The following is a 110,658-nucleotide window of genomic DNA, read 5'->3' as shown; positions in this document are numbered from 1 at the left end:
TAGGGTTAGACACATGGTTATGGTTAGAGTTACTGTACTAGCCTGTAGTTAGGGTTAGGGTTAGGATTAGGGCTAGGGCTAGGGTTACTGTACTAGCCTGTGGTTAGGGTTAGTGTTAGTGTTAGTGTTAGTGTTAGTGTTAGTGTTAGTGTTAGGGTTACTGTACTAGCCTATAGTTAGGGTTAGGGTTAGGGTTAGGGTTAGGGTTAGGGTTAGGGTTAGGTTAGGGTTAGGGTTAGGTTAGGGTTAGGGTTAGGGTTAGGTTAGGGTTAGGGTTAGGGTTAGGGTTAGGGTTAGGGTTAGGGTTAGGGTTAGGGTTGGGTTCGGGTTCGGGTTCGGGTTCGGGTTCGGGTTCGGGTTGGGTCGGTTCGGGTTCGGGTTCGGGTCGGGTTCGGGTTCGGTTCGGGTTCGGGTTCGGGTTCGGGTTCGGGTTCGGGTTCGGGGGTTGCGGGTTGGGTTCGGTTCGGGTCGGGTTCGGGTGGGTTGGTTGGGTTGGGTTAGGGTTCGGGTTAGGGTTAGGGTTAGGGTTGGGTTAGGGTTGGGTTCGGGTTCGGGTTGGGTTGGGTTCGGGTTCGGGGTTGGTGTACGGGTTCGGGTTCGGGTTCGGGTTCGGGTTCGGGTTCGGGTTAGGGTTAGGGTTAGGGTTAGGGTTAGGGCTATGGTTAGGTTTAGGGTTAGACCAAGGGTTAGGCTTAGGTTTAGTGTTACAACCAGGTTTAGGGTTAGTGTTAGGGTTAGAGCTAGGGTTAGGGTTAGGGTTACAGCAAGGATTAGGGTTAGGGTTACAGATAGGGTTTGGGTTAGGGTTAGTGTTACAGCTAGGTTTTGGGGTACTGCTAGGGTTAAGGTTAGGGTTACATCAAGGGTTAGGGTTACAGATTGGTTTAGGGTTAGGGTTACAGCTGGAGATGCATGCAGGGGGTGTGGGTCCGAGGGGGTATGGACAGGAGGAGTGACCGAGGGTTGAGACCTAGACAGTGGGAATTTCAATCTCAATATAAATAAATAAATAAATAAATAAATAAATAAACAAATAAATATAAAATTTCTGTTGAGACAGGAGACGGCAAAATGGGTGGCAGTGAGTTATTTTGGGATTCCACAATGCACGCCATTCTAGATGTGTTTTCCTATTCGTGTTCAATTTTAATAGGTGACACACCCAAAAGGCAGAAACATGCTCACATGCCTGTAGTGTGGGTTTGTTTTCTAAGACTTTTACACATATCACAGTTTGCTTTTACAGTTTGTCTTGGGCTCAGTCTGAAAATATTCAGAATCCTCTTCCATCATTCCATCAAGCTTTTTGGGCTTCCATTTGCTTTTATGCTATGGCAAATTTAAAAATGAAAGCTCTCTCACAAAGTGCACAGTGTATTATAACATTTACTCAGGGAAGTTCATATGAATAGTAGCAGGTCTCAGAAACTTCGTGTCATTTGAACTTTATACCATTTCTGCTTGGTCTTATGGTATGTGTGGTTACACGCATGTGGAAGTATGGGTTTTCTTCATTCTTTAATTGTTTTTACATTTCTTCTTATTAAAGAGTGTACTGATCAAGAATATATTTAAATGTATGTGATTATGGGATGATCTCTGAAGAACAATAGGTATTCTGTGTTATGTCTAAGAATTTGTAATTAAGGAAAGACAGTGGTCTCCTTGTACACTGATGCATACTACCTAGAGAATCTTTGAACCCCAGTTGCAGGAGGGAAATTGTAAACATTTACTTAGTGGAATTTTGTAAGTAACTTCTGTTGGGAAACAGTCTTGTGCAGAAGACCTTTGCGTTGTAAGAGAAGAGAAAGGATACTGATCTAGGAAGAACTGATTTGCTATATCTAGTAAATGTATAGATTATATTCTATTAAAATGAATGAATGAAAATCAAAGTAATCACGGTAACAGTAATGATATAAACAGTTTGTTAGAACATGGTGGTGTGTATATGAGTCAATATTTCAGTTGGATTACAGCACGTAGTGAATGCATGTAAAGTGCATGTACTTTGAAACTGGAAGATGGAACAATTGTTAACCATGAGGACAAATACTTGTTATTCAAGTCATGCATATACATTTCTCTGTAAGTGTGTGTAGTGAAATATCTGTCATTGATTAAAATGGAAGATTATATAATAGTTATTGTTAAACTAACTTATGAAACATATGTTTGACCTAGGCTGGGATTGGTTATTTTAAAGGGAAGATACATCAGGGTAGGAGGAGATCTGGTTGTATAAAAAGGATGTAAAAACATAATGTGAAGAAGCTCTCTATGTATATTTATGGTACTAGAGACCTCCCGTAGGCCTACGTACAAGAAAAGGATTATTGATTAAAGAGAATAAAAAGGTTATTAGAAGAAATCATAAGTTCTAGTCTTTATTCTTGCATCACCGACTCACCCACCGAACCTAAGAAGGGGTTTTCCTCCACACGCACCAAAGAAAATAGTTCTGAACAAAAAAATACAAACGTTACATTTCTAAAGAATAATACAGTAAAATACACATGTGCAACCTCTGGGGGCATCATATCACTGTACAAGCTGTTCTGAAGTGTTAAACCTATGAACTTGCCACAGGGTCTGCTGTTTTTTGTTTTCACATTAAATACAACAACCACTTTAGACCCAAGAAACGAGGTGAGGAGAGTTAACTGTAGTCAACTGCTTTAATTGATCGATCAAGTGCTGAGTAACAATAGAAACAGCAGGCCCGGTGGCTCTGGATGAATCTGGAGCATTTCAGAGAACTGCATATATCCTTAAAGAAGGGGTGCACAACAATGGCCAATCCATTTCAAGAGTTTGAGCCAGATTCTGCTCTTAATTACTCTATTAGCTCATATCTTGATATGACATTTGTATTAGCACCATCGACAGCCGCAGACTGCAAGCGTATCCTAAAGATTTTACTGTGCTCCAGTACAGGAGTGAACCAGCATACAGTAGTTAGTAAAGCTGTCAGAAATCTAAAACAGGTGATTGGTTGAAACAAAAAACAGCACACAGATCAGCCCTCCAGGAGCAGTTATGCATCCCTTCATTCATGTGTTTGAACACAACCAAAAACGTGTGGCACAGTGCCTTCATTGTGATGAATGATTACAGTGTACCTCCCTCTAGTGATCATCTATATATTTACAGACTGTCACAGTGTACACTTCAGCTATCCAGGGGCAGTGGAACATTAGCACAGCCAGATTTCTTTCTTTCTTTTTTAAATCATTTATTAATTTCATAATATTAATATTGTCAAGCATTTTTCCAAAAGAGCCATTGCCTTCTAGCGAATCACATCAAGTTTTACATGTAAAGGAATGTGGGCTCCCACACAGCTGTAGCAGCTGCTGTATTGCATACAGACATATACACTAATTTTCATCAACTTAAATGTGTGTGCAGCAACAGCATGAATATAAGATTCTCTGAATGACTGGGAGCATAGGTGGGAAATAAATGTTCTAATTTCATTTTTACATGTGAATTCCATGTGCAGTTTTCAAAAATGTGCAAGTAATCAAAAACATTATGGTTAATCAAATTTCTGACAATTCAGGAAAAAAAGAACAATTTAGAAGAACAGACTTACAGATTTACTTTCCAAATTTTTGTCAATTAAAATGCTGTGTTAAAAAAAAGTTGATTTTGTTCACATAAATGTTAACAATCACTCTTACGGTGCAATATTTTCATAATCTGATAAACTGATTATGTTCCGTTAATAGACCAGATACATGGTTACTCTGACTCACAGATGCCTCCTGATGAGTCAGGCGCCTTAGGAGAAATGGTCTGACCACACTTCCCACATTCATCTACAACTTACAGATGTGAATTGCACATGCTGGCATGTCATCCAATAAAAGTTTTCTAGCCATCACTTCTATTCAGTCAAAGATTTGTAATTCCATTAGGAAGTAAAAAGTGTCAGTTACATTCTTTATCCTCACCTATTTTATGATGACTTACCATTTATACAGAACTGCTGTGTATAGACTGCAAAAGTAGAACCCAAGGGTCCCTGAAGATTAGAATCATATATAGGAAATCCATGGCCCTCATTCTCTGAACAGCGCAAGACATATACTACTGCTGAACTAAAGACCACTGGGCCATGCACCAACTACTACATACTATCACAATGCAGAACATTTGAACTTAAATATGCCCTCATCGATATGGTAACTGAACTTGCAATGGCTTGAAGCTGTGATTTTCCAATCTTATTTTACCCTAATTACATTTTATGTAATAAAAAGTACAGCTCAACTCAGTGATTAAACTGTTACAGAAGTTATTAGTACAGTTATTTTATTTAAAAAAACAAAACAAAAAACATACATGTGGGAATCCAAAAACACCAGAAGTAATTTTCTGCAGTTTAACTTTATATATCTAAAATGGATAAAATAAAAAAATTCTCCAGATTTTTTAAATATTACATTAGGTTTCTTTCAGACTTTATTTGAAGTGTGTAACATGTTTCTAATGAGCAGCATTTCCACAGCTAGGTTCTGCTTTTCAAAACTGATTCCATATAACAAGTCATCATCCCTGAAAAGCTGCAGCATTATTATAGAGTTGACACGGGCCATGCCCATAGCAAAATAACCACTACTGGATGCTTCCACTGAGTGTAATGCTGGCTGAATGTACTCTATGCTAGAGACTGGCGGTCATATTTGACCAGCTAGCATCCTGGATCCTTCCTATGGTATTCTGCTCATTCAGGACATGACACTGGATCGAATAAAAATAAGAAATAAGGAAAATCTAGTATTGCTGACATCACATAGGTAATTCTCCTGTACACTGTTGTGAGTCTGTGAGGTAATTCTCCTGGACACTGATGTGAACCTGTGAGCACTTTCTTGAACTAGCCCATTCTAAATAAAACAGAGCTGATTGTAGGATAATGTATTTCGTCTCATATCTTCCTACAGTTTTATTCTTTTACAAGAATGCTGAACTTGTATTCTAGTTAACTTCTGCGATTCCTCTTTTCCAGTAGGGGGAACCTTATATTTAGCTTATTTCAAGTAACTTCAGAGCGAAAAAGCCTTAACCTGGCTATATTATCCACATTGTGAGCCTGCGTGTCTTGCATCCCTTAATCTCATCAGTTGTCATTAGAAACTATTAAAAAATTAATCTGTCATTTTCAAAAAAAAAAAAAAACTTCAATAAAGATGTACATTTTTTATACACATTTGCATTTCTTTTATACCAAAAAACCCCTGAACACTGTCTGGTATGACTGAATCCTTAGCCTTCGTGTTGCCCTAAAGACAGTCAAGAGAAAAAGCATTGTTTTTTTTGCATAGTGGGAAATGCAGTGGTGATATTTCTCCCAGTCGCATATGCTACTTCATGTTGAAAGGAACAAACGGAAACGTGGAGCGTTGTGCAGCTGGGTGTGCTTAGTGTTGTCCAAAAAAAAAAAAAAAAAAAAACCAAGCCCTGCGAGCTCCAGTGTGCTGGTGTGGGGTTTCCTGAGGGGTTAGGAAGTCGCATTCCATTTGGGTTTTTCCACATAAAATGCTCGTGTGTGAGCGTAATCATGACCAGTGCAGTGCCCAAGCTGTCACTTGCTCTACAAGTGACCAATCAGAGTCTGGTTTGCCCTGGCCTGACCACGCCATGGTTAGAAGTTCAGGAGTCGCTCTCTCTCTGTGCCAGCAAAGCGCTTGTTGGCCGCCATCACCTTGGCCTTGTTTACAGAGGGGCCTATGGAAAGAGTGACCAGGAAAATCTTTAACAAATGGAGTCACATTTACCAACATGAATTTCCCCAAAGTAATGCACTGTACCCTAAATGACTGGTTGTTACAAAGAACAATAAGTGGGTAATTTTTAGAATTCTGATATAGCGCTGAATACCCTTCTTTAATTAAATATCTTCATTACATTAATGATATTTCACTAAGAGCTACAGCTGAAAATAGCTATGAGGGTTTGTCTCAAAGAAAAATGACACAAACTACAGCTACAGCAGCTACAATAATTACTGTCTACACAGTTCAGGACTTTTTACGTGAACTATGTAGACAGTACTTTTCTAATTTCTCATTTCTATTCTGATGTGATGTGCAGATTTTGGACATAACGCTGCTCTAGTGCAAAAAATGCCTTTATAGGCTTGAAATTCATGCTAAGAATGACAAACATAATAAAACAAGGATACACACTTTTCAGACTGCTGTGGTGTGTCTTTTAGAGGAGCCACATTTTCAGCTACTCAAAACACCAGCTTGCATTAACCAATTAAAATGTGTAGCAAACCACATGATGGGTTCAAATCAGTGAGGTGGACACATGACAACTGGACTGATACTGAAGGGTCATGAAGCCTCTTTCTCATTATTCATAATCATAACTAACGATGAACCCCTGTGACCAGAATGGCATTCACTTTGCTAGCATGCTCAGCTGCTGATGATATAATCAGTGAGAGTCAACCTCACCTGCGTAGCTCAGTAGCACAGGCAGGAAGATGAGGCCGTGGGTGGCTCCCAGCAGCACAATCGCCAGGTACATCCGAAAATAGAAGATCTGGAAGATCTGGGACTTGGACAGGGCCAGGATGAGGATGCCTCCGAATTTCGTCAGAGTGATTCCACTGAACACCTGCGGTGTTGAAACCAAACTCTCAGACATAGACATACAGTATTTCAACAAAGCCAGACCAGCAGGAACCATGCCGTTATACCTTTAAACTGGAAAATACAGAACAAAAAATGAATTCCCCAGTTCGGGGACTTGTGTACAAGTTTTAGAGCATTAGTAACCCCTAAAACAAACAAAAATCATTCCATTCAAGAAATTTGGTGTGAGTTGTGTCGATGGTGAACACGTACAACAAGATATTACCTATTATTGGAAATAAACGCACACTAAAGTCCATGTTCATAAAGATGAATTTGTTAACGTGTTTGTTGATATCCCAAGCACTCAAACACCAGCTCGATGTCATATGAAATGAAACACATTCCCTAAAACAGGAAGGCGAGTAGGGTTATCAACCAATAAGAATCAACTGTTCAATAGGAGACCAGCTATGATGAGATCGCCCATGCGCTTCATCATCAGGCACAATTTGTATGGGAATAAGCTCAGCAGTCAGGGGAAGAATCCTGATCCGGCGGGGGCAGAGGGAGGGGGGCCAGTCTCACCGAGCTGCCCATGTGTGCCAGCGCCTCCTCGGCCCGCTCCACCCGGCTGCTCCTGGTGCTGACGGAGAAGGCCCGCACGATGTGACTGCAGAACTCCACCGATATCCCGCAGCTCTGAAACACATGCGCAGTCAGACCACTCGGGGATTCGGCTGCGATTTCCCTTACCTCTGAAAAGCGTACCACTGAAAGGAGAGCTCCGCTTGAATTCACGGTTAGGATCTGGGCCCTGCTCTACATCTTCAGGTCAGAAATGCACTACGGTATCGCAGCATTGTGGAACAGTCTAATTATACCATCCTATTTCTTGTTTTAAGAAAATATTAAAATGAACAAATAACACTGACTTCCTTCTTAGTAACAACAAGACATCATTATTATAATTACATAATATTAATCTGGGACTAAACTTTAACATTTCATTGAAGGGCACTGTAGTTCAGAATTTGTTATTAAATATGTATTACACACTTATATCAGTGCCATGTTGTAAAGCACTTATGTTTATTTTCAGTGTACAGCCCTCACTCACCATGACCAAGTTGACGAGGGACACAGCATTGAGGCTGATGTTCCACAGCCACATGACCCCAAACATGTTGACTAGGATCATGGCGATGGTGAGGCTGACCAGCAGGGCCGCCCACAGCTCAAAGCCCAGCAGAACCGTGGTCACCACAAAGATGGCCGCCAACGATATGCCCAGGTTGAAGGCAGTGTCATAGGCAATGGTGAGGTACTGCTCGTAGAACACATAAAAAACGCTGGAGAAAGAAGGGGAGGGGGGTAAAAACTTAGGTTCAAAGAAGGGATTATGTTTTCTGCATATTTCCAATCAATAGATAAGCAATGTTCGGTTCATAAAATGTAACACCCAAGGCTTTTCCCTTCCACCTGATACCTGACTGACTGGCAAAGTTGACAGATATAATGACCTGTAAATGGTGTGTGGAACAGAAACACCATAAGCATTATGTAACTTGTTTTGCTCAACATACAGTAGCTTCTTAGAGATTCTACCAATCAGATACATCTGCTCAGATCTGACTCGCACATCAAGACCGAACAAACACACAGTACATTACATTACATTACATTATAGGCATTTAGCAGACGCTCTTATCCAGAGCGACGTACAACAAGTGCATAGGTTCATGATGTAGAGGTGCAAAAGAAACACTAGAGTGAAGTAAGGATCGTAGTGCCAGAAGTGACCACATCGATCAGGACTCCAACCCTGTAGAGTAAGCTTGTTCAGCAAGCAAGAATCCTACCAAGTACAAACTAGCACTGCAATCACATCTAATCACACCTAATCAGACAAAAACAATCCTGCCAGATACACTAACATAATCATATTATCCTAACTAGGTACAGTGAGCTGAACTATAGGCTAGGGAGGGGTGGGGAGAGGTGCAGCCTGAAGAGATGAGTCTTCAGTCTGCGTTTGAAGGTGAACTTCAGTATACTGGCTGAGATGAACAGATACCTCTATTCTTCTGATTTAGACAGCCAAAAACTGTCTTTGCATACCACCTGCTGTGGGTGGGGTTTTGGAAACACCATGCAGGTGGTGGAGTTATTAAAAAAAGAGCATTCATTGGCTGAGGTTGTGAGATTACAAGATGCAGTGGGTGGAGCTGTGGTACACAGTAGTGGTGAGATTGTTCTTAGCCCTGTTTCTGAACAAGCAGGTGAATCTCTGCGATAAACAAGTTCGCTCAAGGCCAGAGAGTTTCTCAGCACCCTTTGACACACAGGCACAGTGCCTGGTGAAATCTTTTTTAGACCACGTAACTTAAAAGGCAGATTCCTCATATCATCATGTGCCTTGTGTCCACCCTAGCTACAGCAATATCTGCATTTTCCACAAGTGTGAAAAAAAACAAACATACGATTGGCTAAGGCTCAGATTCAATCAAACTCAATCGTCAAAAAACATTCAAATGCAAGAGTTTATTTTGCTTCATATTTCCAAAATAAACCAAAATTACTAACCAAAATTTTATTTGCACTAAACAAATGACAGCAGTTGTTTTTTTAGCATCAAAGTTAAGGGCAAATGTTGATTGAATTTAAGCAGAGTTAATGAACACCTAGTCTTAAGCAGGAAGAAAGGGAGGCATTTCCAAAAACCTATATTACCTACTGTATGTGTGTATGTGTGTGTGCATATATATATATTTGGATATTTCCCACATTAATTACTGGGGCTATATGCTACCAGCATGTGTAATGAGATGCCAGGTGTAGTGAGAGGAGGCCACTCCTTTACCTGTAGGGGAAGACCCGGCTGCCCTTCCCCTCCTGCCCCATGGTGCGGGTGATGTTGTCGGCCAGTTCGCGGGCCATCTTCATGGCTTGGATGAAGTCACGGGAGGTGTTCAGGATGGTGTGGTAGGTCATGAAGTAGGAGGCGCCCACGTCCGTGTTGTTGTTGGTCAGGTCTACGGCTGAGCTGTAGGCTGCGTGACCCCTATGGTAGGACGAGACGATAAATCTGAAATTATTCAGACCTATTTCCATCATGAATAAGAAAGAAGACTAGTACTAGATATGCTGCTAGAAGACCAAATGTACTGAAAGAAAAATTACATTTGACAACATTGAAGTCAGAGGATATTTTATGAATGAAAGAATTACAGCTCAAAGTGAGTAAATTTTGTTTTTTTTGACAGTGTTTTTCCATTCTTACCCTTTCCCACACTTGGGGTTGGGGTTGTCAGACAGGAACATTGGCAGGTACTTCATGAAGTCTTCTCCTACTGGCCTCAATTTGCCTTCAGGAGTCAGGGGACGACAGTGCACACAGGACTTATCCACCACTACAGGAAGATCGAGAGACAAACCAGAAGCAGAGATGTTAAAGCAGAATTTTCTATGTGAAACTCCCAACAGCTTGCGAAGGGAGATAACAGGTGAATCTTTAACTTATAGATATAAAAACTCCAGCCCAGATGGACAGCAGTGTCTACAGGTTTTCGTGATTTCCTTTTAGTCAGCAGTCAATATAGGCTTTAGAAAAATGTGTGGACACTAGTCCAGTGTTTCTCAACTCTGGTCCTGGGGACAGACTGTTTGCTGGTTTTTCTTCCAAAATAGTACCAAGCTCTGTATTGTAATGAGCTACTAATTGTTCTAAATTAGACACCACGTGTTCTTAATTAGACTTTTTATGTCTATTAAAGGACAATTTAGCCTCTTAAAGCAGCATTATGCCAGAAATACCTATGTATGCCCTAAAAAATAAATGCTTCATTTTCACATCCCAAGAATTTCAATCAGTTAGACCAACTCATGCTTTCATCTACTGAGCTGTACGTACTGCATTAACAATTATTCTAATTTACAGAGTATCAATTTTTAACTGATTCAATTACAAACTGACAGGTGAAATCAGTTGGGTCCCATTTGCTGAATGAGTGGAAACCTGAAAGCATCTTTGTAAAATGAATGGATCTGTTCAAAGGTTGCCAGACACTACGCAGCCAGTAGTACACTTTGCAGATCACATTTCCTCTACAGAGTTAACTGGCACAGATCTGGAATTGGGGTCAATGACACATTCATTTAGGACAGAGGTAACATAAGGTCTATGTGCAAAACTACTGGCAGACAAGCAGTGCATGTGACTGCCCTGCACCTACAGTTTCCGGCACACTCAGGCACAATACAGTATTATTCCCTAAGGGATTATGCACATTACTTCTTTCAGTTCTTATACAGTACAGGCCAAAAGTATTAGGCCACCTGTGGTTTTTTTAATAGAAACAAAAACACTTTAGGTAAAGAAGAATTCTGTGAATTTTTTGAATAAAAAACCAAAGTACAAACCTTTTCTTCAATGTGGCTGAGCTGTGCAGTATTTGAGGATTCAATTCTATTTGCGGATAGCACCATTTGGAGCCACATCCAAATACGCAGTGTTGCTAGGTCAAGACTCAAAATTTCAGGGAGTGGGTCAAGTGGCTATGCCGACAATGTGTGCTTTGGCAGGACGCACTAACCACAGCCTGTCATTATGCATTCAAGGTACCGTGTGGGGAGCGTTGCCCTGGTTCTTTGGCACATAAAGCCGAGGAACCAGGTCAACATGTTGACTTGGTATGGGTTACCTGAGGCATTGCAAAATGCTCCTGTGGAGTTGTAGTACCGGCAGCACGTGGACTGGGGCTTCACCCAATCAAAGTAGTCATCCAGCCAGGAGGAAGGTGTGAAGCCTATTCTGGTGCTGGGTGACAGAGAAAAGAGGTATACTCAGGATTGACTTATTTAGCTTTTTCTACGTCAGCAACACAGAATATCTCAGCAAGATGTTTTTATCACAAACTAATACATCCAAGTTAGGGTAAATTATATGAATGGGTAGCTTTTATAAAGGAATATATGCAAGATTCTCTCTTGCTGGATTGTTATTCAAGATGCTGATAATTTAATTAATGTTGCTGTACAAGATACATTGGAGTCACCTAAAGTGAATTTTGTATATATATATATATACATACATATTTTCAAATCTTCAAACTGCAAACCTCTCACTCAGTTGTGATCAGGAGGCTTACTGCTGACAAGCAGTCTGGCAGCTGATTTAAGTCTGAGCACACAGCAAGGTAAAACCAAGTGGTTAGATTGTTTCAAAGTCAATTTAGCGTGATTCTTACAAAAAGCCCTGGATTTTAAGTGGGGTTTAAAGGGTTTGAATTGACAATTGCGGTGCCTTGCACAGTCCCAGGCAGTGGTGATGTCCTCTGACCTGTCATCATAGAACCGCTGACTTACTAGTTGCTGATTAGGGAAGCTGTGTAGATCTGCTGGACCACAGAGTTGTTGTTGCAGCCGACGCCCCCGCATACGCTGTTTTGGCCGTCGAGGGTCCGGTAGTCGTGTCCGTCCTCCACCACAAAATAAACGGGTGGGCCCGTGTGCAGGTAGGCACTGAGGTTTGTGAAATAGTCCAGCACGTAGGAGTCCTATACAAGCCAACCACAGAGGAAACTACCTTAAACAAGTTTCAGCAGATGGCTTCTGGATTTTTAGAAAATTCACTCAAACGATAGGCCTCTCTCAGCCGATTCAAAATCCACTGCTCTACTAAAGGGGAATTCAGGGGTCAGGGATGACAAAACCTTTTGTAGTGTTAAGGCTCTCCACTGGCCTATGTTTTACATTTTTAAGGCTTGGTTTGGATCCTTGGCACTTGGCTTTTATTCAAGTACAGTTCATCTCTTCACCTCGCATCCATTAAAAATGAAGGGAAGCTTTGAAGGAAGACTCCTATTTCAATCAAATGAATCTGGCTTCAATGATGAAAGGATCCCCCCCCACCCCCCCCACCATGGAATTATCTGACAGCCCACTTACATCAGGCATAGAGAGAGTTTGCTCCAGCCCAATCTCCACCTTATTTGTCACGGCTATACTGAAGGACAGCATTGCCACAAACACAGCCACCTGAGAGAAAGAGACAACAGAAAGCACTCACCATCTTGTGTGGAACATCACATGGAACATGTCAATGTGAAGCTTTCACAAACACAGTACATTTCTGTGCTGGGTTAAGGCCGTAAATAACACAAATAATACAAAACAGCAGATGACTCGACGGACTGTCCGGTACTCACCACAATGGGCCTCACCCACTCTTTCAGTATGAAGGGGGCGTAGACCTTCTTGAAGAAGTGGAAGAGGCAACCATCGGTTTTCTCCTCCTGCCCCTCTGACAGAGGGACGCAGCACAAAATGTCCAGGCGGTTGGCCTGACCACACACCAGGACAGTTTCAAAAGATTGCAGGGAATTGAAAGCATTGTGACTTTTTATCTATGAACATGGTCTTTTAATAAAACATACAATCATATATACAACATGACTGGATGCACAAAAATAACTTCAGGCTATTTAACGCTAACCGACCATGCCATTTATCTCAGCCAAGTCAGACATAGGGTAGAGCTAAATGTATCAACAACAGCCCATACAATCAGTCCAACCATCATACATTTATTTAGATGTGTCGGTATCTACACTTGCTTTTCCCCCACTACACTCCACCTGCAGACTTATTCATCTGTGCACTATTAATAAATACGTGAACGTGTGACACAAGGACAGCTGACACTCAGCCCGATAGTCTTACCTCCTGTCTCTTGATGTCCAATCCCAGCAGGCTTACAAAGCAGCTGATCTGCAGCAGGAAATCGATGAAGACGGCCAGGCCAGCGAAGAGAGAGAACGTCCTCACAGCTGGCATGCTGGAAAGGGCACCTGTAGAGGTTCACAGAATCGGGCACTGAACACGCTACCTAAACTCAGCTTGATCGGCACAGCAGACCGCAGCCAGTGGGCACAAGATCGCGTCAAACAGCATGTGCTCCGCCTTGTGTAAGCCAAATAAACACCCCAAAAAAATTGAGGCTATTCTCTGAAAAATAACCATACTTGAATACAATGCATAATTTACTCTGGGTCTTTGCACATCCAACAGAAGGATTTTCATGAGCTTCCTTTCATTTCCCCCCACCCCCACAAGACTCCATGTGCTCTTGAAGAGGAAAGACCTTGTGCGCTGTGTTTCATGCAACACTAACATGGAAAATGAGTCCTAAATCTGAAAGTGGGAGGGAGAGGCCCGTTACCCAGGAAGAAGGCCACAGTCTCAGAGAGGGAGGACAGGAGCATGCTGGGCGCCACATCTCCCAGAATCCTCCCGATCTGCTGATGCAGCTCCTCCTGCGGCATGCGCTCGTCCCTCTGCGAGACAGGAGCAGAGCGGTTATACATACCCCAACACCGTAACAGCCATTAGTGACCAGACGCTCAGTCAAAGAGCTGAATTACATAACCTCACCACATGGCCTGAGGCTCTCAGGGAGGCTCTGCCAACATCTGGCCTCAGATTATCAGTGGAAATGAGAACATAATTAGGAATGGATTTCAAGGGGGCTGAATCAACTGTTGCAACAGAGCACCAAACTACTGAAAGAACACGTCACACCAATGAACTGGGAAAGAACCTGCTACATTATATGCTCTACATTGCCACCAGGTGAAAACATTAATGTAACAAATATATTTCAGAGAAAATAATTGAACGTATTCATTGATAAGTCTGTTTTGCCATTTAAAACAGTAATTATTTGAAAAATTCTTAAGACTTCAAATATTTATCAGATTTATCATCAGTTATCTTTCCTTAGGTCTTAAACTTAAGAGGTTTTACAGTGCGCATAAGTAAGGGTGAACGGATCAGGATCCTTTGCTAAGACCTTCCTCCTGCAGCAGGTCTTCAAGTGTAGTGCGCGCGAGCAGAGCGAAAACCACCAAAAAAAAAAAAAAAAAAATCAACCTCTTCCTCTTTCTGCCTCCCACAACCTGGTCACAAGCTGCGGGTGGGCCAGCGTTAGCCAACGTTGCTGAACCTTCCTGGAGTTCAGCAGTGGCCTGCTACATTATACCAACCCAGCAGCTCTTTTTACACTTTGTAGAATGCGAATAGTGGGCGTACGCAGGGCGATGCAACCTGATTAAATGGCATTTTCTTAGCACAGTGTTATCAGGCAATGACTGGAGTCAGTATTAACACTCAAATGGCTGACTGAAAGAAGGCAGAATGAACATCGGGATAGTGATTGGCTTCATAACCACAGTAACTGACAGTGCCCTTTCCTCAGCTCAGCAGATAAACAATGTGACCTTGCAAAAAAAGCAAACATGGATTGAAACAGAAAGGGGCAGGATGAAAGTCCCCACAGGATACAAAGTCATGTGAATTTCTTTTTATTTACCCTCATATAACCCTGGGGAAACAGGCCACTGATGTTTACAGCTAGGTACTGGTGCTAGTGCTCAGATAATGAAACTGTGTTAAAAGTCAGTTATTGCTTGAACTAAAGCTAAATTTGGTCGAATGCAGATGACTCAAAGCCAGAAAAGTGTTGTGTTCAGTTAGTCACACCTCCATCTCAGCTCACCCCTTAGCAACCAAAAAAAAAAAAAAAAAAACTTCCTATTGGTCCATCTGCTGCCTCGCAGAATAAAGCCTGCTTCATGCTCCTCCGATTTGTAATCCAAATTACACACATTTCACTGGTTTAGGCTCCAGCAGAATATGAATAAAATGCTACGGTTTGGCTTCACTTTTGCAGCTTGATGAAAGGTAACACAAAAGGCTTGCATATAAAGTGGAAACAAGTCAAGAAAAATTTCATCAGTCATAGAATTCATTTAACGCAGGAGATCTGCACCATATTCACACACAGTAGAGAAAGGCCAAATTCACTATTCCTAATAATACCGACGAGGTAAACATCTGCAGGCATGGATCACCTTTGCTACAGACATCAAAAAATTTCAGGCATGTTTCATTGTGGCTAGCCTATAGCTACAATAAACATAAGAACCTTGTGTTCTGTCATTGTTTAACAAGAGTGAACTGTGGGGTTATGATGCTTAACGCTGGTATTTAAATAAATATACTACCGTAAGTTTAAAAGTTACTAAAACATGAGTAAAACATTTTCTGGATAACAGGGAAAACGGCAATACATTTGTTCCCTTCCTAACAGATAAAATGGCAATATATGTGTCATTAAAAGTTAGTATTTCCTTTATTAAAGATACCAAAATGTACCACAGTTCATAGCAGCAGTACTGCTATGAACTAGGATTCTTATGATAACCAGCCCTAGCAGTGTGAAAAGGGAGTAGCCAGAGAGGCCACTTGCAGTGTTACTTGAAAGAAGGTAGTCACCCCCAGCTTTAAACAGCAACGTAACGGATGTGTGCCATCTATAGGACGGCTTAGATTAGACACCTGGTAGGTCTGCACGATGATGAAGATGTTGTCCACGCCCACCGCCAGCACCAGGAAAGGAATGACCTCGATGACGATGAGGGTGAGGGGGATGCCAGCATAGCTGAAGATGCCCAGGGAGCAGGACACGGAGCTCAGCACGATAATTATGCCCGCGATGCCCAGGGAGATCTTGGAGTCCACCTGTTTCATACGCAGTGATGTTCCTTACAACCAGCAATAAAGCACCACAGATAAACTTTTTACTAGTGGAAGCAAATACGCTTCTCTACTGATGCCGCAGGACGGTTAACAGTATGATTAAGGCACATCTTTGTCTGCACCTGTGCATAAACAACATTACAAACACAAGGCAAAAAACAGAACATCAGCACATTTTATTGACCACAACCTTCTGATTATTGTCAGCAGCAGCTTGTAGTAATTATTTTTTTCCTCAAAATGCTTAGACTCAAACAGGCTGTCAGCTAGAGCAACACAGGTCACGCATGTCACATGTCTCATGTCACGCATGGCATTTTTGCCACATTGACAGGAGTGCAGTAAAACGGATGTGGTGGGGAGGACACACCAGGAGGCGCCGCAGGCTGTGAATGTGGCCCAGCGCCAGGGAGATGTAGAGGAACATGATGGCGTAGCTGATGATGATGGTGGTGATGTCGCTGGCACTCTCGCGGTCGATCTCGTCCTCGATGCTCCGCTCCGAGCTGAAGGCGATCGTCAGGTTGGGGTTGCTGTAGTTCTTCACAAAGCCAATGAACCTGTGAGAGGAGACGGAGAATGGGGCAAAGTGATTATCCCCTCCGATTTAATAAATATGGAATCAAATGAAAAAAATCAGTGGTATAATGAAATGTTTATTAAGGAGGCAACACAAGTGAGTTACTATGGGGAAAGCGATCAAGGAGCACTACTATGAAAGTCGTCATTCGGAAGCCTGTGGTTTAGTGGTTAGAGTAAGGCTGAACAGCTGCAGTTGAGCAAGGCAGTTGCTCAACAGCACAGCAAGGCTATTCCAATCAGAAATGTATTTAAATGTAATGTATACTTTAAAGGAGTAACATGGTGGTTTTCACACTTTTTCAGTTTTATGTGCTATTTGCACAAGAGGCGTTGGAGAAACACGATGAGTAAAGTATTAAATATGTCCGTTCTTTATTTTTGAAATATGCGCTTTAAATTTATTGTCCTATTTTCAACCGGTTGAGAATGTCATCGACTTAGTGCGTCACAAGTACAGTAACCACTCCCCTTTCCATGCCCCGTAAAGAAATCTGCCTGGAGACACCGTCCTGCTAAAAGTGTGCTGTGAAGTTTAAGTAGCAAACAACAAGGCTGAATCCTTCTGACGTATTTACATATAAACTATACGCTCAGATCGCCTAGTTTCACACACTGTGGCCAAGCAGAATCGATAACGTTTCAGAAAATATAAACTTTAAAAGGTTTCATTCAATCTTCTACTGGGACTTTTGCCGTTTATTGAGGGTGTGAAAGAAAATTTCGGTGCCGATGACTAGAATCAAATGTTTTTCAGATTTACCGTTCCATTGAGCAAGTATCATTTAAAGTACATTTTTATGGGTTAGTGCTGTCCGATTGTGCTAGCTACTTCACATTAACCTTGTACGGCGATCAGTAAAGGATAACAGTACAGCACCACTTAATTATTGTCACTTCTATTACCACTAGAACTAAAAAAAAAAGCAACAAGCTACCTTTTCTGTGAGAAATGTATTGTCGAGCTCAAGCGCATACACTGCTGGCGACATTCTAAAGCTCAGTTTTGCCCTCCGTACTGTCAGTCAGATTGCTGTGACAGCTCATTCTAAACATAGACAGTGATTCTAAATCATATTTGGGGACCCATGGATAACTCGTGACCCATAGTTTGTGCCGCTGGCTTACAGGCAAGACAATGCAAATATTTGACTAACGTTAGGTTCACTTATTAGAGTGCCTTTTAAGGACTATTAGACTATCTCTGGTTGGTTATATTCATTTATAGCTAGCAGCTAACGTTAGCTAACTGTGTTAGCTAAAGTTTGCTTTCATAATGTAATGTTATCGATAACATTAGCTAGCTAGTTTGCTTTCATAAGGACGTTATAGTTGTGGTTTTATCTTAACTTGGCTAGCTAGCTAGCAAAATTATTACTGGATATAAGTCAACGTCCTTAGCTATCGATATTTGATATACTAAGTTAGCTAGCTTGTGAAAATTCAGTCTCCCAAGATGAGCATGTATCATGGAGGTAGCTATGGTAATGGGGCACGGTCTGTCAATCGTAGCTAACTGACAGTTTTCACTACCATGCCCAGACAGTTTGGGTGAACTTTTATAGTGGGAAATTTAAGCTTAGAAAAATAAGTTTTAAAATACATTTAAATGACTGAATAATAAAATAATTATGCACATTTATTTTGTTGTTGCCTGAAGACAACTGGAAAATGTCACATTCAACCACCATGTTACTCCTTTAAATCAAAACAGCAGGGGAATTAAAATAACAGTGCTACAACACATTTTGAAAGAAAATGTTACTGGGCTGCCAGAGATTTCACCTCAGACTGCTTGTCTGGAGGGTCAGCAGGACGAGGCAGAGTAGTTTCTCTTCCTGTTCTTATATGCGTGTGTCGTGAGCATTTGCGTGTGCACTGGGTGCGGGTTACAGTTGAAGTCGGATGTTTACATACACTGAGGTTGAAGTCATTAAAACTCATTTTTAACCACTCCACAGATTTCATGTTAGCAAACTATAGTGTTGGCAAGTCAGTTAGAACATCTTCTTTGTGCATGACACAAGTAATCTTTCCAACAATTGTTTACAGACAGATTATTTCACTTTTAATTCACTATATCACAATTCCAGCGGGTCAGACGTTTACATATACTAAGTTGACTGTGCCTTTAAACAGCTTGGAAAATTCCAGAAAATGATGTCATGGCTTTAGAAACTTCTGACTAATTCTGACACAGGTACACCTCCAATTGACATTTGAGTCAAATGGAGGTGTACCTGTGGATGTATTTTAAGGCCTACCTTCAAACTCAGTGCCTGTTTGCTTGACATCATGGGAAAATCAAAAGAAATCAGCCAAGACCTCAGAAAGAAAATTGTGGACCTCAACAGGTCTGGTTCATCCTTGGGAGCAATTTCCAAACACCTGAAGGTACCACGTTCGTCTGTACAAACAATAGTACGCAAGTATAAACACCATGGGACCACGCAGCCGTCATACCACTCAGGAAGGAGACGCATTCGGTCTCCTGAAGATGAACGTCCTTTGGTGTGAAAAGTACAAATCAATCCCAGAACAACAGCAAAGGACCTTGTGAAGATGCTGGAGGGAACAGGTACAAAAGTATCTATATCCACAGTAAAACGAGTCCTATATCGACATAACCTGAAAGGCTGCTCAGCAAGGAAGAAGCCACTACTCCAAAACCGCCATAAAAAAGCCAGACTACAGTTTGCAACTGCACATGGGGACAAAGATCTTACTTTTTGGAGAAATGTCTTCTGGTCCGATGAAACAAAAATTGAACTGTTTGGCCATAATGACCATCGTTATGTCTGGAGGAAAAAGGGTGATGCTTGCAAGCCAAAGAACAACATCCCAACCGTGAAGCATGGGGGTGGCAGCATCATGTTGTGGGGGTGCTTTGCTACAGGAGAGACTGGTGCACTTCATAAAATAGATGGCATCATGAGGAAGGGAAATTATGTGGATATATTGAAGCAACATCTCAAGACATCAGCCAAGAAGTTAAAGCTTGGTCCTGACCTCAATCCAATCGAAAATTTGTGGGCAGAACTGAAAAAGCATGTGCGAGCACGAAGGCCTATAAACCTGCCTCAGATACACCAGTTCTGTCAGGAGGAATGGGCCAAAATTCCAGAAACTTATTGTGAGAAGCTTGTGGAAGGCTACCCGAAACGTTTGATCCAAGTTAAACAATTTAAAGGCAATGCTACAAAATACTAACAGAGTGTATGTAAACTTCTGCCCACTGGGAATGTGAGGAAAGAAATAAAAGCTGAAATAAATCATTCTCTCTACTATTATTCTGACATTTCACATTCTTAAAATAAAGTTGTGATCCTAACTGACCTAAGACAGGGAATGTTTACTAGGATTAAATGTCAGGAATTGTGAAAAACTGAGTTTAAATGGATTTGGCTAAGGTGTATGTAAACTTTCAACTTCAACTGTATGTGCATTACGCACGTGCGTTATGCGCCTGGGCTTGTGCGTTGTGCGTGCTGGCGTTTATGTTGTGTGTGCTTACATCAAACCTGGGTGAAATATGTATTTGTTTTGCATTCAAATACTTTTCTATGCTTTACTAATCTAGTCTGGTGTATTGGAACCATTGAAATACTCTCAAAAAGTGCAAACCTTGCCTTCTGGTCATATTGGCAGGCTCAATTGCACCAGGCAAGATCAACAGAGCATAGAAAAGTATTTGAATCCAAAACTAATACGTGTTTGACCCAGGTCTGGATTACATGTATGTTACGTGGGTTTGCGTGCACTGTACTCACTCTTTCTCCCAAGCCCGGGCTTTGTGGAGCTTTTCTGAATCATTGTGGTAGTTATTGACAGGGAAGGTAATCACCAGTGCAGTCGCATTGTTGTAGTTTGTTCCTGCAGCCACAAAAGAATGCAGAAATAAAGGCAGTGCTTGAAGTAACAACCAAGACCAGGATCAAAAGAATTTTACATCACATTTACACAGATACATGATGCTAATTCAACAAACAAGCACAACAGGTGAAATCTTTCCGGAAGGATCCAACGGAAAGCGTTCTGTTGGACACACTGTAAGCATACTCAAGGTTCATGGCCACTCGTTTTTAAACAGGTTTACATATTCAAGGTATGTCTAAAGAAGCAGGTTTCCTGGTTTTTTCCCCAGTGGTGTCTAGTAGACCCAGTTGTCATGGTAACTCACCATCATAACCTCCCAGGACCAACCAGGGGAAGACGGGACCCCCAAACGTCCCCAGACAAGGGTCATGAAGCTTTCCAGTGTCATTCAGGGAAGCTGGAGCACTAAGGTCAGAGGAAGGAATTTATTTCCATTCTGCACCACCAACCAGTACAGACACATAGGCTTTATAGGCCACCCAGTTTTACAGTTTTCTATTTAAAAAAATAAATAAATACGTACAAGAAAACGACCCTATTCTCGACTGAATAACTACCAACCTCCCCTCGCTCTACCCCTCCCATCCCAGTTCATTCTGCAAGAAAGAGGATGTAGGCTACAGAATCACTCATGCTCTCCAGAGTTGCCAAGTCTGTTTTGATAAAGAAACTTTCTGTCCCCCCCCCTCCCCAAAGTCACAGGTTGTGGTTTTTTGGGCTTGTTTTAAAAAATTCTGGGCCCAATGCAACAAGCAACCAGGTTTATTTCACATTTATAAGCATTATTGTGCTAGATAGCTTATGAAATTTACCTATCCCACCACGCACCCACTCGACAGTCCGCAATATATAATTAAACAAAGATGAGACAAAAACAAAAAGCAATAACCGCGTAAGCCAAGCAAAGAGCGGCAGGTGGTGCTCACCTGACGCAGTAGAGGAAGTGACTGTGGTAGTCAGCATACGTGTAGAACTCGTCTCCTGTCCAGTGGTCCAGCACATCATGGCTGTTCTGGAAGTAGTTGAGGACACTCAGGATGGTGCAGTTGTCGTTGTAGGGCGCCAGCGGGGCCAGGCAGATGTCCTTCAGCTTCACAGTCTCGTTCCCATAAGCAGCCTCCAGATTCTCGATATCATCCTGAAGATCCAGCACCTGATAAACAGTTAAAGGTTTAAGGGAGAACCAATGCCAACAATCTCCAGCCAGGGATCAGGAGTAAAGTCACCTTGACAAAAAAAAGTCTGGGGTATATGAATATTAGCAACATAGTGACGCAAGTCTAGAGAATGGCTAGCCATTAAAAAACTTAAATGCTGCTGTAAATCCTCCAATAGAAAATAATATGGTCAGTTGAAATCATTTATAAAATACGATAACCCCACTCATTGTGGAGTTCCACAATCCACAAGCCTTGCGGTCATCAATACTGATACAACTCTTCGAGCAGCTCATCAGTGCTTCCCTTCTCCAAACCCCACACCAAACTCTCCAGCGCACCTGGTGTAGGACCGCTTTGTCCAAGGGGGCCCCGAAGGGGACATCCTGGCCCCCAAAGTAAGGCGAGTAGATGGAGGCCGAGTTCCGAGTGGTGGTCAGGATGAGCTGTTCGGTGCGGAAGAAGGGGCCGAAGTGGGTGTCGAAGTAGTCCTTCTCTTGGTGGGCCTGGCTGCCAGGGGAGGACCAGAGGTCCACGGGGTCGGTGGTGATGCGCATGTAGGCCAGGCCCACGGAGCAGGCCGTCACCAGGACCAGGCTGCTCATCACCACGGGCAGGGGCTTGCGCACGCAGAAGGAGCCCCATTGGCTGAAGAGAAGCCGCAGCGCGTTCTCGAAGCGCTCGCCCAGCGTCTCGCAGCAGGTCGCCTCTCCTGGGGCGACACAGAGAGAGGGCAGTCATCTTTTCCATTCACCGGAAACTACACAGGCCATAAAATCAACAGGTCCGTTCCGTACCTCACATGAAACTGATGCAGCTGGTTTAAAGTTCATCTAACTTTACTTGGGAAAATATGGGGGACCTAGACTCGCCATGTTAACTTATTAAGTCTCAAACTGCTAGAGACAGGGCATGTGAACTACAGAGGGGCAAACAAGCCTCTTGGTTCTCTTTTTTTGATTTTTTACCTCAATAACATGTTACAGAGCATGCAGTTGTACACTTACATACTGAAAGTCAGCTGCAACATTAAAAGGTTTTGCCTAAACTGGCAGGCACCACTCCTCAGAGACACAGGAGCACACAGTCTCCCGTAGCATAATGTAAACCTCACAGGCCACTGACGCAGGTTCAGCACTTCCCTGCTGTGCATAAGGAAATGAATCTATGAAAACTATACACTGTGACAACTTTTTAAAATCAGGTTGCAGTTCATAAAGAAAAACAGAACTGAAATTCTGAGAAAAAAAAGCTGAAGCCCAATGCAGATGTTCAATACCACGGATATGATTCATAGAAGTGGTAAATTTAGCTAAATTTGTTAGCTTCTTTCACACATTTTTATCAATCCACATTTTTTATAGTTGTGAAGTGAAAGCAACACTACAAGTACAGTAACTTGTACTGTACCAAATTTGCATTCAGTTGATCTGAAGCCGCTGGTTTTATGTTACACAAGTAACATCAGCTACACCACCCACCTTGATCATCAGCACCACTGTTCACAGAATGAGCAATGTTGCTATCCAGTATGGGACCATATTCAGAGAGGACCGTCCTCTTCCTGCATAGACCATTAAGAAAAACAGAGTCACAGTTATGGCAACAGAAGTCAGCCTTTGTGCACTGTCCTGCAGTAAACTTTAATGGGCCTTGCCTGTAGCACCAGGTTCCGATGACACCTCCCATGAAGACGAGGAGGAAGGTCATGTAGGAGATCCACATGATAACCACCATGGCGTCCAAGCCCAGGATGGTCCAGGGTGGTGGCAGGGGCGGCGGCACAGGATCTGGGCCGCAAACCAGGGTGCAGTCCTGGCAGGAGCACGGCCCGGAGCCGTCATCCAGGGATTCGTTACACCCACGAGTGGCATTGGTCATCGGCGTCATGTTGGCCACTGGCACGTCTGCGTGGTAAAGATACCGATCAGACGCTCTCTCAGTGACAGACAACAAAAAACATTCCACCCACAGCGACCGAGTAAGAGAGAGAGAAAGCAAAAGAACTAAAAAAGAAAGGGAAACCAAAAAACACAGAAAGAGAAAGAAGCAGAACATTTCTATCTGAAAAAGAAGGGTGGATCTCTGTGTGGTTTAATAAGAGGGCCCTTTTCCTGTGTGTGGTCACACCCAATACCTGGCTCACTCTTTAAAAAATATAAAACTGTTCGCTCCTGTTCAAATTGACACTCACTGTAGTAACCTTTGTACCTCTAGAATATCAACTTACCAATTTTACAATTAGAAAGTGGCCAGCAGTATCGTTTGCGTTTCCATTTTGTGTATGTGCTGTTGGTGCATGGACACATGTGCATTACACATTTGTTTGTTTCACACCTGTGAAAATTGGAATGATGGAGAAGGGGGTCTGGCCGTTGTCGATGTTAAACATGTATTGGATCCAGTTGGTGGAGTTGCAGTACTTTGCGTCTTTCCCACACAGGAGCGACAGGGCCTTCACATTGCTGGAGGGAGCCTGGACGTCCTTACAGGCATTGTACATGGCTGTGGGAAACACGGATGGGCCGGAATGACATCACAGATGACTGGGGCTCTGCGACACTTGAGAAATGACTGCCTTTCTTCTTCAAGATTCCAGCATAAATACATCTGGTCCACTCGCAAGCATTTAAACATAAAAACCACACAACAATAAAAAAGCTATCATGTCAGTGTATGCAAAAATCACAAGGCTATACGTACCCTGGAACTATGGAACAATGGCAAATACACAGCATTTGTTTATTTAAAAATGGCAGGTTTTAGTATTTACAGGTTGATCGCACAGAGATTTAAGCTGCAGTCTTTTGCTTTTTGTAGCGCAAACAACCACTACATTTTCACACATGGTCACATCATGCCAGTGCCATTTCTCCACAAGGAAGGTAGATGGGAACTTTTACCCCAAACATTCTAAAAGGCTTAATCCTATTGAAATGACTTTAACGGCATTCCCATTACAGTACAAAGACCCTAAAACCAGAGACTTGCTTGCTCTGGGTGGCTGCTATGACAGTGTGCCACACTTCACAATTCCTCATTAGTATTCTAGTGTACAGGCTGTGCACCCATTTTTAAAATACTTCCTCCATTCAAATACACTTAAAATGAATTTATTTGAAAATGCTTGTTAATTTTTAAATTTTGTTTAGTTCCATGACAAATAATGAAAACCTCTACCAAATTTATGGTGAAGCTGGCCAGCACACTGGTGCTGGTAACAGAACTGCTCTTTGGCCCTTTGAGGCAATGACCCATAAGACCTGGCATGACGAGGCAGATTCTGAAGCAGCCATCTCTTCCGATTGATGTCACAGGACCTGCTACCACAGAAGGTCCTGCCACCCTATATTTCTTTGAGCATGGCCTCTGGAAGATCGCGATGAGAATTCCCCAGGATACTCAAAATGAACCTTCTATTATGGAGCTATTGACTACAGCATTTGCCATGGCGATGAACTGCTTTACTCAACAATACACGGTACAACACTCAGGCCGCATTGTATATTCTGTAGGGGAGCAGGTATTGCTTTCCACTACATAGTTAAAAGCCTTTTCAGTGCAGCAGTAACCTCCCACCCAAGATAATCCTACAGACTTACCATTAGTGAACGTCTGTCCAATGTAGTACTCCACCTCCACCACGCTGGTTTTGTTGTGTTCTGGATCGGGAGAGAACTTTGTGGCCTTGAGGAACTGTCCCTGGTGCGGGCTGCATGTTAGCTCACAAAACAGATTCATCAGGTTGTAGAAGCACGCTGGACACCTGCAGGGGGTGGGAGAGCATTTGGAAAAATTTCTTCAGAACAAAGACAAAAAAAAAAAAATTCAAATCGCATGTACATTTCCACACATGAACACACATACACACGTAAGCTCAACTGTACCATTTCACTTCATTATTATTTTTCTCCTCATTCACACACTGTAATGCTAACAACCAGATTTTCTCCTCCAATTTACATGCACTGTTGTATACTCCTTGCATGTTGCTCCCTGCTCTAACCACATAAGTACGTATATTGGGTTAGTGAGGCACAGAGTGAAACTGAAGCTGTGATTATTCACCATCAGTCCGCCGAAAAAAAATGCCAAAGTGATGACCTCACCCATTCACGTCATATGGCTCATGCACACTGGAGCATGAAACCAAAACCAGTGTGCCACTATTGTTTTATTTGTTTTTTTTTTTTGCAACCAAAGCAAGCACAATGGAGTGAAAAGGTGGATTCCATGACTGCAGAAAAATCTTCCCCAACTGCCTTACATGCTTATTAGACTACGTCCAGAATAAAAGAGCCTTTTTTTTCCTCTTACATCCACTTGCATGCAGTCGGTACATTAACAATTATCTAAACGCAATTGAGATAACATACAGCAAATATCTGGTACACATTGGGTTATTATCTTGAGTTTATGCAAGTGAACAGTAAAGGTTAAATTAAGTTACCATTAGCCAAACAATGTTTAGTTAACATTAATATAGAGTAGCTTGTGAAGTTTGCTAGCAGTGCAGTATAGCTAGCACTATCACTAGACATAAATCACTAGCTAGTTAGAGATAGACAGATAGACTGCTAGCTAGTAAGCATTTTTACATTGGCGAGATCCAGTATGTAAATCAAACTGAAACGACACAGCCTTACACCAGCCAATGAAGCACTCTACTTTAGGCGCCAAGCAGCCAGGATGGGTAAGTTCTTTATATGACTATATGCTAATGCACTGTAATATAACAAGCCACATTGCAACCACGGAAATGAACCCAAATTCAGGAATATTGGCACAATTATAAAAAAAGGATTCATTAGAAGGGATGATTTTCACTAGTTAAACCATCATTTGTTGTGTAAAAAAATGTAATGACTTTATATTTCCACAGAGAATATTAGCCTCTTCTTGGGCTTTCTCCATTTCTCCAAATGGGGTGGGCAGGGTTTCAAATTCTTTTTGCAACCAAGCATCGCAGTTCACTCTATAGCCACTAAAACAAAAGGGTTCAAATACGGAGGGGGGTGGCTGCCGCTTGATCTGATTGAGAACGTGGGATATGTGGTGGTGAAGACTCTGGGGGAAAAAACGACACCTACCGGGAGAGGAACTGGAGAGGCAGTTGAAGACTGCCCTTCAAGGTTTGGAGCTGTTGCACATCACAGCAAAGGCTCTCATTGCCGTAGTCATACCCTGGACACAGCTCCTATGCACACACATAGCAGGAATAGTACAGATAGATTGCACACGCCGTACTCGTTCTCAGCACATGCATCTGTACACAGTTGGCACAGATGATTTGCATAGGTAATTTGCATAGCTGGACTTGCATAGGCCTTTTCCTCACCATTTTAGAATGCCCAATCATGCTTACACTGCAACACTCATCATAACCTCTGCTGTCAATTTGGGAGAGCGCAGACTGGCACATGCTTTCATCCGAAGCATGTGACGTTAGCAGCGGCTTCTTATTAAATTTAACTGTAATTCTGTAACACACAGATGCGCGTCGGTGAAAGACACGCATAGCAGACCTGGGTCAAATGCGTATTTGTTTGGATTCAAATACTTTTCTGTACTCTATTGATCTTGCCCGGTGTAACTGAGCCTGCCAATATAACCAGAAGGCAGGGTTTTGAGAGTATTTAATTGGTTCCAATACACCAGACAAAATCAGTAAAGCGTAGAAAAGTATTTGAATCCAAAACAACATATTTGACCCAGGTCCGGTGCATAGCTCAACATACAAACCAGAGGGTGCCCAAAAAACGAACCTACAGAAAAATGGAGACAAACGTCACATTTGGAAAATATCCTTTTTATGCAGGAGGATTTTTATTCGGGTGATTTGGGTTAAGCACCTTTTTCAGGGGTATATAAGGAATTCCCCTGTTAATGAGTTATCTACCTGCTCACCCAGACTCATGGACCCTGCAGTTTGATAACAGCAAACTGATACACAAATGTTGGCAGATGTGCTCACTACAAATCTTGGTGCTCCAAATGAATTTAATTAGCCTCCGTTGATGATCCGATGACGCATCATTACGCCCAGTTTGGCGACGCCTTACCATCATCAGGTCGTGTCCCTCCTCAGGTAGAGGGATGGGCGGCCCCGTGTAGTTGCAATTGTACCTCTTCCCTGCCACGCTGGCGGACTCGCCACACTCTCCATACCATACACACTGCTGGCTGTACACCTGGGGGAGGGGCGGGCACAGAAGACCAGGGCGGTGAGCGCATCGCAGACCAGCGCTTCTTTATCCACATCTGGGACCATCCAGTAACACATCACAGCAGTATTACCTAGAAGGAAGCTGGTCCAATTCCAGATTTGGCACTCTACATCTGACCTACTGATCACTATAGCTGATTAACAAGCTCAAGACGTAGGCCTATACATGCCTTTTACATTGACTGAGACAAGATGACACTGCCATCAGTGCTTTATTTGTCCTTTCCAGGAATGAACACTGCATTTGTCACTTCGCCCTATGTACATACCCCGGCTCTGCTGGTGACATCATCAGAAATGGTAGGATGGGAGATGTGTCAAGCTGGGCTCAAATCAGATTGGCCACAGTGACCATTTGGCCAGTCAGAGGATTCATGGCATGTGCTTCCAATCAGTTCTTGACTGGAACCGAGTACAACCAGGCACATGCACATAGTGATTTAGAGCATCCAACACTAGCCTTAAAGCATTTTGAAAGACACACGTTTTTGGAAAGATGCTACAGACTCTCCCTTCTCAGCGTAAATGAGTCTTATGTTAGTTTAAATGTTTATACTGAAGAGACTCAAGCAAACGCCATGCAATGTAATATCATAAACAAACTTGAGGTCTTTATGACAGCAGGTACAGGACACTGGTCTGGTATAAGGCAAGAGGCATGTCAGTCTAAAACTTCTGATTTACAGGGACAAATCACCTGGAGTGTTTATAATTGTTTCAGTTTCAGTGCATGTTTTCAATTGGCTCAGACAGTTTCTGTGTGATATCACTGATACTTGCCGACCTGCCAGTTTAAAATGCTCAGTATAAGGGCAGCAACGCATTTGTGGTTTAAAGCAAGAAACTATACTTCAAGTAACTGCAAAGCTTGTGTTGGGACCTACTTTTCCACGTCTGTGCTGAGCTTGTCAAACTGTACAGAGGAAGCAAGGAAACTAAAAGAAAACTGGACTGGTTAAAATACGGTAGACCAAAGCAAACTGCTTATAACCGGGTGTATGTCTATTCTATAGGCGCGGTTCGGTTCTCTGCGGAAGTTGAGTTTACAGATAAAACATCCTGCATTCCTTTGATAATATTGTCCCTCTTTTGCATCAAATGAGCGCCGATGGTTACCCATTTGTTGAGAATGCAAATGAGAATATGGGCGCACAAAGATGTCAGTTGTTGTTTGCTTCGCAATTTCTTAACAAAGGTTCTATTGAACTACACACCCCCAGAGAGCGGCAGGGACTGTCGGGGTCTCTACCAATGCTCCCAGCCCAGTAACAACTAGGCAATGGGTCAAACCCTTCCCAGCTAGCTACAGAAATGTTTTGTGGGATGCTCTAATATCTAATCACACACTCATGTAATGTAACCCCGATCCAAAGGTTGTATTTGTGTCCCTGTAATATCTATGGCCCGAAAAGCATAGCGTTAACAAACCTAATCTAATCCTATAAGTGATTATTAACAATGCAAGCATTTTAACCAGGGTGCGCCGGGCTAAACACACTACATTCGCCTTGCTCAGCGCAAATACCTGAAATATTGCGTGTATAAAAGCAAATTTAGAAATCTTCTCCAACCAGCCTGCACGGGTTGAGGGACAGATTAGATCTGATTAGGTCAATAGAACAGCTTTCTGAAAGCGAAGAAAAAGACACCCTATCGCTATTTTGGCAGTATGTTGCTTTAAGTTACATGACATTAGTATTGTTTTTCGCAAACAGGGCCAGTTTTCAAAGTGGCGACAAGAGGTAGGCTAGCTAAAACATGCCAGAAGAGTTAATTAGGTTTGCTATCTTCCGATTATGGTTATAAAACCAAAACGAGGAATACAAAGTGAAAACGAACGCCGGGATCGTGGAAAAGTTCGTGGATACACTGTAGCATGTAATTAGCTTAGCCAGCAAACCTGTCAGCTAAAAACAGCTTTTTCAACGTGGATGCGTAAGAATCGCGCGTGACAATTGCTTCACTATATCCAGTCAGGTGCTATGAACAGCACCGGCAGAAGAAACTTCCGTAATGCTAACTCACCAAATTTTGAACATTTAACTTTAGCCCACCTAGTCATCCTCTGCTTCTGGCACAAGAGTTCACATCATGGGATAGACCTTCAACCAAAGCTATGCTATGGTTGGGTATGCTTCTCGAAAAACCGACGTAAACAGACTGGCTAGCAAGCTAGCTTTCCACTGTAGCTAAGTGACGATATGACAATAAAGTTATAAAGGTAGTCAGTTATACTAGAGGCGATAATAAGAAATTAATCACAAGAAAAATGCACAAGTTTGAATTGAAGATAGCACATAACAAGGAAACTCACCCACTGAAAAGATACTTCTGACGAGATTATTAAAATACACAACCAAACAAACTGGTTTACTTTCGGTTTACACCCCATTTCACTCCCTTTCAGGCGAAGAGAGAATACAACTCGGGAAAAACAGAATTCTCCGAAAGTACAGCTTGTCCGCGGCTAAAAGCTAAATCGTGGCAACCAGCATCAACTTCCTGTGGTCATTTCTAACGTCACTTTTGTGGTGGTTCCCAGGCCTGCGCTCCTCCCATACTGAATTTCTTTTTTCTTTAGGCGCCCCCTATCGCCCTGTTCATGAGCCTGTGTGTATGAAAGACCAAATGTCACAAAATTAAATTGATAATGAAAAAAAGATATAAGCAATTAAAAAAATTTATGATGAAACAAATACATTTCTGATGAAATAAGTAATTAAATAAAAAAAATATACATTTTTGTATGTCTCTTTTATTTATTTTATGATGTACAAGTGGAAATAATAAAAGCCAATGTACCAAGCGTCCTTCGGAAATAAAAACATTGCTTATTTATTTATCTCATTATCAATTTATTTATTTCATTATCAGTTTATTTAATTTTGTCACATTTGGTCTTCTGGAGCCATATGTACTGTTTCCAGCATTCTTTTTTTCAACCAAATTGCCTTACTATGCCATACGATGCAGGCTTTCTTAGCCTGCGTATTACAATCAAATAAGTCTTCTCCTTCGTCTTCAACCCCACCCACTCACACTAAGTCACTCTACTAACGTAGCTAACTGGATAGTTAGTACCCTGAACTGAGCGATTTTTTGAACAAGCTGTCAGCTTTTTGCTTCACTATCTAGACTTTTTCGCTAGCTAGCTCTGCAGCCACACCCACCCTTCCCCACACAGAAAACCGCTCCACACCTAGAAACACCCCGAACACATTTTAGAATACCAAATACAGGTGAAGCTGCACAAATTTGGCGAAAATGCCTAAAGAAAGAGATTGTCAGTGCATCAGAGATATTCCTTAACATGGTTATTTTGGTTATAGAGTGAGTTTTATCAATTATTCATTGTAATTCCACATGCTAACTCGCCTTTTTACATTTGTTTGGCAACACAGGTGGCCAAAAATAATATGTGAAAATGAGATTATGTCTTTTATTCTTCCTTGAAATTTAGTTTGCTGCCATTTCCATGACTTTTGACAATGTTTTTTCTTCTTCTAGCAAATAAAAATTATGTTTGGAAAATATAGCTGTTAATTTGGAATTGTGAAATGTACAAAAATGGCATAACATGTTATACCAAGATTGAGGCCCAGCAGAAATGCAAAATCATGGGTTCAGAAATACAAAATCAGTTACACTTCTGGTACCAGAAGTTTACAGGCCCACTCGTACATTTAAGTGAACACAATCATTGTGGCAGGTTCTTGCAATTGTCTTCTCATTACCAGCTGTGGATATTCACTATATAATGTTAAGTTATATCAGGAAAGTTTATCAGACATTAAATGCTACTTGTTGAAAAAAATAATAATCATAAAATGAAGCTGTTAAGAATGTTCAGGATAATTTATGTGGCTATGACAGCCTTTTTGAAGCCTTTACAGTCTTCTCTGTTTATTGCTGCCTTTATTTCTGGATCTAGGCTGGTTTAACAGCCAAATCTGGTTCTAAATGTGCACAGGACATTTCCCCCCCCAGGGACTATACGGGTAAATACACTTTTAAATATGTTCAACAGGCAGGACAGAGACAAAAGTATGAGATATATAGATTGGGAAGCTCATACATTACATAAGAACGCACAATGACAGAATGATGTTACATGATATCATTTGAAATAATGTATATTTAAACTACAGTGAGCTCCATATTGTTTGGAGAAAATACATGTTTTTCTTGATTTGGCTCTGTACTTGACATGACAATTTTAGATTTGTAATCAAACAATTCACATGTGGTTAAAGTGCTCTCACATTTTGTTTAAGAGTATTTTTATACACATTAGTTACACCAAGTAGAAATTACAGCACTTTTTATACATAGCCCCCCACCCTATTTCAGGGTGCCATAATGTTTGGGACATCAATGTTCAGTAAATGGAAGTAGTCATGCTTAGTACGTTCTCGCATATCCTTTACATTCAATGATTGCTTGATGTCTGTAACAAATAGAAATCGCCAAGTGCTGAATATCTTCTCTGGTGATTCCCTGTCAGACCTGTACCGCAGCCATCTTCAACTCCTGCTTGTTTTGGGGCCTTAAGTTTTCTCTCAGCATATAAAACACATGTTAAGTTGGATTCAGATCAGGTGAATGACTTGAATTGGTTATTCAATAATTTTTAAGTTTTTGGTTTTGTAAAACAACTTTGTTGCTTTAGCAATATTTTTGGGATCATTGTCTTGCTGTAGGACCGTCCAATGATTGAGGCATTTGCTTGATCTTGAGCAGATAAGGTACTTCTGTACGCTTCAGACTTCATTATGCTGCTGCTATCAGCAGTTCTGAAATTCTGAAGTATACATTTTTTAATAATAATTTCATAATGAATCACTCGTCTAAAATATAGTATAGATCATATGGATATGTTAATGAGTGTCATTTTCACTGGAATGTACATGAACTTAAATTAAGGTGAAAAATGGCTGCAGAAAGATAAATGTCTCCAGTACATTTTGTGAACTGTTTCCTTGGTACATTTATATTTTTATTGGGTTTTAAATGTTTAGATGGATTATATAGTAGAATTATATTTTAGATGTGTATGTGTTTCTTGGAAATTTTTGTAGATGATTCTCTCTCTGTCTCTGTCAGAAGTAGTAAATGAACCTTATTTGGAAATCAGTAGAACGCAATGTACAGTATGATGATTTGCTAGCAATTTCAGTGCATAATGTAAACATAAATTATATAAATGCTTAGAGGGACTGCCCCTCTGTGGGGTTGGGACATACAACTGTTTGTATGTGTGGACCAACTCCCTTTCCGCAGAATAAAGGACTCTGAATAGCTGCAGCCATGTCCTTTTTTAAATAGCTTTTCTGGAGTCTAACAGTTTTATGCAATGCATAAAAAGCAGCAAATTGTTCAGAATAAAGGTTCTAGAAGAGAAAGTATTGTTCTGTTTGGCAAAACTGAAGAAACATAAGAAAAACCTTTATGTAAAGCATGCATGCAAAAAATAATACCTTTCACATATAGAGCACTTTTCTCCCAGGTATCTCAAGGTTCTTTACAGGACAGTAGAGGGCTTGAAAGTGTGCCTATGCTCCACACTCCAAGCTCTAATAAAGAAACGATTTATGGAGCACTGAGAATGAGATTAATTCAATATTCAGTATGATTTTGAGAATGTTGTAGCTGAACTAACTAGTCTACATTTAACAAGCCATTCCATAGATGTCACAGTGCCGTGAAAAAGTATGTACCCCCTTCCTGATTTCCTGTTATTGCATATTTGTCACATTGAATAGTTTCAGATCTTTGGACAAAATGTTACATTAGGCAAAGGGAAACTGAGTAAACACAAAACACATTTTTTAATTAGCATTTCATTTATTTAATGAAAAAAGTTAAAAGTTAACACCTATATCACCCATGTGGAAAATTAATTGCCCCCTTAGATACTCAATCAACCAATTAACCAAGTTTGATAATTAGATTCAGCTGATTGAATACAGCCAGGCTTGATTGCAGCCAGCTCTGTGGAATCTAAATCTCACTCATATTGAACCTTACCATCAGAGTGAAGTAGTCACCCTAGACTTTCTACAAGCACACTATGCCACAATAAAACAAAATTCCAGAAGAAAGGGGGGAAAAAAGTTGTTGAAATATATAAGTCTGGAAAGGGTTATAAAGCCATTTCTAAAGCTCTGGGAGGACAGCAACAACTCATCCAGGAAGTCGCAAATGATCCCAGAATAACATCAAAATAATTGTAGGACTCTCTAGCGTCAGCTAAGGTCAGTGTTCATGACTGCACAATAAGAGACTGGGCAAAAATGGGATCCATGGGAGAGTAGCAAGGCAGAAACCACTGCTAACCAAAGGAAACATCAACGATTGGTCACCTAGCCTTTTGGGATAATGTTCTACGGACAGGTGAGTCAAACATTTTGGACAACATGGGTCCCGTTATGTCTGGCGTAAAGCAAATGCAGCATTTCACTGTAAGAACACCATACCAACAGTAAAACGTGGTGTAGAGTGATGTGGCGATGCTTTGATGCCTATGGGCCTGGACAACTTCTATTATTGAAGGAGCCATGAATTCTGCTCAGTACCAGAAAATTGTAAAGGAGGATGTCTTTACTGGGTTATGCAGCAAGACAATGATCCAAAGTACAAAAGAAAATCCATATCTGAATGACTGAAAAGAAACAAAATTAAAGTTTTAGAGTGGCTAAGTCAAAGTCCTGATTTGGACCCAATAGAGATACTGTGGCAGGACCTGAAACGAGTAGTTCATTCTTGAAAACCTACCAATTTCTCTGAATGAAAACAGTTCTGCGAAGAAAAGTGGGCTAAAATTCCTCCACATTGATGTTAAAGTTACAATCTTGAAGATTTCAGTTTCGTTCTCTTTGGCGGTACCAATGGCGAGAAGCGGTAATTGCAGGTGTGTTTTTGGACCTCACTTCCCATAGATCCGGATCCAACCAGTGTCGCATGTGTGACGTCAGTCAGGTGGCACCTGGGCCACGCCAACTATTACATTTATTATTTACTGAATAAAAAATGGTTGTTATACAAGTACAACTCATTCATTGTCTAACATTAGGCTAACTTAAGCTGTCTTTACACTGCCGAGCCGGGTTAAAATGCTGTAGCAGACCTGGGGTAGAATTAGTGATGATCAATTTCCACAAACGTTCTTTATCCACCTTTTGCTCGGTATGAACATCTTTACACTGCAGAGAAGAATTCGCGGGATTCGCTGTGGTTTGTGCAATTATGTATCGTGCACAATAAACAATCTTTTTTGTGAATGATTGTTGTGTGGTATTTTTTGAAACAACTTCCTTGTTGTTTCTGGTTTTGCTAGCTAAACTGTTTGAGAACAAAGCTGAGCTGGGTGTTAAATTAGCAATCAGAACAAGAAGAATAAAACAAAAACAAAGAAGATTTCATCAAAAAAGGGGCATCAAGGCTGAAGGAACATAAGGAAGCGTAATAAAATAATAACAACGCTAATCCATACTGCCATATTCTTTTATTTAGTTTTCTCCGGCTTGACATCTTTACACATAAATCAGACCCGGCTCTGCTCCACCTGCACCCTGGCTTACATATTGATGAACTTGATGGCAATGTAAATAACGGTAACGTTAAGGCCAGTTAAGATCAATGATTCGCAACGAGACAAAACGGTTTTAGAATGTTGCAGAGAAAATTGCATTCTAGAGACGGTTTGTGAGGACGGTACCGGTCGGTAGTGTTAGCTAGCGTTTTTTTATAATTGTTAGCTGACATTAGATCGTGTTAATTACATTAGCTACCTAGCTAACGCAACGTTACCTGATATGAGAGATGGATACTGTGCACAATGTTGTCTAAACTAATGTTGCCTTTATTGACATGGTCCGGTAGCTAGCGTTAGCTGTGCAAATAGCTATGTAATTTAGTAACGTTACATTGTCATCAAAAGTAATACAAAATCTACATCAACAAATAATATGACCTCTCATGTTACACAAAAACTTATTAGGGTTCCATAACCCCCCCCCCCCCCCCCACCTTTAACGCTAGCAGACACCGGAAAAAACAGTACGCAGCTCACACACAAGTGAGTTGAAGAGCAAGCCTGTTGCATTAGCTCCGCCTACCCTCTCTGGCGGACCAACCACTGATGGGTGATGGAAAACGCGTCACTATCTATGCGCCGCTTGTTATTTTTTCCCGGGAATGTCACCACAGACACCCAGTTCTTAAAAGTAATAATCTTGAAGATCTTCATTAAAATAAATGTATTTTAAGTCACCATCTATCGCTGCATTGGGTAACACAATGGTGATTGAGCCTATTTTTATATTAATTTATACTATTATTATTATCATAATTCATGATTAAAAACTTGGTGTCTGTGGCGACATTCCCGGGAAAAAATCACAAGTGGCGCACAGTTAGTGACGCGTTTTTCATTGTAACGTAATGAACACAATCTAATGTCGGCTAACAATTATAAAAAACGCTAGCTAACGCTACCGACCAGTACCGACCTCGCAAACCGTCTCTCGAATGCAATGCTACCTTGTTGCAACGTTGCAGTGTAGCTAGTGTAGCCAGTTCAGATCAATGATTCGCAACGAGACTGGGTGCAACTTGCAAAATTCCAAGACGTCTGATTGTAAACGTTCTAAAACTGCACTTGGCGATTTGACAAGGATGATCTTTTGAAACCTCAGGGCAGGCAACGGCTCCGCTACTAGCCAGTTCACACCGCTGAAATTTTCTCTGCAACATTCTAAAATCGTTTCGCCTCGTTGCGAATCAGTGATCTGAACTGGCCTTAACGTTACCGTTATTTACATTGCCATCGAGTTCATCAATATATTATAATGATCGGAATACAGCCGGGGTATGTGGAGCAGAACCGGGTCTGATTTCTGAAGACGTCATGCAGGAGAAAACTAAATAAAAGAATACGTTAGTATGGATTAGCATTGTTATTATTTTATTACGCTTCCTCATATGTTCCTTCAGCCTTTATGCCCTTTTTGATGAAATTTCCTTTGTTTTTGTTTTATTCTTCTTGTTCTGATTGCTAATTTAACACCCTTTATTCTCGAACAGTTTAGCTAGCAAAACCAGAAACACCAGGGGTAACATTTTGCAAGGCAGTTGTTTCACAAATACCACACAACAATCATTCACGAAAAAGACTGCTTATTGTGCACGAGATACAAAATTGCACGAGCCACAGCGAATCCCGCAAATTCTTCTCTGCAGTGTAAAGATGTTCATACCGGCAAAAGGTGGATAAAGAATGTTTGCAGAAATTGATCATCACTAATTCTACCCCAGGTTTGCTACGGCATTTTAACCCGGCTCGGCAGTGTAAAGACATCTTGAGTTAGCCTAATGTTAGACAACGAATGAGTATGTACCTAACGTTACTTTTATAACAACCGTTTTTTATTCAGTAAATAGTAAGTGTTATAGTTGGCGTGCCAACTGACTGACGTCACACAGGCGACACTGGTTGGATCCATGGGAAGTGAGGTCCAAAAACACACCTGCAATTACCGCTTCTCGCCATTGGCACCGCCATAGAGAACGAAACTGAAATCTTCGAGATTGTCACTTTAATCATAAATAATAATAATAATAATAATAATAATAATAATAATATAAATGAATATAGTAATAGGCTGAATCACCATTGTGTTACCTAATTCAGCGATAGATAGTGACTTAACAGACATTTATTTTAATGAAAATCTTCGAGATTATTACTTTAAAGACTGATATCGAATTATAGGAAGCATTTGGTTGCAGGTATTGCTACTAACAGTGGTGCAACCAGTTATTAAGTTCAAGGGGGCAATTACTTTTTCACATGGATGATATGGGTGTTTGTTTAATTTTATTCAGGTTCCCTTTGTCTACTATTACATTTTGTCCAAAGATTTGAAATCATTCAGTGTGACAAATATGCAATAATATAGGAAATCAGGAAGGAGGCATATCTATTCACAGCACTGTAAATAGTCACGTTAAATCAAGACTCCAGGCACCCTCAAAAGATCAGTAGTGTGTGCGCATCCTTGACCACCACCCTCTGTTTCACATATTCTGTGTAGTCTATTGAAACCCATCATATAATACATTTTCAAATGTTGAATGTTTTTCTTGAATGTCTAATAGTGAGAGGCTGTGGATCAGGAAGATAAAAAACATTTTTATTCAGTTTAACAATGAAACAGCCATAATTACAATTTATTAAAACTAAATGTGGTCTAGATGAAATAAGCTTTCTAAGTCACCTTGTAGCTACACTTGAGGAGCCAAGCAGACAAAACTAGTTGAAGAATTAAAAGACAATTCACAAATGGAACATTTTTTCAGATACATACATCAGTATAATATGCTTTATCATACTAGTACTCTACGCCCATGACACATTTCTCCTCTGACTTTGCTTTAATTCTGCGGGTACCTGCTTAGAAATGGTTCTTTCCTGCTTTAAAAGGGCAGGATTAATATGTCCCTTATAAGGAGGAAAGGATGGGATCTATCCCAAGACTGGATCAACCAGGAAATTCCAATGCTAATTACTCCTCCAAACTGTACCGATATATTTGGCCTCAAACAGAAAACATAAATATTAATCAAGTGACTCTGTACATAACCATTTACCATCACAGCACATATAAGCTTCCCAATATAGATACCACTGTACCATTTGATATTAATATCAGAAATGTCATAGATAAAGTCCTTTACTTGTATGTGTGTTGTCAATGAGGAAGGATCCCATCAATTTTGTCCATTCACTAAAACAGTGTCACTGCAGGGCTGCCTTCAAAGGCTACTTGAGAGTAGGCTTCTGCAACAAAGTTCAAGGTTTAGAAGCAAACCTTTCTTCAGACTGTCTTCCGGATAGCCCCTCCTTTATGCACATTTTTTGGACGTTCACATTCTGTGGCAAGAAGTATACAATGTCAGAACAGCTCCACGCTTATGTCCATGGGTGACGGCTGGGGGCTGAGGCAGAATCATCAAAACTAAGACTTTACCTGGAATTACTGAACCAGATCTACACCAACAGGCATTGAAGAACAAAAAGGGTTGAGTCCCTGTTTCATATTGAGCTCTGCTGCCATTGTGCCCATGGCTTAAACGCACCCCAGCCATCCACACACGTTCATTGAGGACTTTCCCCAAAACTTGAAATCAAGTAAATTGCCATGTTATTTTTGGGTCTACCTCTGACACCTTAAGAGTTTTAAATCAAAGAGTAAGGGACATGCCTTGGGATGTTCTACGAAGACAAACTGGGAATACAAAAGTCAATGGTTCGAGATGGCATCTAAGCTACTGCCATGGCAACTTCCCCGTCCACTGCCCCCAGGGTCAAGTACAAGGAGTTCTGAGTGCCCTTCCAATACACAGCGTGTCTCCTGTTCTGGGTTCCCAATGGAAGGAAAATCCCTAGTGGACCTCAGCCTGCACAGCCAAGCCCAAGTACTCCACGTTCTCAGTGGCTGGGAGATGCCCGTTGGCCCGGGACTTGACTGGGGGTGTGAATTCCTGCTGGTAGTCGGGGTTATCCAGGCTGGTCTGGAGGCCAAACCCCTGACTGCAGTGCTGGGGGCCGTTGAAGTTGAGCTCGGGGACCGTGCTCAGGGGTGTGTTCAGGTACTCAGGCCCGTCGTTCGAGCGCTTGAAACAGTTGAGGTACTCTGCCTCCGTCTCATCAGATGCCATGGCCGGGAGGGCACCACGAGCGGTTGTGGGCCGCTGGTAAGGGGACCCCATTGGGGCCAGTGCAGAGCCACCATTCTGGTTCACATAATCTGTAATGATGCAGATTCAGCATCAGGTCAAGGGAAATACAGAAATGTCAACATTCTGTCATTTTCCACTGGACTACAAAGAGCAAAGATTGTGTTATTCAGTCTTTTATTTTATTTCAGACATGCAATTAGCAACAACCTCTTTTATAATGGTGTAAAACTGACTAAAAATTTTTATTAAATATTTGACATATTTGAAATATTACATAATATATACCTAACGAAAGGCACTACTTTGTGCATTCATTCCTTGATTATTTAAACCAATGAGTGCGATTACAAATTACATGTATCCACAACAACCAGTCACTGACAACAAATGTTACCTCCCCTTCATTATAAATAAAGACACACTTTTCATGTAATTAGATTGAAATGCAGTTCAAGTGATTTTCGCTTCTCCATTGTAAATCTGACTGAATATACTGTATAGCAAGCATAAGTCATACAGTTCTAAAGACTAGATTTTCTAGGCAACACAATTGCATATAACAGCAGATTTATTTAATGACAATGGTCAAATTCACAGCTGTGGCACTTCTTTCTGCAGAGTGATATGAAGAGTTCTAGGTTATAGCGGTCTGTTACCCATAACAGCGGTCATTATACAGAGATATCTGACTGCTCAATATGTGAAGTGACCAATCAGAATCAAGAATTCAACAAAGCTGTGTAATAAAAATAAAGACACACCTTTCATGTCCTTAGACTTGACATGAAGTTCAAGTGATAGGCCACCTTCTGGGGAACCTGATATTATTTCAGTTAGTGTATGCTTTTGATTGGCTCAGCTGTATAAAATTATGTTTAATATTATTTTAGCTTGAAACCATTTCATTTGGCGCACACAACCTTCATTGAGTGCTTCATACATACAGTCGGTGCACAAGCTCCTTTTTAGTTACTTGAAGTGTATTTTCTTGCTTCAGACCACTAACCCCCAACTGCCCCTATACCAACCATTGTAACGCTGCCAGAAACTTTGTAAAATATTTTTAAAAATGTCTTTATTGTACAATAAAACTGTAAACCAAAAACATACAGTAAAACTGAAATAGTCAAAAACTCAGTGAACTGTCCATTTAAGTGGATCTCTGAAATGAGCTACAGTCTCTGTCCAGTAGATGTCGCCCTCTGAACTCCTAACTGAATTTAACAGGCCGCTGGGTCCCAACAAAGGCTTCACAAGGATTCAGGAGGAAGTGCCTGATAAGAACCAATCATATCGATGGCAGTAATCAAACCCTTAAACCTATAAAGAAGAAAGTCCAAAAGTGTGCCTACACCTTATAAATATGGACTTCACCACTTGTCAAAACTAAAAATGTCCTTACTGATTGATGTCACTCATCAAATGGTATTGAAATACTTTGGAGTGCAACCTAAATCATCTAAGGAAAGGTTTAATAATTTAGCTGATGGAATAAATCCTGTGCAATATAATCGTGGTATCGCAGAAACTGTGTGCATGAATAAGTTTCTTTTTTCTTTTTTTTCTTTTTTTGGCAAGAGCATGAAAAACACCATCCCTGGCTCCCTATGGCAGCAAACACAAATAGCTTGACCCAATGCATTGTATTCCAACACAACAGCAGTTATGCCAATCAGGGGCTTATATTGATTCCAGTCACTCATTTAGGAAAGTATTCCGCAAATCCATTTCCACTAGGCTCTATCCTTTGTGTCCATCACTGCTTGCTTATCACATCATGGAAGTAAGCCACCAGGAATGTCAGAATGAGTGGGGCACTCACCTGGAGCAGGCTGGAAGTCTGTTTCTAGAAATTTCTCTGTGGGGTCAGGGATGTAACGGAGAATGATGCTGTTCTCTCTCATTGGGAAGCCGTTCTAGAAAAAAATATATGAGCACAGTCCTATAAATCACAAAACCACAATTGCTCATAATAATCAACTCTGCTGTGCTTTGACTGCTATGCTTGGAAGAGATGTGAAGTCAAAAAATGGTCTGGAATAGTAAAGTTTTTAACTTACGCCGTTCCTGCTGTGGCAGGCTCCTATGCTGCTGTTCAGACTCTGTAACACAGACAGACAAGAGAACTGGTGTTAGGACCCCCTCTATTCGACTGCCTGCATTGGGTCTCTCTTGTTTCTCCAATCTCAACAGAAAAATATTTTAATGAGATGGTCATAGATCTTTAAAATGGATATTGTTTTCCATAGGTGTTTTATTTTTAAAAAATCATTTAAAAAATTTGAACGTGACTCCGATTTTCCTCCAGCAGCAAATGTTATTCATAATTTAAAATTTTTATTAATATACAACAATAAATTACTGGTGCTGTAGTCAAAAAGGGTTCAAAAAGCGCAACACCTCAGACTGAATGCCATCATGCAGAAAAACACCAGACCATTGTTGAGCTCTTCACTGAAGTAAAGCTATTTTCCAGCCAAAGAACATTCACAAGTAGAACTATCCAAACCTGTAAAGGTCATCAACGCTTGACAGGATTTGAAATTATAGTGCGTTTTACTGGTGAGCTATGAAAGGAAGAGCAAGCCGGCCTGTTGAGTCTTTTTGCAGGCGAGCCTGCAGTGCCACGGTGAAATGGAAACTAATCAGGGGGCAGCCGAGCTGGAGGAGAGCGAGAGTCGGCTCTGGGAGCCAAACAGGAAGTAAGCACCCCTCCCACGCGTGTATCGCAGAACTCTTTGAGGTGCATTCCAGGTATGAGTACCGCCAGATATCATTTCCTTTCCTGTGAAAATTGTCTTTTTTCCTCTGCCTCCTTTAATCTGCCCCTCTGTACTTTTCAGCTCTTTCCCTCTGCCCACAGGAACACTTTCCCATTTCCAGATAAGGAGTCCCTCGGACGAACAGTAATCAGCCGAACTGAAACAACCCGAACATTGCTGGAAAGAATACCAGGCTAAGAAGGCAGGGGTTGACAGAGGCACTGGAGCACCAAGTCTGGCAATGCTCTGTTGTAACTCAGACAGGGTGAGATACTGGGACTCCTCAGAGATAATATATTGCATCATAGGCGTCTGAGTAATGAAGAGCATTTGAGGTTGGCCTGCACATTCCCTCCTGTCTTATCGAGTTTGCGTTTGAAACAGTAGACCGACTCAAATCTGTGCCAGTGATGAAATTTGAGGAACACTATGCCTCATTGTGATGCTGGTTATCGAAACTACCTTCTTTATTGTCACCTGAACCCAGAGCCCCACCCCCTCCCCTTCCATGCCCCATTTAACCCACGCAATGCTGTTCTGTGTCCTCATACCCTGCTCCCTCGCAGCTATGCTGATCTCTGATCAGCGCTCAACAAAGAAGCACTTGGCATCACGATAGGCAATTGCTAAACACTGATCACTGGCTGGCGTTGCCAAGGGGAGAAGGGAACAGTGTGGCATACAATCAAAGTCTCCACAGTATGAACACACTTGGTCAAAATGTGTGAAAAAAAGAGGGGGAAAAAATGGCTAAATTGATGCTGGCACAGTGCATGAATACTACCCATGAAAAAATAACATAGCTCAAAGGACAATCTGTTTGCACTCTATTATTACTCATTAGCAGATCTTCATAGATGCTACATGAAGTGTAGTAATATGTATTGGATGCATTATGCTTGTACTCCATAAAACATTTTTGTGAGATTTTAGACTCCAGTTAGACATATGTATGTCTGTTGTAAAGATAAGCTATGCTGTAATTTAAGAATAACTAATAACCTCAGTGACAAATTGATTCCAGCTAGGTTATGATGTATAAACAAAGCAAGTTCAAGTAAGGACACAAGACACATTGTCATTGAGTCATAAAGTACAGCTCAACTTGATTATTAAAAACATTAAACACCAGTAAAGAAAACTACAACTTAAATATCCAATAAGGAGTCCAAAACTTTAAACCACATTACTAAAAAATGGTACTACACACTCAGAGGAACAGCAAAGTCTTTTTAACATTGACTGAGCGGTGTATTAAAATGACACAGGCAGAATTTCCAGAGAGGTGGTTACCATGGAGTGAAGAAGCTGAGTTCTGGAGGTGCTGGGACTGCTGAAGAAACCTTGATAGGGCACCAGGTACTCATCTGCATCAACTGCATCCGCCATGTCCTCATCGCAGATCAAGGTGCGGTAGAACCTGGAGTCCGTGGGGCTGGGAAGGTGCATCCTGTCATCGCCCTGCGGTTTAGAAACCCACAGATCTGAGCGAGGCCTGCTCACCAGAAACAGTTCATTTGCAGCTGCACTTGTACAAAATTGTGTCGCTGCAGCAGCTTGCAGTTTGGGTACAGTGAATACACTCTGCCATTTGACCAGATAAAATATCGGCCTGCTGGAAGAATGCGCTTCAAGTGCAGCGGCTTTTTTGTTACCTGAATGACAAGGTAGCGAGGTGGATCTCGGGCCATCTTGGTGAATTCGGCGACGAGCTCCCGGAAACGTGGCCTGCTGTCTGCTTCAATCATCCAACCTGAACGAATGGAGAGCCGGAGAGGTGGAGTCAAAGCCACTTCCACTGGGAGGAGTCAGACTGAAGCTCACATTCAGCAGCCTACACTGCATTAAGGCCCTGAATACAGCATTCTAAATTAAATGCAGAACCTGCAACCGTCTGACATGCACCGTGCACTTCTGATTTTAGCTGTTGCATGAGCCAGGCAGAAAAAAATCCTTCCTGTTTATCCAACAATGAAATGACACTTACTTTATACCCTAATATAAAGAGGCATTTGCAGCAATTTAGAGAAGTTTTAGACAGGCAAGTTTGGAGAAGGGCATGTTTCGTACTCACATTTGACCATGATCATGTAGACGTCGATGGTGCAAATCGGCGGCTGGGGCAGCCGCTCCCCCTTCTCCAGGACCCCTGCGATCTCGCTGGCCGGGATACCGTCGTACGGCTTTGTCCCAAATGTCATCAGCTCCCATACTGTCACGCCTGCAGGGACAAAACCATGCCGCTTGTCATCACAACAGAGCACTGACGAAAAACCAATACCTTCCAGAGACCAGCCCTTCCAATAAGTATGTATCCAACAGACAGGCAGCCTGTGGGGAACTCTCAAGTGACAGGCAATTGTACTACAACCAAAGCACTGAGAGGCCGCTGAAAGATGACCTGCTCCTGTTCTAGGAGAATGAGCCATACATGAGTCACAAGAAAACCCACTACAGTCATGACCACGCATGGCCTTCAAAGGTGCATTTTTTCAACCATGCCACAATTCCTCTATATTACTGCAACGCTTGACTATTGGGGACAGCAAGCAGAGCACATGGAAACACGTACATTAAAACTTGCATTAAAATGTACACTAAAACATCTCAACATCTCAATTTGTGATCAAGAATTTGGAGGGAAAAATTTGCTCAGATTTGAAAAACTCAGGGATAGCATATAACAGAAGTAGAAGTTCTCCTTTAGTACAAAAAGGTTCTTTGCTATTTAACTTCTAAAATAATATTTCTGTTACATCTGTGCAGCAAGTTGGAATAACTTCCATATTGATCTATTTTCCGGAGGGGTCCATTTTCATTTCCCTTTTGGGAGCAGGAAGTTAGTCTCCAGATGTGACAGAGTAAGCGAGGATGAGTGAGTGAAAGAGGAACCCTCGCTCTCCCAAGGGACTCATCGCTGTCATCCGTTCAGCCTGTTCAATCTGTTCTGGGTTAAACACTTTAGCCAGACTCACATTAAACTGGCCTAGAATTCCAATTACTTACATCAGTATAGATTGTATTCCCCTATTATAGCATATACCTGTGAGAACAACATATATTTCTGTGGGAGAGCATACAGTGCACATACAGTATGTGAAATTATCACAATAATCTCCACAGTTGTTTCCAACCTTTGAATTGTGTAGTTTGTCGTCCATGATGGAGATTACCTGCCTGCTGTGTTGCAGAATAGTAAAGCTGCCTGCTGCTGGTTTTTAGATATTGCTATTTTTCTGACTCAGAGTAACAGTAGTAGAAAATGACCTTCACAGAAGCTTTTCCCCAGTGCAGAGCAACTAATCCAGTCATGGTGGGGTCAGCATGTTCCAAATTGTTTTTGGAGCTGGACTTGTTACGATGGAAACAGAGGAAAATGGGGGCAAACAAAGCTGCCAAATCTCTTTGCCGGCTCAGCAGAAAACACTGGTAACCCCCAAACTGGGGCAGAATCTGAGCTGACTGAAGAGGTGTCATGCCACATCATGCATAAAACAGGCAACATCATCAAATATTTTTATACATTCTACAGAACACACACGCCCACACACACATGCACACTCCTGCACACACACACATACACACACACACATCCACGTGTGTGTGTGTGTATGTGTGAAAGAGAGAGAGAGAGAAAGAGAGAAAGAGAGAAAGAGAGAGAGAGAGAGAGAGAGACAGCAGAGCAGAGCCAGGAGTTGAAAGCCTCTTGATGGATCCCAGGTTGTGACTGGCTTCCCATCTCCTCAGACAGCCCCACTGGCTGCTGGCTCCTGCTTTCAGATGCCTAACTATCTTCATTCTGTCCCCTACAGTAACCGAATACCACCGTGCAACTGTAACCCAGGAGACCCTTGCTGTCTGTGACTCACCATAGCTCCACACGTCGCTCTGGTGAGTATACGTCCGGTGCAGTATTGACTCCAGGGCCATCCATTTGATCGGTACCTGGGAAGAGAGGGCTGTGAGTCAAGCGCTTGAGCTGAGTCATTGTGCTCATTCAGACATACATCTGTTAAGTATCACAGATGAAAAACATATGTAAGAGTCGGAGGGGAAACTGACTTTGAATAAAGCTGAAACTGAATTTCATTCGTGGTAGCTGAAAGTTGAAAACACATGAGTAGTATCCACCCATTTCCCAAAAATAGCTTTCCCATAATTATTATGCCAACTTATTATGACAACTTACTGTAGTCATTTGTGCTGTGGGGACAGTGCTCTCACTATTTCTCTAGCAGAATATTTGGAGCAGGGAAGGTTCGAGAAGTATATACACACAATTTCTAATATTGAAGGACTTTCAGCCTATTTTCAAAACTAATATCAGTACTCGTTAGTGTAAGAATAAAGTTATTTTTTAAGTCAGTCGAGCCGGCAGTGGGTCTTAAACAGCTGAATGACAGACTAAGGATGGCCTCACCTTCCCTCCGTCAGCGTGGTACTCCTTCTCATCCGCATTGAGGAGCTTTGCCAGCCCAAAATCTGTGATTTTGACGTGCTGGGGGGTCTTGACCAGCACATTCCTGGCTGCCAAGTCACGATGAACTAGGTGGCGCTCTTCAAGATAGTTCATTCCCTGGAGTGAAGAGGGAGACGAGAATTTGAAAATGAAGCAGTCCCTGGATATGTATTCATTTATTAATTTACTTATTTAGTTATTCATTTTAAATAAGAATATTGCACCACAATTTTACATCAATTGTTTATCAGTTTACAACTGAAAACCTCAACAGATTACGAATATGAAAATTTTGGTATTATTGTTTTTACAAATTTTGTATACAACAAGAGAGAGATACTGTTGTTTTTTCTATTGTACCCCCATTGTAATCCTTTAAAAATCTTTCTGGAGATTATTTTTTCTTTTATGTTACATTTATTATTGTTTTTGGGTCATGTGGAACTGTACTCCAGTTCCTAAAAAAGGAAAATGAAAAGAAGAAAATCATGACAGTATGAAGTTAGCTTTTTTATTAAAAGCTTTCTTGAAGCCAAGTGTAATAGGAAAATGCAGGGGTAAGATGAGTTAACGTTTTTTTGTCATGACTCAAGCATTGCAACTTGTAACAGTGAACAGAAGTCCAAAATTAGACTTTGTGGGTGTTAGTCTACAGCTCCATCATAAAACATCCAAGTCCAACTGAGCACAGGGAGTCCAGATGAATGATATCATAAAATAATGAAACAGCCAAATGCAACTTCAGTCCTTCCAGAGCCCTACAAATATACATCTAAGTATTCAAATCAGAATAAATTCAAAATTCATAATTAAGTCATTTTCCACACACACACGCACATGCACCCATCCCCCCCCCCCCCCCCCCCCACACACACACACACACATTACACAATTACATAAGGGACTCCAGACAATGACTTTAACTAATTAGATCAAGCAATGAAGCAATACACTGAATAAACAGGCGAAGACTTATGAGAGAGATATGAAGAGGTGTGTTGCAAGTGAACATACAATAAAAGTATTTGCACTTGTGTTTGTGCAGGTCAGCATGTGCACACAAACCCACGCCCTCTGTAAACTAGCTGTAATTAAAAACAGCACAATTCAATCTGATGGAGGTAAATGGCACAAGCTATTGCTGTGCCTCTCTCACTTATTGTTACCAAGCCATTGACTGAAAAAGCAAATACCCTACCCTACCTGGCCTACCCTGAGAGAACCTAAGATTCTTTAATAATGAGAAGCTATGAGCACAAAACCAAAGGCCTGCCACTATATTGTTAATAAAGTCAGCGTAGAGTACCATCTCTTTGTGACTGGTCTGCATGACATCTAATATAAACATATTTATATTCCACATCAGTCTTGCGCATTAGCTGGTTTTAACTGTGCCTAACTAGACCGTGTCAGAGTTACGATAATAGATGCTTCCATATTATGCAAATAACATAAGGCAGGAATTCAAAAAATTTGTTTAGTATTGACCGCATCCCACAATTTCAGGCTAATTGAGGTCAGGATTTTAATTAAGATGAGGGTTTAGATTGGATTCAATGTTCAAATCAGAGTTTGTGATTTTAAACCATCTCCTGTGTTTCTTAGATCTGTAGTTGTGGAACAGATGTCAGCGTTCAGAATCTCAGTTTAAGCAAGGTAGCAGCACCACATATACGGAAGCCACACATGTCTAAAACCTGAGGTGTAAAACACTGAATGTGCAGTGTCTCCAGTCACCACCTAAATAAATTTATTACCACAGCATCCACACTTTTAATCAGCTTAAGCCCATCCAAACCATTTCATATGTATTCAGACGACTGTATTAATTTAAAACATAAATAATCTCCAATTTCATTTTCAGTATCCTGTCAGCCACCATCTTTCAACACCTGAGGCTGTACTCCAAACAGATCTTAGATTAAGTTAATGAGAGGTGCCCTGGCACAAGGCCAAGAATGGAGGAAATATTTCAGTAGCCCATCATTTTTACTTCCTGTAGATAGTGTACTTTGGTCTTAAACTATATGAAGCTCAAATCACTAATATTACAGGCTATCCGGCGGTAAGGTCAGACCTGAAAAATCTGTAATGTGTGAATGGCTACATATACTGTATAAGATGGGAGATCTCCAAATCTATTTGGCTGCAGGGGAACAGTAGAATGTCTCAGTTATTGGTTATCTTCTTTTTAACTAAGAAGAACAGCATGTACAAAATTGTATGTATTTCACAACAGATATTGCATTCCTAACATCCATGATTGAAAGTATGGTTAAAAAGGGTGTTAGATGTTTGTGTGTTTATTTTGATATTCCCAACATGTAAGGAGTCTTTACACACATGCAAAAAGCCTCAGAGTCAAGACTCGTAGGGCTATTTACATGCGTGAGTCTTGGGCATCCAACTAAACACGTTTCCTGAGGTTCAATTTCAAATATATAAATTACATGATGTTATTTTTTCTCTCCATAATTTAACAAATGTTTTCAGAGCAGACAGTTGGCCAAAGTCCTTCAAGCATCTTCCAACAGTTTCCGTGTGCATTTTTGTCAAGTCTGACAGCAATCTCAGGAGAGGACAATAACTCACCTTGGCAATCTGCACACACCAGTTCAGCAGGTACTGGGAGCCGATGTTGTCCTTGTTCTCCTTGACGTAGTCCAGCAGGCAGCCATGGGGCATGAGCTGGGTAATGAGCTGGACTGTGGAGGTCAGGCAGATGCCCAGCAGACGACACACGTGCGGGTTATCTACGCTAGCCATCACATAGGCCTCCTGATACGGAAAGGGAGAGACAGGCCTTGGGGTTAGGTTTCTCTCCCCACATTTTTCATCCCTGTTTTGTTATAACAGCCATACAGAATTTCTGCTCCATCACTCCCTCAGCCAGTTCAGGATGGTGAAAACAAGAAAGAACATACTCATACTTCTGCATGAAGTCTGCTGACTGCTTCTAATTCATTCTGTGATTCACCATCTTAATGAGCCAAACCAGCTGATTCAGCTGTTGTGGACAGACTGCAGGAACTCAGATTGACCAGAAGAGGTGCCACTGAGCACAGAGACAGGAGAAACCATGCCAAATGAAAATTCCTTACAAATGCTGCAGCCAATTATGTGTCACCCTCAGGAACCCCTGGCTAGTCAGTACTGTCACAATGTGTAATCTATCTGAGCTGAAGGGCACAGCACACTAGTGTACTACACCTGAGTGCACTACTAGCTGCACCACTAGAGATCTCCATGAACATTTGCTTGAAAAAGGAGATTTGATTACTCTTTAGACTAAATAGATAACTTGCTTTACAACACTAACATGTGCCTCTGGGAACACAAATCCAAAGCAATGGTTCCTCAGTTGGGTGAATGGCTGCAGCTGGGCACATATTTTGTTTCCCTAAATGCTGAATAAACAGCCGGTCATCACCAGCCAAAATGGGAAGCATTTCTCTATCCTTGACATATTTCTACAAGTTGTGTGAAGACTGTGGATATTGAATCTTCCATTTCCAGAACTTCCTGACCAAGCTGCCATGTGCCGCCCACTCAGGCCAGGACCCAGGACAGCACGACCCATGCACTGCCGTTTTTCCTCAAGGAAAGACAGATTACGGCTTGGTCCTAATGACAAGTTTAGGGACACGTTCGCTGTATTATTGTACAAGTCGTCATTTTACTGTTGAACAGAGGCCAATTATTAGCTGCTGAAACATAGGACTTGCTTATCACAATAAACAATGATCAAGTTCTTTTTCTATCAGTCTTCTATTTTGATCCTGACAACACTGGATATTTTAAATCTCCAGGTGTTTTTTAAACAGCTTCAAGGTTTTGAAGCTTAACCATGTCAACAGTAGTAGTATAATAAATCATAAATTTATTGATGGATATAATTGAAGGGTGGGCTAGCTGGGTTCTAACAAGCTACCATCAAACTGATTTTAGCTTTCATAGTGTTCTAAATAGGGCATTCCCATCTGAACTAACTACTGAATAGGGAATTACTCTGTACAATCAACTTTTACTTGTAGAAGAGTAGCTGTCCTCCTAATTAAAATGAACTCTCAGCCAGCTCTCCACCTGTAATGAGTGCAGATATATAGCCCCAAACTACTGCGCATGCTCCAGATATCTGCTTTACTAAAGACTACAAATTGCAGGTGTTTACAATCATGGGTGGGTGTCAGACAACAGCAGTTACAGGTTGCCACAAGAAAATCTAGGTTTATGTGTTCAGTTTAGTTTATGTTATGGCTACGGTTCTAATAAAAAGAAAATGCCGCTTCAGTGGGGTAAACTGCATGGGTTTAATGCAACTACGATTTGAATAACTGTCATTTATACAGTTGACTCATAGCAATTTATTTAAGAAAGGGTCATGACTTGTGCAATATTTGGTTATCATAATAAATCTGGCGAGAACAGACGTTTTTACAGAATACTGGTGGTGAGAGAGAATGTGGGAGAGTAGACAATGGCGGTAAGTCTGGCAGGGGAGACCGCGGTCGGTTGTGCCCCATTTAATCTTTTATGTGATTGCTCAGAGATCTATCGCTGAAAACAAAAGTGATTTATTATCATTTTTAAAATTATTGTACACGTTCAGACACATTTTTTTTGGACCTCTACCAGAAAAAAACTGTTGAATACAAAATCTAACGACTAATTGTTATTCAAAATACTGTGGTGTCGGGTTTCATTTTTCCTTCGCTTGCTTGTTGCTGGCATCTCTTGCACGCTTTGCCGAAACAAGGAGACACTCTTGTGTTTGCCACTTGCATCTTGACCCATTAAGGGATGTTACAAAAGGTATGAAACATTATCTACAGCACTTTAGATTGTTGAAAACTGCAAGGAATAACCGACCCTGGTCTGCCCTATGGTTGACATTTCCTCATACGAGAGCTGATGTGGATATTCTCCACAACATTTCAATGAATTATCTGACTAAAATATCACGCTTGTCTCTTGTTCATTCATTGCTGTTTATCACTTTCTAAACAAGGCATCAACAGCAAAAAATCTGCTTGACTTTTTAGCGTCTACAGAAGTAGCCTATAGTGGGCCAAAGAAATCAATTTGCGGTATTAACAGTTCTACGGCCAGTTAAAAGCATGTGTAGTTACACTGTCTACAAGGTTTGGGTCAGTTACCTTAAGTATGGACTTAAAGGCATACTATGCATGATTGTTTAGCCTTGCTGTGGCCCTGAGTTTACAATCAAAGAAGTTGTCTCTGTTTTCAACCCTGCCCACTTACCCCAGAGTACCCGGCTGAGTAAAAGACACAAAAATTAATTAAAAACTACCGGTAAATTTTTCCCAGCAATTATTCAGACCGGATATTACATTAATCGAGAGTTGGGACCACAAACCGGACATGAACAAGTAATCATATAACTGAATGCCTTAGCATGGTTATTTAAAATTATTTTCAAGGTAAAAATCCCCCTATATAGTATTCCTTTAAATGTTTTAAGTAAAACATTTTACAGCAGCAGCGAAATGCAAGTCGCAGTAAGTCAACGTTAGCCAACTTGAGCCTCTTTGATTAAAATGCTGAATCAAACATGGTGAAACCTGCTAGAGAGCAATATAATTAACATTAGTTTGTTTATTATTTTTTATTTTTAGTAGTGTTGCTGTGTCTATAATTGGGTTTGGCTGACATTTTTGGACAATCAGTGATTTCACAGTGGTCTATGGCCTACACTACTAATGTGCTCCTGTAACCATACTATGGACACTGTCATGTTCCCAACCTCATCCAAGGACAGTGGATCCACGTTAAAAAAGGGCCACAGAGGGCACAGAAGAGCAAGTATGCTAGTTAGCTCGCAAGCTAATATGGTTTACATTTGGAAGAGCAGCTACCCCAAATCTCTCTCTGATGTGAATTTGGTCAACACACCCTACAACGGATATATCTCCAATTTGAAATTACCTGCCTATTGTAGTTCTTCAAAAATTAGGAAGTGATGTATGAAGTATACCGCTACCAAAATTTGCACCTTTCGTTGCAAATTTTCACAGAGAAAATGAATCAGTTATGCCTTGATCTGTTAAATAAATGTTGTTTTGCGACAGAATTCCCCTTTAATTCATGATCAACTGATGGAGTGCAATGCAAGCTGTGTACTCTGCAGTATAAAATGCTATATTTGGTTAACATCAGTGTTCAATGTCCTGAATCTGTGTTCAATTTTACCAGAGACTAAAACTGCATAGACTTGTCAAAACCTAAAATTTCAAAAAGCCCATAGGTCTCTGCAGGCTGAAATATGGTAGAATAAAGAGGCTACAAAAATGTCCTTTGTGTGCTAATTTAATTTCTACCCAAAGAGACCGGGGAACTTACATCCAAGATTTCCTTGTTGGCTTTAGGAGATGTGGCCTCTCTCAAAACCTTGATGGCCACCGGAATCTTGACATCCTCCCCTTCTGGAACCCATAGACCCTGAAAGAAAATAAATGCTCTATAATTATTAATATACTATGAGATACAGTACATTATAAGGATACCTCACATATATTTATTGACAGGGTGCAAATCATTATCCACAATTAGCTAGTAACAAACTTGAATATGGGAAAGGACAATGCCATAGCATTACAGTGCGATGATATTTACCGTAAAAGCTTTTCAACATTAACACAAATTTGGCAAAGTATGACCCAGCAAACCCAGTTACGGTGTTTCCCACCTTGTATACAGTCCCGAAGGCACCGGATCCCAGGACTTTAATCTTCTTGAACTCTGTCTCCTTCAGTATGCGGAGGAGAGCCTGGTTGGGCGCCTCCCCGCTTGGGGTGAGGGGTTGAACTAACTGTGGAGGTCAAGACAATACTGGATCAGCGACAAACATTAATGACTTGAAACAGAACCTCTGAAACTTTTCCAAGTTCTCTGGTTATGCTTTATTCAGCTTTATTCAGTGAGGATGTGAGCGTTCCCCTGCGCCTATGACTCTAAGACGTTCTTGTCCGGGGTGCTTACCTCTCTCTCCTGCAGCAGCCTGCGCAGAGTCCTCTTCCTCTTGATGTGGCGTCTCCGCATTAGCACCAGGATGCCCAGGGCAAGAATGACAAAGGCCAGCAGACCGCCCACCACGGCTGCCGCGATTATGGATGAGTTCCTGAGGGTCAATCAATGGTCAATATGTGAAAATTGTCTATTGGTATATTATTGGTCGATTATAAGTTCTGTGTTAAAGTAATAATATAACATTTTATAGGGCTTTATTTATATTTCTATAATACCACCTGGATTACAAAGGCAATGATTGACTAATAAAATAAATTTTACAATTACAAACGTTTTTATTTTATTGCTGTTTTACTAGGTTATTATTTTTCACTACATGCACTCGGGAAGACTGCTTATTATTATATATTTCAAATTGTAATCTTTTTTCATAGCAATCAGTTAAAACCCATTTTACAGAGACAAGAGGTAGTTTTAAGCTGTTACGTGCATGTTACATCAGCATCAGGAAAAATAGTTATAGTAAAGACACTTAAGGTTGAAAATCACATGAAACTCTGAGATAGCATACTGGACAGATGTGTATGGCCTATACGAGAAAAATTACACTTTTTCAATTACATTTACATTAAAACTGTTAACTGAAACAACAACCCTTACCCTTTAGTGTCACAGCCATGCAAACCAGGGCCAGTACATCTAGAAAGATGGAAACAACGTAGACATTACAGAGCAATCAAAGGTAAAGCCTAAGATTATTTATTAACAATTTATTCAAATCAGAATTTTTTGTTCCTCTTCTTTCTCAATTTTGAATACCCAAATTGGCTACACAATGAGCAAAAGAAATGTGTCATTTTGACTGTGTTGACTGCAGTTCTTAAGACAAAAGTTATGCATTTCTCAGTCGTGCCATTGGGCTCAGTGGAGGCTGAACCAATTCTCTTTTTGAGATGAGAGTGTTTGCGCTCACCCTTGGGTGCAGTTCTCGTGACACAGCTGGCAAACCTTCATCTTGTCGGCATACTTCCAGATAAGGGTGTTTCCCTCCCCGGGGATGCCCTGAGGGCACCTGGGGACACAGTGGGGGCCATCTTTGTAGTGCACACACTCCACACACTCATTAGGACCCTGGAAAAGAAGAACACAGAACACAGAACTCAGGCTTCAGACTTCCACATCCACGGAAACAGCTGCTCCCGCCACCATTACTGATTTTTTCATTTTCCGATTGGCAAGGCCAAGCTAATCGCATCAACATCATGCAAACATGACATTACTACAGGATGGGAAAGGATAAGCTGTAGACATTCATTACAGATGACGATTATTGTACTCTCCTGACATTGTAAGCAATTCTGCTGAGTATATCATTTTTCTCATGACACAGCCATCAGAAAAAGGCACTTACTGGTCCACTGCACGTTCTGGTTCCATTCTGGGGAAGGCATTCAGAGTCACATTCAACGCACGTCTTATTGACCTCAAACTCACGTGGGTCACTGCAGAAGAAAACAATAGAAAGTACTTTCAGATACAACTGTCACTATTCTTCTTTCATACAGAACCCTACAAAATGTGGGCATTTGTCACAGAAACATTGGTTAGATGCACCACAAACCAAAATGTCGCTCATGCAACATGTTGGTATGATACTATTTCTTTTGCAATTTAATAATGAGCAAAGAGTGTTTCTTTCATTCATAAAAGAGAATAGGGGAAATCTCCTTCAATGCATAATACAGTGGAAGAACTTTCTGAATAGGCCCATATATATCTGCCAAGGCAGGCACAGGGGTTGACCTGGCTTTGCTGATCTCTAGCCAGGTGGTAGATGATTGAAATGTCAGGGGACAATATATGAACAGCTGGTTTAATTGACCACACCCTTCAAATATTGCATTGAAATGTGTTCAGGTAATGGTATTTTTGACAGTTTTTGCAGTAGCTCCTTCAACAGAAGCAAAAAAAAACAATAATAATAATAAGCTTTATTTATATAGCACCTTTCATACACAAAATGTAGCTCAAAGTGCTTCACATTCAGCACAACAAAAAAGTCCCAATGAAGCTTATTATCACCAGTCCTGCATTCATCCCTGTTAGTCATAATGTTAAACTTAACCTTCAGTTGGCCCGAGGGCACAAACTAACATGCAAGAATAGAAGTGGATCTACATACAGTACTGGGTGTCCTTCTATCATTCTGGATAGCAGGTCATACACAAGCTCAGTTTGTAATGTTTATTCTAGACAGCAGGCCATATAGATAATGATTTCCAATTGTTCTGGCCGCCAGGTTGTATTCATAATACTCATGTCTGTGCTGGCCATTTAAAATTTCCCCCATTATACTGAGGCAGCTGCATAGGACAGAGTGTCCCCATGCACAACGGCACCCATTCCACTTAAAATGATGATAACATAAAAATAAAAAGCATAATGCTCGTTTCAGTTTGTCAGGGAGGACAAAAAAAGCATCTCAAGGTGGAATTAATACATTTACATGGTTGCCCTCCATTGGCCAGCCTTGGTCTTCTAGGATGCTGTGCTGCACTCACTTGGAGCCTTGATTAAACTGGCAACAGGACTTGGTGTTCAATGTTTGACGAACATAATCCAAAGTTAAACAGCTATGAGCTACTAGCTTGTCCTGACTGGTGGCCAAATGTACTGTTCACAGATTAATTTAGGGAGCTGAACGGATAACAGAAGACAGTTAAGCAAGCCTGTCTATCTTAAATTATAACTGCCCTAGCAAATACACTTCTGGCAAGCAAAGTGCTCCATGTCCTGTTTATTCAGTTCAGTTCCTTGTCCCAAATGCATATGAAGACAATGAGCCTCTTAATGGCTAATCTTTGGGTGGGAAGGCACACACACACATAGCAAGAACACAAACTTCAAGTGGTTAGACAGCTAGGTCAAGAAAACCCTCCAAGGAGTCAGAAAAAAAAACAGGGCCAAAGGCAAAAACTGAAAAAATAAAAAACTGCAATAAAAAAAAACCTGGTTAAAGTGAAAACAGGCCTCCCCTCTGTCAATGCTGGATTAATCTTACCCCCCCCCCCCCCCACCCTTGTGGTCAAACTGAAGCCAGTGGTATTCAAATAACCACTTGCAGACAGACACATGCACACAGACATGCATATGCACATAGTGTACACCAACACACAAGCACATGGATGCTTGCACAGATATTCATAGAGATCTACCACGCCGATAAAGAAACACATTATTCTCACACACACAATCCCACAGGCACACATGCATTTACACCCATGAAAGGCATGTGGTTTTAGCCAATTGTGAGACAAAAAAAAACTAGGCAGTTACTTCGCTTTGCTATGTGAATCCTGGAGTCAAGGAGAAGAAATCACATTCATGTGGGACAGGTCCACACTCACCCCTCCAGCAAATTGCAGGAGCCCACGCAGCACCCCTTACGCATGAAGTGCAAGCAGGAAAAGCACATTGTGGGGCCTGGACCCCAGCAGCCGTCCTCTGTACACATCTCATCGCAGGTGCGGTTCTGCGAGGCTGCGAGGAGAGAGAGAGAGAGAGACGGGGTGTTTAAACTTTCTGAGAGCAAGTATCAAACTGCAGCTCAATCCACATTTCCAACCGGGGGTAATGCCTGGCCGAGCCAATAAATCTCTGACTAACAAAAGGATGCAGGTTTAATTTTGAAACCTGTTAGAGTTGTTTTTAGGTACAATAAAATGTCAACAAAAATATTTTGAATGCAAAAAAGCCAAGCTTACCAAATATACACAGCATATACACTAAATAATATATTTTTTAAAAATAAGCTGTATGCTTTGAAGTCAAGTTATTGATATGAAAATGATGCTGATGAAGTTCCAACTAAACATTTACCAATTTGTTTCTCAGAAGAACAAGCACTATACCATGTTTTCCTACGTGTGTATGTAACTGCACCCTGCATTCATTCTATTCTCTTTGGTTATAATAACATCTGAGAATCCTGCAATTAGTTACAATGGACAGATGTTCTTAATGGTTGACGTGTATGTAGTCCTGTATGTGACGCACCTCAAATCACTCCATACAAGAACAGTAGGTTTCCTACTGAAATTAAGCTTTCCAAAACACATTGATTATTGATTATACTAGATTGCTATGCTATAATTGAATGTACCTTTGGCTGATATATACAAATACATAACCATGCAGTCAAGGAAATTCTCAGTTTGCCCTTACAGTACCATCTTCAGGACATTATGTAAGGGAAAATAATTCAAAGTTATCTTGAAGTTGATTAACGATCTCACACTTACATGTTCCCAAAGGTGACGTCATTATAGTTAGCTTATCTACACCCACATAACAGTCATGCTACACACCCACAGTTTATTTTGAGTGTGTGTGGCGTCCCACATGAGAGCCATACATTATCAGACAATAGTGAGCAGATCATGGTTAGGGCCAGTTTTCCCTCAGCATGGCCACTCCCTTCACAGCAAGTACATACTTTAACATCCAAGCAGTGATTGATAATGGTGCTACAGTGCTATGGGAATCTAATGTTACTGGTTGGATGGGATGACATGAATTCTGCTGACTCCTCTGCAAACCAAAATTATAACCCCAGTGTCTGCAGCTGAAACGGTACTTATGGGCAAGTACATCTGAGGCAAGAAGGAGCTACACTTGCAATCCTTCCACGGAGTACAAATGGTGCAAGGGTGTTTTGAGAGACCCAGCAGGCACTTCCAAAGTAGGAAGGAAAACTGGGGTTTTTAAAAAAGGGGATAAAAAAATACAGAAATACCAACTAAATAAATTAAAGACAATTGTTTCAGCAGCATGCACTGTGCTTACCACAGAGGTCAACATCCATGTTTTTCTCCACCTGGGCGCTCTGCTGGGTGGACTTAAAAAGTTTCTTCCAGTGGTCCGGGGTGGAGTAGCACAGGTTGGGGTTGCCCTTGATGATCACATCCCCATCGCTGATCTCCTTTAAGGAGCGCAGGGCCAGGTGGCTGATGGGAATGTTGTTGACAGAAAGGCTTACACTGCCCCTGTGAGATGATTGTGGGAAGGGTTTGTCAGCATTTTCTCCAGGTGTCAAAGCAGAGTTAGCAAAACACATTTATAATATATTTTTATTTAATTTATTTGAAAAAAGTAATCAATCACCCATGTCACCCATGTGAAAAAGTAATTACTCAGTCAACTAATTAACCAGATTTAATTGATAATTAGATTCAGCTGACTGATCACAGCCAGGCTTGATTGCAGCCAGCCCTGTTGAGTCTAAACCTGATTCATATTCAATCTTACCACCAGAGTGATGCAGTCACCACAAACTTTCTATAAGCACACTACGCCACGACCAACGAAAATTCCATAAAAAATGAGAAAAAAGTTTAAATATATCAGTCCGGAAAGGGTTACAAAGCCATTTCCTAATGCTTTGGGACTCCACCGAACCACAGTGAGAGCCCTTATCTTCAAATACGCCAGGAACAGTGGAGAATCTTCCCAGGAGTGGCCTGCCTGCCAAAATTTCTCCAAGGGCACAGTGACAACTCATCCAGGAAGTCACAAACAATCCCAGAAGAACATTCAAAGGATTGCAGGCTTCTCTAACCTCAGCTAAGGTCAGTGTTCATGACTCCACAATAAAAAAGAAATGGGGGCGTGTGGGAGAGTAGGAAGCACAGTCTATGGTAGGAAGGCAGAAACCACTGCTAACCAAGAGAAACATTAATGCTTGGCTTAGATTTGCAAAAAAGCACCTGGATGATCCCCAAGCCATATAACGTTAATATGTTCTATGAACAGATGACTTCTTAGAAGTATCAGAAGAACATTTGAATCCAGCCACATGATTACAGCATAAGCACACAATTCTCAGCATGCTACACATTAGCCGAGGCTTTGTTTGACTGGGAAAATGCTAGACCACTCAGCTCTGTACCATTTGGTTCTTCCGCGGATGATCTCTAGGTTCTCAAAGGGTCTGAGGGAAGACAGGCTGCGTGGCCAGGCCTGAATCAGCAGATACCCTTTAGAAAGAGCAGGAGAAATGAAAATTTTAATGATATGAGAATGTCTAATGTGTAAATATTAGAAGCTTCATTACTCTGCAAGTACGGTATATAGCAGTCATTACTTATGATATTGGGTCACACTTAATACAACATACTGTATATAACAAAGTTCTAAACCATTCATGAACCATGCAATATTTCTTAATTACCATAGCCTAGCATATTTATGTTAAACGAAGCCACATCATGATGTTTTAAAAGTATCTTTTCCATAATATGTTAAGTCATGCTTCAATAAACACAGACTTTGCTAAGAACTTATCTATTAATGATTTATTGTTGTGTTATGACATGATGATGGTGTTGTAAGTGCTTCAGTAAGATGTAAGACTAAGGATTTTTTTTCTGTAAAGAGTGTTCCAGTACAATATGCAACCAAACTGCAAACTACATTCCATGAATGTAAGGTCGGGCATCCTACCAGAAATTTCTTTGACAGTTTTGAAAACATCCAGCTTGGAAGGATCCATTGGAGCAGTCTTTGTGTGTTTGTCACTTTAAGTAAAAAAGACAAGATAAACTTACATATGTGAATTTGTGAAACACAACATTATAAATCATTACTATTAGTAAGAGTGATGCTACAGGGATAGAGGATAGCTATGCAGATAAAAAAAAATAAAGCATTTTATTAACAATAAATTTAGAGTAAAACATATTTAAATATTTTGGCAGTGATTGGAACACTGTCAATAGTTTCCATAGTATGTGAGATAATGCAAATATGTCAATGGCATTATACCTGTACAGTATTGATATGTCACAGTTGCCATCACTATGTTGGATGAAGTAAAAACAGAAATATGATGTAAAGCAATCACAATACAATGAAGAAAAAAAAACACGACTTGACAATGTATGGACAATCTCTGTCGTACCTGGGAATCTCTCAATTTAAACTTGATGGCTGCCTTACCCATTAAACGTTGTGCTGAAGATAGACACGTGCCCATTGATTTTGGTGCAGTTCTTGAAGGAGTCGATATTTGAGGCATTGATCGACAGGACGTTTGTAAGTTCTCCCATTCCTACTCCATTGCAAACTTTAAAAGAAGTAATCGTCAATTATTCATCTTCAATAATAATATTTTAAATTCTATAATAATCATTTCCCAACCATAAGGAAAAGAGCTGAATTAAAGAAATGAACTCAGAAGATGGGCTTTATCACTGAGGTTTTGTATCTCGTAGAGTAGACCCAAATTAGATCTTTATTAATCACATTCCCATTCAGGTAAGAAAAAGGATACCACTTTATGCCATAGCCCCATAGAGACATACTGTGTTAACATACATATGGAGCTGTGGCATAAAATGGCATACTTTTTCTGCCCTGAATGGGAATGTGATTAATATACTATATCTAATCTGATGATTAATATGATCAGCACATGGGAATGCATAATCCAAGGAAGATATTACAGAAAATCCCATATTACAAGAAGCTGAAAGGTGCATTACTATGACAGTGAAAGCAGAACTTCAAACCCTGGGCAAACTTTCTTTAAGGGGTTCCAGGCAATCTACTGGTTAATAAAACAAACAGAGAGGCCATGTCAGTTAGTAGTAGATTATTTGCTTTCAGGATGGGCAATACCTTTTGGGCAAGGTCCCTCACACTTCTTGCACTTCCTGACCCCTTTCTCGTCCACCTCGTAGGTGTCTGCACTGCAGGTCCGAACGCATGCTCCATGATCTGTCACCACATAGTTATCTGAGAGGCAGAGAGAGAAATTTGAGGGGAAATTAATTCAGGTTAAGGCTACTCTGTTGCTTACCTCCTTGGTTAATCTTTCGCAATACTGACCCCATGAAAGCACTATCATTGGGCCTCCCTTCATCTGGCACTTGTCAGTTCAAATATTGACACTTTATGCTTTGGTAGCATCATTTTTTTGTTACACTCATGCTGACAAGAACAGCCTTTAGTGAATCCTAAAATAAATGTTAATTTAACCATGGGTTTGCGAGAAACATCTGCAAATCACCGATGAGAAGTTCCTGAAATAACAGTCGTCACAGCTCTACTGCTGGTTTACTAATTTCTTTCTCTAAAGCAGCAGTTTAAGATTTAACCAGACGAGACTTCTACTGAGTGACAAAGCCTTCAGAGGGACCGACAGTACTACTGACGAAGGGGGGTCATAATTTAGCAACTACCTCACTTCCTCTAAAAATATCCGTTCACATCTACATCTTATCACCGTCACATGTAGATCTATGAGGCTGTAGCATTGGCTTTAACTGTCATAAGCACACTATAAATTTGAGTACTCAGGAACCCTACATGAGTCACTTTCCTGGCTTTTAGATAACAAGGTATACTGTCGCTTTCCGCTTCCTCACTTAGGGCCATATTTATTTGGACAGGTATCAGGATCCAAGGATGCAATGGATAGGCACTGTCAACTGTTAATGTCAGAAGATAGATCTCAACAAAGTCCTTACGTGGGCAATTTTTTACGCAGGTGGCCCCATAGCTGTACTTCCCATCTGGGTTGAAGTCCAGCTGGTGTGTTCTGGAGTCGTACACCATGAGGCTGGGACAGGCGTTCTTACAGGTCCCTTCGTCTTGGAAGGCCTGGCACGCCTAGGGAACCACGGTCCAGAAGAAACACAGCACCGTCAGGCAAGGAAGTTATGGAAGGCATGTGATAAACCCTCCCCACCTCTGCAAGGACTCACACAGGGTGAGATGATAACAATGCAATCTTTTATTACCCTTGAGCAGTATACCTCAGCTACAGTTCAAGAGGAAATGGTTTAGAGTGCAGTCTAATGATTACCAGAGAGTTTCACGGGCTGTGATGGGCCTAAACTGCCATATTAAACTACTATGGATACCCATGAACATAATAACAGTAATCATTAGAATATAACGAAATAATGGCAGCAAGAAAACAAACAATAGAACACCAACAATATGAACAAAATGTCACCAACAAACAGCAACAATAACAACCGCAAAGCGAAATTACGAAAGACCGACAAAACCAACACACAAAAACAAAGAGCAAGGGTGATGGTAACCATGGCGATTTCTCAAACAGCATGCACTGCATGAGGGTCCTGAAAGGCCGCTGGGCAGCCCGATACCCACAAGCGATGCACTTGGTGGCATCGTGGCACATCGTGGCGTCACTCACCAGGCAGTCGGTGGGACGGGGCCCGGTACAGCCCCCAGCGCAGTGCTCATTGCAGCAGTCGACAGGCTGGGGCCCCTTACACCTCCGGGAACATTGCTGAGCACAGTTCAGTTTGGTCACTGAGGGGGGAGAAGCACAGCTACATTCACACTGCAGCATACACAACCACACTAACTGAGATGTACTGTATTTTTAAACATTCGGCAAAGGAAGATCTTTGATTCATCTGTGGCTGCTCTTGCCCTTTCGTTCTGCTTTTTAAATTTTGACAGAAACCATGACAGATTTTTTTTCATGTGACTTTGTGCAACATATCCACTGGCTTTTGAAAGCTTGCTTCGCTTTGTTATTTTTGCGCTCAGTATTTGTACATGTGATGTCTCCTCAGGAACAAAATACCAAACAGAGGCAGTTACTAAGCAAATCCACACTTACAGGTTTGGCAGTTTCCTGGGCCTGGAGCCCAACAGGATCCATTGAAACAACTTGGGTCACATTTTTTACCTGCTCCGCAGAAAATAAAAAAAGAGAGAGAAGACAGAAATTACAAATGTTGCTCCATACATATACTCCATACATCCATTAATACTGCATATTTACACTACTGCAAACATTGTGACTTATGTCATAAAACCAGAAAGCTGGGACAAAACAATAGCTCTTGTCTGCCAGTTTTGTCATGCATGCGTATGTCAAACAGGAATTTGCATACGTTCAGTGAATGTACATAACACAAAAATGAATAAATAGAATACATAGGATAATAGAAAATAATATAATAGAAGATAACTGTGATTATGTTAAATGCAATCCAAAAAGTCACATTTTCCAAGAAAATCAAAGACATTCCTTTCACAAGTAGCAAGTTAAGCTGTACTGTACAAACAGTATGAGCCTATAAATTTGGTATAACTTCAGTTTAATGCTGCGGCAACATAACTTTGCTGGCTGGGTCAGTGTAAATCCTAATTTCTTTATTACACAATTTTTCAGAAAAGAAAAGAAGACAAAACATCTGACAATACTGTACACCTCTTTGCTAGCCCACAGTGCTCTGTGATAATGAAAACGGTTTTGTGTTAATGAGGGTTTTGGCTGTTCTGTGCCATTGGGTAGTGGTATTAACAGCAGATATGATGATGTACTCACAGTGTTTTCCTGGATTGGATGGGGGATTAACCATAGATGGTTTACTGCTCTTATCCACGATGTCAAACCACTGTATTGTCTCCACATTGCACAGGAAATGGTTGTTTACAAATTTCACACCTCCTCTAAGGATTTCTGTGAATAAATACTATATGTAAATATATGGTAGAATATTTTACTACTGTCAATTCTGGGTGTTTGTGTTCATGAAATGGCAGTTGCATGATGTAAAAATACATTATTTTATTTCACAGTAAACAATTCTATTATAAAATATATCCCGAAATATATAGACATGCATAAAATTCTTTAAGACACTTCAGTAAAAACATGTATGAAAATACAAAAAAAAAAAAAAAACCTGAAAATAGTATATAATAATAGATAATAGTATATTATAATAATATTATATATATATATATATACATTTAAAAAGCTCTTTTAAACTAGCAGGCAGCCCACCTTTAACTTTTTCCCATTACAGAAGAAATCTTTCTTCTGTAATGGAAAATGCATTCTTTAAGTTTTGCATTATGATTACAGAGCATTTTTAATAAATCACTTTGTATTCAAGTCCACCTCATGTTTTCAGAGTTATGATACAGTACCCACAGAGTACTAACAAAACAACATAACTATGTGCATAGAGCCTCATATGTCAAAATCCTATGTCAAGCAGCAAATGTAATGTTTCACCAGAGTCTGGAAGGAACCAAGTCAAAAATTACACTAATTTATCTTCAAACACATACCTTAATGTCACAGTTCAATAACAACATTCTTCAATTTAATTCCTTGTTCTTGAGTAAAGTCTTACGACAGAGGCCTTTTTGTCATAATATTTGGAAAAGAAATTTCTAGATTTAGCCCCTTGGACTATGTGGCTATTCTCTCACAAGACCTGCACAAAAATGCCTGTAAACCAACATCACCAAGATGTGATGCAGATATTTCTCCAAATCACTGCAGAAACTTTTTAGATGCATGCAAACATTGCATTGTCACAAGAATGTTGTGACCGTGTCAAGAATTAACTGATTGATGAATTCTGACGTCTTGCAGGGCAATGTGTAGCCGGGCTACCCAACATAATGCTATCTTAAATTGAGTCAGACACAATATATTTTACTCTGATGGAGCGTATTTCATCCCAGTCGGAATGATAAAGTAAATCCTTTTAGAGTTGAATTAACACTGAACATTTGTGTTGCGTTCTCCAAAGAGCAAGGGTTTCAGCCAACAGGCTTTTCTGCGCAGTTGGTGGACATCTACTGAACTGATCGAGGACTCTGCAGTTAGAGGATAGGCTTACAACTGCAGCTGAGCTTTGGTGATTTAAATTGAAAACTAGTGATGAAAAACATAATTTTAGCTAAAAAAAATGCTGAAAGTGCTAACCTGTCATGCTCTTCAGTGGTAGCGATCTCACCCCAGTAGTGGTGTAAACATTTCTCACGGGGCTGTCGTTGTCATAGTTGGACAGAACGGCCAGGGCGTACTGGTTGTCATAGAGGGCGTGGCCTCGGATGATACGCAGATTTTCCAGGGGGATGGTAGCCGCCTTATTGAGGGCGATCAGCACATAGCCCTCCACCTCCTGGATGTTCTGTGGGGAAATGAGAAGCCATTTTGGTCCCATTACATCATTACATCTTAATCTTGGCATTTATTAATTGAATAATATACCATCTCACTCTGAAAAGTCAGCCAAAGCCAAATAAATTTTCACTGAGATATAACCAGGATTTAAACCTACACTGTATTACATAATATTTCATATATTCTGATGTTATTCCAGATGCTGAATTCTAGAATTCTAGAAAGATACCCACATTATCTATTCTAGCAATGCTTCAGAAATAGAGCTAAGATCAAACACTGTCACCTCATAACCTCAGAGCTTTATGGTTTTAATGGAAACTGGTATGTTAATGAGCGATGAAGCACTGTAAGGCCCACATGAGCGTGACTAGTCTGAGTATAAGGCTTATGAACAGGCCTTATATTACCTTGAGGAAGGACAGGTCGTGGTGGGGCTCAGTGTAGGTGATCTCCAAGTTCTCCAGAACCACCGTGCAATTGCTGTAGACTTTCACAAGGTTCTTGTAGTGGTCCTCTGGCGACCCCAGGAGTGACAGCCGATTGTTGATTCCTTGACACACTGTTAGAGGAAGAGGAAAATTAGAGTGGGTCTTATTGCCTGCATGTTTTGTCTGCCTGCACGATCAGGGAGATGGAGAGAGAAATGAAGTTGTCAGTGACAGTGAGCCCTGCAGCCTTCATTTTGAAGCTGTGCACTTGTACTGTTACAGTGAATTTTCAATACACTGTACATGGCCTGGTGTAATTTTTGTTATGTGGGGCACTGAAGGATAAAGGCTCCCAAAGGACAGGAAGCCATTGGTCTCTCAGTTTGTTCATCTTGCTCTAATACAGTGAAGGCTCAGTCCATTTGTAGCAGCAGGTGGCTCTGTATCAATGTGGAACACAGAAATAAACTGCAGTTTGTTGCCATATGTCCCTCGTAATGAGAAAAGAACAACATGAAACAATGTTACAAAACGAACTGCCATGAAGCCTGTCCTCAGCATAACCACAGGACAGACGCCATTTAAAAAAATAATAATTTCCCCTCAGAATGTGTAAGAAAACAAGTAATCAAATGATAAAGCCATGTGTTTTCATAACAATATCACTCCTCACTCCAGAACCATATATGAATACACCCAGCAATGTTTACTGATTAGAAAGTAAAACAAGCAACTCCCTAAGGTTGATGAATACAACCTTGCTGTATGGGCAAAGCACAAGTCCACTTTCATTAAACTGAAATCAAGTTGTATGTGTTTGTGACATTGGTGAATGATGGAGGGTAGGCTGTAATGTAAAAATGAGATTGACATTATATTACTACATTATGCCTTCATAGGCATTAGACTGGGAATGGGTAAACACGCACACACTCACTGATACAAACTCTCACACATGTAGATACACATTCATACTGATGTGCACACTCAGAGCAGTACAACACTTGCACTACAATAGACACACAAACTTATACGCTCACATTCACTCATACACACACACTTGCTTGCACACACATTTTTTTCTTTACTTTTTGGCGCTTTCTTACATTTGTGGGAGTGCCTACACTGTATGTACTAAATTCTTTATTGAACTTTTTTTACCGTTAATATTGTATGCATTGTGTATTGTTGTCCTCATTTGTCCTACATCAAGGACCACATTGAAAACAAGTGTTTTAGTACACTTTCATGCTAATCTCTGGGATGCACTCTTGCCAGTAGTTTTTATCCAAGCCAGTGCAATATACAGTAGTTAAGCAGGTGTTTAGCATTTTAGGCCACAAATGGATAGCTTGGATAATGGATAATGGATAATATGGCTTCCCACACCTTTATATAGACAGTTAAGGTATTGTTGCTGCTTTGAAATGTAGCCTATGGGTCATCATTATAGGTAGTTTGCCGTTTAAAAATGTTTACTGAAAGTGAAATGATGTAGTGGCGGTTTGGCGCTTCACTTTAAGTCTTTCAGCATTCAAAGGGGAAAATGTGCCCTTCAGGAGAACTCAACATGTTTATGAGAACAGTTCATTTACCAGGAAGAGGAAGAAAAACACTGAGCAAGCAAGTCAGGATGCTTCCCTTCAGGCCTTCTGAAAACTGCATTCGAACCTGCTCCTAGCTTGTTTGTGGCTAAAATCATCAGCAGCCTTGTTTGCAGGACTTTGGACATTACTGGAGAAACATGGTACTTGATGCTACACTTAATTAGATAAGCAAATCTTGACCAGATATCACAATTTCATAAGTGTACCTGTACATAATACCCAGTGTACAAACTTTAAATATTTTGCCACACTTGCCTTGTGAAATACAAGAGTCACACAAGACACAGCTCAGGTGATTCCGTAACCCTGAGATAAGCAAACACAAAATGCAAGAACATTTATGGTGAAGAATAACAGCTGATTTTTAGGAAAGCAGAACAATGTAGTATTGCCAGCAGGTCTGACGACTTCTGAGCGATAGAGATCAGAATGTTCCATCCAGCAGAAAGTCAGAGGTTCCTGCGATCACCTTGTCATTGCGGGAGGCTGCAGGGTGCACTCTTGCACAGATTAGTGGGTAGATTAAAGAAAGATGCTTTCTCAACTGTTCCATTCATCTGCATTTAGCAGTTTATCTTTGCTGTCATATTGGTTCTTCGAGACACCCATCACACTATCACCTCCAGCTGTCAGACGTCACAGTGCTACTCCACATAACAGAGATCTTCCTTCTTGTAAACATGTGCAGCAGTTAAGTTTGACAGAGTGAATTCCTGAGCATGTCTGTTCCTGCATGGAATACTGAAGAGCAATCATATTTGTACATTTCAGCACTAAACACTAAACACATTGATTAATACAGCTAAGCAGCAAAATTCTTATCCAACAGTATTCAGCATATGCTTAATTTTGAGCAAAACTACCATGTTGCTCTGTCTTTCTAAGTAACAAGTCATACATTGTGGTTAAAGTTGAGATAAGTTTGGTACATTACTACATTTTTACACATATTATAAATCCCTGAAATTCACTTCAACTCCATGACAAATAATTTCAATTATAATTCAGTTACAAATGTGATTCAATTGCTATGAAATCATAAATGTTCTGGTAAGGCAGAAAAAGCTTGAAAAGAAATATCAGGAATATATTAAATGTTAAGGATTTAACTAAAAAGGATAAAGGCTCATTTAAAAAGACACACTACTATACCAAATCTTGAGAGCTGACGCCTGTTTAATTGACACTCTTTAATTGACAAATTCTAACAATACATCCAAACCAACAGAGTTGACCGCAATCCCCAAAAAATCCCCAAAATAAATAAATAAATTAATTAAAAAGTCTCCTCAGGCAATAACAAGGCTATTTTTTATACAGCACTCCAGACGCCTGTAATTGATCCTTCCAACCAAACATAAGTTTGTCACTTTGGATAGGCTCAAAGAAACCATTGCCAATGAGAAAATATTTCACACATCCACTGCATTCGCCATGGCAAGGCAAAAATGCGCCAGAGGGTCAGGGACAGTTTGTGTTATGTTGAGTGTTTTTCACTTTTAGAAGGCGCAGGAATTTTAAACAGGACAGTTCCAGCTGGTCTCTCCCTCTGGAGCAGCATTTGTACAGTCAGATTTCAGTAAATGTCTCAGGGCCTATTCTGTGAGCTCTGATTTGGAATAGGTTAATGTCCTAAATGTGAAATTCATTATCAGAAAGATTACAAAAATATTTCAAATGAAAAAGCAGACTAAAAAGAAGAGATGATTAAAAAAAAACCTCTCGTGTTTGACAGGGACATGCTCACATTATTTCAAAGATATGGTATACAGTATAGCTAAAATAATGCAAAAACAATTTGACCTTATAAAACTTAAATTTCAGAATTATACAGTCTTAGGTACTTAAGAGCATCTTCAGGAGTAGATTGACTATGTTCCATATGGAAGAGGGTGATGAGGGTCATTAAATTACATTACATTCATTCAGCAGATGTTCTTATTCAGAGTGACTTACAATAAAGGAAAAACAGTACAGTCACCCATAAAAAAATTGATATCTCCAATGAAAAACAAAGTCATGTCACTGCAGCAATGTTGTTTTTATCTGTTATTGTTCTTCCCCCTCTGACACAACATAAAAATAAATTATGAAGATGCTGCTTGGACAAAATACCACACAACAACCACACAAACTCAATATACCAATGCATTACATTACATTACATTACATTTATTTGGCAGACGTACAAAAAGTGCATTTCATGGTCATAGACAACTGCTAAACACAGGTTCAGTAAGGTACAATACTTATTTTGTACAGCTATTTCTAGCCAAGAACACAGTTTAGTTCACACAGTGAACACTATTCAGACCTAACCTCTGCAAAGCCAACTAGGCAGAAGAATAAGCTACAGTATTAGGACAAATACAAATTACCAAAAAGTGCTGGGAAGGGGCAACATGTAACAAGTGTCATGAAAAAGAAAAGGGGGGGGGGGATTTAGAGTGAAATATACAGCGTGGTGGTGGTTAGTCTAAGAGATGAGTCTTCAGGCTACGGCGGAAGATGGGTAGTGAGGGGGAGGTTCGGAGAGGGATGGGGAGTTCGTTCCACCACTGGGGAGCTAGGGTGGAGAAGCTCTGTGATCCCTTCGGGTGGGTGGGAGGGGTTACAGGCGCTCTGCTGCCGCAGAGCGGAGTGATCGAGCAGGCACATAGAATCGAGTCATGTCCTGCAAGTAGATGGGGGCTGTCCTGTTGGCAGCACTGTAGGCAAGGTTCAGGGCTTTGAACCGGATCCTGGCAGCGACCGGTAGTCAGTGAAGTGATCGCAGCAGAGGAGTGACGTGGGAGAATTTGGGAAGGTTGTAGATGAGTCGGGCAGCGGTATTCTGAATCATCTGTAGTGGCTGTATGGCACAAGCTGGCAATGCTTACCAAGGTCCAGAAAATGTATACAAGTAACGATCAGAAAGCTACAGTATGACCAAGTAGCACTGTCGGTGCTGAAAGTGAGGTTCAGTTCATCAGTGTATGTAAGCAGGGAGGTTGATTCAGCCACCTCCTAATCAAAGTCCATTCTGTTTTCAAAATGAACGCTCTTTGAAATTAGACACTGAATGTTGTTTTATTCTTAGCTGATGGAAAAGCCAAATAAAAGACAATAATAGGCTAAGTGAAAATACTGAAGGAATAAGAAGGAAATTTGCACAATGTATCCTTCCAATTAAAATAAATATATCATATTTTCTAACACATTTCATGAACTGATTTTTTAAATGACGAAATATGTATGATTGTAATAGCTCTCTCCATATGTTAAGTATCCAATCACGAAATTCTAAGCTCATAGATGCCGTGCCATGTCTGTGCTGTCACAAACCAATAAAGCTGGTTATGACGACAGCTGATTCATTACTCCCACTTGATGACACAGTTAACATACATTAATTGCACAATTGTGATTAGTTTCATTTACCTTGGGTGGATACTCTGGAGAGGTTGTTCATTTCCGGCTTCGAAAGAACTATTCTTGCATTAAGTATACTTTTAATACATATGTACTAATCAGTTCACTTGTGGTAGCTGTGGTATAGTATAATACCTACGGTATTGCCAAAAAAAACCCAACTTGATCTGCTGTGTTGGCCAAGACAGCAAAACAAGTTCATACCAGCAGCTTTTATTCCCTGCCATTTAATTACAGGACCTACGGTGGGCTATCAGTTACCTTGCAACACATCAGCCTAATGTGACTTCATTCTGATTGGGCCAACAATGGAAAAAAAGGAATCATATATGATTACACTTCATGAGACATAAATACCTGGTCAGCCAAGTTCCAATGTGCTGCTTGAAGCTGAACCAATGAATCAGACAATGAATCAAACACTGGCTGAGTTCAAAATAAGACCAGAATTCAAACAGGTTCTACTGACATGACAACATCTCAATTTCCAAAGAACGTTTTAAACTGTTTGAGGTTTATTTCAAAACAGGTCAAAGTCATAGCAGCAACAACTGTGTTGGAAGCAATCAAACAAATATTTACCCTGACATTAGACAAATAGTTTGACAAATCCCCGTTTGAAAAAGAGATGTCACGCGCAAAGGGACTTCTTGGTTAAATTATAAAGTAACAAAAATAAATAAAAAATCTATTTTTGTTAAAACATTATGTGGAGGAGCAGCGTTGTTAAGGAGTACACAGTCTGCTCCCTGCACCATCGGTGACCCCCCTTTTCCAGTTCCATCGCAATTGCATATGTATTAAACCCTCATAGGATACAACGCTATCACATGATTGCGAACTTTGAACGTTTTGAACTTTCAGAAGCTCGCCTTCTAGCTTGCTTTTGTGGTTCAATGAAAACCCGATATAGCCTATACATACCTATAAACCTGAGTTTACACATGTGCTATCTGAGACATTCACAACTGCTAGCCAGCTAGCTATAGGTAGCTGCCTTAACTACAAGCTCAAAGGCTAGTGAGGCTTCTGCAAGTGAAAAATATTCAAATTACACAATCATGTGATAGCATTGTATCCAATAAGGGTTTGGTACATATGCAATCACGGCAGAACTCAAAAAAGGTGGTCGCCAATGGTGCAGGGGACTCGTCGCTGTAGCAGTTGTGGGAATCTCTGGTAGCATTCCTTATCTCACCGCAGGCAACACAGATAAAGATTAATACTAATTATTTGCTGCTGCAGGTCAGCGAAAGAAGCTCCCCTTCTTTCTGCCTGCAGCCAGTGCAAGTGCACCATCTACTCCCCAGTACATTCGGTAACCCCCTTTTTCTGATTCCATTGAGACTGCATGTGTATCAGCCCCTTATTGGATACACTGCTATCAAATTGCATACTTGGAAAGTTTTGCACTTGCAGAAGCCCCATAAGCCAGTGAGCTAGTGCCTACATATGCAATCACAACGGATCTGGAAAAATTGTTACAGCTGTAGTTTGTGTTGTTTAATAAACACCATGTGCATCACAGTACCTGGTGTCCGTGTGCGTGTTTGCACAAGCATGCAACACATTATTTTATTTAAGTTTGAGAAGGTTCAGCCAGAAACTCTCAGTGAAATAACAACTATTCCCTGTTGACATAAAGATAAAAAAGCATTTTAAATTACGTACTGATATCAGGTTGACTCTCATGACCTCTTGAATAACCACATGTTCAAACAACAACAATCTGTGTATCCATGCAATTCCAAACCCAAGTAAGAAACTAAACTGCCCTACTGTCTAAAACTGTACTTTTACATTATGCCAACCCAGTGAAAAGTTTGTCGACTGAATGAGTGACACGTGCAAGGTGTAACCAATACCAGTCCGTTTGGATAACCTTTCAGTCAAACACTGATGATATCAGCAATGGTAGAGTAATACTCATCTCATAAAAGAAAATGTCAGAATAGTACAAGCTATGGGTGCACATATCAGATATAAGATTATTATAATACTTGGCAAAGAGATGAAACTGAAATGTCTGGTAGTGGCAGTCTGAACTGTAAGTTGCTGGCCCTAGCTTCTGAGTAAATCAGAGTATTGTGCGTTTGGTTAGAAACATTTCTGCAACCCAGCAAACTGGAGCAGTTTGACCTGACTCTCCTTCACACCCAGATCTTCCCGATGACTTCTACAGAGAGCTCTGTCAGTCCTCTGTAATGAGGCACTGTTTTGCTAATTTTGCTGCAGTGAGCTTGGGTTTAACAGAAATGAGCAGACATAAATAACAGACAAAAATTTTACCATTACCACTGACTTTAAGCAAAATTGCAATTAATTTTCTATCTCTATATAGTCCTGTGTTCAACATTGATCAATGAGGCATGAAGCAAATCCCTTTTCTAGTGGGATATGCAGTGGGGGAAAATGCAGTGGGGGAATGTACATGTGACAGTTACCTCGGGTAACCTTCATCACTGGTGAGATGTTTTAAGCTCCTACCGCCTACGTAATTTTCACCTGACGTTGCACCTACAGTTAGGCCCGGAAGGCAGGAGGATGTAGGCAGGGAGCGGCCAAGTAGGCTTGGCTCTGCTAGTCATAATGTATTACAACATCATCTTAGTGACGCAGCAATTACTACGGTGAACTGAACATGCCACAGGAAATGCAGGTAGGGCAGTCATTAGTCATATGTTCTGGTTCAGATGTGGCTCCAGGTGCTAGAAACACCACTGCAACTCCGGAAAAAAAAACACACTGCCCAAAGCACTTTTGGCCATTAAATATTTAATTGAGATGCTGGCAGTAACTTTATTTATATGACCCTGAAACTTGATTAAATAAGTCAAATTATATAGTTTCCATAGCTTTCCAAAGTCACATTCTGCTGTTTTCTAAGGCCTACTTATATGTACTGTAAAGATTCCCAGTTTAATGAATCTTTGTGGATATGATCCTAGGAAGTTCTCTTCATCTCATGGAATTATGTGAACAGTTTTCTTTCTATTCTTCATTTAAATCTCCATACCATCATAAGAACCCACGCTCTGCATAACAACATAGTCTTTGTAACTAAAACACCTGCTGAAGGCATGACTTCCCTTACTGTTGAACTCTACAGACTCTCAATGTTCAGGCATTGATGAATATGCTTTTCTTTGTTAAGTTCCAAAGAAAAGAACATACTACAAATATATGCATTTACCTGCATATATGTACTGTAATGTTTTGGGTGTTAAAATACCAAGTTAACAGCAGATATTTAAACGATGCTTGCTAAATAAACAAATCAATGCCTTCTAACACTGTGCAATGTTGCATTGTGTTTGGGTCTTTATTTGCTTTTTCCTCGCTGTAAAAGAACCACAAGCCTCAATTGTTCATAAATGGAAATCCAGCTTTATCCTCTGTGGTTATGGAGGATAATGGGAAACACTGACACTAATGTCTCTTGAAGATTAATAGAAAAAACTTAGCCCAGGGACTCAAGTATTGATTTTGCAATGTGAGTAATCTTCTTCAGAAGGTGTGGTACCAAGGAACAAAAAAATGGTTTGGAAAAACTGGTCCAGGAAAAAATGAATTTTTATAAAGGGATCATTCTTTCACACAGCCCCTCCTAACAAAAAGAACAAACGGTCCATTATATCCCTGTATTGCGTACAAAGATTTTTGGCAGACACAGTTATGAAGACACCACTACAGATACTTGGCTACTTCAGCACATTAGACCCAATCACTTCTGACAAAGACAGTACTGGAACAGAATTAATGACACTTGTTACAATGGAGTAAGGCAGAAACAATAAAATGGGTGTCATGGGAAAAAGGTAGAGATGTTTGGCCAAACAAACATAGTACAGTGGGGAAAGGCATTGCAACCCTCTGTTGATATGCCCCAACACAAAAAAAAAAAATACTGGCAAATGTTTACATCTCCGAAAGAGAAACCCCAAAGTGACTCTGCCACGCAAAGTCTGAAGGCGTAGCACACAGAACACTTAAAAATTACTTTCCTGCTCCACATCTTAGGAACTTGGTTACTGATTAGCCATGCTATTTTGACACAATGATTCATTCGCTCTTTTTGCCATTGGTTCTTACGATATGACATGACTTCGACTCAGTTGAAGTAACCCGGATGCCTTTCAGTAATATTTCACTGAACTGAAATGACCATGGAAGACTGCTTCCCCCTTATGCACTACCTGCAATGCAATTATGCTTGCACCAGAGGGTACTAATTGGGTAATTGGAAAATATATCACGATTACAGAGGCACAGCTGTGTTAATTGATATTCTTGTTTTGTTTTTTGTTTTCAATTACCTACCAGAAAACCTCGTGCAATTCCAAATGATTTCCAGCCTTAATTACATATCAATAAGCCATTCTCCATTATTAAACTAGACCTTGACTATTCCAATGAAACATGATCTCTACTTACATTTTAAAGGCTGTTTTTTTCCAAGCTCATATGTATAGTCACAACTTCTACTTGGTTTGTACAATAAACTTGCAAAGATGTATTGGTTAATATCATTATTGACACAAATTATTACCCCTCCTTCCTTTATATTACAATTTTTTTAGATCACATGGTTGATTCACTACACGTGTACCCCACTGCACGGTGTTGCCTACTGATAATGGAAGTGATACTGGCTGCCTTTGTTTTAATGGAAATGAACATCTTTAAGGTTGTCACAAGGATTTTATGGGATATCATGCCTAGTGATGTATACATCTGATGCTGACTTCAAATCTGGCCAATGGAAAGCAGCCAAGCAGCCATGTACTGAGAGGTCAGTCAATTCACTCTGCCAGAATTCTGTGATACAGTTTCACATTCATTGACATATTAGCCTGAGTCTTCAAAGGACAATATTAATCTCAAAAGCATCTGAAATTACAATCAGAAGGGAAAACTCAAGCATTTCCTCAGTACTTCCTGTGAGGGGGACAACCACACAGGAAGTACTGATCCCATAAAAAGCAACTGAATATCAGGAACGTGGGGCTGGAGTGCTGCCCAAAACTGCCCAAGCTTTATAGTAGATAAACTACAAGACAAAGAAACAGACTGAACAAAAGCAAAGGATCATGAGGCCTCCCAAGAAGGCCCTCCCAGTACAGATGCAGTAATCTACAGTCTGCTGCTCTTGTAGTTGGGATTGAATACTTCCCGGTCTCACAGTTTCAGGCTCTTTATTTTTCATACAAAAAGTACACACTGCCTTACACAACAAATATGATATTGTGATGGCCTGAGAAAGGTGTTCTGACAGTGCAGTCCCAGAGTAATGAGATATAGAGGTGTAGAGGTAGGGAGGAGAAGAGGGGTCCAGGTTTGGAAATGGGGAATGCAGAACTTAACCCTATCATATTACAGAAAGCTTCTTTTTGGTGGGGTCCTGGGATTGTATTTAAAAACATATTAATTGCACACTGGCTTGGTGTTAATGACTTTGTGCAGAAATAACCTGAGATACCAGGTATACTATTGACACTTGTTTGACAACAGAACTAGAACAAAAATCTGAACTCTTTTGGCTTATACTGCAAGTTTTGGAACAGTTCATCCATTCCAAGTGTACACTTAGGACATAGACCAAATAAAGGCAAAAATAGGCAAGTGTTTATTCTACTTAGAGAGACTATTCCTCAAATGGCCTTTGATACATTCCAGATGCTCTCTTAGCCACGGCTCTGTCTCACAAAAACTGATCGTTTTCACAGTGGCGCTGCTGTTGCACCACTACCAAATTTTGTGATGATGCTGAATTGATGGTCTTTGCAGAAATACCGAGAGAAATACCCTGAGCCTAGTGTGTGATGAACCTTGGAGAGGATGCAATTCTGCTATAGCGTGTATCGGGCTGTTGATAATCAAAAGCGCCCTTCACGGCTTTCAGATTGGTTAGATCGGCTACTGCAATGATTCTCTTTTAACAGCCTTGCTATTTATGTATTATTTTGGGGGAAATAAACACCATCAATGCTGTATTCATTGCTCCAACTGAGGATGTTCTATGTCTTCCATGGGGGATGAAGACATTTGTATGGAAGAAGCCCATGACTGAATATAAAGCTCAATTCCAACTAGCTGTGGGGATAAAGGTATTTGTGTCCGTCCCTCGTCTTCCCATCTAGGGGTAGGAGAACAAAGAAATAAAACTCTTACAAAAACAAAAATGCAACGTTTGCAATATCGATTGCATGTCAAAGCATTAATTGACAGGCACCTCACTTCAATCCCTGCATTTATTCAACCTTTTACCATGTGGGTTACGGTACTTGTTACAAGTAAAATATCACACAAAAACTATATATTCAACATGGCAACATTCATTTTAAAACAAGGGGACGTCAGAATAAGTGTGACAATACTGACCAAATGTTTGATGTCTCTTAATACTGTCTGACAGTAATGTCACTCAACACATCTTTGTATCAAACAATTTAAGACATTTTTTTCTTATACTAACTTCATGGACAATAAAGCTTTATGAATTTAAATTTGAAGTAACATTCTTGTCTGGTATGGCACACTAAGATTCAGTGATGTTCTGTGGACTCCCTCCAACTGCCTACCATAAGTAATGCAATTTAAAAGATTTATGCCAGTGTGGCAAGTATCTACTACCTTTAACTATCATCTCAAGTTATACAATAAACCCTACTCAACTGGACATGTATTAATGCAGATGGAAAACAACTTATTGAAAGAACCCAGAGAATGACCTTATCACGCTATATCATGGCATTACCGCAGACTCCCACTCCTCTATTAATATGCATTCTAATGAGTATGCATCACAGTGTGGTTTAAGGACTAAGGGCTATTTTGCAAACCACAATGATCATACAATATGATTTCACAAGGAAACCCAAAATGACCAAGACCACTGAACACAATCCGTCCGCATTCCCCCTCCTATAAATTTGTTCCCCATAAATGAAACATCAAAACAAATGTATAACCATGATATATGGTGCTTTGCAGCTAGAACTGGGCAGCATCAAAACAAGCCTACTCCTTCTAGAACATATGCCAGACGCTGCCATATGACCCATTTAACGGAAACATGTAAGAGATGAAAGGCTTCAGCATTTGAGCCAGACCAGGGTGACAGCCTTACCAGTAGCACTGCATAAATAGCGCTAAAAGCACTTGTTAACCTCCAAGGTGGTATCACCCCACTCTTACCAGCCAAGCACTGCTCCAATCTACCATATGTGTTGATTTATGGGAAGAGCGCAATGATCCAGGGCTGAGCCAGGATGCTGTTAAACTTCCCTTAGCAAACACACGGGACTTTCCCAGAGCCTTTGAAGAGACCTGGGCGCAGAGAAAGGACAGAACAGCATTGTACTGTTTCTTCCAAAACAGATAAATCAAGTGCGGATCCAAAAACCGAGTGAGCCAAATGATACACTGTCCATGCACACGGTCAACATCACAGACTGCTGCCATCACTGACTTAATAGCCCAACATCCTGTCATATGTTGTCAATATTAGTAATGTATTGATATTATGAACATAAATAATAAATAATTTGGTCATTGGATAATCATTTTTTTTAACTAAGCACTAATGACAGTAGGCTAAACATCAGATCAATGCAAATGAAATATTTATTCAATTTGGACTGTAGTTCCATGAAACTTTAGAATATCTATGCCAATCATATTGCAGACTTTATCTGTAATTACATCAGAATGCTGGGGATCCCATCTCATTCTCTGAACAAACAAGATCAGAGAGATGACTGTTTAGATGACAATGCTTGTGCTGGCAATGGTAGGTTGCTTTGTTTTCATATGATTACGCATGCTAGTTGTTTCACTCATACATTTTTGCACTGAACTGCACATTTTGCACCTTACATTCCCACAGTTTGCTACAATGTGTGCTCTAATGATTTCACTTCATTTTGGCCAGTAGACAAGCTAATGTAAACATTACAGGTACTAGCCTAGTTTGGCACACATTGATTTTGTCAACCGCAGATCTGTCTATTTTTCACTTTAGCTATCTAAAACTGTAGCTCTGCAATACCTCTGCAATTAAACCATTTTAAGGTTTAACAGGCTAAATTAAATAATAAGACCATGTAAAAGAGATTGGAGAGTATTATTCTTTTTGATACCACACATCATACCGCAATCTCAACCAAATGATGATTATTCAAGAGAAATGAAGTGAAATGAAGAGTTTTGTGGTTGATTTTTACTCATACTGACATCCTTGTTAATCATGCCAAGCATTTATAAACAGGATTAAGATAAATATAGGTGAGCTTTTTACCGATCATATTTGTAGCTCCATTGTTTTGGAAACTCGCGTACCTGTATTTTTTAGAAGATTGTAAAAGTATTATTTCTGCATGATATAAAGCATAACTCAATGAGCTGATGTAATAACCCCAATCTGGAAACTGCTGTGAACACTTATCATAACAATTTCTCAGACTGCAGTGGTATCAATCACAATGCAATATGAGCCATATAATTCCTACAGATGAACACAGCTGGACATAATGAATGAGTCTGCCTCTGTCCAAATTAAACTCTGAAGCAAGGAACAAGGAGCAGGGAACTGGTCCAAAACCCTGTTTTTTTCTCTTCTTTCACCAGCCACCAGCAGCGAAATCCAGATTGTAGTCACCTGGCACTGAAACTCCAGAATCCCTCATCTTTTGGTTTATTGCTTGGCACCATGGTGACCACTCAAAACAAGACCAGACACTTGCAAACCCAGTGACAGGGCATAGTTCACAAAACAATTAGTACCCTACCCTAGCCTGCATGTCTTTGGTAGGTTTAATAGTCCCCTTAAGGCAATGACGCAGCGTTTGCTACCGAACTGCAGTATGCCAGGCTCATTTTGGCAATAAGCTCGGCAACCTCCCCGTCACTAGATAATCCCTCTCTGAGACACGCAATTTAATTTGCATATGGAGTGATTCATATTTGCTGTTGCTGACAAGGCAGTGGGGTCAAATCGGCAGCTCTCCAGGCCGGCTGGAATTTAGGAATGGTGTGCCTTAGTCTGGCTGGACTTCTCCAAATGAGCAGGTAAAATGGACACACACTCAAATGAATGCCCCCCGTTTGCTCCTCAACCATTCCTCCCCAGGGCCTATTTTAATCTATGTCACAGGGCAGGAAGAGGATGAGTAAAGACTGAGTGGGCCGCTAACTAGGGCTTGTTTTCTTTTCCCCTTATAAAAGCAGTCTTACCACCACCGACGGCTGCAGGCACAGACAAAGCCAACTATGAAGGGAGCAGCCCACTCATTTCACACATTGTTCCCCTTAGCCGAGGCAGCTGGGCCTCAGGAATCCCCCCTCCCCATCCCAGCCAGCATGTGTGTTCCCACACCATTTCCTCGCCTGCTACCTGGTGACCGATAACCCTCAGCTCTCACTGGTATTTGCACCAGTGCATGTGACTACATCCCTTGATGAACAAAAAATAAATAAAACACATAAACCAGCAGGTGTCCTTGAAGCGGACAAATTCGGAAGGGAAGTTTCTATTTCAGGACAGATGGCAAGGAGAGGCAAAGAACCAATTAGATGATTCACAGGGATTGTTTGCCCTTAAAAGTCCTACATTTGTGTGTGTTTGGAAACACAGAGGTCCCTCTTTGTGGGAGCTAACTCTGCAGGACAGCCGCTTGTGCACTGCACTTTGTCATGAGACAGATGCTGCTGGATTTAACACGAGACTATTTTCTCATCCGTCATACCGTCACAAATATACATGCTATGCTAACTTCTAAGGTTTGGGGAACAGAGAAAGACAGTAGTTTAAATGTGATTGTTACCCTAGATTTGTGGCAAGAATTCTGGTCCAATCTTCTCTCTGCCTGTACTGTGACCAATTATTTTGGCCCTGAAGTATTTCAGGACTTGGCCATGACCACTATAAAATACACTGCAATGCCTAAAATGCAACTCGGTGCCAAGAATTTCCCTTCCCCTGAGACCATAAATATGCTGGCTATTAAATTTTTGTGATTCATGCTAACAATCTGAGTGAGATTTCATGTCTTTAAGAAATCTCCAAATCTACTCTGAATATTCCTGTTATAAATATATGTTGAAAATAGAGGGGTTGGGGGGGTTATCCTCTCCACAGACTGTGTACATAAAGAGAGACACGTACAGGAAGTGTGAAACAATGCCGCTAGTTGTTTGAGGCACTCCTCAGGCCAGAGGAATTGCTGTTTTAAAGCCGCCCCTTCAAGAGATAGAAAATCAGATCTGGCTGAAAATCTCTGTCGCCTGCCTTGCATCACTCACTGAACATATGAGAACTTGGCAGCCTGAACGTCCCATGTGAGTGGGAGGACTGCGGGTTAGGTCCCCAAAAATGTGAACTGCAGCCAGCCACTCAGAGGAGAGGACTTGGAGGTGTGAGCGTGTTAGCATGGTCAGCACGCCCAACAAGGAAACCCATTTATTTTATTGGCATGTCATCAAAAAATGACAATACAATCACTGAACAGCAATAAAGCACACAATTTCAAGGTTTTAGTTCACTTTTTTAAATCAGCAAGTACAGTTGAGAAGAGTGTTCAAGTGACATCAAACAAAGATTATTCAGCAAAGCTGCATTTGCAATATCCGCTACAAGACAAATATTTCACCAGTTCATTTTAAAACTCCAGGTCCAAAACCTCACAAAGCCCTGTATAATGTTCCCATCCCATTTCAACACAAAGATACAGTAGACCCTACTAATTGTATTCTTAGTTTCAATAAAGATATTCTCTATATGGACCGAAGACTATTGGTCCTGAATCATAAAATGCCTCTATGCAGTCCATTGAGTGGAGATCACAGTAGGCTACATGAATACCTGACCAGTATTAAACATGTGCATTCAGTCTCTTAGGAAAAGATCCTGCTTAGGACTGACCAAGAAAAAAGACCTCCATTTATGTGGTGCTCCTGCCTGCAGCAGTGATGCAGTGATGAATGAGTCAAAGCTCAAAGTACGGCAAAGTGAAGTCCCAGGACTATATAGACGTCAAGGGCAGGCTGAAACAGGAAGACCAGTGCCGTGGATAATCCGTGTACCGCTTTGCCACTGAGCCCCGGGGTCAGAGCTGCGTATGGATTACACATCATTCCGTAAAACGGAGAACCACCCTGTGCTGGGAAATTAATTTTGCCACAAGGAATGTGAACGTAGAGGATGTGGTCAATTAATTTCCAAGAACCTGAAAATAAGTCTAGGCATACTGTTAGCTCTGTCATAGGTAACAGGCAAAACACCCTGCAACAAGCTATGTGCTATCATTAAACTGGCTACTAGAAACGAAATCATGTATGCGGATGATTATGTATATAGAATCTGTACTCAGCTCATAGACATTGAGCTTGACATTAAGCTGTATTTTTTTTGGAGTTGATTGACCTCTACTGAAAATACCCATGACCATGCCTCTTAACCACTCTTAATCATTATGATTGCACCAACTATATCTATATGGTATTAAAATTAGACTGGTCACACATTGCATAATATAGTAACTTGCATTATGAATATGAAAATTATTTAATATGGAATTGTTCTCCTGCTTGTAGTTGAAACCTTTGGTTGGTAGATTGAATGGTTAACTAATACTAATACACTAAGGAAAATTTAGTAATGCTCATGCTGTTTATTGCGCAACAGCTGTGACCTCTATCCATGCCACAACTGATTCATATAAACAAACTGAGCACAGAGTAAATGATAATGTAATGTAATGTATGTTCTGGAACAAACTGTCCAGCAAAGTACTTAACCAGAGCAAGTAGCTGAAGTGCATGCTGTTGACACAGCTGAATCACGCACTGACGGTAGGCTAATTAAACACTCACGTTACAAACATTGTACGTTGTTTTTGTTTGTACACATTTTGGGTATGTCTAGGTTGACTGACCTCATTTACAATGTCATAAACCAAGCACTAATTTGATTTTGCAACTTCTATTGCTGTTGGCTTACATGCAGCGTTTAGGGGAGCTGTGCAATGCTCTGAATCCGATCGCTATCTATATTCTACAGCCCACAATTTTAACTGACCTCTTACAACAAACAGGTCTTGGAGCAGGACACTAGCTCACAAGTACAATATTATATTAAATTGTTAGGTGCGAAGCATAACATTTCAACCATGACATCAGCGTTCAATTTCACAAAGATCATGCTAAGTTTCATCTTCACTGCTGGGTTAGTTTACATTTCAGGCTATGCCTTGCCTTAGTTGTCCAAGCAGTTTTTTTTTTTTCAACGCAAAAATGGGTCTTCTCCCAATGTTAAAGGCTGATGTTGCTCATACTTATTTTTGAAGTTGAGTGAGCATCTTCAGGGTTCCCACTCCTTTCAAGATATTATTTTTCAAGACATTTCCTGAACATTTTCTGTGTCCAGGTGAAGGGGGTGAGATTGTAGTGTAGTTGCAGGCTTTAACCTTCACTAACTTCTTAGCTTTTAACATTGCACTAAAAATATTTTCCAGGACAGATAATTGTATTCCAGGACATATTGCTAATTTTCCCATTTCCCACAACATTTCCATGACTGGAAAACTGCATAAAAAATCCCACATTGTCCAGATTGTGTGAGAACCCTGCATTCAGCAACATACTGTATATTAGGAACTTGCCCATCATTTCAGAAGGGAATGTCTTGTCTGGCATTTTTACGCATACTGGTGCAAGAAAAGGAGCCTTAGAGGCACAAACAAGATCTTCCAAAAGGGCAGCAAATGGACCTCTTCAATATTTTTTGGAATAATTTACTTTCTTGGAAAGAATTAAAGATGAATGGCTCCAGTCTCTGTTATGGAATAGCACCTTTCCCACATGCCTAACATGTTGGTGGTGTCTTTGTCATATGTAATGTGTAATATTTACACATTACCTGGCTTTAAAAGACCCTGTACTCCATTAAAAGTAGATTTCAAGTAGTCTTAAAAATCTGTTCTGAGTGGCAGTTGGCAATTCAGACATGTCGTGTATTGAGCTACATTTTCATAAAAATTTGTAATTTGGCACTGAACACAATTTTAATGTGCATGGCACAGATGGTGCATTCTGTTTTCCCTGGTAGTGCAGTTGCATGAGCTTCCCATCAACTGTGTGTTCTGTGAATCATATGTAATTTTGCAATAGTTTAAAGGGCCCAAAACTTTTTGTGGATTCCCTTCCAAGGACCTTGACTCTTGCACACAGACAGATTATTGCTCGTTTCTTGTGCTCAGTTATTTTTGTTCCCCGTCCATGCTGCACAACATAAGCACACAACAAACTCCTGATGCCAAGCTTCTGCCTGAGGCTGTGAAGCACTGACAGTTGTGGTGACATAGATGAGCCTGACTGGAAGTGTCCACACCCAAAATGCTCAGAGGTGCTGAGTTTCCCTCAGGAGGGAGATGGCTGAACACGTTTCAGATGATGCATGTGCTAGCCTGTGCTCTCCTGAATAGACAGATGATGTTGCAATAATAGGACAGGCCTGCAAATATGACTGAGCTTTCCAAACTGGAAGAAGAATAAAGAAGGAGGAAATAAAAAAGCAAAGGCAGAAACAATGTGACATATACGGTGCCGTAAAAAAGTAGGCTATTTGCTATTTCCTGATTTCCTCTATTATTGCATATTTGTTACACTGAATATTTGTTTCAGATCTTTAGACAAATATTATTAATAGTAATATTACACAAAGGGAACTAGAGTAAGCACAAAATACATTTTAATTGCCCTCCAGATTATGATCACTCAAACATACCATGCCATCTTAAAAAGATTTTATTAATTTTTCAAATCAAAATTATTTTCCTAATGTGACCATTATAACATAGTATCCTTGTGAGGGAGTCCCATGACAGTGCACAAATCCCCTGTTGTAAACAAAATGCTGAAATTATTATAGGCACATGAAGGCACCGAAAGCTTGCATTATTTTTTTTTAATTTCAAACAGAGGCCGTAGTCTCCAGCTTTATGCATAGTAATCATGATGCATCACAGCCATGAGTTATGCGGACAGTAACAGACTTGTTGAAACCTGAAATAATTACAGCTAAATGCTCCCGGGTTCACAAACTGAAACTGGCTAAAAACAAGCAAATGGCTACGTGACATCAACATGCTTTTCAAGCATATACAGATGGACAAAGAACACTTTCAATCCACATTCCCACTCCAAAATGACCACGTTTCCACTACCAGCATCTCTGTCCAGGCAGGGAGCCACAACTTTTAAACCAGACAATACAGAGTCTATGACTCTAATATGAGGCTGGAATGCCATACAAACATAAAGTCCAGTTACATAAAATTATAAGTAATCGAGACTCCTCCTCAAGGGAGCCATTTCAACTGTGTGGTGAAGGTTAAAATAATGGCAGAAAACTAGAAGCATCAGATTAAAAAGGGGGCAAACACGCAGAAAAAAGAGGGATCCCAGCCAGACAGGGATTACCAGATGAATGTCCCAGAGGATATACTGCAGCGCAGACCTCAGCATTTCAATGTGCAGCTGCAACACACACACACACACACCCTGGAGACCGTCAGCAGGTGCACCACACTATTGAAACGCATGGTTTTTCCTAGCAGAAAACATCCTCAGCATCGATCAGCATTTTGCTATGTGTGACCAGTCTAATTTTACACAGCAGTCTTACTTGCAGTCTTATCTGTGTGTTCTGAAATATTATGAACTCCGGATAGAGGCACGTAGGGGCCTGTGGTGAAAGCATAAAAGCCGGCACTAATCTGTAGGTGCTTTGTGTAACAAATTAATGTGCACTAAGTAATGCAAAATCTCTGGACAGTGGACACCTAGTTTACCTGAATTTACCCATGGCAACAACAATAAATAAAATCCATTTATTCCAGCTGCCATTTTGAATTTGAAACCTTTCTGCAACCATGATGTATGTATCACAAAATAAAATGGTAATTTTTCCAAGTTTTGTATTTTATATATTTTTCATATATATATATATTTTATATGATGAAAGACCAGATGAGATTGCTCTTACAATAGTAATGTTGATTGATTACTACAGTCTGTATTCTTCCATTACTAAGACAATTCTACAGGGAGTTGAATCAGTGGCTTTGCAAAAATCCAAACCAAAAAAATGCAGACAAAAAGCAGGATGTCAAGGATCCATGGAGGGCAAGGAAATTCTTTTTCAAATTGAACATTTTCTTAGCCCATCAAAGTATGGGTAGCAAGTCAGAAAAGGGGAGCAAAAGATGACAATCTTTAGTTGAATCATGGAGGCCATTTTATCAGCAGATTTCTGCTGGTTCTTTTCTCTCGTTCTTTTAAAATGTTTGCAGTAGGTATTCATTCTGGAGGTTGCTCAAGTCTGCTACCTCCATATATTCAAATCTATTATTCAATGAATTACTGCATTTTTCAATAGATAGCAATGTATTTTCATTGCACGTTGCAGCTTACTTCATTTCAGAAGAGCTTTTTGACACATCAGTGAAACTAATGTGCAGTGGAAGTAAAATTTTAGGAAGCATGACACTGGCAATCAGGTCAACTTTTGCTTGAACAGCTGTCCACCTGACTCAAGCTGGGCTAGGTGACAAAAATCTAATGTTCAGACAGGCTGTGTGGTGGAAAGAAGTGACAATTTACGGTAGCGATAAAGTGCAAAAAAGTGCAATAAAGGCAAACAGTAACATACTAAATAAACATTAACTGGAAGACATAACAATCCGGTAGGATACACTTTTAATTAATTCTATGTTTGCAGGGAAGTGCTCAAATTCAGCCCCTAAAACTGTTTTTCAAACATGAGATGGAGTTAATTGCGTTGGATCCAACCACAAAAGGCCAGAAGCCTGTATGCATTTTCAAGGTAACCAAAGTTATGATTTGGCATCACATATCACACAATGCAGCAGTGAGCAGCTTAACATTTACCGTGGAACAGCACACCCACGGACTACCCTAACTACGGTGATTCTCATGGGATTGATTATGTCCGTTTCTTAATTCGATTCAGAGGGTCATCAGCAGGCGCATGAGAAATTAGCTCTGTTATTGCTGCAGAACCAGAAGAAGGGGGGAGAGTTCTACATGACCTCACGAAGAGGGAGGAAAGAACACGCCACAGAGGAGAAACTGCAACAATCAAAACTTAGCCTCGTGTTTATTTGCTCGGATGATTTGCTTTCAAGATGACACAATGGACAATGAGATAACCAACCCTGAGGGAAGCTGCGGTGTTATATTTGTATGAGGAGGAGCCCTACAGATCCCTGTTCTCAAACGCAAGGGTGGAGTTCTTCCTGAACTGTGTTTCTGATCATCAAAAATCACCTGATTTGGCTCTCAGGCTGGAATGTGCTGAGCCTGGGATGTGTTATGTGTTTAAAAAAAGGACAGGGTATTGCTTTTCACTGTGGCGTCATATTTCAGAGACTGATTGGCATGTATTTGTTTTATTTCAGTTTGCTGAGTTATTTGGGGGAAGTCTACCAAGTTTTAACAGTACTGGTTCAAATGCATGCTTGAACACTGCCAGATGGCTCATCATGCTTTAAAACAGTGATCTACAATGTGTGGCCCACCATGCAATTGGGTATTTAAAATACTGAGTGTGCCAGCTGTGGTATAGTGGCTCATAGTTGGCCGGGAAGGGTTGCAGTTGGTGGGTTTATCAGTGTTTCACTGGGCCAGATGTTCATCCGGCGCTCTGCAGTCTGTCTGCACCAACGCTATATGCAATGGACTCCACAGAAAATTGAATGCATATCTTAGCTGTTGAAAAGGAGTGGTAGCAGACAGTGTGCTTCAGAGGAGAGTAAGTGTTAAATCAAGACTATTACTGTTCTACAAAATCCAATACAATGAATTCAGAAACAACTAAAATCCATGAAATATGTCCCAAATGTAACTTGTTGCCCCTTCTTCTGGTTCTGTTCAAAAATTTGCCTCTTCATGGACATTCAACACGTTTCAAAACCTACAAACTGTCATAAATCATAGGCGCTTAAATGTTATAATAACTCAACATAATAACAAACATAAGCTTGTACCACTAAAGAGTCTTGCACAACATCACAAATTCACATTTTTCAAATATTCTCCAAATTACTTTCACCGGTTCTCTCTGTAGAGACCAGCAGATAGCTTGAGCCTTCAAAATTAATGCTTTGTTGAAATGCAATGAAAGGAAGGAGATTATTCTCATCAGTAATACAAAAAACAAGTGAAACCATATTAAAAATGCAGAGGCTAAAGAGACTAATCTGCCCAGTGTGGCTGAACGGATTAAGGGACATAAATCCGGCAGATAAGATTAATTCAAACATTAGACACTGCAGCAGACAGGGCAGTTTGGACATTGACACTTACAGTATTTTCTATCTGCTTCCAGAAACTGAGAGGATTAAATATTTGAAGATTCTGTGGAATCAATTTTGTGGAATCAGCCTTGTCGGTGGAGTTCACTCATCTCGGGTAATGTAGTACAACGGAACAGGTGAAGGTCATCTTCATATAGGCTATAGTATGTAGCATTCAGAATTAGACAAAATTACCATGACACATCAACATGCTGTTATAGCATTTGCAGCGTCAACAGTAAACAAGCCTCCAGTGGTATAGAGCAATCATATCTACCTATTTTATGAAAGAATCACATCCACATTTCACATCCACAAAGATTATTATCCTATGCTTGCAATTCACTAATTAAAAGCTGACTCGAAAAAGAATGTTTGCCTACAGAACAAATGTAGCACACTTTGACAAATTATTGCGTTTACACCTGGCACACTGCATGAAATCACCCATAATAAATCACTCAGTGGACACCCTACACCACAACTAGTTGGAAGCAGCAATGATTGAAATGTTCTGTCACTCAAAGTAACAGGAGGAAATGACAGACATTCCACTGTTGGACGTACCGTCTGAACCAAAAGGGTTGTGCAATACCACGTTTCCGTTGCCATCAGGCACAGAGAATTACAGAGAACTCCTGAAAGCCAAAAAGTCCTGGTACTCTAGAGGTGTGGTGTTTCTCTTTAGAATATTTTTACCTGACACCTTTCAGGAGCGAGGAAAAGGGCCTTTTATTTCTGACAATATGACAAACTGAAAAACTGACAATTTTCAACACTGACCTCCTTGATAAGGGTTTGAATGGATTTGAGTAAAAATAGTCTTACCTCGTCTGTCAACCTACTATAATGGAGTATAGCCATTTTAATCATTTCTCAACAGAAAAAGTGAAAAGAGAAAAGTTCTTATCTCAAGGTGGACATACCTGTAACCACTGAACCAATAAGACTAGGTATGTAGCAATACTTCCCTGAGGGATCATGTGTGCTTTAAAGGGGATCATTCAGGTCAACTAGATGTCCATTCTATAACAGCTATGGGCCAAAAACAGCTTATCATTTGTCAACATTTTGGCAACAATTATTGAATTATGAGAATATTTCTTTTCTGTCAGTTTTCAATGAAATTGAACTCATCCCACCATATCTGATAAAAACTGGATAAGATCTGCAGCAGGGAATGCCGGTCTCATAACATTGAGAAGTGCAGCCAACGTTTTCCCCCTCATTTCAAGTTTCTCCAGTTTCCCTCAGGTGAGAAAAACAGCCTTCCCTTCCTTCTCTCCATTTCACCCTTGTAGCCATCATGTTGCCTTCAACAACTATATGATATGAAATCAGCATTGCAAAACACCAGCCAGCCCTTGGTATTCACGATTCAGTATCGAGCCCTGCAATCCAGGCTAGAATGCAAAAACTTTCCACTCCGCATTTTGGAATTTCTTAAAAGTAGGCCTATTACTTAAAAAGCTGAGACTGCCAAGAGGGAGGTTTCACAACAGAATAGACTGCTTCACAGAATGTGTAATTACAAACAGGCATCATTAAATAATATATGGCTAATCGCAATCATCTAAAATACATTTAAAATCTGCGACTAATTCTTACTACAAATGGTAGAATAGCAAGAAACACATTTAGGAGGGACAATCTGCATAAAATACGAAGAAACACACTGGAATTCAAAAATGTATAGTACTTTTTATAAGTAGACAATTTTATAAGTATATTTTATAAGTATACAATTTCTGAAATGTACTATACAGATATTGATCTGCTTGCTCTATTCAGATAATTAGATCTGTGACACAGTGAAAAACACAGACCCTCTCAATCATTTACAGGAAGCCTTGCTAATAATTGACATTAATATCTCTTATTGCCGTCTGCCACTGCGGTGTGCTCAGGAAAGGAAGTGTATACTAATATACAAGCCTTATACTGCTAGTAGGTTGCCCAAGGGCATGTTTTCAATTAAATTCTTCAGAAAGTTGCACAAAAAGCCCGACACAGAACAAAGATTCAATAAAATGCGTACAACAAAAGTGAAACACATATATGCAAATAATATCGGGGCTTTATAAACTGAAAATAGTTTGATGTGCCTTCAGAGAAAGCGAAAGATGTCCTCTGCATTAATCTGAATTCATTTGACTGCGTTTGTTGAAAGCCTGAAAGATTAGCATAACCGATTTCTTCCAAGCTTTACAAAAGGAAGAGCAGAGTTAAGCAAAAGGCATTAAGAGTAAAACATACACAGAACAATGCAGTGCATCTCCTCATGAAATTCCTAAAATTAGCAGAGCAATATTATTCATAGTCTCACACTGAATTATTAGATGCCATTTGAAAACATATTGGGAAAAATCACATGACAAGGAAAATTGTCATATGCTATTAAATTATATTGCAAAATGTCATTCAGTTCAACAGTGCCAAAATGCACTATGACTCCAAAGCTGCTATAAACATTATGAGCATGCAGTTTAGATGTTTTCAATGAGAGCTCTTACAATGTGGATGAAAGCAAAACACCACATTGCCAAATTAAGCACCCTTTATCTGATAGGTGATGGTTTCCAAGGAGACACTAGCATAAATATGTGGTTGGTCTGGGTTTGCAGAGGTGCATGCAATATACTGAATAGTATAGTCTACATCTATGTATATAGTCTATGGCCAACATGCTATTTTTCTGTATCATTGTACATAGACCACAACTGCACATGCTTTATTTAATGCGTGAAAGCAGAGGTGCAGCTGATATTTTAATATTTAAATATATTTAATAAATGAAAATAAAAGAATGTGGTGCACACGTGTCTGCGGAAGAGATGATCCAGGGAGAGACTCATGGCATGCCTGTGCAGGTCACAGGAGCAGCCAGGCCAAGCCAGGCCCCACCTAGCCTCGCCCACACTGACAGAGGACACTTTGCCCTGGAGATGAACGGTCCGATCACAAGCTCTGCCAAAATAGGCACTGCCACGCTTTCCCTTTCAGGATGGATATAACGAGCAGTAAAAAAGATAAATGATGAAAGAAGGAAATAAAGAATATTTAGGCTAATTTACAGCAGCATCAAGTCTTCATGGACAATTAACACCTTAATACTGCACATGTCAATGGGAAGTAAATGTACAGGCAGTAAACCCCTCTCTGAATTAGGAGACAATTTAGCTTAGCATCTAACGTGCTAAAACATATCTGCCCCATTGCTGCAATGTCACAGTTGCTGGAATGTTCCGTTCAGATTCTCACTTGATCTCAAGCACACAGAGGCCCACCTACCCAGTCTACAGAGCTACCAGGCAAACTGGCAGAAAAGGCTTAATTGTGTCTACTGGATCTTTCACCTGCTGTCAGCGAATGATGCGTCTAAAATCACAAACTGGATTGCCAGAGCTAAGCTCATTCAAGTTCAGACACCGATTGACAGGGCTACGTCAAGCCTAAATACCATTCTTTTATCTGATCCTGGCTCTTGGTATGAAAAGAGCTCCTGCAGTCAGTTCCCATGGCAATTTCAGAACAGTTGGCTCCACTAACTTTTATGAATGTAAATGTACACTGCATCATGTGTAATCATATTAAGCTCACTGGAGGTAGAAATATGCATTCAAAAACTTGTGGTTCAAATAGAATCAGTAGTGTTACAGTTTCACACTACTGTTCATTAATTTGTTGATCAATCAGCTATTGCAGAATGTCACAATCCTTCAAAGCCCAGGTGAGATTCACCATGACATGTCGGATTCAAATCCGGTTATACGTCTATTGTATTCTTATTATATAAAATATTGCATTGATTTTCAAAAAGGAATGTCTGCAGTATCAGCTGTTTATTTCCAATTTTTTTGAGAATTACTAAACTTGATAACACAACATACAAGTGCAGTATACAGTAATACACTGTCCAACACATTGTGCAGGATAGAGATTTAAGGGCATCTATCATAAGACATAATGGCTCTACTAGCATTAACAATAAATAGAAAAATTGATATTTGCCCCATTAAATGTAGCTGATGACAATTTCCTGTATGGACAATACCTATATGTGAAAGCAGGCAGTGTTGTGATTTCATATGAAGGTTATGTCTTAATGTGCATACTCAATACCCTGTATTTACTAAATTAATTTTCATTAGCTAATAGATAGGAGTGCTTAGCAAAGAGGGCCTACCAAGCCCAAGGGACTGCATTCCATTAAAACTCTGACTTACCTACTAATAGCTCATAACAACATATCATGGTGCTATTAGTCTGTTTTTTTTTTTTGTTTTTTTTTTCATTTCAGGAGTTTAAGAACAAATGTGCTTTGTTGCCTTCTGCATCTTTTTATTTTCATGGGGCAAATGCAATGAAATAAAAATCTATTTGTACAGTTTGTGTCTTTTATAGAAAGTTTCTTTTTTTTGGCTCAGGCAGGTAAATAACCTCCAGAGGTAGTGGAACTATATCTTCTGCTGCACTTCTGTCCTCCATTTTAATGTCACATAGTCCTAATTTCCCTCTATATTTGGAGTTCTCAACTATGCCCCAGCTGAACTTGAAGCTTGTTCTCGCAACTGAGTTTTGCGGAGAGGAAAACATGATTCTGCCCAGCCACAGATTTGGCTTTTGTGTGGTTGTGAAACCCTGCATGAGGAGTTAGTGGGAAACTCCATCACCCATAAAGACAGCCCAATCAGCTTTGTTGCTGTGAGTTTCACAATGCTGTTGTGCCAGAGGATATTGTGTTCCCTACGCTTGACTGTGTTTACCCTCATCTTTTTCCCCACTCTTTCTAGTGTGCTCTTCTGAAACTCTCCCCCCTTTCACTGCAATGTTTTTGTCCCTTCATTGATAACTAAGACACAAACACACATACACTACATGGCCAAAAGTATGTTGACACCTGGCATTCAACATCTCATCTGAAATTATGGGCATTGATATGGAGTCGGTCCACTGCTATGACAATCTCCACACTTCTGGGAAGGCTTTATACTAGATGTTGGTGCATTGCTGCAGGGATTTGCTTCCCTTCAGCCAGAAGAGCATGAGTGAGGTCGAGCACTGATTAAGTGATTAGACCTGGCTCGCAGTTGGCTTTCCAACAGATCCCAAAGGTGTTGGATGGGGTTGAGGTCAGGGTTCTGAGCAGGCTAGTCCAGTTCTTCCACACCATTCTTGACAAAACCATTTCTATATGCACCTCGCTGTGTGCCAGAGGGCATTGGCATACTGAAACAGGAAAGGGCCTTCCCAGAACTTCCACAAACTATTGGGGAAGCACAGAATTGTCACGAATGCAGTTGCATGCCAAGGCGTGTCCAGATACGTTTGGTCATATAGCGTAAATGCTTGTATGCACACACATGCACAAAAACACGTAAAAACTTTCTACAAATCTAATTCTAATTTTACGTCTGTAGTGTAGTTGCATGCTCTTCTCCTGTACTGCATCATTTCAAAGGCATAATTTAGGTCTTGTGATGTAAATGTCTAGTGAACTGCTATCAAAATGATCCTCTGTGGCAGGAACAACAGCATCAGTGGATAGTGTTGAAAAGCACAACTTCAAGTCACAAACAACGAAAAAGAGAACTAGCAGGGATTAACTTCAGCTGAGAAATGTTCTTGGTGAGTGCATTCTGCAAATTGGTTTATTGCAGCAATGCCATAACAAAAGTTTCTCATGATTCATGGTTATAACTTCTGGGAAACTGTGATGGAAATTGGGGATTATCATCAACACATAAAATAACCAAGTGTTCTAAATGCAGAACTTCTCAACCTGAAGGCAATACATAATAAAATATGAATGTTATTTCACATTATCTATTACGACTAAGGTCATATATTTTGACTTAGTTCAAAGATAAGAACAGAGACAATTATAACTGTATGAAGTACCTGTTTCATTTATCAATATGTTAAACTGCCCATTACTCAAAATGTCAGCTTTATGTAAACACAATGTAAAATATTAAAGCCATAATAAAAGGCTTTGGAGTAAACTAAGGCATCATAAATGTACAAACATAATGGTATAAATATTTGAATTTTCAACAGCAATGAAAAGAAAGCAGAAAAAGAATCACTGAAGAACAGCCAGAAAAAGAGGCGATATATCTGACCATATATGTCTAGGCAGGGGGATTGGAAGTGGTCACAGAAACCATCAGCTGTTGTGTAAAGGATTGGGAAACTAACAGTATTGTACAATGCAGCTATATGGGTGGTAATGTAGTATAATGGGTAAGGAACTGGTCTTGTAACCTAAAGGTCACAGTTTTGATTCCCAGGTAGGACACTGCTTGACCTTCATTGTTTCAGTATATATTCGCCTGTATTAATGGATGCAATGTAAATATGTAAAAAGTGGTGTACATTGCTCTGGATAAGAGCGTCTGCTAAATGCTTGTAATGTATTGTAGACATCAGTCACAATGTGGATCAATTTAAAGACAGCTGGCACAATTGATTTTGATTAAAGATTATGAATCATAAAATACTGATTAAAATACTGAAAGTTTTTTTTTTTTACATGATGATACATTTTTCTTTTATAAAATAAGATTTTTCTCCCCTCTTTCTTTGCAGAGGATGATATATCTTTAAAAGTTTATATGATGTGAAGGTGTTTGTCTTTTCATTCAGCCAGTTGTATTTGAAATGCAATAAAACTACCCCACATCAAAGTAAGTGACCGATCTAGAATCTCTACTGGAGAGTTTAAAAGACCTATAACTGCAGGTAACTATCAGACCCATCACACTTATGCTCAGACAAGTATTAGCCCTGCTCAGCTCTGGCTTGCGGCAAATTCGGTGCAAATTCTAAAAAATACAATACCAAAGACATCTCAAAAGAGTGACTTTTAAATAGTTCCAGTGTCAATTCATAACACAGAGCAAACAACATTTTTTTCATTTTTTTCCTTTTGTTTTGTTTTGTTTTGTTTTTTTCCTTCTGGAAAGACGCTTTCCAGAGGAAAGCTTTCCAAATCAGTGCTTTGCCTTTGGCAGGGAAAAAACAAATCAGTTTCCCAACAGGCAAATCAGGGGATAAAGAGGGCATTACCTATGTCTCTCCATTCTAGCAGAATATCTCCAGGTGTGTAAAACGCAAGGCATATAATAGAGGCAGGAAGAAGAAAATGTGGGCCCACCAGACATCATTTGACAGCCGGTTACTCCCAATGTTTTGATCATGTTTTTCACTCATTTTGCCTGTGAAGGAAAATATTAGGTTTTTCCTGGATTTTACTGTAATCATAATGCGTCTCTTGACTAGGAGAGATTCATTGTACAAAAAAAAAAAAAACTTGGCTAATCCTATGGTTCTTTTCAAATCTTCCAAGCAATGAACAGAAAAACTGCAATGCTAAAGTCATATCGAAACTGGGAACACTGGAAATATGAGAATTTATCATCTATACTCTGGTTCAACCAGAATAGGTGTCATAATGACGTGAGTCCGTAGCGGCTTGGCCCATAAAGGAACTCATCACTAGTGCAGCTGTGACTGTATAAGCCAGGATTGCATGGTTTCTGCTCCATTAGCTCTTATCAATCGCATTCCAGACACCCTCTTACTACCAGTTCTTGAGAGAGATAAGCCTCATCTGGTTGGTGCCACTGTTGTTTCCTTCATTACATTACATTACAGGCATTTAGCAGACACTCTTATCCAGAGCGACTTACACAACTTTTACATAGCATTTTTACATTGTATCCATTTATACAGCTGGGTATATACTGAAGCAATTTCGGTTAAGTACCTTGTTCAAGGGTACAACGGCAGTGTCCTACCTGGGAATCGAACCTGCAACCTTTTGGTTACAAGCCCAGTTCCTTACCCACTGTGCTACACTCCGTCCTCAGTGTACAAAACAGTCACTGGCTCACAGGCAACTGCATGAGAGAAGTGTGCACACTTTAACTGCTTCCACTGGTGAATGTGAGCATCAGTGCAATGGGGCCCGAACATACCATTAGCAAAATAGCACTGATTTTTTTTAAATGCACCCAACAACACCATAAAGAGTCATTGAGGAGAGCTTACTTTATATTGGGGAAAAAATGTATTCCACTCTCCACTAAAAACATAATTTCACCTTCAGTGAAGGAGTGTGTTGAAAGCATAATCGGTTTGTGGGTGACAGCGATGTAATTTATTCGGGTAGAGGAGTGGGGAATGGGGCGATGGTGGGGGGAGGGGGGGGGTTCACTGCCATGATTCAGTGCTATAGTCAATGATCTGGGTTAAAGAGTTAAAACAATTCATTCATGCAGCTGTGCATAAAACGATATACACACTGTGCAGACAGAATGATGCCAGTTGTTCATTCAGCAAAGGAAAGTAAAGGATAGCACAGATATTCCTTTCATTCCCAGCAAAAGCAATTTAGCCTGCTGGAAACAGAACACCACTGTTTGGTTATGGATTGAAATGCCAAGTTTTGCAAACCTCTTATCAGTACATGTCTTGTACCTTGCAGGGCTGATTCGCAGATGCACACTGATCCGGCCACACTCCCAGGAACAATGGGAGCTCCCTCAGTGATAATACATGCTTCCGTGAGCAAGTCTGGGAGGGGAGCAGTTGGTGAAGCTATTCATGAGCTTTGAATGGGAGAGGCCCTTATTTGCCCAGGCGGTATTTCGCAATCGGTTGTTCTTGAAGGAAATAAGAACACTTTCATCACTTACAACCGCACCAGTAACAACACGGATTAATGTGAGTGACTGAGTTAGTGACTGAGTTAGTGTGCGTGCATGTGTTCTTTATTTTTTTGCTTGAAGGACCATTGTGCATTGGCAAGCTGGCAGATCTGATACCAGCACTAGCATTCAGTGACATGGAATTGTAACAATAAAAAAAAACAATACAAGCCCTTCATCTCATAATTTTCCCTCCCTCATTTATCTTTCTTCCTGTCTTTTTGTCACATTGGTTTGCCTTTCCTCAGTCCGTCCCCCCACAGTTTCAAGAAGATTGCACAAAATGTTGGGTTGTGTTAATGCCATATTCCTGTGCTCTCGTGCTTATCTTCACTCCCCGATGATGTGTACGAAATCCTCTGATGAAAGGAAAATGAACCAGATTGTGGTGTGGCAGTAACTTCACAGAACACATCCATCACCCTGTGCGCCGAAGGTTTGAAACAACCTGTGATTTCCAAGTGAGCCAACTGCCCAGTTAAACAACTAAGTTTGTGCCCTTCAGCATGATTCCTAATTGCTTAAGAAACCACAAAATATTTAAAATTTGATTGTGTTCTTGGTTATTAAGATAAAACATAATGTTTTGAAAGTTGTTACGTGCCAAGCATTTAAGTTTGGTCAGGTCCATTCCGGCCTAAAAATAGTGTGAAAGAGGAGCTGACCACTGAAAATGAGGAGCTGACCACTGAAAATGAGGAGCGGACCACTGAAAATGAGGAGCGGACCACTGAAAATGAGGAGCTTCCCTGGAATACCCTTTCTGAATCGGATTGGGCCATTGTTTTAAAAAAACTCAATCCTACAGAACATGTACTATAGATTACTCAATTTGTTCATAATCTTCTGCCCTAAAGTTCATGAAACATAATCTTCTGCCCTAATAGTTCATGAAACATTAGTGCAGGTCATTGATCGTTCAGAAGGATACACAGAAAAGTAAAGATGAGGAAACTACTGTAACAGCTGTGATGTTGATGCAATGCATTTCTGCTCCTGCTTTTGAAGAACAAGTGGAGGGAACTTCAATTAGAACTGCAGGTTTGTTTAAATGCACAGAGCAATTGTAATGAGCTGAAGTCTCGAGTGATTCAAGACTGAAGAGACCATACAGTACTGTACGCACTTCCTCCTTACCCATCACCTGCAGCTGTAGCCTGTGTAAGAACAGCACTGACAAGTTTGCCCAATGACCCATTATCACATACCAGACACTAGTGCTGAAAAAGTTTAAAAATGTACCTTCATCATTGTAAGTGCTTGTCGTAAAAGTGAAACATATAAGAGCACCTTACTCTACTTATATTTGCAGTCAAATTAGTAGACAAGTAGACAAATATTTTTTTCAACAGAGATATAAAGATTTAAAGATATTGACTATATTTAAAAATGAAAGTACATTTCCAAAATGTACTAAGCGCACACCTAATCACCCTAATTTATGAATGACTGCGTTGGGCTTTTTTTTCACAATAGCACACTTTGTGCTTTAATTAGAAATAAAAACATATGCACAAAGGATTTCACCGTAACAAGAAAACACTAAATGCATATTTTGGGGGATTTGGTGTTAGAAAAGTGAAAGTGCTACACAGTTTTGTAAGTCCCTTTGACAAAAACCTTCAGCAAAATTACAGAATACTAAATTGTAGAGAAAGATGAATCATGTGATGGTACAACTGAGATCTTGGACTGAGATAATAAATCAGTCACCTGAAATGTCCCTTGGGAATACAGAAGGACTTCCCCATGTATTTATCTTCTACAGGGTACTGTAATGTCAGTTGTCATAGCAAAAAGAGGGACATTTTTCATTAATATGCATGGGTGGGTTGAAGTTTCTTGATAATTAGAAATTATGTTAAACCATATGAAATATCACAACTCACACAAAAGCATTCCCTAATGACTGTTAGCTTCATATATTGAGAAGCACCAACTGAGATGTTGACAACATCAATATAGGCTACTTGAAAAGGTCATAAAGATTTGAAATTGCAAGAACTCATTTAAATTACCTCACTTATATAACACTATGAGGAGACATGAACATAACAGCAAATTCACATTTTAAAAACTGGATTATTGGCTCTTGTGTGTTTAATACTAATCACTGAGTAGCTGGTGCCTAATCTTTCTCTGGACTAAATGTCTGAAGTGTGGTAATGGATGATCCTGGGAAAGACATTGAATAACAGTAATCACGCTGGGAAAATGTCATGGAAAAGCTGTTTATAACCCCTGCCAAAAGCTTCTAAGGGTTTTCTTTTTAATCAGGCAAGGACATATTCAGACTTATTCTAAATACAGCTTAAGGACAGGATCTGACAGGTCTCTTATATTCAGCCAGGCAAAAAATACAGACCTTGTCCTTCATTAAAGCGGACAAGGTAAAATGACTATGGTTCATTTGCTTTTTACCTGAGATAAGACATGGCCCAGCATTCAAATCTGAAATTGACCTGTATTTGCTAAAAACTATAAATATTTACTACTTTCAATGAGCTCAATGATGTATCCATACATTTCTCTTCAGATTTTAATGGGAGCTGCTGGACATGCTTTACAGAAAAAGAGGAAATAGAGCATTTGGGCAAGACAGAGCATGAACCCTCAAAAAACCAACACACAAAGTAAACAAAAAAAAACTCCCCAGTGGGAAATAGAAAATTCAAAAAAAAAAAAAAAATTATAGGGAGGCAATGGGGAATCTAATGGAGCGAGTATTCAGTGCTTAGGCAGATTATAGAGCGTTAAACTAGCTCTAATAAAAGAATAAGCATTGACAGTATAGGGGACATCAGGCCTGGTTACTGAGAAGGAGAGGCCGTTAAACTCTAAATTTTTCCTCAGCTGAGCAAGCCACAGGCATGAATGGTGACACTGCTCAGTGGTCAGCCAAGACCAAGACTATAAATATGACAATGGAAATACAGAAAAGCTGAAGGAGCTTTGCTTACATCCTGGAAGGGTCATCAGCACAACTTATATCTAGTAAGAAATTCTAGTATTTCACACAACTGCACGGTAGAGCTTTTTCCTCATAGAATTTCCAAGGCATAAACAGAAACACCCCTTAAAATCATTAAGGGATTCCTCACAGTTAATGAGGCCCAGGCATTGAATCATTAGCACAACATCAAAGCCAATGACAACCCCAGCTGGTAGGGAAAAGTGGGCTATGTGTGAGAACAGCAGACTGACTCATGGTTCTGACCATACCGGGCAACCTCATCTACAATAGTACACTGCTGGCTCTCTGGCAAGTCATGAAGGTTAAGGTGAGGTCAGCTGAGCCGGCACCGCTTCACAACCAAACATGGTCTGAAAAAGCAGACGCTTCCTGGGCATCAAAACCGGAAAGAATTACCTTTGCATCCCACTCCTTGTTTGAATCCACCTAATCCTGAACACAGGTGTGGTTACAAGCCTCTAGGCAGTATTAACTACAACCCCTCTCTCTTCCAACAGAACGTTCAGTCCCAGTTATGTTCCTCACACACCCACAGGTGCCACTCCATAGCCAAATCCAGAAGTAGACCTTTTCACCACCTTGTTCTCTTTTCTAACGAGTGCACCCGGGGATCTGTTTCATTCCTATATTGATTCCTCATCATTTCTAGTGTGGATCTGGGAAGGTCATTGACAGAGGAAGCAGCAGGAACTGAGGTACAAACAAAATATCATGACACTTGACAGTTGGGGGTGGGGGGTTATGGATAGAATGGCACCAGGGACCTCACTGATCCAAGGTAGTGGGTGGGCTTAGGAAAACTGGCCATGGAAAAATGCTGCTCAGCCTCTAAACTCAATGCTGAGCCAGATACTGGGAGATGGCTGTACATGATCCAATACAGAGGTAGAATGAACTGTGAATGTGGTGAGGGGGACGGTGTGTCCGGAATATAGGTGAAACGAGGGATGCGGCCAATTAAGAAGAGCAGTGTGGGCGAGGACTTTAAACCATGGCTGAAAGCTTTTACTTTGTCTACCTGGAAGTCCCCCAAGTTCTCCCAGAGAGGGACACAACTTATTATAAAACTGCACTGCACACAAAGAACAAAAAATGCGATCAATACAGTATATACTTCATGACCCGCTCACAGCTTACCCAAAGTAAAGCAAAACTGCCCGCCACAGGATCTAATGAGATCCTAATTAGCACATTAATTTTGTCTCACCTCAAGTTATTACATAGCCTGCAGTTTTTTGTTTCTAGCTTGCACATATGGCTTAGCAACATGGGTGTGCCTTAATGATCAGAGAAACCATGGACTAATGCCAGAACTAATGAAGAGTCACACATCAAGATTAACCCTGTGAGAGCTACCAGCATTCCACATAGTATACACAATCTTTGATTCATTTGAGAAGGTATTGCTATGCTGATAGTTCTCATCTATCTAAAATGCTGGGGTGAGAAAATTGGGGAAAAAACCTGCACTGAACCCTATTTTGGTTAGTACTCTCTCCTTACAGTTCTCTCAGAATGAATGAATGCATGCAGTGGGGCCACCAAAGAGGTGCATTGCTATTGGTACATTCATAAGGAATTAACTGTATAGTTTGTCATGGATTAAGGTTTCTGGCCATTCCTACCAATGCTCCAAATGATAAAACATAAGGTTGGATCTGTGCATGCATAATTTAAATTTAAGAATAAGGTTTAGCGTAATCAGTACGTCTGATTACGTCTGGGGCACGTCTTCGCCATGCTTCCTTCGCCATGCAGGCTGACACTCAAATGAGCCATAACATGATGGTAATGAAGACATTCTAAACGCTGGCTAATCCACCCAAACTCTTGCGATTGAATAACACCGCTTCCTGATCTGAAACTGTACCTACATTCACCTCTGTGTTGGGATCTTAAAGTGAAATATGACCCCATATTTATGTGGTGAGAAGTTAGCGTCATGAAGACAAAATCAGATCCATTACAAGTCTAAGCAGGTGGTGACACTGAACAGGCTTGGATTATCAATTCCCCATGCAGGATTACAGCCTTACCAGGACCACCACTACAGCCATTAAAATTGTCAAATATCCTCAGAACACATGGAAGGAAAGGCCTTTTCCAGCCTTCAGCCAATTTTTGTGAGAAGTCTTACAATTTCTTTATTTTCACCGAAAAAACATTGTTTTCATTTAGGCTATATCTTTTCATACATTGACATTCTCTGAAAAGGACATCTATGCTTTAAGGAACCAAATTACTGCATGTTAGTGCATGCAGTAGCCTAATTTGGTTCCTTACAGTATAGATGTCCATAAGTGGCCATGTTCAATATTGATTCTTAAGATTTACTTCCCTCAAGGAAAGCATCAACAAAGGCACACCTTTTACTGGAAGTTACTGCTAAGCATGAGTGATGTCTATTCCAAGTAGTGCCCAAGGATGTTTTTAAACACAACCCACAGTTTTGCATGGTGTACTGTCAATGATCAAACCTGATAATGGGATTTTTTTTTTTTTTAAATGTATGTCCAAAAGCCTATCACATTAGGAGAACCTGGATTAGTGACACTTTGAAGGTGCTTTGTTTTGGCCTTAGTCTCTTTGCACTTTGAGGAAACTCCTGCCAGGTGTTTACCTCACTGAACAGGTCTAAGGTGAGAAATGAGCACAGCACAGTCAAATTTCCAGGCTCAAAGACCAGCTAAGTTTTACAACAGTGTTATACAGTAGCTCTGTACCTTGAATCAATGACTGATAAAAGCAATAATTTAAGAAAACGTTATTGTTGGATGCTGGCATCTAATTTCATGGCCATTGGGCTTTAAGGATTGAACTGTCATATAACATGATCTCTATTGTACTTCTGGCAGACTGGGAAATCAATCACTGTTCCTTCCAGAAGTTATCTCAGATCAGAGCCAAGCTATTCAGAATCATGCTATGACATCACCTACTACAAACAATTGGTGAACTCATGACGTGAGTAAGGAAGCAAGGGTGCAGCTTCAAGGGACCAAGCTTAACCAGTAAGGGCAGATTTTACTGATGTTAAAAAATAATTTGAAGCTTCATTGCAAATACAAAACAAGCTGAAGATGAAATCAATCAATATTTCTAGTGTGGGGTTAAATCCCAGTTATCCAGCAAATAATCTCTGCTTTGTGTATACCAGTATACCAGTTGTACCCCGTTACATTCCAAATGCATTCATGTTCAGCTTCTGGTTAAAGTACTGCCAGGTCTGCAGAGTTTATTTTATTTTATTTATTTTTAAAAATAATACTATGCCTTAGTCAATACCGTTAAATTCAGGCCAATGAAAATACATATTTTCATATGGGAATAGGAATATAATTTTAAATGTATACCAGCCAGTGTAATGCAATGGAATCTGAGAAAAAGGAGGCATTTCTGTAGATATATATGTATATTTTTAAATATATTTTTTGAGGTATGAGTCATTTTTGGATGTGTCAGAGTTTATCCAATTCTTTGTCATTTATAAAAATCATGACTGAGCAGGAACATTCACAATACAACAGTTTAGAGGACGATTGGAGACAACCAACACAGCCCAGTTAAAGCACTATGCTCTGCAATCAGAACCATGATAGGTATTGGATAGGTATAGGTAGACCACAGCTTCGCCCCTTTAACCCTCATCTTATTGCACACATCAGATTTCCGGGTGGTTTTTAAGAGCTGAATTGTTTATGCTGATATTGTTTTGCAGTTTTTAAAGAGCCTTGTTTTTGAAGATTGTATGAATTCATGATTTTATACAGTAGCCTTGCGAGGGCCAACGCAATGGCTCCCATGTGGTTTGTTGAGAAATTATTACAGACTTTTTTAAGAAATTGCATCCAGGTAAAGTACTGACATTGGAATCTTAAGGGTTCTTTGGATACTGTGAAGCTATGATCCAGGATGTACTGACCCCTTACTTACTCATCACAACAAAAACAAGATGATCCACAATCTGGAGAGCAAGATAAAGTGGAGAGAAAAATAAAGTAAAGAAAGGTACTGAGGGATTAAATGTGACATTCTCTGATTTTGGTGAGAAGAACAGTGTGTTCCTCTATAACCTAGCTGAAATGATATGCCCATATCTTTTTATGGCTGCACTGCAACAATCAAAGGAAAAAGTTATGTGTTTCATATGATGACAATCCGTTAACCTCTTCATATTAAGGTATGTAAAAAGAAAAATATTTCCAAAATGCACAGAAGCAGCCAAATCACTCTTATGATTCAACTCAAATCTGAAAAAAGATTGTTTTGAAACAAAAATGCATTGAATCTAAAACATTATAAACATATTAACACCTTCAAGCATATTAAGCTCAAAATCATAAACATTCTTTGGGAAAACTATTTCATGGGTGATACTGGTCTTTCTTAAGGCTTGTCAAATATTAATTTTATTTAATGTCAAGCACTAACTAAGCATTGTAATATATCATATGTCATGTGGGTCAATACCCAATACTAAGAAATTAAAGCCTCTTGATTCTTTCTTTGTTTTTATAGTGGTTCCTTCCTCAACAACCACACAACATGTGTATCAAAGCAGTGTTGTTGTTGAAGGTACTTGTAGATTGTGGCATCTTTACAGTCAACACAATCACACTGTTATTACAGCTCTGTTTCTCAGGTTGCCTCCAGGGCTGTAAATTCATAAAACTACTGGCTGAGTTTAAATGTTCTGTTGCACACAATGAGCAGCCTCCTTTCTGAGTAGTCCAGACACCCTTTAAATGTCAGAGACTCTTAAATAAGCATGAATCATGGCCATAGACAGTGACAACATTCCTTTTTTCTGGCATACAAAATGTTGTATTTGACCATTCCTTATTGCCTGCAAATTCCCTAATCTTGGTTTTTCCTGTCCCCAGTGTGCTCTGGATATAGGCTAAGGCTTACACTATTCAAAACAGATTGAGCTAATCCCAAGCTAATTTCCCCCAAGGAATTTGTTGGCTTTGAAGAGTCACACTTATAAAATACAAATTTCAGGTAGTGAATCGTTTAAAACCATGGTTAACAGTTAACAGACCGCACCCGGCACACGGTCAGTGATTTGATAAGTGCACTTCTTTGATGACTTAAATTCAAATCCAACAAGGAACAAAAGAGCATTGTAAAAACTCTTAGGTTGATTACTTATTATATTCACATACCCCAAACGCATGACCATACAATGGTCATTGCCGTTCCAAATGGAAGACAATAGTTTATTCACAAACAAATTGCTATGGAGAAACACTTTGCTCCAGCATTAGACAATAAATATTTCCCAGCTGTATAAATCTAATATCATAATAAATCTGCATGTAAAATGAAATTGTAGTAATAAATCTCTCAAAGGGTAAATATTGCAGTTAAATCATTGCAGGCAGTTTTACTGAGCAAGGGCTACACCAAACTAATATATATCAAAAGTAAGCATAATATTATCCATTCGTCATGTTCAGGAGTATCGCATGGCATGTGATGTACAGACAGAGGCCAATGTGATTAGTGCAGAGAAACCATGGAATGAGGAGATGGTCTGGAGTCAGATCACGTGAAACACAGATACTTCCGCTTGCTCTTTAGCGAGAGTAATGCCTTATTCTGCCCGAGACACCTCTGAGGACTAGCAAGAAGGTGGGGAGCGGAGATCCCCTAGCCACCCCCAGTACATGGTTTCCAAAAACAGCCACTCAGCGCAACACCCTTTACACAGAATTGCAGCTGAAACCTGTGCAAGCCTGGTCTTGTGAGACTCCTCCCCCCCCCCCCCATCAACAATCACCAAATTCCTACTGAGGACAGAATCCTAAGAGGTGGGAGTTGGCCTGAATCAGAGCTGCTTAACATCATTTGCTTAACAAAACTTGATGGAAAAAAACTCTGCACAGCTTTCGGATATTTCACCGCTACAGATAATGCACATGTGCGTGGGTGAAATAAGTTATGAGAAAAATGGGTGACAAGTAGATTGTCAGCTTATGGGGAGAACTGGCACTTTCATATAAGCTACTTCCAACTGGTGGTTATTTGCAAGAGTTGATGTGGCTGTTCATTTGACTTTTGGTGTGCTCTCTTAGGGTTACCATTTGCAAAATCTTGGTGACTGGTACTATAACTGGTACTGGGAAAAAAACAAAAGCCTTGATAGTACTGATATTTAGAGGTAAATATTTACAAAAAATGACAAATATTCCATGTTATGGTGTTTTACACCTTCAAGGAAGAAATACGGTATAAATGTTATAGCATACACTTTGCCCTAAAACCAGAACATGGAAAACTGGAAATTATGACATAATAAAATCCCTTCAATGGGAGGAATTACACAGCAAGCACCATTGACCTTGTTTTACAAAAACATGCCACTGGTTTTACATATTTAAAATTTTAAAACATTATCTCTGTACATTTACATTTGAAATTAAGTCCACGTTGCAGTGGTCTTTTCCAGAGACTCCTTACCCGAGCAGGAGTAGAAATGCACATATAAAACGGAAACCAAACTTCTTTGTCTGTCATTTCAGTGGTATCCACGTTCAACGTTCATATTGTGACAACCATCAAGGCATGTTGTCTCTTGCTCACAGACATACCAGAGAAAACCTTGTGCTTTGTGGGACTCCCATCTGTCCAAACTAGCAAGAAGGGCAACTTAGGATAAACTGTAACTTACTTTCTCTCCCCCATCTATTACAGAGCAAGCTCTTGCCAATTCAGTCATGGTCAAGCTGAGTGTGTGCATAGCAAGCACATGAATTAGTTTATAGTTTAATAATACTCTTAGCCATAACAATTCTGGATTACATTGGTATGCTGACCTCTCTTTTGTGTGTGCTGAACTCAAAACTACACATTGACAGTGTCTGCGGCAGGTCTTTGGTTGCCAGGGTTACACATTGTTCCTTCTTTTGGGATATAGATTCATGATTTTTTCAGCATAAATATTTTATATGAATGAATGGCTAATAAAATGCAATTGCACCATTATGCAGTTTCACAGATTGTGGGGTACCTTTAAAATCAGGTATAAAAGAGTACATGCACTTTCTTCTTTCATAATATATTGCTCATTATGAAACTACCACACATGGTTTCTCTTTGAGTAAGTACATTTCAGTAGGTGCGTGATAATGACATTGAATATTATAAGTAGAAATACCAATTGATTCCAATCTCTTTTAAATAGATCTATAGCATTCGTTGTCATGTGTCTGCACATCCAACTTCGTTAGCCTAAATGAAAGAGGCACATTTTATTCCATGGTTTTGCTATACTTTTGAGATAAAAAATAAATACCATTTATCTTATCACTTGTATGTAATAACCTGTAAAAGAATAATTGCTATATTCCAAAGTAGAACCAAAATTCACTACAGTCAAAGTGAAATAGAAAAATAATTCTCTCTCCACCTAAAGCATCTTAAGAGACAACATTTTTCACATTTTTCCCCATTTCTTTCATCATCATATAAAACTCCCAAAATTCTACCAGTTCTACTGCAAGGGAACCTGTCACTTTATACAAGCTTAAGTTTGGGCATTCCACATGAGATTGTACCATGTACCACATTATATGTCTCAGTATCTCAAATTGCATATATTATTTCAGGCACATCACGCTGTTCCAGAATTGTTTTGGCTAACGTCTGATACTCATGTCTTTAATATGCCCGCCCGCAAACATATTACTCTCACTGCTTCTTCATTGTTGCGATCCTACTGGATGCAGTCAACTTGACATGAAACAGCTGCTAGGTCATAACATGGATGAATGGCCACATTTCATTGGCCGCTGGCAGTGTCTCATAAACTCTCCTAATGACACCTAGCATCCAATGTGATATCAGTAAAGCATTTTCTGACTTTTCAGTAATTGAATTGCAGGTTTGTTGGTTTTCACAAGATCAGTGAGCACTGCTCACAATAGTCATAACCATCGGACACACAACATTACCTATGACCTTAGGTTGATGTACAGTGCAAACTGTGACAACTTAAAAGCAATGAGGGATTCAGTTATACTGAGTACCCTAAGCTTTGTAATCAGTCTGCTGGATGGCAGATCCTCACTACTCAGTGAAGTAGATTCATGAAATAACTGTTTTAGGACAATCTGTGCAAGAAAGTTTAGCTCACAATTCACAATTCCAAGGTAAGAGTGAAACACTTAGGGCAAGAGCCAAGGCGACCTTTGACCTGTTGCCTTCCTAGGCTATTGTAACACCCTAAGGAAGGTGTTAATGAACAACATTTCCCATGGACTTGGAAAATGTGTTTATTTAAGAGCCTACAAATCAGAAACTAAGGGTTAAGAAACACACTTGAAATTAGTTTTTTGACTGCCATAAAATCCAGGTTGGTATTTACGAGACTTTAAAAAAATGACTGCTGTCTGATGATGCGTATTTCCAAATTAGCCGATTATTCTGTTCTACAGAAAAGCGGCTTCCGTCTTTTTTATTCTTTTTTTAAATCCATTTCATTCATTCATTCATTCACGTAATGAATTACTTCTGCCGTAGCCTATTGGTTAATTTTGCTGTGCGTATAGGTGAATGATCAATCACTTTATTACAATACAATTTAACTTGTGTTTAAAAAAAAAGAAAACGTCTTAACGACGACGGGTCCATTGTGTGATGTCAAATACCAAATTATTAAGAACTGACGAATTGCCTGAAGTGTCAATATGGTAGAAACAAACACTTCCGATTTTTAAATAATTCTTTTTAAATCTCTTGCAATTTAGCCTATTTTTATATGATAGCCTACTCGCTACCATTACATATCGAATATCAGCATCATTCTTGTCGCAGTTCATATACGCATGGATTTTATTACTTTGTTGATTCAAATGGTGTAGGATGCTACTCCAAGTAAATACACGCGCTTTTCATTTCTCGCAGCTGAAACATTTTTAGTGACGACATTGGCATCGAAGGACAGCATGCTAAAGGGAATTTACACTCTCACTGTAGGCTACACAAAATAAAACTAATGTGACAACATGAGGCTACCGCAGTCTAACTCAGGAAACTCCCGGCGTACTTTTTCCCACGCTGCTCGTGTTTTAAAAAGAGTCTAGGCTACAGCACATCTCATGGGACGCTGCATGCTTCCATTACATCTAAGCACAATCGCTCGGCTCATTTGGGTCAGGACAACCATTGAAAACACTCCATTCCCTGATGAACGATAAGAACTGTGATTCTCTTTCACATACCTTTCTTTTCCGACATAGCACAGCAACCCAGGGTCAGCAAGCATGTAAAGAGGATTCCAAATTCAGTTAGCATTGCCATGGTTTTTCCGAAGATCTTCATCCTTTCTATCCAGCTGGAAACAATTTTTCATTCCATAAAAGTGCCGACAAAGTTTCTGTGGTGATCCAAGCTATTTTCACTAAAGTTGTCAAAAGGGTAAACTAGGTATGCTAATGTCGCTGGCGTCTAAAATCCGTACTTTTGCTTTCCTTAGCGCTGGAACTTTGACAGCTCCTCCCTCGTTCTCTTGAATTTCTGTAGTTAAAGGACTGCGCCGAGGAAACAGCCTTCTCTGACGTCAAAAGGAGGGCGGGATATTTTTTAAATTCAATAACACGTAGACGAATTTGTTCTGCAAAAGAACACTAGTATAAGAACGTTAAATTATTAGTAGGTAGGTATAAAAGTGTAAACATGCTTTATGAAAGATGCAGTTCTTCATTTCTTAGCTACATTGATATTTCTCCAGATTAAATTGATCAGTTCCTGTTTTTGAAAATGTTTATTCTAATTGCCATACTCTTGCTGGCACGTGAAAAAAAAAACGTATATAACATACAGATTGAATTAACAACATCATTTAAACCAAAATCTATGAATTTAATAACACATTTCTCTCACAGCACTAATCAAATTGGCCTCTGTCTGCACATCACTCTCACAGCGTTGAAAATTAATTATAGGCTATCATGGGGAGATTAAACCAGAACCTGCAGTAGATTATAAAAATATTTCATTATTATACGTTGTCTCTGAGGGTGAAAAAGTTCTTCATTATTATACTGGGGTTTTAATAGTGTGTTCATTCTGGATTAAGCAATGGAATCCCACATCACATGATGGTTGTAAATGAAGACAATGGCCCCCATTCTCAAAGGTGCTCCTCAGGTTGCCATAGCACCCAGAAGGCTATTCAGCAAG

At 40.3% G+C, this 110,658-nt stretch overlaps 2 protein-coding genes across 2 annotated transcripts; both read right to left on the bottom strand.

The window, feature by feature from the left end:
• Positions 1-4,306: 4,306 nt before the first annotated feature.
• npc1 (Niemann-Pick disease, type C1) lies at positions 4,307-30,557 on the bottom strand. Its single transcript, XM_064346902.1, has 25 exons — positions 30,349-30,557; positions 27,871-27,999; positions 26,899-27,005; positions 25,411-25,574; positions 24,146-24,313; positions 23,466-23,715; positions 23,290-23,372; positions 22,150-22,520; positions 21,578-21,804; positions 20,956-21,056; positions 20,546-20,648; positions 16,567-16,756; positions 15,996-16,178; positions 13,819-13,933; positions 13,320-13,447; positions 12,806-12,940; positions 12,546-12,635; positions 11,964-12,154; positions 11,300-11,415; positions 9,880-10,009; positions 9,460-9,660; positions 7,717-7,948; positions 7,185-7,298; positions 6,477-6,639; positions 4,307-5,739 (listed from the first exon to the last, which is right to left on the bottom strand). The coding sequence occupies exons 1-25, from the start codon at positions 30,424-30,426 to the stop codon at positions 5,657-5,659; spliced, it is 3,852 nt and encodes a 1,283-aa protein (XP_064202972.1). The 5' UTR covers positions 30,427-30,557; the 3' UTR covers positions 4,307-5,656.
• Positions 30,558-38,206: 7,649 nt separating this feature from the next.
• On the bottom strand, positions 38,207-110,003 carry egfra (epidermal growth factor receptor a (erythroblastic leukemia viral (v-erb-b) oncogene homolog, avian)). The gene is made up of 28 exons (XM_064346901.1): positions 109,698-110,003; positions 66,369-66,520; positions 65,758-65,965; positions 64,360-64,494; positions 63,646-63,714; positions 63,211-63,329; positions 62,513-62,654; positions 61,662-61,778; positions 60,981-61,107; positions 60,486-60,559; positions 59,932-60,019; positions 58,830-59,029; positions 57,392-57,524; positions 55,396-55,486; positions 54,958-55,115; positions 54,645-54,683; positions 53,997-54,135; positions 53,704-53,826; positions 53,358-53,456; positions 49,590-49,775; positions 46,959-47,114; positions 46,408-46,483; positions 44,613-44,759; positions 44,194-44,291; positions 43,832-43,999; positions 41,837-41,878; positions 41,599-41,692; positions 38,207-39,844 (listed from the first exon to the last, which is right to left on the bottom strand). Exons 1-28 carry the CDS (start codon positions 109,795-109,797, stop codon positions 39,480-39,482), a joined length of 3,645 nt encoding a protein of 1,214 aa, XP_064202971.1. The 5' UTR covers positions 109,798-110,003; the 3' UTR covers positions 38,207-39,479.
• Between the last annotated feature and the right edge of the window lie 655 nt (positions 110,004-110,658).

Source organism: Anguilla rostrata, chromosome 8, assembly GCF_018555375.3.
Source record: "Anguilla rostrata isolate EN2019 chromosome 8, ASM1855537v3, whole genome shotgun sequence".
Lineage (NCBI taxonomy): Eukaryota > Metazoa > Chordata > Actinopteri > Anguilliformes > Anguillidae > Anguilla > Anguilla rostrata.
Note: the sequence above shows the minus strand (reverse complement) of the source record. Positions and strands in the feature narration are given on the sequence as shown.

What these genes read in the sequence shown, in the direction of transcription:
- npc1 (XM_064346902.1), bottom strand. Translation starts at nt 30,426, where the DNA reads ATGGGGTGTAAACCGAAAGTAAACCAGTTTGTTTGGTTGTGTATTTTA. An exon ending in AGTGGGTGAGGCCCATTGTG is followed by an intron (nt 12,636 to 12,805) that starts GTGAGTACCGGA and finishes TCTTTCTCTCAG; the next exon opens with GTGGCTGTGTTTGTGGCAAT. An exon ending in CCCTCGTCAACTTGGTCATG is followed by an intron (nt 7,299 to 7,716) that starts GTGAGTGAGGGC and finishes CATGTGTTTCAG; the next exon opens with AGCTGCGGGATATCGGTGGA.
- egfra (XM_064346901.1), bottom strand. Translation starts at nt 109,797, where the DNA reads ATGAAGATCTTCGGAAAAACCATGGCAATGCTAACTGAATTTGGAATC. An exon ending in CACGAGAACTGCACCCAAGG is followed by an intron (nt 54,684 to 54,957) that starts GTGAGCGCAAAC and finishes CCATCTTTCTAG; the next exon opens with ATGTACTGGCCCTGGTTTGC. An exon ending in ACCACGCTGACGGAGGGAAG is followed by an intron (nt 46,484 to 46,958) that starts GTGAGGCCATCC and finishes CTCTCTTCCCAG; the next exon opens with GTACCGATCAAATGGATGGC.